The 144,179-nt window shown below is 43.5% G+C and overlaps 1 protein-coding gene across 1 annotated transcript; it reads left to right on the forward strand.

The window, feature by feature from the left end:
- The first annotated feature begins 3,465 nt into the window (after positions 1-3,465).
- On the forward strand, positions 3,466-95,148 carry LOC112220351 (contactin 3b). Its single transcript, XM_024382195.2, has 23 exons — positions 3,466-3,946; positions 21,002-21,137; positions 23,181-23,316; positions 46,807-46,982; positions 50,128-50,226; positions 58,972-59,175; positions 59,728-59,830; positions 60,255-60,439; positions 64,653-64,789; positions 65,209-65,338; positions 65,960-66,110; positions 66,592-66,719; positions 67,529-67,704; positions 80,442-80,559; positions 81,788-81,946; positions 82,039-82,188; positions 87,761-87,831; positions 90,458-90,692; positions 91,076-91,185; positions 93,132-93,318; positions 93,593-93,705; positions 93,969-94,134; positions 94,649-95,148. Exons 2-23 carry the CDS (start codon positions 21,083-21,085, stop codon positions 94,753-94,755), a joined length of 3,096 nt encoding a protein of 1,031 aa, XP_024237963.2. The 5' UTR covers positions 3,466-3,946; positions 21,002-21,082; the 3' UTR covers positions 94,756-95,148.
- The last annotated feature ends 49,031 nt before the right edge of the window (positions 95,149-144,179 follow it).

A 144,179-nucleotide genomic window follows, 5' to 3' on the forward strand; every position in this document is an offset into this window, starting at 1 on the left:
CTAGGGAGTTTTTCCTAGCCACCGTGCTTCTACATCTTTCAAGTGAGAACTCAAACAGGAATACCAGTGACACACTCAATACAGAAGTGACCCAATCAAGCGGATGATAAGCTACAGGACTGGTTCGCTAGCACATACTGGAATATGTTCCGGGATTTCTCCAATAACATTGGGGAGTTTACCATATCAGTCACCATCTTCATTAAGTGCATCGACGACGTCGTCCCCACAGTGATCGTATGTACGTACGTACATACCCCAACCAAAAGCCATGGATTACAGGCAACATGTGCACTTAGCTAAAGGCTAGAACTGTCACTGTCAGGAGCGGGACACTAATCTGGACGCTTATAAGAAATCCTGCTACGACATCCAAAGCATCAATACAGAACTAAAATCAGATCCTACTACACTGTCTCTGATACTTGACGGATGTGGCAGGGCTTGCAAACTATCATGGTTTACAACGGGAAACCCAGCCACTAACTGCCCAGCAACATGAGCCTACCAGACAAGCTAATTTCTTTCTATGCTCGCTTTGAGACAAACAACACTGAACCATGCATGAGAGCACCAGCTGTTCCTATGTGAGTAAGACCTTTAAAAAGGTTAACATTCGCAAGGCCATGGGGCAAGACGGAATACCATGACGCGAACTCAGAGCATGCGCTGACTAGCTGGCAAGTGTCTTCACTGACATTTTCAACCGATCACTGACCCGGTCTATAATACCAACTGGTTTCAAGCAGCACCACCATAGTCCCCACGCCCAAAAACGCGAAGGTAACCTGCCTAAATGACCATCGCCCCATTGCACTGACATCTATAGCCATTATATGTTTTGAAAGGCTGGTCAAGGCTCACATCAACACCATCATCCCAGTCACCCTGGACCCACCTGGACAAAATGAATACCTATGTAAAAAATGCTGTTGATTGACTACAGCTCAGCATTCAACACCATAGTCCCCTCCAAGCTCATCACCAAGCTCAGGACTCTGGGACTGAACACCTCCCTCAGCAATTAGATCCTGGACTTCCTGACGGGCTGCTCCCAGGCAGTGAAGGTAGGCAACAACATATCCACCACACAGAACATCAACAAAGTGGCCCCTCAGGGGTGTGCGATTAATCCCCTTAGTCCCCTCCTCCTATTCCATGTTCATCCACAACTGCGTGGCTGTACACGACTTCAACAGCATCATCAACTTTGCTGACGAAACAATGGTGGCAGGAATGATCACCAAAGATGATGAGGCAGCCTATAGGGAGGAGGAGTGTGACCTGGCAGTGTGACCTGGCAGTCCCTCAACATCAGCAAGACAAAGGAGCTGATCGTGGACCAAAGGAAAGGAGGGTGAGCTCGCCCCACCGAAGTGAAGCGGGTCGTGAGCTTCAAATTCCTCACTGTTAACATCACTAAGGAATTAACATGGTCCACACACAGCAACACAGTTGTAAATAGGGCACGGCAGTACCTCTCCCCCTCAGGAGGCTGAAAAGGTTTGGCATGGGCACTCAGATCCTCAAAATATTCTACAGCTGCACCATTGAGAGCATCTTGACTGGCTGCATCACTGCTTGGTACGGCAACTGCAAGGCACCCTACCGCAAAGTGCAACAGGGGGTGGTGAGTACATCACTAGGGCTGAGCTCCCTGCGATGCAGGACCTCTATACCAGGCGGTGTCAGGAGAAGGCCCAAACATTTTTCCAAGACTCCATCCACCCAACTCATAGACTGTTCTCTCTGCTACTGCAAGGCAAGTGGAGCAATGCACCAAGTCTGGAACCAACAGTACCCTGAACAGCATCTACCCCCAAGCCATAAACATGCTAAATAGCTAATCAAATGGCTACCTGGGCTACCTACATTGACCCATTTATGCACTGACTCTATGCACATACACTTGACTCTACCCACACACTCACACATATGTACACTGACACCACAACACACACGTACACTGACACCACAACACACCAACACACATGCACTACATACGCCCACACACATATAAAATGCGCACACACACACTACCGTTAAAAAGTTTGGAGTCACTTAGAAAAGTCCTTGTTTTTAAAAGAAAAGCACAATATTTGTTCATTAAAATAAAATAAAATAGATCAGAAATACAGTGTAGACATTGCTTAAATTGTAAATGACTATTGTAGCTGGAAACAGCTGATTTTTATTGGAATATCTACATAGGCGTATAGAGGCCCATTGTCATAAACCTTCACTCCTGTGTTCCAATGGCACGTTGTGCTAGCTAATCCAAGTTTATCATTTTAAAAGGCTAATTGATCATTAGAAATTCCTTTTGCAACAATGTTAGCACAGCTGAAAACTGTTGTCCTGATTAAAGAAGCAATACAACTGGCCTTCTTTAGACTAGTTGAGTATCTAGAGCATCAGCACTTGTGGGTTTGATTATAGGCTCGAAATGGCCAGAAACAAATAACTTTCTTCTGAAACTCGTCAGTCTATTCTTGTTCTGAGAAATGAAGGCTTTTCCATGCGAGAAATTGCCAATAAACTGAAGATCTCGTACAACGTTGTGTACTGCTCCCTTCACAGAACAAACTGGCTCTAAGCAGAATAGAAAGAGGAGTGGGAGGCCCCGGTGCACAACTGAGCAAGAGCACAAGTACATTGGAGTATCTAGTTTGAGAAACAGACACTTCACAAGTCCTCAACTGACAGCTTCATTAAATAGTACCGACAAAACACCAGTCTCAACGTGAACAGTGAAGAGATGACTCCCTGATGCTGGCCTTCTAGGCAGAGTTCCTCTTTCCAGTGTCTGTGTTCTTTTGCCCATCTTAATCTTTTATTTTTATCGGCCAGTCTGAGATAGGGCTTTTTCTTTGCAACTTTGCAACTCCCGGTGTCGCCTCTACTCTGTTGACATGGAGACTGGTGTTTTGCATGTACTATTTAATGAAGATGTCCTGCTTATTGGTTGCATGTAGGCTAGGTTAGAAGCCTTGCCTACAGCTTTATAAAACATTGAGCTTTCAACACAATTTGTGATACATTTTCTGTAGGATATTGCATTTAGGCCTAGAGATAAATAGATGTAGTAGATACAACTAGATGCACCAGCCCTACAGTGGAATATATTTGAATTGGTTTGTTGACTTTGAATACTGGTCCTAATTCAATAATCATCTCAGGACGATATGCTCATAACATTCACTATGCAATTACCATGAGGTATTACACAAATTACCCTGACAGTCGTGAAATTAAACTACAGCTGTAACTCCCTCCATTTGGATGGCTGTGACTAATTCCAAATGGGCAACGCATATAAATGACCGTGTGCCATGTAATAAAAAAAACGATCTATTTGGCTTTGAATGTGGAAATTAGAGCATGCAGGGTGTGTATTGAGAGCCTGACCGGTGCTGCATTTCATTTGCACGCGTTTTCACGTGTCATCAGTGAGCGCTTCACCACCTCTGCACTACCGCTGAAGCCCGGGGATGCGCAGAATGTTAATACATCTCGACTCAGAGATCACTCTGTCACAGTATTCCTCCAGACTGGCAGCATTTTTGGAGTGTCTTGGTTGTTGAAAGACTAAACCAAAGCACCTGTGAGTGAGAAGGCGACGTCGGAGTTGAAGCTCTGTCACTGCTGAGCTAATTGTTTGGGTGCCTCGGGATTACATCGAGGAGCATCTCCACCAAACCAAGAGGAGAGAGGCATATGCGGGACTTTTTACGAGTGTAGTGTGCACGGACTGGGATTCTGTGGACCAGCGTTTACGCGCAACCTCTCGATGGGATTCTGAATGAGAGAGCCAAAGCTGCTACGAAAATGTACATATATTTTTAAAGGACATAGAGACACTCGATAAATACCACCACTTATGTCCGGCTCATTTCTCTGATCATATAATTTCATAAAGAGGAAAAACGTTCTGTTTAACAACTCAGTAAGTATTTATTAGTTGACTTGATAAGCTTCTACATATGTCAAAAGGCTACTTTAAATGTCTCTCATAATAGTGGATACATTGCATGTCAGTGTGAGTGTCTATGCATTCCACAATCGGTCCTCATAGGCTATTAGACTACAAGTATTTTTCGAAATGCTGGGAAGTTTATTTTTAATTTTCAATAAATGAAAAGGCAGTGAGAAATATCCGAATTATTTTATAGTATTTTATAGCAATGTTATGGCAACTGCAATGTAAATCACACGGTCCATTGTTATGGTTGGTTTTGTGGCTAGCAAGAACAGCCAAATGAGAGGTAAAAACACCTACGGGGCTGAATTATTCCTGAACACTGCAATATACCCCTGACATATATTACTACAGAGGAAAGGATTGTGTCCATTTTATTTGAGCTCAATTGGTTTTGAAATCCCTTCTGAAGACTGGCAATCTTTTTCTTGCTTCACATTTTCACTTATGGGCAGTGGCAAAGGTGAAACAGAAACAACACCCTGATTCAATCATTTATTACACTTCCTGTCTTCTGAATTGTAGAAAAATCTATTTCATGTTAAAAACAAATATATTGAAGTGTGTAAGGGGGCACCATCAGACGGGATATATAATGGTTGTGCATGATCATCTCATGCATAATTGAGCCGTGAATGGCTGCTCCAGGCTACTGAGATCTGTCTTGGTGCTCAGGCAGCTCTGTTAACTCATCTAGGGCACAAGGGGCTGCTTTGCTTTGTGCGGTGAGGCCAGGGAAGGTACAGTAGTCTTCATAGCTCTTGACTGCAGATAGTGCTGAGGTTGGTTGCAACAGAGCCCCCTTTCTCCACATAGTCAGATGCACCTTGTGTCTCTTGAACACAATATTTTCCATATTAAACTGTGATTAGTCATCCAACACATAATTCAAATATGCTTTTAATTATGTTGTTATGCTTTTAATTATGTTGTTATGCTTTTAATTATGTTGCTGGCATTGTATTTTGTATTGTATTTTTCCTGATAAGTACTTTGACTGTGTGGAATGATTGCCTTTCAGGCTGCCCTCTGGGGGACCTTTGTGACCAAAACCGTGTCACGTTAGTTCTATTTTCTCTAGCTAAATGCATATATGAATGTCTCAAAACTCTGTCTCTTCTGTTTTGACCATATATTGGACCCCTTAAAAAAGATAGAACACCAGCTGCAGCAGAATTGCTCATGCTCAGCCAATACACATCTTCAAAGTATGAGCTATTCATGGGGGATTTTGATCCCTCTCCTCTATTCATGTTTATTTATAGATTTCTTTAGCATGATTTGCTCATCTCATTTTGTGGCTAACAAGAACAGCCAAATGAGAGGTGAAAACATCATAAGCGCCTATGGTGCTGAGTTATTCCTGAACACTGCAATATACCCCTGACATCTATTACTACAGAGGAAAGGGTTGTGTCCCTTTATTTGAGCTCAATTGGTTTTGAAATCCCTTCTGAAGAACATCAGAGAGGCAATCTTCTTACAGTAAGTGCATTTCTGTTTTGAATATAGTGCTGTACATGGATGCACAGAGATCTAGCTCTAGTCTAGAGATAATCTGTCCCTCTACCTCTTCATTCCACACATCCCACACCTCCAAACCAGTGATGTATCTATGGCTATTGGGATGGGGGTCTGGAGATATGCGACCACAATGATGGGGTTGTGGAACGGATCACTTCTCACTGTCTGATAAAGTGATGCTACAGAGGTGTCGTATAATTTCAGCCAGTAGTCTTGAAAGCAGTGCTCACGAGCCAAAACAGGTCCTCGAAAATTGTGCACAGTTGTGTACTACGTCATTTGTCCATTCATATGATATGTTATGTCGTTGATATTTGTACGATATGTTACACATTTGTAAGTGCTTAAGATCCCAGACTGCCTCTTTAAGTGCATTTACTCTTCTGCCTGGCCCCATGGTTTGCAGCAGCTGCTGGGTTCACCAATGCATTGGACCCTTTGTTAACATCTGAGGGAATGGCTGGATTATACTGTTTGTTGTCTTTTGAACAGTGTGGCCTTCCAGGAATTATTTTGTTTTTCACAGTTATAAGAACCTTCCTTCTTTGGCAACATTTTTTCACCAGATAACTATCAATCACCCCACCCTTTGTGCACAGCTGTTATTGGGGTGTTAAACAAATTCTCTCACTTAATGTGTGAAAACATTTAATTTCTTCCCCTGAAAATATCTTGCTACATAAAATGTAGTTTAATGGATTACATTTGTGACATATTGATTGTCTTCAAATGCCATATTGTTGATTAAAAACCTTAATCTTTACAAATAATTTTACATTTTGAGGTTTGGCGTTACTTTCTCATTTTCAGTTAACCATTCATCTGTTATACTATACTGTAGCTACATAAAACAATTGTGACTCAACGTCACTATAATATTTCTCTGAGTGACAGAAGTGAGAAACGTAATAACATTCGCCTCTTTTTGGGCTCTGTCTATATTACTCATTGATGTGATCTGTGCATTTTTGGTCTTAGTCACAGCCAGTTTGTCCGTTCTAATCATATGTTATCTTATGCGCGCATGTATCTAACGACATGTCAATCAGTCATCTTTATGGAGCGTCTCAGTGTTCTGCATTATGTGATGAGCTTCCATGGCAGCTGCACTTAAAACAGCAGACAGAGACATCTCAGGAGAGGCATTCATATGATTATGTAAAACCATTCTTTAATTGGATGGAAATGGTACAAAGTTTTAAGGAGAGCAAGGGAGGCAGTAAAGTAAGAGGTTACAAAATATATTCCAAGTCACTACATTGAAATGGTCTTGGACAAACACCATTCAGTTACTCAGCTCAGTGCATTTAGAACATCATTGTGTAACAATCTCAAAGATTTCTTTCAATGCCCTTGTTCCGTTCTTTAATACCCAACTTTGATATCCTAACCATGTGCAATGCAACATTTATTCATCCTCATTGGCCCATGTGAAATTAAGTCTACTCAGTAGCCGGATCGCTGGATAAACTAAACAGTGAGGCACACTCAGATGACGATGAGCTCATTATCTTTCTTGGGTAAATCACAGCGCATGGTGGAACTTAGAACTGAAATCATGTCTCTGGTCGATGCTGGCCTTAGAGATTTTCCAACGGAGTGCAATAATAGTGATTACAGCACAATTATATGTATCCTGTTCTAAAAAGAGACAATCTTCAATATGAATGAGGTTTTAGATGGGTCTTGTCTTGTCATACAGTGAATAGCCTACCTATGATCTGTTTTTCTAATCCAACTGTGTAACAGTGTCTCCTTTTGAGGTGTACACTACAGTATATGCTGGTCCAGCTTTGTTTGCCATAGGTCATGTTGCATCAGAAAACAGCTCACCCTCTCTCTCATGTTGTGATGGAACCTCTCTCCTTTACTCCTGCCATTATTAGATTCTTTGGAGTTATGCATCCCCTCAGGGGAGAACGAATGCCTTTAACCACCTCTCCTATCATTTATGCACCAAACAACAGCCCCTCTAACCAAGAAGTCATCTAATTTACTCTGGGATACATTTAGCCATTGACTTTCATTAGGCTTAGCTATTGTGAAGGTGAAACTGTGATGCCTCATTACATTTGGCAGAGCAATCTCGTATTCATAATTTCACTTCACCTCCGCCAGTGCATAATGATATCCAGCCATCCTTACCATTATAGTACATGGCCAAATAGAAGACAGACTGTCATTATAATGCATGCCTACACTGAGTGTACAAAACATTAAGGACACCTTCCTAATTGAGTTGCACCCCCCCCCCCCCTTTTGCACTCAGAACAGCCTTAATTCATCAGAGCATGGACACTACAAGGTGTCGAAAGCGTTCCACAAGGATACTGGCCCATGTTGACTTCAATGCTTCCCACAGATGTGCCAATGCCCATGTTGACTCCAATGCTTCCCACAGTTGTGTCAAGTTGGCTAGATGTCCTTTTGGTGGTGGACCATTCTTGAGACACAGGAAACTGTTGAGCGTGAAAAGCCCAGCAGCGTTGCAGTTCTTGACACAAACTGGTGCGCCTGGCACCTATTACCATACCCTGTTCAAAGGCACTTACATTTGTTGTCTTGACCCTCTGAATGGCACCCATACACAATCGATCTCTCAATTGTCTCGAAGCTTAAAAATGCTTCTTAACCTGTCTCCTGTCCTTCATCTACACTGACTGAAGTGGATTCACTTGGGCCACCCGAGTGGGCACTGCATCTCAGTGCATGAGGTGTCACTACAGACACCCTGGTTTGAATCCAGGCTGTATGACAACCGGCCGTGATTGGGAGTCCCATAGGGCGGCGCACAATTAGCCCAGTGTCGTCCGGGTTTGGCCAGTGTAGGCTGTCAATGTAAATAATATTTGTTCTTAACTGACTTGCCTAGTTAAATACATTTTTATTTTTTAAATGTTTTAAAACAAATAGCGTTAATAAAGGGTCATAGCTTTCACCTGGTTTTACCTGTCATGGACAGAGCAGGTGTCTTTAATGTTTTGTATTGGCAGTATGAGCTCTTCATTTTTGATGAACTCAGTGGAGATATTTTGCTTGACATGTTGACTGTCCAACTTGATTTCTCCCACAAGCAGGGGTTCCAAGATGTCAAGCAAAGTCTTCACCAGAGTATGTGAGCGAAAACCATTTAGGCCAACCTCTCTGCTCAGCCTGGAAAGAGTGGCCAAAAGGGTGTTTAGCATCCCCAGTGGCTAAATGTGGAGAGGATATTCTCCTCTGCTGACCGGCTCTCCAGGTACCATCGCATGAGCCTGAAGCCACAGACTGGCCAAACTCGTGTTTCTAAAAATGAATTCTAAAAATGAATTCAAAGTCACTAATAAGTCCTTTTTCATTTTATTTGTATTTAATTCTAAGTAAGTCACAGACTATATGCACAATTTATAGACTATAATGATTTAATACAATGAAATGTTTAAATGCTGTTTATGTCCCTACCAGCCTATTGTGTTGCAATTATAAATACAATGTATTTCTTTGTAGGCTATAGCCTTGAAATAATTGAAATAATTTAGCCTAAATAATTCAGTTTTCCTTCCTTCTTAGGCTCCTTGTCCGGCCGCCTGACCTATTTAGAGTGTTTATATGCTGTTTAATATGACATGTAACCTATTTGAAATTATGTGAGCTTCTTAAATTCACCTTTTTCATCTTTATTCAAATGCTTTTCATTCAAATCCATATGGTTTGGTTTCAAAACTTTAACTATTTGTAGATCCAGGTAGTCACACAAATAGATGGGTGTTGGTTAAATTGGGATTTTAATGAATGGATTGAATTTGGAGCGGGAGTTGTTTTTCCTGTGAGCATGGAGCGGCTTTTAGCAGAGCGGTAGGAAAGGACATGGAGCCCAAGCACCGTTCCATGAGCAATGAGCGGGATTTCCAACAGCTCAACTCCGCTCACATACTCTGGTCTCCACTGAGGTTGTCAAAATAAAGAGCTCATCTTGAAAATACTAGAGGTACAGTCTGTCCTCCATGGGTCCCTGCATTAGACTGGGAAGGATAGGATGGGATGACTGGGATGGCGCAGAGCAAACCAGACACACTGAGGAATGTGGCACACATCTCTACCCAGTACGATCTCAAAGCGTGTAATCCAATGTGACACAATTTTACAGTGGCAAAATGCCCCCTAAAACTTGAAAGACACCAGGAAATCCACTCTGAGACACACTGTGCCCCGTAATTACAGCTGATGAGGAACAATTGCTGGCACTAGGACCATGGTGCTAAACCAGCACTGGCCGGAAGATTATGTAATCTATAACCAAATGAGATCACCCCCCTGAAGAGTGTGTTCTAGGCGACAGTGTAGGTGGCTTCAGGAGGCTGGTGCTTCTTGCAAAATGTGACTCATTACAATGGATATACAATAACTGCTAGGCCTATACTGCTCCCTTTAAACTGCATACACAATTCTGTCTTGGTTTGTAAAACATTTTAAGACGATGAAACCATAGTTTTATATGCCATGTTACTGCTATATTAAGAATGCAAAAGATAGTAGTACCCTATTGGGTTAATCCACAAAAGTGTCACATTCTAAGAATGTGGAGAAGGGATAGGATGCTTAATCCTGAGAGGCATATCAGTTACCTGTGGTAACAGGGATGTATTGTCGGTCAAAGCTTTAGGAAAGAAAGCTTTTACCATTGGAATAATGCTTAAATTGGAACTGTAGAAATTAGGCACAAGTTCCAGATCAGAAATGTTTTAAATGCCCATTAGATTACTTGTCAGACAATATTATGTATGGTGCATGTGCATTCAAATCCAATCAAATCAAATGTTATTAGCCACATGTGCCGAATACAACAGGTAGACCTTACAGTGAAACGCTTACGTACAAGCCCCTAACCGAACCCCTAACCAAAAAATATGGATAAGAATAAGAGATAAAAGTAACAAGTAATTAAAGAGCAGCAGTAAAATAACAATATATACAGGGGGGTGCTGGTACAAAGTCAATGTGTGGGGGCACTGGTTAGTTGAGGTAGTATGTACATGTAGGTAGAGTTAATTAAAGTGACTATGCATAGATGACAACAGGACTGGTGTGGAGAGGGGGGGTAGCGAAGAGTCTGGGTAGCAATCAGGGTGCTCTCGATGGTGCAGCTGTCAAGCATTTTGAGGATCTGAGGACCCATGCCAAGTCTTTTCAGTCTCCTGAGGGGAATAGGTTTTGTCGTGCCCGTATCATAACTGTCATGGTGTGCTTGGGCCATGGTAGTTTGTTGGTGATGTGGACACCAAGAAACTTGAAGCTCTCGACCTGGTCCACTGTAGCCCTGTTGATGAGAATAGGGGCGTGCTCGGTCCTCTTTTTCCTGTAGTCCACAATCATCTCTTTTGTCTTGATCACGTTGAGGGAGAGGTTGTTGTCCTGGCACCACATGGCCAGGTCTCTGACCACCTCCCTAAAGGCTGTCTTGTTGTTGTCGGTGATCAGGCCTACCACTGTTGTGTCATCTGCAAATTTAATGGTGGTGTTGGAGTCGTGCCTGGTTGTGCAGTCATGAGTGAACAGGGATTACAGGATGAGGCTGAGCACGCACCCCTGAGGGGCCCCAGTGTTGAGGATCAGCGTGGCGGATGTATTGTTACCCACCCTTACCACCTGGGTGCGGCCCATCAGGAAGTTCAGGATCCAGTTGCAGACGAAGGTGTGTAAATCAAATCCAATCAAATGTATTTATATAGCCCTTCGTACATCAGCTGATATCTCAAAGTGCTGTACAGAAACCCAGCCTAAAACCCCAAACAGCAAGCAATGCAGGTGTAGAAGCACGGTGGCTAGGAAAAACTTCCTAGAAAGGCCAAAACCTAGGAAGAAACCTAGAGAGGAACCAGGCAATGTGGGGTGGCCAGTCCTCTTCTGGCTGTGCCGGGTGGAGATTATAACAGAACATGGCCAAGATGTTCAAATGTTCATAAATGACCAGCATGGTCGAATAATAATAAGGCAGAACAGTTGAAACTGGAGCAGCAGCATGGCCAGGTGGACTGGGGACAGCAAGGAGTCTTCATGTCAGGTAGTCCTGGGGCATGGTCCTAGGGCTCAGGTCCTCCGAGAGAGAGAAAGAGAGAAGGAGAGAATTAGAGAATGCACACTTAGATTCACACAGGACACCGAATAGGACAGGAGAAGTACTCCAGATATAACAAACTGACCCTAGCCCCCCGACACATAAACTACTGCAGCATAAATACTGGAGGCTGAGACAGGAGGGGTCAGGAGACACTGTGGCCCCATCCGAGGACACCCCCGGACAGGGCCAAACAGGAAGGATATAACCCCACCCATATCTTCAACCACCAACTTACCAAAATGGAGCTCTATAGGAGAAAGCCCTGCCTCCAGCTGTTTGCTTAGAAATTCTAGGGACAATTAGGAGGCCTGCGTCTTGTGACCGTAGCGTACGTGTAGGTATGTACAGCAGGACCAAATCAGAGAGATAGGTAGGAGCAAGCCCATGAAATCAGCCCTTGCTTTGACAGGAAGCCAGTGTAGGGAGGCTAGCACTGGAGTAATATGATCAAATTGTTGGGTTCTAGTCAGGATTCTAGCAGCCGTATTTAGCACTAACTGAAGTTTATTTAGTGCTTTATCCGGGTAGCCGGAAAGTAGAGCATTGCAGTAGTCTAACCTAGAAGTGACAAAAGCATGGATTAATTCTTCTGCATCATTTTTGGACAGAAAGTTTCTGATTTTTGCAATGTTACGTAGATGGAAAAAAGCTGTCCTTGAAATGGTCTTGATATGTTCTTCAAAAGAGAGATTAGGGTCCAGAGTAACGCGAGGTCCTTCACAGTTTTATTTGAGGTGACTGTGCAACCATTAAGATTAATTGTCAGATTCAACAGAAGATCTCTTTGTTTCTTGGGACCTAGAACAAGCAGCTCTGTTTTGTCCCGAGTTTAAAAGTAGAAAGTTTGTAGCCATCCACTTCCTTATGTCTGAAACACATGCTTCTAGCAAGGGCAATTTTGGGGCTTCACCATGTTTCATTGAAATGTACAGCTGTGTGTCACCGCATAGCAGTGAAAGTTAACATTATGTTTTCGAATAACATCCCCAAGAGGTAAAATATATAGTGAAAACAATAGTGGTCCTAAAACGGAACCTTGAGGAACACTGAAATTTACAGTTGATTTGTCAGAGGACAAACCATTCACAGAGACAAACTGATATCTTTCCGACAGATAAGATCTAAACCAGGCCAGAACTTGTCCGTGTAGACCAATTTGGGTTTCCAATCTCTCCAAAAGAATGTGGTGATCGATGGTATCAAAAGCAGCACTAAGGTCTAGGAGCACGAGGACAGATGCAGAGCCTCGGTCTGATGCCATTAAAATGTCATTTACCACCTTCACAAGTGCCGTCTCAGTGCTATGATGGGGTCTAAAACCAGACTGAAGCATTTCGTATACATTGTTTGTATTCAGGAAGGCAGTGAGTTGCTGCGCAACAGCCTTTTCTAAAAGTTTTGAGAGGAATGGAAGATTCGATATAGGCCGATAGTTTTTTATATTTTCTGGGTCAAGGTTTGGCTTTTTCAAGAGAGGCTTTATTACTGCCACTTTTAGTGAGTTTGGTACACATCCGGTGGATAGAGAGCCGTTTATTATGTTCAACATAGGAGGGCCAAGCACAGGAAGCAGCTCTTTCAGTAGTTTAGTTGGAATAGGGTCCAGTATGCAGCTTGAAGGTTTAGAGGCCATGATTATTTTCATCATTGTGTCAAGAGATATAGTACAAAAACACTTGAGCGTCTCTCTTGATCCTGGGTCCTGGCAGAGTTGTGCAGACTCAGGACAACTGAGCTTTGAAGGAATACGCAGATTTAAAGAGGAGTCCGTAATTTGCTTTCTAATAATCATAATCTTTTCCTCAAAGAAGTTCATGAATTTATCACTGCTAAAGTGAAAGTCATCCTCTCTTGGGGAATGCTGCTTTTTAGTTAGCTTTGCGACAGTATCAAAAAGGAATTTCGGATTGTTCTTATTTTCCTCAATTAAGTTAGAAAATAGGATGATCGAGCAGCAGTAAGGGCTCTTCGGTACTGCACGGTACTGTCTTTCCAAGCTAGTCGGAAGACTTCCAGTTTGGTGTGGCGCCATTTCCGTTCCAATTTTCTGGAAGCTTGCTTCAGAGCTCGGGTATTTTCTGTGTAACAGGGAGCTAGTTTCTTATGAGAAATGTTTTTTGTTTTTAGGGGTGCAACTGCATCTAGGGTATTGCGCAAGGTTAAATTGAGTTCCTCAGTTAGGTGGTTAACTGATTTTTGTCCTCTGGCGTCCTTGGGTAGACAGAGGGAATCTGGAAGGACATCAAGGAATCTTTGTGTTGTCTGTGAATTTATAGCACGACTTTTGATGTTCCTTGGTTGGGGTCTGAGCAGATTATTTGTTGCAATTGCAAACGTCATAAATTGGTGGTCCGATAGTCCAGGATTATGAAGAAAAACATTAAGATCCACAACATTTATTCCATGGGACAAAACTAGGTCCAGAGTATGACTGTGACAGTGAGTGGGTCCAGAGACATGTTGGACAAAACCCACTGAGTCGATGATGGCTCCGAAAGCCTTTTGGAGTGGGTCTGTGGACTTTTCCATGTGAATATTAAAGTCACCAAAGAATTAGAATATTATCTGCTATGACTACAAGGTCCGATAGGAATTCAGGGAACTCAGTGAGGAACGCTGTATATGGCCCAGGAGGCCTGTAAACAGTAGCTATAAAAAGTGATTGAGTAGGCTGCATAGATTTCATGACTAGAAGCTCAAAAGACGATTGATTATTGATGAGCTTTGAGGGCACTATGGTGTTGAACGCTGAGCTGTAGTCTGAATAGCATTCTCACATAGGTATTCCTTTTGTCCAGGTGGGAAAGGGCAGTGTGGAGTGCAATAGAGACTGCATCATCTGTGGATCTGTTGGGGCGGTATGCAAATTGGAGTGGGTCTAGTGTTTCTGGGATGATGGTGTTGATGTGAGCCATGACCAGCCTTTCAAAGCACTTCATGGCTACAGACGTGAGTGCTACGGGTCGTTAGTAATTTAGGCAGGTTACTTTAGTGTTCTTGGGCACAGGCACTATGGTGGTCTTAAAACATGTTGGTATTACAGACTCAGACAGGGAGAGTTTGAAAATATCAGTGAAGACACTTGCTAGTTGGCCTGCGCATGCTCGCAGTACACGTCCTGGTAATCCGTCTAGCCCTGCGGCCTTGTGAGTGTTGACCTGTCTAAAGTTCTTACTCACATTGGCTGCGGAGAGCGTGATCACACAGCCTTCCGGTACAGCAGGTGCTCTCATGCATGTTTCAGTGTTATTTGCCTCGAAGCGAACATAGAAGTAGTTTAGCTTGTCCGGTAGGCTAGTGTCACTGGGCAGCTCTCAGCTGTGCTTCCCTTTGTAGTCTGTAAAGGTTTGCAGGCCCTGCCAAATCCGACGAGCGTCAGAGCTGGTGTAGCACGACTTGATCTTAGTCCTGTATTGATGCTCAGTTCAGACTTTGTGAGCATGGCATAGGCTCAATGGAAAAACTTCTCTCTAGCTTCCGACTGTGAAACCAGGTTTGAAAGCTTTTGAAAGGGAATATTGAAAACCTTAGTAAGTAACCCAATGCAAAAATAATCAAATCATTTAGGAGTGATTTCATGTAATATATGTATCATGTATCATTTCAATGGATTATGAGGTAATGGAATAAATATCCACAAACTCAGGACTAATGCACACATTTCATTTAATTGGGCTAAGATTTCTGTCATGAGACCTTCATCAGAGCAGGGATGGATTATAAGTTAAAATGACAAGCAAGGGGTTTCCGGTATTGCGCAGAGCTGACCAGTCGTATCTTTTTCAGCTCCGCTACAAATTTGAAATACATCCTGAAATAAGTTCACCCTTAAGCTTAATGTACCAGGAAAGGCAGTGATAGTTTATTAGCTTCGAAAACCCACAATGCCGACAAAGAAAAGTCATACCAAAAAGGCAGACTTAATAAGTGAAAGTTTAAAGTCTGAGGATGAAGGCGTCATGCTAGCTTCATGTGCTAGAGGTGGAATCAGGACTGAGGCGACAAACATGTGCAGTGCCGTTAGCTCCAAAGATATCTTCAAGGCCATCAAAGATATGCAGAATTCTCTATCAAATTCGAAAATGTACTGTCTGCAGTGGACGACGTTACTCACCTGTGTGTGGATCTGTAAAGCACCTTATACGGATTGTCACTGGGAGGGGGAGGTCTGTTAGAGACTGAGGTAAGGTGGTTAATCACACGTTCATGCTTGATTGTTAGGCATGTGTTTTTGTACGTTGACGTGCTTTAAAGCGTCCTTTGTGTTTTTGTTTATGGTGGTAACAGAGGTCTATTGGTATATTAGGCTGATCCAATGTGCTCTTATGGGGCAATGTTCTATTTCATGTGTACCTGGTAAAGTCGATGACTCATCGTGTTAAGGTTAAATTTACATCCTGGAACTGAATAGGATTAAATAAAATCGCCAAAATAAAATAGGTAATAAGTAGATCAAAACAACTTCAGGCGAAGATCATATTTTTGCAAGAATCACATCTATTATCTCGTGACATTCCTAAGATATGCCTGGGTGGCCTGGGCAAATCATTGCAGCCTCACTTAGTTCCCATGCAAGGGGAGTTATTATTCTTATCCATAAGTCCATTTCATATCAGATATTGCAAACAATTTGTGATCCCGCCGGCAGATATGTTATTATTATTATGTACCTTGCTGTCCGAGCAGTTCACAAAGATCACGCTGTTCCCAACGAAGATGTCTCTGAATTCTTTAATGATTTGTTTTTAAACCTTTCCACACTTCCAGGTAATTATATTGTTGCAGGAGACTTTAATTGCACTTTGGATCCTGTTAAAGATCGCACCTCAGGTTCGAACTAGTCCCATATTACGCTTTATGAAGGATTTAAACTTAGTAGAGATTTGGTGAGAAATCCTATTCCTGAATCGATAATTGTTTGATCTCAGCAGCATTACGCTCTACAATTGAAAATTGCTTTAATGATAGCATTGTTATATTTTCTAATTTAGTAGGAGACCCACCTAAACGGCGCTTCCAACCTAAATGGCTGCAAGATACAAGTTTTACAGAATACATTGGACAGCAAATTGACGTATACTTTTCAATTTAATACAATAGACTTCAACTTGTACTAGATGGGAAGCCTCTAAAGGTTTCATAAGGGGTCAAAATATACATTTCACCAGCTCAAAGTCAAAAATACTTGTCAAAAAAGGAAATGACCTGACACCAAAATTAAAACTCTGGAGAGAGCAATTTTCCTCACCAGTCCCACAGGTGCACACAAGAAGTTGCTCTTGTTCAGGGCTCAATATAACAGAATTTCTTTGGGTAGAGCTACAGCAAGCTTATTGAAACTAAACCAATTTTATTATGACGAGGGCCTGGCGAATCAAACAGCACTAAACCGAGAGAGCAATCAATTCAATTCAGGATGCAGGGGGAGCTGTGATGGTAGACCCTCGTCAGATAATACCTTTAAATCCTTTTATGAAAAATGATATGCATCAGAGTATCCTCCTGAAACTGATACCCAGGCTAGCTTTTTAGATAGATTGGAGTTTCCCAACATTTCTGATGAATCTAAGGATATTCTTAATGTTGAGCTGACTGTGTAGGAAATTTCCAATACAATTGATAGTATGAGGGTGGGAACAGCATCTGGCCCATACATCTACAAGATATTTAAAAACAAACTGTGCACTCTCCTCCTGGATATGTTTTAGGAATCTTATGAAAATGGTCTCCTGCACCCTTTTTTGAGAGGAGCTCTGATCAATCTGCTCCTAAAACCTGGAAAGCTGCATACTCTGTCAATCACCACATCCTTATCAGCAGACTCAACAGCCTTGGTTTCTCAAATGATTGCCTCGCATGGTTCACCAACCACTTCTCTGATAGAGTTCAATGTGTCAAATCGGAGGGCCTGTTGTCCGGGCCTCTGGCAGTCTCTATGGGGATGCCACAGGGTTCAATTCTTGGGCCGGCTCTCTTCTCTGTATACATCAATCATGTCGCTCTTGCTGCCAGTGAGTCTCTGATCCACCTCTACGCAAACGACACCATTCTGTATACTTCAGGCCCCTCTTTGGACACTGTGTTAACTAACCTCCAGACGAGCTTTAATGCCATACAACTCTCCTTCCGTGGCCTCCAACTGCTCTTAAATGCAAGTAAAACTAATGCATCCTCTTCAACCGATCATTTCCCGCACCTGCCCGCCCGTCCAGCCTCACGTTTTAGTCCTATCTGGTGAAACCACAGTTTCCCTCCTGGGAGAGCTGATCCAGGTTTCCAACTATGGGCCAACAAGTGTTTAATAATCTTGTTAGGGCTAGGGATTCCGCTAGCGGAAAAGGCAGAGTGTGGAATTAAAAAATATTTTTTAGAAGTATTTAGCTTTCATACATTCACAAGTGCAATACATCAAATTAAATCTTCAATTCTTGTTAATCTACCCATCGTGTCTGATTTCAAAAAGGCTTTACAGCAAAAGCATAACATATGATTGATTATGTTAGGTCAGAGCCTAGTCACGAAAACACATACAGCCATTTTCCAACCAAAGAGACAAGTTCAAAAAGTTATATTACAGTTCATAGAAACATGTCAAACGATGTATAGAATCAATCTTTAGGATGTTTTTAATATAAATCTTCAATAATGTTCCAACTGGAGAGGTCCTTTGTCTTTAGAAATGCAATGGAACGCAGGTCGCTCTCACGGGTGCGTGCATGATCAGCTCATGGCCTTCTGCCAGACCTCTGGTTGAAACAGCTCTCATTTGCCCCCATTTCACAGTAGAAGCCTCAAACAATGTTCTAAAGACTGTTGACATCTAGTGGAAGCCGTAGGAAGTGTGGCTTCCACTAGAAGCCACACTGTACATTCGATAGGCAATGAGTTGGAAAACTACAAACCTCAGATTTCTCACTTCCTGGTGGATTTTTCTCAGGTTTTTGCCTGCCATATGAGTTCTGTTATACTCACAGACATCATTCAAACAGTTTTATAAACTTCAGAGTGTTTTCTATCCAATACTACTACTAATATGCATATATTAGCTTCTGCGCCTGAGTAGCAGGAAGTTTATTCTGGGCACGCTTTTCACCCGAACGTGAAAATATCCCAAACATGTTTTAAGGAAAGTTTGAGACCTGTATAAAGACGGTATTTTTATGTCACTTGAAGTACTCATAGCAAAGTATGACATTCCTAGAAAACAGTTTTTAAAATATTTACAGCAAAGGAGCTTCCTCACAGCTGCCCAAATCCAAAACCTAACATAACCCCCTCTGTCCACTTTAGAAAATATGATCTCACCCCATTGTAATGGTAAGGGTAGAATTTCAGCTCTACACAATATGATAGAGTCTGGCTCAACCAAATCCTCTGCGCACACACTGAACTCTTGGAAGGAAGATATTTGGATATAGACTTGGACGAATGGAGTAGTATATGTACTAAGGCTCAGACACAAACTGTGAATACTCGGCTAAAACTATTGCATTACAATTGGTTGATGTGAACATATGTAACCCCTGCTAAGTTAAATACCTTTAATAGTACAATTCTAGATAGATGCTACAAGTGTAATCAGTCTAAAGGGACTCTGTTTCATTGTCTGTGGCACTGTGAGAAAATCCAAGATTTTTAGGAGGTATCACATATGATATCCCAAATAGTGTCAGTAAAATTGCCTCTCCATCCCAAAGTGTTTATCCTGGGGTTGTACCCAATCAGTCATCATCTAAAGGATCAAGTTCAAACACTTATAGATATGTGCTTGTTGCAAGCAAAACGCTTGATAGCCCTTGCCTGGGAAAGTGTGAACAGGCCTAGTATTGCCCAATGGCTTAGGGAAATGTCATCTTGCCTGGGAAAGTGTGAACAGGCCTAGTATTGCCCAATGGCTTAGGGAAATGTATTGCCTAACTATGGAAAAGATAACATATACGGTTAAAGGTAAACAAGACACTTTTGAAGAGATTTGGGGACCATTTTTGGATTTTGTTGAGCAGAGCGATGTGTGTGAAATATTGGCTAATGAAGGGAACTCTGGGTAGTGTACTATTCCTTCCAAGAGTTCAGTTTGTGCGCAGAGGATTCAGTTGATTCAGACTCTAGCATATTGTATAGAGCTGAAATTATCATTACAATAGTTTGAGATCTGTTAGGTTTTGTGCATGTGGGGTTGTGGTGAGAGATGTGGTTTTGATGTGGTTTTGCTATAATTATTTTTCCTGTAATATCTCTGCTTATATATGTCTTGTTAAATAAAAATCTATAAACGTCTTTTTCAATTTAAAAAAAAAATATATATCCCACCTCTGCAAAAATGGGATGCATATTGAGAGAATAAACTTTTTTTCTGCTAATTAAAGGAGATACAGAAGACCGGTAGTGTTTTGAAAGGAACATTTATCTATAGTATTTATTCACAAATGCATAAGTTTATCTCATTGTATGCTGTACCAGCTACAGTATGTGCCACATATTAGGCTATATATTAGTATCTGCTAACTGTAAGGTGTCTGCCAGTTTCTATTAAGAGGCTGAGGAAAGTCAATTTTGAGGTCAATCATTTCCAACCCTCTCTTTCCTGTAATATTTAGCAGATTTGTGCTTGTTGCTCAGATTCACAATAAATCCACTGAGATGGTTTAGTCATGAAAAAACAAGCCCATTTAGCAATTATTTGTGTCACTATTCCATTACTTTGTCCAAGATATACAGTAGTTCCATAGAATAGGTACTGTTTTTTTAAGCTTTGATTCATTGCAGCTGAATCATATCCACACTTTTTCCAAGTTTCATACATATTATGTCAGTTAAGAACAAATTCGTATTTTCAATGATGGCCTAGGAACAGTGGCTTAACTGCCTGTTCCCGGGCAGAACGACAGATTTGTACCTTGTCAACTCGGGGGTTTGAACTTGTAACCTTCCGGTTGCTAGTCCAATGCTCTAACGCTCTAACCACTAGGCTACGCTTCCACCCCATGATGGCTGCCTATGCATCCATCTGGTATTGAAACGTGAAACGTGATGCATGCCTATTTCCTTTTTTTTGTACATATATATGTCCTTTCTTACTTACCCTCAATTTGTCAACGCTTGTATTTTACATTACATTTAGTCATCAAAGGGCATACAGTATAAATAATAATGTAATTAATCAACCATTGCATACAGTAATGTTGTAATGTGCATGTGTTGTCCTTAGTGAGTGGATTTCATTTACACTGCTTTCACTGTTTGTTTTTTACTTATTAAAGTCTTCTAAAAACTATTGAAGAATAAAGAACATGAATAGTGCAACTTTTGCAATACTGGAATCATGTTCTGTTGTTGAATGCTTGTCATATTTGGCTCAAAATGTCTTATTTTAATTATTTCTATAATTACTTTCCCCTTAGATTAAGATTCTCGTAATCAAGGGAGAACATTCCATTCACAAGCAATTGGATGAGAGTCGTATTTGCCCTTGGCAACTGAAGATGATGTTACTATGGAAACGACTTCTGCTGCTATCAATCATTGGTTGCCTTGCCGGTAAGATGTTCTACTACACATTTTATTCAGGAAGAGGTATTTACAGTTATCATTCTACAAGTTCCTAATCCTGTATGATTTTCCATCAGTGGAATGATTCATGTTTATATTAACGTTGTTACTTGCTAAATGTAAGTAGGCCTTATTGCTCTTTTTGTTACAAATGAGAAACTGGTATACATTTTTTGGCAAGTTTACTGCAATACCGCTCAATGGAGCACTGTTTGAAGTTGACAGTATGACACTGATGTGTGTGCCCTATGTTGTCTATTTGGTCTATATGGAAATGTAAGAGATCTCATGCTTATGGTGTTGCCTACATCATCTTAAAGTGCTATATGCATTCTCCGGACTCGGCTTGACAGCGTGCTATGAACTAAAAGGAACCATTCTATGCACTGACTACACAATTCTACAGTTTCTGTATTGCATTACTTTGGATGGCAGGCAGATTCCAAGCCTAGTATTTGCAACCAACCATATTATATTTTATTCAGACAAGGTTAAATTTATTAAAATGCAGCTTTCCATTTACGCTAGGCTACTTCCCCTGTTGCCCTTCAGCCATCTCTTGGGCAGCCTACTGCATTTGCACCTCCAGGGACTTCTGGGATTCCATTCCTATTCCTGTGTATGAGATGTCAGAGATCCTTATCAGAATCCTTGGGATGGAACTACGCCTGTATTTCATCCCAAACCACTTGCCACACTGACCCTGTGGTCAACTGGGATTGGGATGAAAATCTCTCTCTCTCTCTCTCTCTCACTCTCTCTTTCTCTCTTTTTCCACTGAAAGACAACCACAGCAAATAATAATTATAAATAATAATAATATATTCAACTTGTATAGTGCTATTCATTACATTAAATAAATATCAAAGTGCTATAACAAATAGGAGGTTGAATTGTTTTAGTGTGTGCAAATGACATTGCAAATCCCAATGTATGTCATTTTGATTGTTTTGACATAGCTTATAGCTAATTCACAGCTATTTCTCAAAGGAAGGTGGTGTAGACTAAATCAGCATAGCTAATATAACCGTCAAACTTAGCATGTGACTTTAATATCTATGACCTCAGTCAAATGGTTCCTGGGGAAGGCAGCACTGCAGGCACTGGGGATGTATGTGAAAAAGTCCAGAGGATATTGAGAGCAATCAACCTCACTAGGTATTACATGTCTAAATCATGTTGAAACCGTTCCTTTACTTTTTAAAATGTAAGAGCCGCTGCACACTGGGAATCCAATGTTCTTCAATAAGTATGCTGTCCTATAGGAGAGATTGATGCAGCAGGGTTTGGAGACATCGAAATCGGATGGCCAAAAAGTTGAAAGTGTTGAGTTATTGATTGGTCACTTTTGATGGACTGCACTCTTCCGAATGATGCAGCATTCCAACAACTAATTGAATGTGTAGGCTTTAAGGGTCTCAACAATCAACACAAGTATCCGAAACATAAGGTCTTAGATTACAAATAAAAACGTCCAACATATTTTGAGGTTTGCACAGTGATGTAACACTAACAAAGCGGGAGAGATTTGTTGCTTATCATAAATCGTCTTGCTTCCAAATGGATTCACACAGCTGCAAGCATGTGACTGACGTTTCAACGGCACATGAAGTCTCCATGGTTTTTGCACTGCTCAGATGCTTTTTGTGGTGCCAACATTGAATTAGTTCTGCCAACAAGAAGGTTTTTCATGGATAAACTATTAGAATCATCGGGGTTAGTAGCATACTATTTCATAAAATAATGGTTTCCTTATCTCTCGTCAAAATCAAATATTTTACTGGCCCCGTCGCTCTTGTACAGTGTATTACCATCTTGTAATCAAAAACATGGTTTTCAAATGTGTCATCAATTTTTGTCACCTCTGTTGGTGAGTGCTGGCGTGTCAGGATTCGCAAGTTTTCACCCTCTACCTGTTTGTTCAGACTAGTTTGTTATCCTTAGATGTTAGATGACTGAAATGTCACACATTGACGAAAGCCAATTGTTTAACGCCTGAGTATCACAGCCTGTGTTTCTTATGTTCTCCAGCTCATGCACAAGATGTCCTGTTCCAAGGGCCAAGATGGAGAACAGAGCCCAGTGACCTCATTCTCCCCAACAACTCCCCTGACCAGGAAGCCACCATTACATGTGAGGCAGAGGGGAAACCCTCCCCACAATACAGGTAATGGATTCCATCTATTTACATTATAATTCCACAAGTCAGTGTGGAACTGACATTTGCATTCATTTAACATGAAGAACATAACATCCAAGCCAGACAGTTAACCAGACAGAGAAAATGATTCATAGGGCATGCTCATTCCAAAACCCACAGAAACTTTAAAATAACGAATGCGTTTAGCTATGATTTAGAAGGGAAGTTGGCAACCATCTTAACCAGCTTATAACTACTTCAGATATGTGAGTGTAGTTATCTTTATTACAGATTTGATTTAGGTTGCTCTTGGATTGAAGCTAATGTGTGCTGCACTGAAATCATTAGTAATGTAGGGAGATTTCAATGACTAGATTCTCTAATATCCCTCCGGTTATTCCCCGGTGGTGAGTGTGCCTGTAAATGGCAGCCCGCACTGGTTTTGTGGTAGATTGTGTTTCGTAGCTTGGTCAGCATCATGTAAATGCACAGCAAGCAGTTGAGAGAGGCAATAACCTTGTGAGTGACATTCCCTTCTTAAATGCTTACATTTCCTCTAATGCGTCTGTGCTGAAAACATGGTCTTAGAGCAGCAGCAGGGGGTATCATTATACTTGTTGTGCAAGCAGAGCGATCCAAGGATGAGCTGAACCATTACAACTTGAACTGTTTGAAAAATAAGTTGAGTGGATGCTTTCCCACCATCAAGCTAAACAATTGTGACTTTTAGTACTGCTCTGACTATTCAGGCTTAAGTGTTTCTGCACAGGTACAAGCATATATTGTGGTTATGAATATGTTGTTAAATTATGCCATAGTCAACTGTGACAACTGTGGAATAGCTCTTGCATGCTGTGAGTAAAAGACTCTTTAGATGTTTAAATGCAGCTCAAAAGTTTCCTGCATTAGTAAAGTAACAGCGATATGTTATCACTGGTTTAATATTGGATGGATAAAACATTAGTCATCATAAGCAATAAAACATATTATGATTTTTTTTTATGCAGGCTAATAACTTACTCCAAGTGTGTCTATATGAGCTATTTCACAATCAAATCAAATCAAATCAAATTTTATTTGTCACATACACATGGTTAGCAGATGTTAATGCGAGTGTAGCGAAATGCTTGTGCTTCTAGTTCCGACAATGCAGTAATAACGAGCAAGTAATCTAACTAACAATTCCAAAAAAAAAAAACTACTGATGATTGTCAGTTCTAAAATCCAATCCAAGACAAATGAAAGACAGTCCACGCTTTCGTTGTGAACATAGACAGAACCCAAGTCAATCAATTGAAAAGCAGGACTTCAAGCCCACATTTTACATAAGCTATTTGTAATAAAACAAAATGAATGCAGAGCACAGGTCTTAGAATAGAAGTGAGTCACTTTATTAATAATGAAGCAAACCCCCAAGCCTGCATCGTTTAGACCTTGGACTCACTGCAAGAGAAGGGATCATTTGTGGCTTTATTTGGTTTGCACCAGAGTGTATGTTTGACACTGACTGTTCTTGACTTGTGTCCCCTCCGGCAAGGAAAGGAATTTTGTCTTGATGATTAAAAGCGAAACAATAATGTTTAGCGATAGGCCTACGTTTCATAACACAAAATACTCAAGACCTCAAATACCCCCAATGAACTGCCCTAGCTGTCCCTCAGAGCTGAAAATGGACAAGCTTTGACCTCCACGATTCTGCAGGAACGCATCAACTAATATTACTCAGTTTCTTGTCAAATAATACTGGAATCACAAGATCTAAGAATTTATATTTTGTCTGTTTTTTTTAAACATTTTCCAATTCATTTTTTACCTTTAAAGTGATGCTCTTTAGTACAGTCTTTATTTTGTATATTTCATTACCAGTCTCACCCCACTCAACCCCACAACGTCACATGACACCACTCCACACCACACATCACTCCACACCACACCACCCCACACGTCAATCAACACCACACCACACCACACATCACTCCACACTACACCACCCCACACGTCACACCACACCACCCCACACGTCACACCACACCACTCCACACCACACGTCACTCCACACCACACCACCCCACACGTCAATCAACACCACACCACACCACACATCACTCCACACTACACCACCCCACACGTCACTCCACACCACCCCACACGTCACACCACACCACCCCACACGTCACTCCACACAACTCCACCCCACACGTCACTCCACGCCACACCACCCCACACGTCACTCCACACCACCCCACACGTCAATCCACACCACCCCACCCCACACGTCACTCCACACCACCCCACACGTCACTCTACAACCACACCACACGTCACTCCACACCACACGTCACTCCACACCACACCACACATCACTCCACACTACACCACCCCACACGTCCTCCACACCACCCCACACGTCCTCCACACCACACCACCCCACACGTCCTCCACACCACCCCCCACACGTCAATCCACACCACACCACCCCACACCACTCTACACCACCCCACACGTCCTCCACACCACCCCACACGTCAATCCACACCAAACCACCCCACACGTCACTCTACACCACCCCACACGTCAATCCACACCACCCCACCCCACACGTCCTCCACACCACCCCACACGTCACTCTACACCACACCACACGTCCTCCACCCCACATGTCAATCCACACCACACCACCCCACACGTTACTCCACCCCGCACGTCAATCCACACCACACCACACCACACGTCAATCCACCCACACACACGTCAATCCACACCACCCACACGTCACGCCACACCACCCTACATGTCACCCACACCACACCACACCACACGTCAATCAACACCACACCACACCACACATCACTCCACACTACACCACCCCACACGTCACTCCACACCACCCCACACGTCACACCACACCACCCCACATGTCACTCCACACAACTCCACCCCACACGTCCTCCACACCACCGCACACGTCACTCCACCCCGCACGTCAATCCACACCACACCACACGTCACTCCACACCACCCCACACGTCACACCACACCACTCCCACACCACACCACCCCACACGTCACTCCACACCACCCCACACGTCACTCTACACCACACCACACGTCACTCCACACCACACGTCACTCCACACCACACCACCCCACACGTCAATCCACACCACACCACACATCACTCCACACTACACCACCTCACACGTCACTCCACACCACCCCACACGTCACTCCACACCACACCACCCCACACGTCCTCCACACCACCCCACATGTCAATCCACACCACACCACCCCACACGTCACTCCACACCACCCCACACGTCACTCCACACCACCCCACACGTCACTCCACACCAAACCACCCCACACGTCCTCCACACCACCCCACACGTCAATCCACACCACCCCACCCCACACGTCACTCCACACCACCCCACACGTCACTCTACACCACACCACACGTCACTCCACCCCACACGTCACTCCACCCCGCACGTCAATCCACACCACACCACACGTCACTCCACCCCACACGTCAATCCACACCACACGTCACTCCACACCACCCCACATGTCACCCCACACCACATGTCACTCCACCCCATCACAACGTCACACAACCCCAATCCACACCACATGTCATTCCAACCCACATGTAACTCCACCACACCCTACGTCACTCCACTCCACCCAATATTTCACTCCACCACACCTCATGTCACTCCACCCCACATAACCCCACGTCACACTACTCCACTCCACCTCAAATGTCACTTCACCCCACCCTAAGTCACACCACTCCACCTGACATGTCATTCCACTCCACCCCACATGTCACTCCACCCCACACCACATGTCACTCCACATCACCCCACACCTCAATCCACACCACACCACACGTCAATCCACACCACACCACCCCACACGTCACTCCACAGCACACCACACGCCACACCACTCCTTACGTCACTCTACACTCCACCCCACTCCACACATCACTCCACATGTCACTCCACTCCACCCCACGTCACTCCAACCCACCCCACACGTCAGTCCAACCCACACCACCCCCCATGTCACTCCAACCCATCTCAACGTCACAAAACTCCACTCCACCCCACATGTCACTCCACTCCACCCCACCCCACATGTCACCCCACATGTCACTCCACCCCACATCACACCGCTCCACTACAACCCACGTTACTCCACTCCACCCCAACCCACATGTCACCCCACATCACATGTCACTCCACCCCACATGTCAGTCCAACCCACACATCACTCCACCCCATCTCAACGTCACTCTGCTCCACCCCACCCCACATGTCACCCCACATGTCACTCCACCCCACACCCCACATCACACCGCTCCACTACAACCCACGTCACTCCACTCCACCCCAACCCACATTTCACCCCACACCACATGTCACTCCACCCCATCTCAACGTCACACAACTCCAATCCACACCACATGTCATTCCAACCCACATGTCACTCCATACCACCCTACATGTCACTCCACTCCACCACACCCTACGTCACTCCACTCCACCCAATATTTCACTCCACCCCACGTCACTCCACCACACCTCATGTCACTCCACCCCACATAACCCCACGTCACACTACTCCACTCCACCTCAAATGTCACTTCACCCCACCCTGAGTCACACCACTCCACCTGACATGTCACTCCACTCCACCCCACATGTCATTCCCCTCCAACCCACATGTCACTTCACTCCACCCCACATGTCACTTCACTCCACCTCACATTTCACTCCACTCCACCCCACATTTCACTCCACTCCACCACACGTCAATCCAGACCACCCCACATGTCAAGCCACCCGACCTCACATGTCACTCCACCCAACATGTCACTCCACCCAACCCCGCATGTCACTCCACTCCACACCACCCCACATCACTCCACATCACACCTCATGTCACACCACCCCACATGTCACTCCACCCCACATGTCACTTCACCCCACCCAACATGTCACACCACATCACTCCACTCCACCCCACATTACCCCAAGTCACACTACTCCACTCCACCCCAAATGTCACCCCATCCCACGTCACACCACTCCACCTGACATGTCACTCCACTAAACACCACCTCACATGTCACTCCACCCCACCCCACCCCACCCCACATGTCACTACACGTCACACCACCACACTCCAACCCACATGTCACTCCACACCACGTCACCCCACATGTCACTCCACACAACCCCACATGTCATTCCACTCCACCCCACATGCCACACCACCCCACATGCCACTCCACACCACCCCACATTTCACTCAACCCCACACCACCCATAATGTCACTCGACCCCACAGCACCCCACATGTCACTCCACCCCACATGTCACTTCACCCCACCCAACATGTCATTCCACTCCACCCCACATTTCACTCAACTCCACCCCACATGTTACTCCACTCCACTAAACCACGCCATCCGGCCCCGCATGTCACTCCACCCAACATGTCACTCCACCGCATCCCGCATGTCACTCCACTCCACCCCACATCACTCCACATCACCCCTCATGTCACACCACCCCACATGTCATCCCACCCCACATGTCACTTCACCCCACCCAACATGTCACCCCACCCCACATGTCACTTCACCCCACCCAAAATGTCACACCACACTACGTCATTCCACCCCACATATCACTCCACTCCACCCCACATGTCATTCCACTCCACCCCACGTCATTCCACTCCACCCCAGATGTCACTCCACAACACCCCACATGTCACCACACCTCACATTACCCCAAGTCACACTACTCCACTCCACCCCAAATGTCACTTCAGCCCACGCCACTTCACACCACTCCACCTGAAATGTCACTCCACCCCACATGTCACACCACTCCACCTGAAATGTCACTCCACCCCACATGTCACTCCACTCCACCTGACATTTCACTCCACCCACATGTTACTCCACTCCACCACATGTCACTCCACAACACACCACATGTCACTCCACCACACCTCACATCACTCCACCCCACATTACCCACACCACACCCCACATGTCACTCCACTCAACATCACCCCACATGTCACTCCACTCAACATCACCCCACATGCCACTCCACTCAACATCACCCCACACGCCACTCCACTCAACATCACCCCACATGCCACTCCACTCAACATCACCCCACATGCCACTCCACTCAACATCACCCCACACGCCACTCCACTCAACATCACCCCACACGCCACTCCACTCAACATCACCCCACATGCCACTCCACTCAACATCACACGCCACTCCACTCAACATCACCCCACATGCCACTCCACATAACATCACCCCACATGCCACTCCACTCAACATCACCCCACATGCCACTCCACATCACCCCACATGCCACTCCACACAACATCACCCCACATGCCACTCCACATCACCCCACATGCTACTCCACTCAACATCACCCCACATGCCACTCCACATCACCCCGCATGCCACTCCACACAACATCACCCCACATGCCACTCCACTCAACATCACCCCACATGCCACTCCACATCACACCACATGCCACCCACACCACATGTCACTTCACCCCACCCCACCCCACATGCCACTCCACTCAACATCAGCCCACATGTCACTACACTCCACATCACCCCACATGCCACTCCACATCACCCCACATGCCACTCCACTCCACCCCACATGCCACTCCACCTCACCCCACATGTCACTCCACCCAATACGTCACTCCACTCCACCCCTCATGTCACATCACCCCACATGTCACTCCACTCCACCCCACATGTCACTTCACACCACGTCACTCCACCCCAAATGTCACTCCACTCCACCCCACATGTTACTCCACCCCACATGTCACTCCACCACACCTCACATCAGTCCACTTCACCCCACATTACCCCACGTCACACTACTCCACTCCACCCCACATGCCACTCCACTCAACATCACCCTACATGCCACTCCACATTACCCCACATGCCACTCAACATAACCCCACATGCCACTCCACTCAACATCATGCCACTCAACATCACCCCACATGCCACTCCACTCAACATCACCCCACATGCCACTCCACTCAACATCACCCCACATGTCCTCCACTCAACATCACCCCACATGCCACTCAACATAACCCCACATGCCACTCCACTCAACATCATGCCACTCAACATCACCCCACATGCAACTCCACTCAACAACACCCCACATGCCACTCCACTCAACATCACCCCACATGCCACTCCACATCACCGCACATGTTACTCCACATCCCCCCACATGCCACTCCACATCACCCAACATGCAACTCCACTCAACATCACCCCACATGTCACTCCACACAACCCCAAATGTCACTCCACTCTACCCCACATGCCATTCCACTCCACCCCACACTACTTGTCACTCCACTCCACCCCACATGTCACTCCACCCAATACGTCACTCCACTCCACTCCTCATGTCACATCACCCCACATGTCACTTCACACCACCACACCATGTCACTCCACCCCAAATGTCACTCCACTCTACCCCTTATGTCATTCCACTCCACCCCACGTCATTCCACTCCACCCAACATGTCACACCACCCCACATCACTCCAACCCTCATGTCACTCCACACAACCCCACATCTCACTCCACTCCACCCCACATGTCACTCCACTCCACTCCACCTCACCCCACTCCACCCCACATTACCCCACGTCACACTACTCCACTCCACCCCAAATGTCACTTCACCCCATCCCACCCCACATGCCACTCCACTCAACATCACCCCATATGCCACTCCACTCAACATCACCCTACATGCCACTCCACATCCCCCATGCATCACCCCACATGCCACTCCACATCACCCCATCAGTGCCACTGTCCCACACCACCCCACATGCCACCACTCCACACCACCCCCACATCACATTTCACTCAACCCCCCCCACATTTCACACCACCCATAATGTCACTTGACCCCATACCACCCCACATCACTCCACCCCACATGTCACTCCACACAACCCCACATGCCATTCCACTCCACCCCACCCTACTTGTCACTCCACTCCACCCCACATGTCACTCCACCCAATACGTCACTCCACTCCACCCCTCATGTCACATCACCCCACATGTCACTCCAACCCACATGTCACTCCACAACACCCCACATGTCACTCCACAACACCCCACATGTCACTCCACAACACCTCACATCAGTCCACTCCACCCCACATTACTCTACGTCACACTACTCTACTCCACCCCACATGCCACTCCACTCAACATCACCCCACATGCCACTCAACATAACCCCACATGCCACTCCACTCAACATCACCCCACATGTCACTCCACTCAACATCACCCCACATGTCACTCCACTCAACATCACCCCACATGCCACTCCACTCAACATCACCCCACATGCCACTCCACTCAACATCACCCCACATGCCACTCCACTCAACATCACCCCACATGCCACTCCATTCAACATCACCCCACATGCCACTCCACTCAACATCAACCCACATGCCACTCCACATCACCCCACATGCCACTCCACATCACCCCACATGTCACTCCACATCACCCCACATGCCACTCCACATCACCCCACATGCCACTCCACACCACCCCAAATGTCACTCCACCCACCCCACATGCCACTCCACACCACCCCAAATGTCACTCAACTCCACCCCACATGCCACTCCACACCACCCCACGTCACTCCACACCACCCCACATGTCACTCCACGCCACCCCACATCACTCCACACCACCCCACATGTCACTCCACACCACCCCACATGTCATTCCACCCAACATGTCACTTCACACCAACCCACATGTCATACCACTCCTCCCCTCATGTCACACAACTCCACTCCACCCCACATGTCATTCCCCTCCACCCCACATGTCACTTCATCCCACCCAACATGTCACACCACACCACGTCACTCCACCCCACATGTCACTCAACACAACCCCACCCCACATGTCACTCCACACAACCCCACTCCACATGTCATTCCACACCAGCCCACTCCACATGTCACTCCACACAACCCCACTCCACATGTCACTCCACACAACCCCACTCCACATGTCACTCCACACCAGCCCACATGTCATTCCACTCCACCCCACCCCACATGTCAGTCCACCCCACCCCACATGTCACTCCACTCCACCTCACGTCACCCACTCCACCCCAACCAACATGTCACACCACACCACGTCACTCCACTCCACACAACCCCAAATGTCACTCCACTCCACCCCACATGTAACTCCACCACACCACATCACACTACTCCACCCCAGACCACATGTCACTCCACCCCACCCCACATGTCACTCCACCGCACCCCACACATCACTCCTCAACACACCACCCCACATGCCACTCCACCCCACCCCAGACGTCACTTCACCCCAAACCACACATGTCATATCAACCCCACCCAACATCACACCATGCCACTCCAACGCACATGTCACTCCACCGCTCCCTTAATGTCACCCCACCCCACATCACTCTACTCCACCCAAACCACATCACTCTACTCCACCCCACCCCACATCACTCTACTCCACCCCAACCCACATCACTCTACTCCACCCCACATCACTCTACTCCACCCCAACCCACATCACTCTACTCCACCCCACCCCATATCACTCTACTCCACCCCACATGTCACTCTACACCACCCCACATGTCACTCCACTCTACACCACCACACCACATCACACTACTCCACCCCAGACCACATGTCACTCCACCCCACCCCATATGTCACTCCACTCCACACCTCATGTCACTCCACCGCACCCCACACATCACTCCTCAACACACCACCCCACATGCCACTCCACCCCACCCCAGACGTCACTTCACCCCAAACCACACATGTCATATCAACCCCACCCAACATCACACCATGCCACTCCAACCCACATGTCACTCCACTCCACCGCTAATCACACCACTACACCCTACATGTAAATCCACCCCACCCCACACATCACTCCACCCAACACTACCCCACATGTCACTCCACACGTCACACCACTCCACCCCACATGTCACTACACTGCACCCCACATGTCACTCCACCGCTACCTTAATGTCACCCCACATCACTCTACTCCACCCCAACCCACATCACTCTACTCCACCCCACCCCACATCACTCTACTCCACCCCAACCCACATCACTCTACTCCACCCCACCCCACATCCCACCCACATCACTCTACTCCACCCCAACCCACATCACTCTACTCCACCCCACATGTCACTCCACCCCACACGTCACTCCACACCACCCCACCCCATATAACACCAATCCACTCCACCCCACATGTCACTCCACTCCACCCTACCCTACATCACTCCACTCTACACCACCCCACATGTCACTCCACTCTACACCACCCCACATGTCGCTACATTCCACCCACGTCGCTCCACTCCACACCACGTCACCCAACTCCGCACCTCCACATGTCACTCCACCCCACATGCCACCCCACGTCACACCTCTCCACCCCACATAACATCACACCCTACCCCACATGTCACTCCACCCCACCTCACATGTCAGTCCACCCCACATGTCACGCCACCCCACCCCACTCCACTCCCCACCCCCCCACATGTCACTCCATCGCTCCCCACATGTCATAACACAGTGAAGGGAAACACAGTGAAGGGAAATGTTAATGCTACAGCATACAATTACATTCTAGATGATTCTGTGCTTCCAATTTGTGGCAACAGTTTTGGGAAGTCGCTTTCCTGTTTAAGCATGACAATGCCCCCATGCACAAATCGAGGTCCATACAGAAATGGTTTGTCAAGATCGGTGTGGAAGAACTTGACTGGCCTGCACAGAGCCCTGACCTCAACCCCATCAAACACCTTTGGGATGAATTGGAACACCGACTGCGAGCCAGGCCTAATCGCCCAACATCAGTGCCCGACCTCACTAATGCGAATAATGGAAGCAAGTCTCTGCAGCCATGTTCCAACATCAATTGGAAAGCCTTCCCAGAAGAGTTAAGGCTGTTATAGAAGCGCAGGGGGGAACCATCTCCACATTAATTCCCATGATTTTGGAATGAGATGTTAGACGAGCAGGTGTCCAGTTCACATACTTTTGGTCATATAGTGTATGTGTGTGTGAGTGTGCTTGTGAGTGTGTGGGCCTACTTTTTCCTGTGTGTGTGGCCTCAGGAGAAACCAGGTGAGGTCTGTGGCTGGAGACAGCTCTGAGCGTGGCTCCATTCCCTGCCTGTATTTGATGAAGAGGCCTCATGCAACATTGATGTAAACCTCAAGGTCAACCAGAGTTAATCAAATCAAATGTTATTAGTCACATGCGCCGAATACAACCGGCGTAGACCTTACACTGAAATGCTTACTTACGGGCCTCGAATCAACAATGCAGTTTTAAAAATACGGATAAGAATTAGAAATAAAAGTAACAAGTAATTAAAGAGCAGCAGTAAAATAACATTAGCGAGACTATATATAGGGGGGTACCGGTACAGAGTCAATGTGCGGGGGCACCGGTTAGTTGTGGTAATATGTATATGGAGGTAGAGTTATTAAAGTGTCTATGCATAGATGATAACAACAGAGAGTACCAGCGGTGTAAAAGAGGGGGAGAGGGAGAGGGTGGCAGGGCAAATAGTCTGGGTAGCCATTTGATTAGAGGTTCAGGAGTCTTATGGCTTATGGGTAGAAGCTGTTTAGAAGCCTCTTGGACTTAGACTTGGCGCTCCGGTTCCACTTGCCGTGTGGTTGCAGAGAGAACAGTCTATGACTAGGGTAGCTGGAGTCTGACAATTTGTAGGGTCTTCCTCTGACACCGCTTGGTATAGAGGTCCTGGAAGGCAGAAAGCTTGGCCGCAGGGATGTACTTGGCCGTTTGTACTACCCTCTGTAGTGCCTCGTGGTCGGAGGCCGAGCAGTTGCCGTAACAGGCAGTGATGCAACCAGTACTCTCGATGGTGCACCTGTAGAACCTTTTGAGGATCTCAGGACCCATGGAAAAAAAATATTTTCAGTCTCCTGAGGGGGAATGGGTTTTATTGTGCCCTCTTCACGACTGTCTTGGTGTGCCTGGACCATGTTAGTTTGTTGGTGATGTGGACACCAAGGAACTTGAAGCTCTCGACCTGCTCCACTGCAGCCCCATCGATGAGAATGGGGGCGTGCTCAGTCCTCTTTTTCCTGTAGTCCACAATTATCTCCTTTGTCTTGATCAAGTTGAGGGAGAGGTTGTTGTCCTAGCACCACACGGCCAGGTCTCTGATCTCTTCCCTATGGGCTGTCTCGTTGTTGTTGGTGATCAAGCCTACCACTGTTGTGTGATTGGCAAATTTAATGATGGTGTTGGAGTCGTGTCTGGCCGTGCAGTCATGAGTGAACAGGGAATACAGGAGGAGACTAAGTACACACCCCTGAGGGGCCCCAGTGTTGAGGATCAGCATGACAGACGTGTTGTTGCCTACACTTACCACCTGGGGCGGCCCGTCAGGAAGTCCAGGATCCAGTTGTAGAGGGAGGTGTTAGTCCCATGGTCCTAGTCCCAGGCTTAGTGATGAGCTTTGTAGGCACTATGGTGTTGAACGCTGAGCTGTAGTCAATGAACAGCATTCTCACATAGGTGTTCCTTTTGTCCAGCTGGGAAAGGGCAATGTGGAGTGTGATTGGGATTGCGTCATCTGTGGATCTGTTGGGGCGGTATGTGAATTGGAGTGAGTCTAGGGTATCCTGGAGGATGCTGTTGATGTGAGCCATGACCAGCTTTCAAAGCACTTAATGGCTTAATGGCTACTGACATGAGTGCTACGGTCATCATTTAGGCAGGTTACCTTCGCTTTCTTGGGCACAGGTGGTCTGCTTGAAACTGTAGGTACAGTGGTTCCTCCTTTAAAAGTTGTGAGCTTACGCCGGGGGACTTATAGGTCATTTGTGGTTTAGTACGGTACCCTTCATCACCACTTAATTTCTCCAGACCAGCGCAAGGGGGAGTTAGAGCACTGATTATGCTTTTGGGTCCTACTGTGTCTCTAATTGACAATGAATGGGCAATATAAACCGAATTAGAAACTGATAATTGTGCACGACTTCAGTATTACTTACTAAAACACTAAGGTTTTTATTATTTTATTTTGTTAGGATTATTTTGCCCTTACTGTAGTACTGTAGGCCACTCCTGACCGGTCATGTTGTATAGCGCCTGAGTGGGCAGCAGTCTAAAATCTCTGTTGCTACAGATGCTGGTTCAATACCCGTGCCGGCCGCGGCTGCGAGACCCATGAGATGACTGTAGGTGTTTGGTTTTTCTCCCTCTAAAAACAGAAATAAATCATTCAAAGTAACAAACTTTGGCTTTATTTACAAATTAGTAACATTGTCTCAACACTTGTTCAACAATGGCCTTTATCTCGCTCATTTTACATTATTTGAAAATGAAATCATCTCCAAAATATTGTTATTTTCTAAAGAAAGCGATTATTATTATTAATTTAGAATTATATAAAAGCCTGTTGGATATTCTCACAGGATATATTGTTAACCCTGTTATTAGCAAGACAATATATATTGGTCATGCCCCCACGAGTGGCTCACAATGGGACTGCCTTGTAGTTCTCCAGGTGTATCCACTGAAATCACGCAAGGTTCAAGGCACAAGGTCAGGGGGCACGGGATGGGCCGCAAAGCCACGCACAGAAGACCGTCCTAGCCCATTGGGAAGGGAGGAGGAGGAAGGGGGGGGTGGACCCCCACCCCGCCAAACTGGCAACACTTTAATAAGGGGCATTGTGCTAACAATGGCGCTGACTAGGGAAACATTCCCGCTGTTCTGTTCTTAGTGACAGTCGGCAGGTTCAAACTAAAACAATGCAACTAATAATGGCATCTTTATGCTTTCATTAATAAAATAATTATAAAAATACTCTTTCAAAATGCCGATGTTTATTTAGTTATGGGTCCATAACAAATTACTAAGTGTTAGCTGGTGGCATTTTGAAAACAGGTTTTCAAACACTTGTAGCCCGATTAGCAGGACAGTAGACTCTTTATAGCCCGGCTACTGTAGGTGTGAACATCCCCCTACCTGCAATGTATTCGATGCTTAAGTACTCTGAAGTGTTACATTTATAACTCAAAACAACAGTACAGGATTTTCTTCATCAACATCTTTGTGCTTTTGTTAATAAAATAATGATTAAAATACTCTTTCAAAATGCTGATGTTTATTTAGTTATGGATCCATAACGAATTACTGTGGGAATAAATATCACGTAATGAAACAGATTGTTGCTTACTGGAAAATACTCTTTCAAACACATGGTCACTTTGTACAGTGCCATTATTGCTATTAGCAGGGCTATATTTTTGCCTTTATGGGCGGTGCACAATTGGCCCAGCGGTTCTCTCCCTCTAAAAACAGAAATGTTTTTGCCTTTACAAATATTATTTTGGCCTTCATTCAGATCGCTCTTTCATTTTTTTGAAAATGAAATAACCTCCAAAATATCATTATATATTATCAGTCATATAGCCGGCACCTACATAAAGCTGAGTGACTCACACATTCATGGCTTTGGATCAAAATAAATAAGTAGCAACATTCTTTCTTTAATAAATACATGTTTTGGTTATCCTGACCTGGACCCATTATGGGCTAATAGCAGAACAATTTACCTTTACCAACAACTCTCTGTATTTTGATACTTTGGATGGGAGGCTCCGGAGTGGATGAGGGCTCCCACAGTGCAAAATATGGTGCTACAGATGCAGGTTCGATACCCTTTCCGGCTGACACCGGGAGACCCATGAGGTGGCTTTTGGTTTTAATTTAGAATCCTCAAATCCTCTATATGTAATTATTTGCGGAGAGTCACATCATGTTTTTCGATATACTGTAGGCCTACCGTAGGCGGCATGAGTCTCACTAGTGTTGAGTAATGTGCTGTTAAAAGTGGTGTAGGTTGTTGTGTCTTTGAAGACTGTTCATTTCTCAATCTCTGTAATTATTATTAATTATTATACACACCTATGTGAGAATGCTGTTCATTGACTACAGCTCAGCGTTCAATACCATAGTACCCTCAAAGCTCATCACCAAGCTAAGGATCCTGGGACTAAACACCTCCCTCTGCAACTGGATCCTGGACTTCCTGACATGCCGCCCCCAGGTGGTGAGGGTAGGTAGCAACACATCTGCCATGCTGATCCTCAACACTGGAGCTCCCCAGGGGTGCGTGTTCAGTCCCCTCCTGTACTCCCTGTTCACCCACGACTGCATGGCCAGGCACGACTCCAACACCATCATTAAGTTTGCTGACGACACAACAGTGGAAGGCTTGATCCCCGACAACGACGAGACAGCCTATTACGAGGAAGTCAGAGACCTGGCCCGGGTGGTTCCAGAATAACAACCTATCCCTCAATGTAACCAAGACTAAGGGGATGATTGTGGACTACAGGAAAAGGAGCACCGAGCACGTCCCCATTCTCATCGATGGGGCTGGAGTGGAACAGGTTGAGAGCTTCAAGTACCTTGGTGTCCACATCAACAACAAACTAGATTGGTGCAAACACACCAAGACAGTCGTGAAGAGGGCACGACAAAGCCTATTCCCCCTCAGAAAGCTAAAAAGATTTGGCATGGGTCCTGAGTTCCTCAAAAGGTTCTACAGCTGCAACATCGAGAGCATCCTGACCGGTTGCATCACTGCCTGGTACGGCAATTGCTTGGCCTCCGACCGCAAGGTACTTCAGAGGGTAGTGCGTACGGCCCAGTACATCACTGGGGCAAAGCTGCCTGGCATCCAGGACCTCTAAACCAGGCGGTGTCAGAGGAAGGCCCTAAAAATTGTCAAAGTCCCCAGCCACCCAAGTCCTACTAGGACAGACTGTTCTCTCTACTACCGCAAGGCAAGCGGTACCGGAGTGCCAAGTCTAGGACAAAAAGGCTTCTCAACAGTTTTTACCCCCAAGCCATAAGACTCCTGAACAGGTAACCAATGGTTACCCGGACTATTTGCATTGTGTCCCACCACCCACCAACCCCTCTTTTTACACTTCTGGTACTCTCCATTCATCATATATGCACAGTCACTTTAATGATACCTACATGTACATACTACCTCAATAAGCCTGACTAACAGATGTCTGTATATAGCCTTGCTACTCTTTTTCAAATGTCTACTGTTGTTTTATTTCTTTACTTACCCACACACACACACACACACACAAACACACACACACACACACACACACACACACACACCTTTTTTGGCGTCATTGGTTAGAGCCTGTAAGTAAGCATTTCACTGTAAGGTTTACACCTGTTGTATTCGGTGCACGTGACAAATAAACTTTGATTTGATTTGAGGAAAAAGATTCTTCCAGTCCGTGGTGAGTAATCCCAGTTCTGATGTCCAGAAGTTATATTTGGTCATAATAGATGGTAGCAGCAACATTATGTACAAAATAAGTAAAAAGACAAGTTACAAACAACGCAAAAAAAATTAACATAATATCACAATTTATTACGGGCATGTAAAACGTCAGCCATCCTCTTCGGCTATAGGTTTCAGGATTTTCAGGCTGCTTACCACTCTCTCCCAAAATACATCATCCAGAAAGATCCTCTTGATGGGGGAGTCCATATCGGCAGACTGTGATATGGCCATTTCTTGGAGGGACTCCTTCCCCTCCAGGGTCCTCTCAAACATCAAATCAAATCAAATCAAATCAAATTTATTTATATAGCCCTTCGTACATCAGCTGATATCTCAAAGTGCTGTACAGAAACCCAGCCTAAAACCCCAAACAGCAAGCAATGCAGGTGTAGAAGCACGGTGGCTAATAAAAACTCCCTAGAAAGGCCAAAACCTAGGAAGAAACCTAGAGAGGAACCAGGCTATGTGGGGTGGCCAGTCCTCTTCTGGCTGTGCTGGGTGGAGATTATAACAGAACATGGCCAAGATGTTCAAATGTTCATAAATGACCAGCATGGTCGAATAATAATAAGGCAGAACAGTTGAAACTGGAGCAGCAGCACAGTCAGGTGGAAGTTGAAACTGGAGAAGCAGCATGGCCAGGTGGACTGGGGACAGCAAGGATTCATCATGTCAGGTAGTCCTGGGGCATGGTCCTAGGGCTCAGGTCAGTTGAAACTGGAACAGCAGCATGGCCAGGTGGACTGGGGACAGCAAGGAGTCATCATGTCAGGTAGTCCTGGGGCATGGTCCTAGGGCTCAGGTCCTCCAAGAGAGAGAAAGAAAGAGAGAAGGAGAGAATTAGAGAACGCACACTTAGATTCACACAGGACACCGAATAGGACAGGAGAAGTACTCCAGATATAATAAACTGACCCCAGCCCCCGACACATAAACTACTGCAGCATAAATACTGGAGGCTGAGACAGGAGGGGTCAGGAGACACTGTGGCCCCATCCGAGGACACCCCGGACAGGGCCAAACAGGAAGGATATAACCCCACGCACTTTGCCAAAGCACAGCCCCCACACCACTAGAGGGATATCTTCAACCACCAACTTACCATCCTGAGACAAGGCTGAGTATAGCCCACAAAGATCTCCGCCACGGCACAACCTGGGGGGCGCCAACCCAGACAGGATGACCACAACAGTGAATCAACCCACTCAGGTGACGCACCCCCTCCAGGGACGGCATGAGAGAGCCCCAGTAAGCCAGTGACTCAGCCCCTGTAATAGGGTTAGAGGCAGAGAATCCCAGTGGAAAGAGGGGAACCGGCCAGGCCGAGACAGCAAGGGCGGTTCGTTGCTCCAGAGCGTTTCCGTTCACCTTCCCACTCCTGGGCCAGACTACACTCAATCATATGACCCACTGAAGAGTTGAGTCTTCAGTAAAGACTTAAAGGTTGAGACCGAGTTTGCGTCTCTGACATGGGTAGGCAGACCGTTCCATAAAATGGAGCTCTATAGGAGAAAGCCCTGCCTCCAGCTGTTTGCTTAGAAATTCTAGGGACAATTAGGAGGCCTGCGTCTTGTGACTGTAGCGTACGTGTAGGTATGTACGGCAGGACCAAATCAGAGAGATAGGTAGGAGCAAGCCCATGTAATGCTTTGTAGGTTAGCAGTAAAACCTTGAAATCAGCCCTTGCTTTGACAGGAAGCCAGTGTAGAGAGGCTAGCACTGGAGTAAACATGATGACAACACTATCCCAATGGGTGTTGCTGGACAGCTTCAATGTGCTGCTCTTATTCTTCTCACTTTGCTTGATGAGGTAGATTGCAGCTATAACTTGATGACTCTTCACATACCTAACCATTTCCTTGGCTCTCTTGTAGAGTGTATTCAATTGTTTCAAATCAAATCAAATCAAATCAAATCAAATTTTATTTGTCACATACACATGGTTAGCAGATGTTAATGCGAGTGTAGCAAATGCTTGTGCTTCTAGTTCCGACAATGCAGTAATAACGAACAAGTAATCTAACTAACAATTCCAAAAAAAACTACTTTCTTTTACACAGTGTAAGGGGATAAGGAATATGTACATAAGGATATATGAATGAGTGATGGTACAGAGCAGCATAGGCAAGATACAGTAGATGATATCGAGTACAGTATATACATATGAGATGAGTATGTAAACCAAGTGGCGTAGTTAAAGTGGCTAGTGATACATGTATTACATAAGGATGCAGTCGATGATATAGAGTACAGTATCTACGTATGCATATGAGATGAATAATGTAGGGTAAGTAACATTATATAAGGTAGCATTGTTTAAAGTGGCTAGTGATATATTTACATCATTTCCCATCAATTCCCATTATTAAAGTGGCTGGAGTAGAGTCAGTGTCATTGACAGTGTGTTGGCAGTAGCCACTCAATGTTAGTGGTGGCTGTTTAACAGTCTGATGGCCTTGAGATAGAAGCTGTTTTTCAGTCTCTCGGTCCCAGCTTTGATGCACCTGTACTGACCTCGCCTTCTGGATGATAGCGGGGTGAACAGGCAGTGGCTCGGGTGGTTGATGTCCTTGATGATCTTTATGGCCTTCCTGTAGCATCGGGTGGTGTAGGTGTCCTGGAGGGCAGGTAGTTTGCCCCGGTGATGCGTGTGCAGACCTCACTACCCTCTGGAGAGCCTTACGGTTGAGGGCGGTGCAGTTGCCATACCAGGCGGTGATACAGCCCGCCAGGATGCTCTCGATTGTGCATCTGTAGAAGTTTGTGAGTGCTTTTGGTGACAAGCCGCATTTCTTCAGCCTCCTGAGGTTGAAGAGGCGCTGCTGCGCCTTCCTCATGATGCTGTCTGTGTGAGTGGACCAATTCAGTTTGTCTGTGATGTGTATGCAGGAACTTAAAACTTGCTACCCTCTCCACTACTGTTCCATCGATGTGGATGGGGGTGTTCCCTCTGCTGTTTCCTGAAGTCCACAATCATCTCCTTAGTTTTGTTGACGTTGAGTGTGAGGTTATTTTCCTGACACCACACTCCGAGGGCCCTCACCTCCTCCCTGTAGGCCGTCTCGTCGTTGTTGGTAATCAAGCCTACCACTGTTGTGTCGTCCGCAAACTTGATGATTGAGTTGGAGGCGTGCATGGCCACGCAGTCGTGGGTGAACAGGGAGTACAGGAGAGGGCTCAGAACGCACCCTTGTGGGGCCCCAGTGTTGAGGATCAGCGGGGAGGAGATGTTGTTGCCTACCCTCACCATCTGGGGGCGGCCCGTCAGGAAGTCCAGTACCCAGTTGCACAGGGGGGGTCGAGACCCAGGGTCTCGAGCTTGATGACGAGCTTGGAGGGTACTATGGTGTTGAATGCCGAGCTGTAGTCGATGAACAGCATTCTCACATCGGTATAGGGCAGTGTGCAGTGTGGTTGAGATTGCATCGTCTGTGGACCTATTTGGGCGGTAAGCAAATTGGAGTGGGTCAAGGGTGTCAGGTAGGGTGGAGGTGATATGGTCCTTGACTAGTCTCTCAAAGCACTTCATGATGACGGATGTGAGTGCTACGGGGCGGTAGTCGTTTAGCTCAGTTACCTTAGCTTTCTTGGGAACAGGAACAATGGTGGCCCTCTTGAAGCATGTGGGAACAGCAGACTGGTATAGGGATTGATTGAATATGTCCGTAAACACACATCCCAATGGGTGTTGCTGGACAGCTTCAATGTGCTGCTCTTATTCTTCTCACTTTGCTTGATGAGGTAGATTGCAGCTATAACTTGATGACTCTTCACATACCTAACCATTTCCTTGGCTCTCTTGTAGAGTGTATTCATTGTTTCAGTGCCATGATGTCCTTGAGGAGCAGATTCAATGCATGAGCAGCACAGCCAATGGGTGTGATGTGAGGTAGAACTCCTCCACTTTAGACCAAGTAGCCTTCATGTTCACAGCATTGTCATTCACCAGTGCAAATACCTTCTGGGTCCAAGGTCATTGATGACTGCCTTCAGCTCATATGCAATGTAGAGAATGTTGTGTCTGTCCCTTGTGTCTGTGCTCGTGTATAATACAGGTTGAGGGGTGGAGATGATGTAGTTAGTTATTCCTTGCCAATGAACATTCGACCACCCACCAGAGATGATTTGCTTGACCTTGACCGCTATGATTTGCTTGACCTTCACTTGAACTCTGAATCTGTGAACCAGTTGCATACACAGCTCGAGCAAGACATTCATCAGCATTTCTCTGACTACGTTCCTCCATTGAGTAAAAACAAATCTGATTGCAGGAGGACGATGAGCTGTTGCTATCGATAAGGTGTCTGATTCATCATTTTCACCTCGAAGAGAAGTAGAGGGACTTTTGTCAGAGGTTGCTTGTTGTGAACTTACCAGAAAGCATGTAGTCCTTGGCTCAGACAGTGTAGTAGTGTGGGCTCAATAGCATCTCATTAGTGTGCAAGATCTTGAGAATCAGCTGTACATGTGATGGAAGAGTTCACTGCACATGTGATGGAAGAATACACTGTGCCTTGCAGAGGGTTGCAATTCCATTGAATTGTGGATAGTTTAACCAAAATATGCCACAAGATCTAGAATTGCCTTGTGTATCCCACAAAAAAAGGTTCACTGTTATGAGCTAACTTTTTGGATGAATTTAAGCAAAATCCCCCAAATTCCAGGGCTTAACTTCCCATGGAAGAATTCCAGAAATTTACAGAAAAGTTTCCTACCCTTTGCAACCCTAGTCCTCATTAGTCCAGAGCTGGCAACAGGTTTGAGGGCATAGACTTCTATACAGGTCACAGCATGCTGCTTGCAACAATCTTATACTCTCACAGTAAAAATATGTCTAATTTAATGTTTTTGCCATATTTGAGGTTTTGCTCACAACCTCACAGGTGATGAGAACCATTTTACTGACTGTTAGAGAGATACACATCACTGCATATGATGATGATGGTGACGACTCAAATACAATATGACTATGCTAACATGGATAATTCATGTTTTGGATAGTGGATGGCAAAGGATAGTTATGTCCGCATGGGGTTTAAGTGGTGGAGTGATAATAACATCTCAGTGTGATGACTGCTTGGTAATTTGTGTGATTTCAATTATATTGGTTCAGGTTAAATAACTCCACATCTGCTTGTTTTGTAGTGAAATTACACTAGCTGCAGCACTGTGGTCTATCCTTGTTCTTTACTCTTACTCTCATGGAATGGGTGCTCTATATGTGACGGGAGTTTCATGCTCTGTCACCTAGCCTTCACCCTCAGGGGGGTTTCATACCAGGCCTTTTCTGGTGGCTACTTAGTGGTGGCAGGTGAGGGGTGTCTCTGACAACTTGTCCCACTGTTCAGGCTTGCAGTTTAAGGTGTTGCTGCTACTGCTGATAGATGGGGTGGCTGGCATAGTGACTGGCTGTGTCGTGCATAGACACCATCACACCCAGCAGAGGCAGAGCTCAGCCATCTGCTCCAGGGGTGTCTGATCTGCTCAGCCTGCCTACTGTCCTCTCCCATTAACTTCAGATATTCTGGGGTGGCTGCGAATATAATTAGCCACCAGACCACCTCTCCCTCTCCCCCTCTCCACTTTATTATAAATCAAATCAAATCAAATTTTATTGGTCACATACACATATTTAGTAGATGTTATTGAAGATGTAGCGAAATGCTTGGGTTCCTAGCTCCAACTGTACAGTAGTATCTAACAATTTACAACAATACACACAACACACAACACACAATATATAAATATTGGGACGAGATTACACGTGAGATCCTCCTTCTATAGACTGTATACCTATGGTAACATGATGTATCATACTGTATCAACAGAGCAGTTTGGAACATGTAGAAACAAGCTGTTTTTTTAAAGCAATTGAGATTCAATAAGTCATCAAACTCCCTAGTTTTTTGCATTCATATTTGTGCGCCCACGAAACAGGCTTCATCACACACTGTAACTTCAAACATTTTGAAAATAATTTTGGTATCTGGAATGATGACAAAATATGTCTGATTAAGTGAAAACCACACTGTGATAGATGAATAATGCAGTCAACAACATGAAAGACAGCTATATCTTTTGTAGTCTCTCAGGCGGGAGTCTGGGGAGAGTCATGGCTGGTTTTAAGGCTGTGTGAAGAATAATTTTCTCTGCTCGTTAGTTTACAGAAAAGGGGGAAAATAATATAGATTTTTTTTGCTCATCATTGGAATTGTCATTTCACTGTCCCAGAATGGCATTGTTCAAGCTAGCTGGCTCAAAGTCTCATCCTAATCATTCACAATTACTTGCTTTCTTAAGTGGAAAATAATCCATACTTATCATGCCTCTCAGCTTCGTTCATTTTCCTTTTTCGTTTTTAGGTTTCTGTCTCACTTTGGAAAAACAAAAATTTGTTTTCCTATTTGTAAATTGTTTATTGCAGCAAATCATTAGTACTAAACCATTTTATATTTTACTTTATTTGACCTCACTGCATTTATCTTAGCTGGTGATTGGTGTTTTTGGACAACTTGAAAATATTATTTGTTTTGAGCTATGACTCAAAACAAATAATATATTTTATATCATTTTATATCATAATTATTTTATATCATTAATGTGAGATGTGAAGTAAAAAAAATTCATAATACAATGATGTACAATAGAAACAAATAGGCCAGTCTTTGAAATGCCAAGGCAGCTAGCTAGGCTAACCCAATACACTATGAAAAGTCTCATTCTAAAAACACCAATAATTACAGGGTGATTTTATCCAATATCTTTCATTTGATTCAATTGTCTTTATCATGAGGGAATCATAAAGATTCAAACTAATGTTTTGATATTTCCTATCTCATGGTGTTCACAGAATAATGGTCACCTGCACCCATCAAATCGATCCATATGATACATGTTTGTGAGTGTGCATCTCCAGAGGCCCGGCTGCTGATTGTGTTTGCGTCTTTCCAGATGGTCGCTTAACGGAACACTCATTGATCTGGGGAGTGACTACCGGCGTCACATGTCTGGAGGCAACCTGATCATTAACAGTCTGGACAGGGACCAAGACACAGGGATATACCAGTGCACTGCCTTCAACACATGGGGGATCATCCTCAGCTGCCGAGCCACTCTACAATTTGCATGTAAGTGATTGGGCTATTTTTAACACATCTGTGTGTGTCTGTGTGAGTATTGTTGCTGTGGCCTTAGCATTCTGATTTCTTGCTTGGTTTGCTTCAAGTATATATTTTTAAGGGTTAATTGAATGAAATGTCAGATGCAACAAAATGGGTAAGGCAGCTTCTGACTCCATTGATTCTCATTAGTCGCTGTGTTTCCAGGTTTGACAGCATCTGAGCTCACTCGGTATTGACTGATACTTTGCAAATCTATGCCAGCGTCTGCGTTCTGGACTTGAAAGGAAAACAACACAAATAAAGCTTAAGACTTTGCAAACCAGACACAATCATTTATATGAATATGAAGCTTTGGCATGATTCTCTACCATATAGAGAGCCAACAGACAGACAGTGTAGAGACACCTCTCCCCTCTCACTGATCATGCCGTCTCACTATTGATCATGTCCTAGAGATAGCCTTTCCTTCCCCTTAAGAGATTGACTGCCTTTACCCTCATGGGCTGGATAATGAATCTCACTTGTGGGTCCTAGGTGAGGAGGGAAGCTGCTTGATATTTATTGTCTAGTAGGGGAATGCACAGAGGAGGTATTGGCGATACATGAAGGTTGCTGCATAGGCTGCTAGCTTTTCCTTGTAATGAAGAAGCTGCCATAGACAAGGATGGCTTGCTTCCTCCATTTCCTGTCTCCACAATTCAACCATAATTTTGATGATGTGTTTCTTTTTTGTGATGTGTTATGGCCATCTACTTCATCCTACCTTTAAGTCTTTACTGAAGACTTATCTCTTCAGTGGGTCATATGATTGAGTGTAGTCTGGCCCAGGAGCGGGAAGGTGAACGGAAAGGCTCTGGAGCAACGAACCGCCCTTGCTGTCTCTGCCTGGCCGGTTCCCCTCTTTCCACTGGGATTCTCTGCCTCTAACCCTGTTACAGGGGCTGAGTCACTGGCTTACTGGGGCTCTCTCATGCCGTCCCTGGAAGGGGTGCGTCACCTGAGTGGGTTGATTCACTGATGTGGTCATCCTGTCTGGGTTGGCGCCCCCCCTTGGGTTGTGCCATGGCGGAGATCTTTGTGGGCTATACTCGGCCCTGTCTCAGGATGGTAAGTTGGTGGTTGAAGATATCCCTCTAGTGGTGTGGGGGCTGTGCTTTGGCAAAGTGGGTGGGGATATATATCCTTCCTGTTTGGCCCTGTCTGGGGGTGTCCTCGGATGGGTCCACAGTGTCTCCTGACCCCTCCTGTCTCAGCCTCCAGTATTTATGCTGCAGTAGTTTATGTGTCGGGGGGCTAGGGTCAGTTTGTTATATCTGGAGTACTTCTCCTGTCCTATTCGGTGTCCTGTGTGAATCTAAGTGTGCGTTCTCTAATTCTCTCCTTCTCTCTTTCTTTCTCTCTCTTGGAGGACCTGAGCCCTAGGACCATGCCCCATGATTACCTGTCATGATGACTCCTTGCTGTCCCCAGTCCACCTGGCCGTGCTGCTGCTCCAGTTTCAACTGTTCTGCCTTCTTATTATTCGAACATGCTGGTCATTTATGAACATTTGAACATCTTGGCCATGTTCTGTTATAATCTCCACCCGGCACAGCCAGAAGAGGACTGGCCACCCCACATAGCCTGGTTCCTCTCTAGGTTTCTTCCTAGGTTTTGGCCTTTCTAGGGAGTTTTTCCTAGCCACCGTGCTTCTACACCTGCATTGCTTGCTGTTTGGGGTTTTAGGCTGGGTTTCTGTGCAGCACTTTGAGATATCAGCTGATGTACGAAGGGCTATATAAATAAATTTGATTTGAAATTTGATTTGATTTGCATTGCATTTCTGAACAACTGTAACACAACTGGATAAGTTGGATAAGATACCTCTCTATATATATTTTTCTGGCTTCCCTCCCGACACATTCTTGTTGGCTCTCAGAGTTGGAGCCTGTGCAGAGGAGACATATTAGCCTAGAGGAAGCACTCATTCTACTACAGACAGGGTAGAGCCAGCCTGCAGAGTGCTGCATTTTAGCACCAGTCCCTGCTGTGACTTTCTATGTGAGGAGAGAGGAGAATAGGAGGGCCTCCTCTCCCTACCTTAACTGATTACTACATTTCAGTACCAACCTCCACTGTTTGAAATTAATATTACCGTCATGATCAGCTGCAGCTGTGTGGTTATGCTTTCCAACCAGCCTGCACCACCTAACTGTAGATAGCCTAGGTAGCCTACCTCCTCCTGCTTTAGAATCAGCACCTTGGCTGAGAGTTCTAATTCTCCACTGCTCTGTTGGAAGATGGCCACCCACCGCGTGGCCTGGACAGAATCCTGCTATGACTTGGCCGTGTTGGATTTCACCACGGTCATCAGAGACTGGCTCATTAATCTTCCCTTCGCTCTCCCACTCCCCTCTATAATCCTTCTCTTTTCCCAATTTGTCTTAACGGTCACATTGACTTTCTTTTGTTTGTGTTTGGGGCCTGACTGCAGGGCTGCCAGCCCAAGGGTGCGGAGTCATTAGGCACAGGGGTACAGTGGTTTGCCCATCACTCACTGAAACAGAGTAACGTTTCATCATCCCAGGTACAAGCTCAGTCTGTCAGCTTTTTCCCCTTTCATTTGCAGGGATGAATTGCGCCCAGAGTATCAATGGGGAAGCTAAGTGCAAGATTACACTGCATTTAATAATGATGTTGGTTATTGCTCTTGGCACTGAATCCTGTTTTTCGTCATGTGCCCTATGTTTGTTAAGTTCTTCCAAGTTTCCTCCTCTCTCTATTATCCCTTTGCAAGTTAATCTCCTGCTGCTATCATAAGAACGGTGTGTTGTGAGGTATACATCACATACTCAAGTCCATCAATAATGTTCAATGTTACAGTTGCCTTTCAAAGTATTGTATAGCATTGGGTGTGTTCTAAAGCAATCAATCACTGTACCTGTGAATGGTTTCCTGCACCACATGGATTTTAGAGCTTTGAAGAAACCAATATAACGGATGCATGTGTTGCTGAAACTCAAACCACAGTGGGAAACATATTGGCTGATACTGATTGAGGTGTCAGCTGTATTTAGGCATACTCATGTTAGTGCTTACTGTCCATTATGTTTTATTATGCATATTCATCCATTCTGTAGTAACACTAAAGCTGGATTTTTGTGTTGATTAGACCTAGATAACTTCAAGACCCAAACTGCACGGAGTGCTGTTAATGTCCGAGAGGGCCAAGGAGTGGTTTTGTTATGTGGACCACCCATGCATTCTGGAGGTATGTTTTTTCCTTATCAGAGATATCTATGAATAACTGGAAAGGTACCGCTCTTCTGTATCCCATTAAAATCTTTGATTAAGTATTATATACAGAAGTTATTCGGGGGGGGGGTTCACAATATGTTTATTCATAACACCGTATTTGTTAGCCCTCAAAGCAATCATTCCAGCTAGCAACCTCAAATGAAACTTATTGCACACAGATGTCTGCAGAATAAAGCCGTGCGTGATTGGCCTCTGTTTGTTTTTCATTCTGAACTATTTCCTTCAATTAGAGACAAATCTGGGGGCAAATGAAAAGATGTTCCTCAAATTGGAGGCTTAACCTGATCCTTAGGCAATACGTTCCCAGCAAAGTGATTTTAAAACCTGGATCACATAATCAATTGTAACTTATCCCAACTCAAATGGAATGTAGAATTCAAAGTGATTTTTCAAACTAATTTATTCTATACCCTAGAGGAAAAACAAACAAAAAAACTTTCTGGGATATCTTGTTTATCTTTCATGCTATTTTCAACTTGTACAGATGAATGACTCTGCACATTTGAGATTGCTATTGAAGTCTGTGTGATCGCAACCCTACTCAGTTCAACTTTCCTTGGTATTGAATAATGGACTTTGCACATACAGACTGACCCTGTTGCAGGACCATAATATATGCAATTTAGCAAACACTTTTATCCAAAGCGACTTAGTCATGCGTGCATACATTTTACGTATGGATGGTCCCAGGAATCAAACCCACTACCCTGGCATTACAAGCGCCATGCTCTACCAACTGACCAACTGAGCTACAAAGGACCACCACTCACTTTAAAGGGATAATTCGAGATTTTGGCAAGGACGCCCTTTATCTACTTCAGAGTCAGATGAAGAAGTTGAAAAGCTTCAAGTTCCTCGGCGTACACATCACTTACAATCAACACTCGATGTCACTGAAAGGCCAAAAAGATCATCAAGGACATCAACCACCCAAGCCACGGCCTGTTCACCCCGCTACCATCCAGATGCGAAGTCTGTACAGGAACATCACAGCTGGGACCGAGAGACTGAAAAACAGCTTCTATCTCAAGGCCATCAGACTGTTAAATATCCATCCACTCAACCCTGCACCTTAGAGGCTGCTGCCCCATATGCATTGGAAAGAAAGTATGTGAACCCTTTGGAATTACCTGGATTTATGCAGAAATTGGTCATAACATTTGATCTGATTTTCATCTAAGTCACAACAATAGACAAACACAGTCTACTTAAAACCTCTTGAATCTATGGGGGCGCTATTTCATTATTGGATAAAAAAACATGCCCGTTTTAAGCGCAATATTTTGTCACGAAAAGATGCTCGACTATGCATATAATTGACAGCTTTGGAAAGAAAACACTCTTACGTTTCCAGAACTGTAAAGATATTATCTGTGAGTGCCACAGAACTCATGTTACAGGCGAAACCAAGATTAAACCAAAAACAGGAAATCAGCAGAATTTCTGAGGCTCTGTTTTCCATTGTCTCCTTATATGGCTGTGAATGTGCCATGAACGAGCTTAAGCTTTGTGCCGTTTGTCCAAGGTGTCTGCAGCATTGTGACGTATTTGTAGGCATATCATTGGAAGATTGGCCATAAGAGACTACATTTACCAGGGGTCCGCACGGTGTCCTTTGTGTAAATTGGTGCGTAATCTTCAGCCGCAGGCATTTTCTCCTGGGATTCAGAGGGGAAAGCACACTTCCACGAACGATATACCATCGAAGAGATATGTGAAAAACACCTTGAGGATTGGTTCTAAACAACGTTTGCCATGTTTCAGTCGATATTATGGAGTTCATTTGGAAAAAAGTTTGAGGTTTAGATGACTGAATTTTCGTTTTTTTTTGGTAGCCAAACGTGACGCACCAAACAGAGCGATTTCTCCTAAACAAATAATCTTTTTGGAAAAACTGAACATTTGCTATCTAACAGAGTCTCCTCATTGAAAACATCTGAAGTTCTTCAAAGGTAAATGATTTTATTTGAATGCTTTTCTGGTTTTTGTGAAAATGTTTCCTGCTGAATTGCTAACGCTAAATGCTACGCTAGCTATGAATAGCTATGAATACTGTTACACAAATGCTTGTTTTCCTATGGTTGAGAAGCATATTTTGAAAATCTGAGATGACAGTGTTGTTAACAAAAGGCTAAGCTTGAGAGCTAGCATATTTATTTCATTTCATTTGCGATTTTCATGAATAGTTAATGTTGCGTTATGGTAATGAGCTTGAGGCTGTATTCACGATCCCGGATCCGGGATGGCTAGAGGCAACTAATAACACACGACAAATTATATATTTTTATGTCTTTGTTGAACACAGTGTAAACATTCACTGTGTAGGGTGTAAAAAGTATGTGAACCCTTGGATTTTTATAACTGGTTGACCCTCCTTTGGCAGCACTAAACCAAATGTTTTCTGTAGTTGCGGATCAGACCTGCACAATGTCCAGGAGGAATTTTGGACCATTCCTCTTAACAAAACTGTTTCAGTTAAACAATATTCTTGGGGGTGAACTTTATTTATTTATTTATTTATTTTATTTAACCTTTATTTAACCAGGTAGGCTAGTTGAGAACAAGTTCTCATTTTCAACTGCAACCTGGCCAAGGTAAAGCGAAGCAGTGTGACACAGACAACAACACAGAGTTACACATGGAGTAAACAATAAATAAGCCAATAACACAATAAACAAGTCAATGACACAGTAGAAAAAAATAAAGTCTATATGCAGTTTGTGCAAAAGTCATGAGGAGTTAGGCAATAAATAGGCCATGAGAGCGAATAATTACAATTTAACAGATTAACTTGTTGAGTGTAGGGGGCAGTATTTTTGTTTTTGGCTAAAAAAACATACCCATTTGAAACTGCCTATTTCTCAGCCCCAGAAACTAGAATATGCATATAATTGTCAGATTAGGATTGAAAACGCTCTAAAGTTTCCAAAACTGTAAAAATATTGTGAGTATAACAGAACTGATATTGCAGGCGAAAGCCTGATGAAAATCCAATCAGGAAATGCCTCTTATTTTGAAACCTCTCTGTTCCTATGCATGCCTATCCTCCATTTAAGGGGATATCAACCAGATTCCTTTTTCTATGGCTTCCCTAAGGTGTCAACAGTCTTTAGACATAGTTTCAAGCTTTTATTTTGAAAAATTAGCGTGAAAGATCACATTGCGTAAGTGGATAGGTGGGGGCTCTCAGAGTGAGTTTTGCGCAATTGAGTAAAGCCGCCATTGTTCCTCCCGCTGTTATTGAAAAAGCTACACACTCGGTTGATATATTATCGAATATGTATTTTAAAAACAACCTGAAGATTGATTATAAAAAATGTTTCACATGTTTCTGTGTACATTATGGATATTATTTGGAATATACGTCTGTGTTTTCGTGACCGCTCTTTCCTGTGGATTTCTGAACATAACGCGACAAACAAACGTCTGTATTTTGGGTATAAAATTTGTTGTGTAACTGGGAGTCTCGTGAGTGAAAACATCCGAAGATCATCAAAGTGAACCATTTTTTTGATTGCTTTTCTGATTTTTGTGACCTAGTACTGGAGTGATAAATGAGCAGATGATGATGTGCAAGTAGAGATACTGGTGTGCAAAAGAGCAGAAAAATAAATAAAATAAAAACAGTATGGGGATGAGGTAGGTAAATTGGGTGGGTTATTTACACATGGACTATGTACAGCTGCAGCGATTGGTTAGCTGCTAAGATAGTTGATGTTTAAAGTTGGTGAGGGAAATAAAAGTCTCCAACTTCAGCGATTTTTGCAATTCGTTCCAGTCACTGGCAGCAGAGAACTGGAAGGAAAGGCGGCCAAATGAGGTGTTGGCTTTGGGGATGATCAGTGAGATAAACCTGCTGGAATGTGTGCTACGGGTGGGTGTTGTTATCGTGACCAGTGAACTGAGATAAGGAGGAGCTTTACCTAGCATGGACTTGTAGATGACCTGGAGCCAGTGGGTCTGGCGACTAATATGTAGCGAGGGCCAGCCGACTAGAGCATACAGGTCGCAGTGGTGGGTGGTATAAGGTGATTTGGTAACAAAACGGATTGCACTGTGATAGACTGCATCCAGTTTACTGAGTAGAGTGTTGGAAGCTATTTTGTAGATGACATCGCCGAAGTCGAGGATCGGTAGGATAGTCAGTTTTACTAGGGTAAGTTTGTGAAGGAGGCTTTGTTGCGAAATAGAAAGCCGATTCTAGATTTTATTTTGGATTGGAGATGTTTAATATGAGTCTGGAAGGAGAGTTTACAGTCTCGCCAGACACCTAGGTATTTATAGTTATCCACATATTCTAGGTCAGAGCCTTCCAGGGTGGTGATGCTAGTCGGGCGGGCTGGTGCGAGCAGCAAATGGTTGAAAAGCATGCATTTGCTTTTACTAGCATTTAAGAGCAGTTGGAGGCCACGGAAGGAATGTTGTATGGCATTGAAGCTCGTTTGGAGGTTAGTTAGCATAGTGTTCAAGGAAGGGCCAGAAGTATACAGAATGGTGTCATCTGCGTAGAGGTGGATCAGGGAATCGCCCAGAGCAAGAGCGACATCATTGATATAAAAAGAGCAAAGAGTCGGCCCGAGAATTGAACCCTGTGCTACCCCCATAGAGATGGCCAGAGGTCCGGACAACATGCCCTCCGATTTGACACACTGAACTCTGTCTGCAAAGTAATTGGTGAACCAGGCGAGGCAGTCATTAGAAAAACCAAGGCTATTGAGTCTGCCGATAAGAATACGGTGATTGACAGAGTCGAAAGCCTTGGCCACGTCGATGAAGACGGTATATATTTTATCGATGGCAGTTATGATATCATTTAGTACCTTGAGCGTGGCTGAGGTGCACCCGTGACCGGCTCAGAACCCGGATTGCACAGCGGAGAAGGTACAGTGGGATTCGAAATGGTCAGTGATCTGTTTATTAACCTGGCTTTCGAAGACTTTAGATAGGCAGGGCAGGATGGATATAGGTCTGTAACAGTTTGGGTCTAGGGTGTCACCCCGTTTGAAGAGGGGGATGACCACGACAGCTTTCCAATCTTTAGGGATCTCGGACGATATGAAAGAGAGGTTGAACAGGCTGGTAATAGGGGTTGCAACAATTGCGGTGGATAGTTTTAGAAAGAGAGGGTCCAGATTTTCTAGCCCAGCTGATTTGTACGGGTCCAGGTTTTGCAGCTCTTTCAGAACATCTGCTGTCTGGATTTGGGTGAAGGAGAAGCTGGGGAGGTTCTGGCGAGTAGTTGCGGGGTAGGTGGAGCTGTTGGCGAGGGTTGGAGTAGCCAGGAAGAAGGCATGGCCATCCGTTGAGAAATGCTTACTGAAATGTTCGATTATCATGGATTTTTCAGTGGTGACCGTGTTACCTAGCCTCAGTGCAGTGGGCAGCTGGGAGGAGGTGCCCTTGTTCTCCATGGACTTTAGTGTCCCAAAACATTTTGGAGTTAGAGCTACAGGATGCAAATTTCTGCTTGAAAAAGCTACCCTTTGCTTTCCTAACTGACTGCGTGTATTGGTTCCTGACTTCCCTGAACAGTTGCATATCGTGGGGACAATTCGATGCTATTGCAGTCCGCCACAGGATGTTTTTGTGCTGGTCAAGGGCAGTCAGGTCTGGAGTGAACCAAGGGCTATATCTTAGTTCTGCATTTTTTGAACGGGCATGCTTATCTAAGATGGTGAGGAAATTACTTTTAAAGAATGACCAGGCATCCTCGACTGAAGGGGTGAGGTCAATATCCTTCCAGGATACCTGGCCTGGTCGATTAGAAAGGCCTGCTCGCAGAAGTGTTTTAGGGAGTGTTTGACATTGATGAGGGGTGGTCGTCTGATCCTGATTGAAAACAGCGGAGGTGTATTTGGAGGGCAAGTTGGTCAGGATAATGTCTATGAGGGTGCCCATGTTTACAGATTTAGGGTTGTACCTGGTGGGTTCCTTGATGATTTGTGTGAGAATGAGGGCATCTAGCTTAGATTGTAGGACTGCCGGGGTGTTAAACATATCCCAGTTTAGGATAATTTTGCACGCCCAATTTTTCAGTTTTTGATTTGTTAAAAAAGTTTGAAATATCCAATAAATGTCGTTCCACTTCATGATTGTGTCCCACTTGTTGTTGATTCTTCACAAAAAAATACAGTTTTATATATTTATGTTTGAAGCCTGATATGTGGCAAAAGGTTGCAAAGTTCAAGGGGGCCGAATACTTTTGCAAGGCACTGTATGTGCTGTGCTCTTGCAGTCATCTTTGCAGGACGGACACTCCTAGGGAGAGTAGCAACAGTGCTTAGCTTTCTCCATTTGTAGACAATTTGTCTTACCGTGGACTGATGAACATAAAGGCTTTTAGAGATTCTTCTGTAACCCTTTCCAGCTTAATGCAAGTCAACAATTCTTAATCTTAGGTCTTCTGAGATCTCTTTTGTTCGAGGCATGGTTCACATCAGGCAATGCTTCTTGTGAATAGCAAACTCAAATTTTGTGAGTTTTTTTTATAGGTCAGGGCAGTTCTAACCAACATCTCCAATCTCGTCTCATTGATTGGACTCCACGTTTGCTGACTTCTGACTCCATACTTTTTCCAACCTACACTGTTAATGTTTAAATTATATATTCAATATAGGCATGAAAAATACAATAATTTGTGTGTTATTAGTTTAGGCACACTGTGTTTGTCTATTGTTGTGACTTAGATGAAGATCAGATCAAATTTTATGACCAATTTATGCAGAAATCCCGGTAATTCCAAAGGGTTCACATACTTTGTTTTGCCACTGCACATAGAAATGGACTTTCATAATGGAACACTATTCACTTGAATAATGTTTACATACTGCTTTACTCATTTCATATGTATGTACTCTATTCTATTCTACTGTATTTTAGTCCATGCCACGCAGACATTGCTCGTCCTAAGATGTATATATTTCTTAATTGCATTCTTTTACTTTTAGATATGTGTGTATTGTTGTGAATTGTTAGATACTTCTGCACTATTGGAGATAGGAACACAAGCATTTCGCTACACCTGCAATAACATCTGCTAAATATGTGTATGTGACCAATATAATTTGATTTGAACTTGTGAATATCATTTTTATGTCTGTGTGCAGTTTAAGGAAGTTGCTAACTAACTCTAGCGTAATTTCTTACTAGCGTTAGCTCCATGACTGGAAGTCTATGGGTATCATGGCGCTAACGGCTCGTGAACCAACTCTAACTTCCTTCATACTAGAGAGACAAAAAAATGGTATACACGGTTCCTATGACTCTGGGGAAGTAGATAAAGGGCCTCATTGCCAAAAACCTGAAGTATCCTTTTAAACGTGACCCATTAGAGGTTCCTCTCTTTTGTATAGTACACATTGTGTGTGTGTGTGTGTGTGTGTGTGTATACAGGCCTGTACAGCTGGAGGAGGTGATAATGGCCTTGTGTAGCCAGTTTGAAACACACTGCGACAGCCTCTTGCTCAGAAATGATCTTATGCCAGGCATGTTGTTGTCACCATAGCAGTAGTGTGTTTTGTTTGGTTTTCCTTTTTGAACAAGAGAATACGACCCAGTAAGCGTAGCACTGCTCTCATTGCATTGTGAAGCATGAATGTGACGCACAACCTTGAACTCGTTGGGCCCATTGTTACCCACTGACTATAAGACATCCCTGCAGGTTTTTATTCTGCCTCAGCGGCTTCAAATGTTGGAATAGATGTTTTCTCAAATGACACATTATATCTCATGTTACATAGACATGGCCACAAATGAAATATTGTTGCTAGCTAAAGTGACTGCATTAGGGCTCCATCATAAATATTTGTTTATTCTCAAGGGCTCAATTATGGGAAGGTTTCCTTTTGTGTTGTAGCTATGGCATGTTTGTAACGTTGTGCATGTTACATAAATGGCTATTGTGTTCAATAAGAAAAGAGGTTGTTGCACTATATTTTCATATACCTCTTTACTTGTATTTGCTTGACAAATGCTATCACTGTTCATCACTGGCCACATAGCTTAGAGTCAGGGATACCCGGTCTTGCTTTGCTTCATCAGAATGAATTAGTTTTGGCTTCATTGAACCGACTGCCAAAGCGTGATCCCAGCAGCCAAGGTTGCAAGGCGTTTTGCTCCCAGGGGGACAGGAAATGAGTGACAGTACGTACACACTTTGTAGCTCCCTACACACTCTCGCCTCCACACCACATTGGATAGGCTACTGCTACAGTACCTCACGCCTGTGAATCTGTGCTCTCTTCAAGATGAGTCAGTAATGCTGTGTTCTGTGTTCTTAATTATGCTAGGCCTGTTGGCTGAGGAGAAGCATGGCATGCATGAGACAAGCCTGGAAGAAAGCCCTGTCCTGAGTCACTCAGAGTAGAGAACAGGGCATGTGTCATGAGAGTGCCAGTGCGGTGCTGTAATCCATTTTGGTTTGCTCTCTTTCCTTTGGACGCTCTTTCTTGCGCAGCAATAGCTGTTCTACTGCATTCGCCTGGTATCTTTAAACTTTAAATATAGAGAAGAAAATGTATTTTGATTTCTAGTACAGTATTTCAGCAATAGGATATATCTACACAAACATTTCACATACATCCTAAATTATATTTTCAAAAGGGCATTTTTCAATGTTGTCTACTACATCTACATACATGTATGTTACTGTTCAGTACTACTACTGTATTTACCGCTGTCACATTCCTCTTCCTCCTAGAGCTGACGTTTGCATGGATCTTCAATGAGTACCCATACTTTGTCCAGCAAGATAGTCGTCGATTCATCTCCCAGGAGACAGGAAGTCTGTACATCGCTAAAGTGGAGCCTTCTGATGTGGGCAACTACACCTGTGTGGTCAACAATAGCATCACTAAGGGCAAAGTCCTCAGCTCTCCTACACCACTGGTCCTGAGGAATGACGGTAAGATCCCATCCTTTATGTAAACATACACGCTGATCAGACTGCACAAGCTGCCCAGATTAAGCCCCTTGTAAAGAGATAGGTGCTACACAGGCTACAACATCAATAGTCTACCCCGCTCAACGTGTATAGCATTGGCAGACTATACACAGTCTACAATAGACCATTCTTTCTTGATAGTCTATAATGCTAATTGTACTTGGTAAAAGACAGGGTAACCTTACCTCCTCAAAGGGAAAAGTCATCGGGTGGAGTTGCTGCCCTCCTAGCAGCTTGAATATCAGATTCAGTCTGAAAAGAAGTCACATCTCCACAGGAGATGAATACATACCATCCCCTCCCCCAGGTGTATTCTTCTTTGAATCTTTAATAAACCTTTTCCGTTTCTCTCCCTCTTACCAACCTCTCAGTGATCGTTTCTGTTCCACACACAAAGACCTTTGTGTTTCTGGGCCCATGTTATTGTTGAGCCTTGTCTTCCAAGGCGTAAAGTGTGTATGCCATTAATCATTGATGCCAAAATGCTGTTTGTGTATTGTCTCCCTTTCATAGGAGCAATGGGTGAATACGAACCGAAAATTGAAGTTAATTTCCCTGACACTGTTCCAGCTGCGAAGGGATCCACGGTAAAACTAGAATGCTTCGCACTGGGAAAGTAAGTGGATGTGCATGTATTTGTGAGAGTGCAGGTTTATTTGTTATGCAGGTCTTTGTAATTAGGAGGTTTGCTGTTCATAGGATGCTGGAATATTAGTGATATCACTCATCGTCTTGAAGTCAAGTATCACAGACTTACAGAGGAGTAAAGAAAGCAGTAGCACATTGTGAGGATGTGAAAATCAAACATCCTTTCATATGTCCAGGAAGGCAAAGCTGTTGAAATTTGATACAGTGAAAATGGATGAAAGCCAGATTTCCAGATTTGTATGGTTACATTAATTCGAAAGGCTTTGGCAGCCTCCTCTTTAGAGAAAAATTAAATTCCATTACACACAAGAAGCTTCTGTAGTTAATCAACATTTTTTCACCTCAGACTGACAGAGAGTCGTCATAAGGGATTTTTTCTCATTGTGTTGCAGCCCAGTCCCAGAAATAAGTTGGAGGAGAACCAGCGGTGTCCCATTTCCCAGTAAGGTGAAGATGAAGAACTCCAACGCTGTTCTTGAAATTCCACATTTCCAGCAGGAAGACACAGGGATGTATGAGTGCGTGGCAGAAAATAGCCGGGGAAAAAACGCTGCACGAGGTCGTATCGCCTTCCAGGGTAAGTGATCCATTTTACATTGAAGGAATCCAGAGACACTTATGAGTCAATGTGCTGTTGTAATAGATACCCACATTTGTAAATGTAGGCTTGGAGTCAGAATACTGGCTTTGGCCTTGGTTATCTGTTAGAAAACTTGGCTGTGTGAAATTTCAAGTTTTAATGTCACGTGCAAAAGTACAGTGAAATGCCTTTCTTGCAAGCTCCAAACCCAACAATGCAGTAATCAATATCAATATACCACTAAAAATAACATAAGGTAGAACAAAAACACAAGAAAAAAAGAAGAAGAACACAAGAAAGTAAGAAGCTGGGTTAGCTCCAATGCCATATTCCCAAGCCAAACCTTTTCAACTTCCTGAGGAGGAAGAGGTGCTGTTGCACCGTCTTCATGAGTGTGCACATGTGAGTGGACCATTTTAAGTCCTTAGTGATTTGGACACAGAGGTACTTGAAGCTCTCGACCCGCTCCACTGCAGCCCCGTCGCTGTGGATGGGGGCGTGCTCGCCCCCCAGTTTCCTGTAATCCACTATCAGCTCCTTGGTCTTACTAACGTTGAGGAAGAGGTTGTTGTTCCAGCACCACACTGCCAGATCACTGACCTCCTCCCTGTAGGCTGACCTCCTCCCTGTCTCATTGTCTCCGGTGATCAGGCCTACCACCGTCGTGGCGTCAGCAAGCTTGATGATGGTGTTGGAGTTGTACGTTACCACGCAGTCGTGGGTGAACAAGGAGTACAGGAGGGGACTAAACACACACCCCTGTGGGGCTCCCGTGTTGAAGGTCAACGTGGCAGAGGTGATACTCTTACCACCTGGGATCGGCCCATCAGGAAGTCCAGGATCTAGTAGCAGAGGGAAGATGTTCAGTCCCAGGGTCCTAAACTTGGTGACAAGCTTGGAGGGGACAATGGTGTTGAACTCTGAGTTGTAGTAAATGAACAGCATTCTGATATAAGTATTCCTCTTGTCGTGACGTTGTATTAGTTAATGTGATGACTGTTGCCCATCGAATGATTACAAGTTTCTAATTGCGTGATTAACTGAATCAAGCAATTATTAACTCATTAACCTGGGGCACCATGGGAAAACTAGTTTTTATTGAGTTTCTATTTCCCAAATTAACTCAGAATATCAGAATATCGATTTTACAACAGCCGCTAATTAACCAGTTACCTCTACCAATCTCGTTCTGAACGTCATATAGCCCATGAATCTGCATGGACCCGGGTCTTACCAATGACTTCGTACCACACCAATCTTAGTTGAATATTTATTTACTAAAAAGGTAAAATGATGATAGAAGATACACATAGACAAAACACATTATAGGCTATTGATTAGAACTTAGTATAACGGGCCAACACACTATGGTGCGGTTCCCCAAAAGGGGGATTTCAAAGAGAGAGAAAAAAGAAAGTACACGAGAGAAATATACATTTGGGTGAATTTGTCAGCTATGCTATTGTAACCCTAGCCTTGCCCCAAACTGCCGCTCTTATGGGTCAGAATATAATGATGTATTACGTGGGGATGATCTCCGAGGATTCTCTGCGTGGACCGTCTAGGCTGCTCGATGACACACTACTCCGGCGTACCTCTCTGATCGTCCTCCCGATGTCAGTGTCCTTTTGGCTTAGGAGGCTGTTCCCTCACCCTTTGCTCTGGAAGGGGTCTTCTGTGGACAGACAGCTCTGTAGCTCAGAGCTCACAGCATAGGAATGAAACCCTTTAGATACCACGATTCGATGGGAGATGGAGGCTAGGTGGTTCGACTTGAATTCACACGCTTAGACACAGCTACTCATCTGTAGCTCGGGTAGAAAAGGATTTCTTTGTCTTCAAACTTGCGTTGCGTTCTGGGTTCGTTGACTTTTTTAGACCTTTGCTGCAGCTTGGGTCACGTCGTCCTCTATGTAAATTCTATACTCACAGGTTTTATACCCTTGGGTCAGAAGTGGGCGTAACCACCTTTAGGGCAATTCTCTGGGCATACCAAGTTAATGAGGGCAAGGTCTAGATTTCACTCAAATCCAATTTTAGACATTTCATCGTTACCAAAACATTCCCTTTGATTTGGACATTTTCCACACAAAGTACAATGTATAAACATCAAACATATACTAGGAAAACTCTTTACGTTACAATGTTTTCGTAATAACGTAATCTATTAACCTTTAATAACAAAACAAAATGACATACATTTTCATATTCCTTCTATTGTCATGACCACCATTGTGGCTGATGGGTAACCATTGTTCCAAAGTCCCTTTATTTCATGTTTAATGTTCTGAGGCTGGTTCTCCATAGTAACAGGACAAAGGAATTTGTCTGTGGCCAAAGATTTACTAGGGGCGTGAGGGGTCATAAAACCCACCACATCTTCAGACCCCTAGATCTCTCCTCCTCTGTTGGGGTTGAGAGATAATCTGTAGGGTTGTGGTCTCCTGTAACCTGACCTGGTCAGGACAGTCATGACACTCTTATCTGGGTGGGTGAGGGCAGTGTGGAGTGCAATTGAGATTCCATCGTATATGGATCTGTTCAAATCAAATCAAATTGTATCGGTCACATACGCATATTTAGCAGTTGTTATTGCGGGTGTAGCTAAATGCTTGTGTTCCTAGCTCAACAGTGCAGGAATATCTAAAAATTCACAACAACTAATCTAAAAGTAAAATAATGGAATTAAGAAATATATAAATATTAGGATGAGCTATGTCAGAGTGGCATTGAATAAAATACAGTACAATAGAATATAATATATACATTTGAAATGAGTAAAGCAGTATCTAAACATTATTCAAATGACTAGTGTTCCATTGTTATTGTGACCAGTGATTCTCTAAGGTGCAGGGTCCAGTAACCGGGTGGTAGCCGGCTAGTGATGGCTATTTAACAGTCTGATGGCCTATAGATAGAAGCTGTTTTTCAGTCTCTTGGTCCCAACTTTGATGCACCTGTGCTGACTTTGCCTTCTGGATGATAGTGGGGTGAACAGGCCAGGGCTCGGTGGTTGATGTCCTTGATGATCTTTTTGGCCTTCTTGTGACATCGGGTCCTGTAGGTGTTCTGGAGGGCAGGCAGTGTGCCCCCGGTGATGCATTGGGCAGACCGCACCACCCTTTGGAGAGCTCTGTGGTTGCGGGCGGTGCAGTTGCCGTACAAGGCAGTGATACAGCCCGACAGGATGTTCTTAATTGTGCATCTATAAATGTTTGTGAGAGTCTTAGGGGCCAAGCCAAATTTCTTCTGCCTCCTCACAACACTGTCTGTGTGGGTGGACCATTTCAGATCGTCAGTGATGTGTACGCAGAGGAACATTAAGCTTTCCACCTTCTCCACTGCAGTCCCATCAATGTGGATAGGGGTGTGCTCCCTCTGCTTTTTCCTGAAGTCCTCGATTAGCTCCTTCGTTTTGTAAATGTTAAGGGAGAGGTTATTTTCCTTGCACCACTCTGGCAGGTCCCTCACCTACTTCCTGTACTCTGTCTTGTCATTGTTGCTAATCGGGCCTACTATGGTTGTGTTGTCTGCAAACTTGATGATTGAGTTGGAGGCATTTGTGGCAATGCAATCATGAGTGAACAGGGATTACAGGAGGGGGCTGAGTATGCACCCTTGTGGGGCCCCTGTGTTGAGGATCAGTGAAGTGGAGGTGTTGTTTCCTACCTTCACCACCTGGGGGGCGGCCCATCAGGAGGTCCAGGACCCAGTTGCACAGGACTTAATTGTCCCTAGTGGTGAAGCTGACGTATTGATGGAAGTTGGGCAAGTTGTGTCTTAATGACCCCGGATGTACGTTTCCCGCTTGTATATAACAATTCATTAATTGCCAACTTGTTATATTTCTTGTCTTGAGGTGGGATGTATACAGCAGTCACGATAGCAGCTGAAAGCTCCCTTGGGAGGTAGAAGGGTCGGCATTTGACCATCAGGCATTCCAAGATGGGTGAACAATGTGTCGAGACTTTCACTGTACTCAAGTCAGCACACAATTTGCTGTTGATGAAGAGGCATACCCCTCCCCCTCTCGATTTCCCTGAGTCTACTGTCCTGGCAGCTCGGTGAATGGAGAATCCAATGATGGAATATTCAGTCAGCGGTCCACGATAACAATTTATTTTCAGTCTCGGCTCTGTTGTCCTTGTTATCATCATTATTTCTTTGACACATCATGTCCCTGACATCTGCATATTCCCTCTTTTCATAGCAAAACCCCATTGGCTGCAAACAATGATCGACGGGGCCCTGTCCATTGAGGAGAACCTGTTCTGGGAGTGTAAGGCAAACGGAAAACCCAAGCCCTCCTACAGTTGGCTGAGGAATGGAGACAACCTAATGGCAGAGGTATGTATGGAGTTTTGCATGTTAAACCACATCAGCATCTCCACATAGTGTGCTGTGCTTCAGGATCTCTGAACAGCTGATGGGGTCCAAATTCAGTCTGAGTAATACATCAGCAGCAAAATGTTTTAGTGGCTTTTCCAACTTGATGGCCATGGGAAATACATAGCTTACTAGTGGTCTACTGCTATTGACAACATCACTTTCTTTGTTTTTGTTGAAGCAGCAGGTCAGCATTTTCTACCCCCTCACCCTATCCCAGTCCCAACCTGAGCATACATACCAGAACAGGGTGCTATAAAGTGTTATTTCTTCCCCTCTCTTGTCTCTTCATAGTGTACAAGTAATTGCATTTGCGCCTGTGGACATAATAGACTGCTCCAGCAATACATATGCAGATCTGCTTGCTTTCTCGTCCACAGGGCCGGGTGCAAATCGAAAACGGGGCTCTCTCCATAGCAGCATTAAACCTGTCAGACGCCGGAATGTATCAGTGTGTGGCTGAAAACAAACATGGCATTATTTATTCCAGCGCTGAGCTAATGGTGTTAGGTAAGATAGCTTTCCTCTCTGCTTTTATGTGTGTCTAGATTGCTGTGTGTTTGATCATATTCTTAAAGATAAAACTAGCACCCCGCCGTTGCCCTTTTCAACATTCACTAGCAGCCTCATTTAATGCCACTTCGGCTCCAGAGAAGAAAATATGAATCTGATGGAGTGTCTCATTTTACTTTCAATCATTTCACCATATTGATTTTGATACTACAAACGCATTGCACAGTGGTATCAGAGGGCTTTCTCATGTAGATTACATATCGATTTATTCAGAGAGCTTTGCTGAGTTCTATCTGACTGACTGGATGAGAAATCCAATTCTGTCTTGATATTTAATGACACTGGGGGTCTCAGATGATGACTGACAAAATGTGATGATGACAGACAAAGCCCAACGTTTAGAGAAGCCCATAGTGTGTAGTGAGGACTGGTCTCTATGGGGGAGGGGGGAAATGGCTTCATCGCTGAAGCTCTGGAGCAGTTCCTATGGAGATCCTGGTTTTGATGCCATTGGATAGGGGAAGGAGGGAGGGAATGATAGTCAATCTCAGCTCAGCACAGTTGATCTGTGAGTTGGTTCAAGTTGTCTTCTTCACTTCCCCCCTGTGTCTCCTAAAGCATCACCTCCCAGTTTCTCCAAGAATCCACTGAAGCCCCTGCTGAAAGCTCGCTCTGGCAGTGAAGTGGTTCTGGAGTGCAAGCCCCAAGCCTCGCCCCGGGCAATTAGCCTGTGGAAGAAAAGCAATGAGATCGTGCAGAAAAACGAGAGGTAGTGTGAAACCCAGCATGAACAAAGGGCAGCTGTGTGTGATTAGAATATTTGCAGATGTGTGGATGAATAGGGGCCTATGAGAAGAAAACAAACCCCTGGAAAAAATTTAGATATAGATAGTAAATGTTGTATGTGGAGTCTGTGCATTATTGAATGCTTAGCATATGCAAATACCTACATTTCAGTCATTCAGGTTTTAGTCAGGCTTATTTTGTTTAAATTCAAAAATTCACATGCAGATAACCATCTCTTGGATGGCAAGCCTGGGTAGAAGGATTGGCATTAGGACACCAATTTCACAGGAAATTGCTAAATGCAAAGTCATTTTTCAGTTTTCTCTGTTGGAATACAAGGAAAAATGGAAATGATGTTGAAACGGAAGGCTATTATGCATCCTAGCACTTGGACTGTATTCAAAAATGGCTCTTCTATTCTCTACCCAAGCAACAGCTCAGAACCTCTGTTATTTATCTCCTAGGATTACTCTGCTTGCCAACGGGACACTGAAGATTGTCAACGCAACCAGAAGGGATGCGGGGAGCTACACATGCATCGCTAAAAATCAGTTTGGGACTGCAAGCGCCACCGGAAGACTCCTTATCACAGGTGTGATATCATGACGTGTTCTCACAATAAGCCCGATGCATCTCCCAAAAACTATTCATTTTGGTTCATGATTTTAACGTAATTGCCATTTTTAACATCAACCGCTGTCATTACTGTCGGATATTTTTATCTACTGTCTTGTACTGATTATTGTACCAATAATTCCAGCCTAACATTTAATGAAAGTGATCGTTACAATTTTGTCCGTACTACTTCGATTGGTCATTACTATTTTTAGACAAGGTTGTAATTTTGAAATTAAAGCAATTGGAATTGATTTCACTATAGAGAGTGGTGAAATAGACAACTTATTATACAGCAATTAAGTGAAGGTCTTTATTTATGGGTGTGGTGACGTAATGTGTTGGTGCAGTTATCGGGGAAACATGTATTGTAAGCGTCCGTCACTACCTCCATTGTTTTTCTCATTAGCTTTTTTAGGTCATACGCCAACAGCTGAACCCTTTAATCTAATGGAATTTAATTATCCTGACCTTTCTCTTACAATGCCCATACTCCACTGCAGCCACCATTGGGAATGTATTCTGCTTGCATAATCCTACTTCAAACATTTTCCCCCAATTTGACCATGCAAATATGAAGTATTAACCAGAAATTTTGTTAAATGTCAGTTAGGCAACAATAGTTTGAAAGTTAAGTTCTAGAAGCTAGATACATGTAGCTATGGTGATCCTTGTCATAATAATAGTTTGATATAGTTATAATCTTAAACACTAGAGTTGTTTGAATTTAGTGGTTCCCACCCAGAGAGTATTAAGATGCATACTAAACTGTTGTTGCCTGGACAGAGCCCACCAGGATCACCCAGAGGCCTGCTAACATGGAGATCATTGTTGGCGAGAGTATCGTGCTGCCCTGCCAGATAGCCAGCGATCCAGCCTTGGATGTGTCTTTCTCCTGGGAATTCAACGGGCAGCTCATAGACTTCCACGGGGATGCCGACCATTTCGACAGAGTAGGAGGGGTAAGTCATCAGCAGCATTGGACCACCGCTGTGAGGCTATTCTACACTCTTAGAAAAAAAGGTTATTCGGCTCTCCCCATAGGAGAACCCTTTTTGGTTCCAGGTAGAACAATTTTGGGATCCATGTAGAACCCTCTGTATAAATGGTTCTACATGGAACCCAAAAGGCTTTTTCAAAGGGTTCTCCTACTGGGAAAGCCAAAGAACCCTTTTAGGTTCTAGATAGCACCCTTGTTTATAAGAGTGTGGGATATTTTTTTCACACAGTGTGGCAGACTATGCAAAACAATATGGCTTATTTTGAAACTGTATAATCTCTGTATAATAGGTTGGCTACGTCTTAAAAACATCTAAAAGCCCTATTGTCACACAGTAGGCTACTTTATTAAATGTGTATTCAAGAATAGTACAAATGAAGGATGTGTTGGGATCAAATCTTAGCAGCAGTCTCATTGAAGTGTTGCTTCAATAGGCTGTATTTAATTTCCATTGTTTCAAGCTATAGTTTCTCTTTTTCAATGAATCTGCCATGCATATTTCGTCTCCCTGTCTATTGGACAGCTCATATCAATTGCAATGTTATCCATAAGACAATATAAAGGTGAAAAGCCATAGTATTTCGTAGGAGATCATGCTAATCCATCAAATGTTTCTATGGTGGAATAAGCCTGATTAATTAAAAGTATTTTTACTTTTCATCCATCCACCTCAAGGGAGAACATTTTGTTATCATCTCTCTTTGCTGTAATTTAATTTGCATACCTATTTATGAATCTTGTGCCCTGAAAGAGTTTTATAATGAGTTGGCTGGCATTAACCAAGGGCAAGCCTTGGCACCTGTAAAATTCCTCATTCCTTGAATTAACGATAAGAGACTACTCTTTGTTGAAAATATGTGTTCAGTTTTGATATTCATTTGTTCTGCACTTGTCTCTGCCAAATAGTTTTAGGGAAATGTTTTCACTGTTTTATGGATTCATTCCTCACCCCAGGTTCATTGTATGGATATAGTTGGAAAAAAACTTAATGAATGGATAAAAGTTGAGGTTGGTATTGGAGTTGAACCCCTCCAATGTTGTGGTCATGCTAAGTTCACTCCTGCGTGGAAATTACAAATGGCATTGACATGTGGACACACACATAATGAGAAAGCGTTTTCACAGATTCCATATCCCAATGCCCAAGGAGATTACCAGCTCCTCTCAACAGCTTCTAATGAATGAATTAACATAATTAAACCAGATCTGCCTCATAGCTTCCTGCCTGCCAAAGCATGGGATTTAACCCCTCGTACTCCGGTCAGATATCTGCTGGCTGGTATGTCAGACATATACATGGCATAGGCATGTTAACCTCTCAGAGGAGAGGAGTGCCATGCCATCCCTTAGCTTCACATAAGTGCCACTCTGCTCCGCTTGGTCTTTGACTCTGAAACGTGAGGATCCTCAGGCCGTTCATTAGAGGGTCTTCACAGATCCACCTGTACCTGAATACCCGAGAACCGGGTCTAGGTCGGATCTGATACGGGTCTCAGGTATGTGTCTTCAGGTCCGTTTAGAATGGTTCTCTATATATAAACAAATATTTATGCATATCGGGTCCGGGTGGGAAAGCCCCAGGTCCATTTCAGAACAGGTCTAACTTTTTGGACCTATGAAGACCTCTAGTGTTCATACCCAATTGCAGCCAAGCCAAGTTGTGGTCACTGCCCAGTGAGTTGATGAAATCTGGCGTGACTTGAGTGTGTCTAACCTGGCTAGCCCTCAGGTGAATCATCTCTGCACAAGCACACTCCATGTCCTAAAGGATGACATGCTGTGTATGTGTAACAGACCACTTCACCAAGTGAACATTGGCCCTGGATTTTTGGAATGTGAGTTCCAACTCCCCAGAGTGATGGTAGCCTTGATATGTGCCTAATAATTAACTGCAGATACAGTAGTCCAGGTAGAACCTCTTTTTTTCTCTCACCCGTCTACACACAATACTTCATAATGACAAAGTGAAAACATGTTTTTAGACATTTTTGCAAATGTATTGAAAATGAAATACAGAAATATCTAATTTTCATAAGTATTCACACCCCTGAGTCAATACTTTGTAGAAGCACCTTTGACTGTGAATACAGCTTTGAGTCGTCTTGTGTATGTCTGTATCAGCTTTACACATCTGGATTTGGGGATTTTGGATTTGGGGATTTTCTCCCATTCTTCCCTTCAGATTTTCTCAAGCTCTGTTAAGTTAGATGTCTTCAAGTCTTTCCACAGATTTTCAGTGAGATTCAAGTGTGGGCTTTGTATGGGCCACTCAAGGACTTTCACATTCTTGTTCTGAAGCCATGTAAGTCTTGCTTTGACTGTATGCTTGGGGTCATTGTACTGTTGGGAACTTATATTTTTGCACTCTGAAGCAGGTTCTCTTCAAGCATTTGCCTGTATTTGACTCCTTTCATTGTTCCCTCTATCCCTACCAGCCTCCCAGTCCCAGTCACTGAAAAGCATCCCCATAGCATGATGCTGCCACTGCCATGCTTCACGGTTGGGATGGTGTTAGACAGGTGATGAGCTGCATACAGGCCAAAGAGGAACATGTTTAGCTCATCAGACCACTGAATCATTTGCCTTATGCTCTCATAGTCTTTCATGTGCCTTTTTCTCAGGAGTGGTCTCTGTATGGCCACTCTCCAATAAAGCCCAGAGTGGTGAAGTGTTGTAGAGACTGTTGTCCTTCTGGCAGGTTCTCCTATTTCAGCCAAGGAACTCAGATTTTCTGTCAGTGGTCCTTCTTGCCGGTTGCTCAGTTTGGTCAGACGGCCAGCTCTAGGCAGAGTCTGGGTAGTTCCATATTTTTTCAATTTCCCAATGATGGAAACCACTATGTCTTGGAAACTTTCAACACTCTAGAAATGGTTTTATAACCTTCCAGAGATATGTGCCTCATCGCAATTATATCTCAGAGATATACGGACAGTTCCTTGGACTTCATGGTACAGTTTCGGCTCTGACTTCAACTGTTAACTACGGGACCTTGTGTAGATAGTTGTGTTTCTTTCTAAATTATGCCCAAACAATTGAATTGGCAACAGGTGGACTACAAACAAGTTTTTCATTTTTATTTCACCTTTATTTAGCCAGGTAGGCTAGTTGAGAACAAGTTCTCATTTGCAACTGCGACCTGGCCAAGATAAAGCGTAGCTATTTGACACATACAACAACACAGAGTTACACATGGAATAAACAAAACATACAGTTGTCACGCCCTGGTCTAAGTATTTTGTGTTTTTCTTCATGTATTGGGTCAGGCCAGGGTGTGGCATGGGGTTTTTGTATTGTGGTGTGTTTTGTCTTGGGGTTTTGGTGTGTATGTATTGGGATTGTAGCTAGTGGGGTTATCTAGCAAAGTCTATGGCTGTCTGGAGTGGTTCTCAATCAGAGGCAGGTGTTTATCGTTGTCTCTGATTGGGAACCATATTTAGGCAGCCATATTCTTTGAGTTTGTCGTGGGTGATTGTCCTTAGTGTCCTCTATGTTAGTTTGCACCAGTATAGGCTGTTTTGGTTTTCGTTACGTTCTTTGTTTTGTTGTGTTTGTGTTTATTCGTGTTGTACGTTGTTCATTAAACATGGATCGCAATCTACACACAGCAGTTTGGTCCGACTCTCCTTCACCACACCTAGAAAGCCGTAACAGAATCACCCACCACAAACGGACCAAGCAGCATGTCAACAGGCAGGAGCAACCCAAAGAGGAGATTCGCAATAAGGATTTCTGGACATGGGAGGAAATCCTAAACGGAGAAGGACCCTGGGCTCAGCCTGGAGAATATCGCCGCCCCAAAGAAGAACTGGAGGCAGCGAAAGCGAAGAGGCGCCGGTATGAGGAGGCAGCACGGCGACTCGGAAGGAAGCCTGAGAGTCAGCCCCAAAAATGTATTGGGGGGGGGGGCTCAGGGAGAGTGTGGCAGAGTCAGGAGTCAGACCTGAGCCAACTCTCCCTGTTTATCGTGAGGAGCCAAGGAGGAGACCAGAACCAGAGCCGGTGTTGGAGGTGAGCGAAACAGAGACTGTGAAGGAGTTAATGGGGAAATTGGAGGAGAGAGAAATGAGGGAGTTGCTGTGTTGGTGCTTTTTGCATGGAATTCGCCTGACGGAACGTGTCAGGGATTTGATGGCACTTGGGTTAGTGCTCCATACTCGTCCTGAGGTGTGTGTTAGTCGGCTGGTGAAGTTGGTGCCAGACTCACGCACCAGGCCTCCTGTGCACATCCCTAGCTTTGCACGTCCTGTGCCAGCACTGCTCTCAAGATCTCCAGTACGCCTTCACGGTCTAGCCCATTCTGTGCCACCTCCACACTCCAGCCCTCCGGTAGCAGCTCCCCGCACCAGGCTTCCTGTGCGTGTTCTCGGTTCAGTACCACCAGTACCAGCACCACGCATCAGGCCTACAGTGCGCCTCGCCTCTCCAGCGCTGCCGGAGCCTTTCTCCTCTCCTGCGCTGCCGGAGTCTCCCGTCTGTTCAGCGCTGCCGGAGCCTTTCTCCTCTACAGCGCTGCTGGAGTCTCCCGCCTGTTCAGCGCAGCCAGAGCCTTTCTCCTCTACAGCGCTGCTGGAGTCTCCCGCCTGTTCAGCGCAGCCAGAGCCTCTCTCCTCACCTGCGCTGCCGGAGTCTCCCACCTGTTCAGCGCAGCCAGAGCTGCCAGCCTGCATGGAGCAGCCAGAGCTGCCAGCCTGCATGGAGCAGCCAGAGCTGTCAGTCTGCATGGAGCAGCCAGAGCTGTCAGTCTGCAAGGAGCTGCCAGTCTGCAAGGAGCTGCCAGTCTGCACGGAGCTGCCAGTCTGCACAGAGCTGCCAGTCTGCAAGGAGCTGCCAGTCTGCAAGGAGCTGCCAGTCTGCAAGGAGCTGTCAGTCTGCACGGAGCTGCCAGTCTGCAAGGAGCTGTCAGTCTGCAAGGAGCTGCCAGTCTGTAAGGAGCTGCCAGTCTGCAAGGAGCTGCCAGTCTGCACGGAGCCGCCAGAGCTGCCAGTCTGTAAGAAGCCGCCAGAGCTGTTAGCCTACATGGAGCAGCCAGAGCCGCCAGTCAGCGTGGAGCAGCCAGAGCCGCCAGTCAGCATGGAGCAGCCAGATCTTTCAGTCTGCCGGGATCCGCCAGTCGGCCAGACTCTTCCAGATCTGCCAGTCAGCCAGACTCTTCCAGATCTGCCAGTCAGCCAGACTCTTCCAGATCTGCCAGTCAGCCAGACTCTTCCAGATCTGCCAGTCAGCCAGACTCTTCCAGATCTGCCAGTCAGCCAGACTCTTCCAGATCTGCCAGTCAGCCACTCTTCCAGATCTGCCAGTCAACCAGACTCTTCCAGATCTGCCAGTCAACCAGACTCTTCCAGATCTGCCAGTCAACCAGACTCTTCCAGATCTGCCAGTCAACCAGACTCTTCCAGATCTGCCAGTCAACCAGACTCTTCCAGATCCGCCAGTCAGCCGGGATCTGCCAGGATCTGCCAGTCGGCCAGGATCTGCCAGTCGGCCAGGATCTGCCAGTCGGCCAGGATCCGCCAGTCGGCCAGGATCTGCCAGTCAGCCAGGATCTGCCAGTCAGCCAGGATCTGCTGAAACCACCAGCCAGCCAGGATCTGGTAGATCTACCTACCTGCCTGAGCTTCCTCTCACTCCTGAGCTTTCTCTCACTCCCGAGCTTTCTCTCACTCCCGAGCTTTCTCTCACTCCCGACCTTTCTCTCACTCCCGAGCTTCCCCTCAGGCCCGAGCTGCCTCAGTCCCGAGCTGCCTCAGAATATGGCTGCCCATATTTAGGCAGCCATATTCTTTGAGTTTGTCGTGGGTGATTCTATACAACGTACAACACAAATAAACACAAACACTACAAAACAAAGAACGTAACGAAAACCAAAACAGCCTATACTGGTGCAAACTAACATAGGACACTAAGGACAATCACCCACGACAAACTCAAAGAATATGGCTGCCTAAATATGGTTCCCAATCAGAGACAACGATAAACACCTGCCTCTGATTGAGAACCACTCCAGACAGCCATAGACTTTGCTAGATAACCCCACTAGCTACAATCCCAATACATACACACCAAAACCCCAAGACAAAATACACCACAATACAAAAACCCCATGCCACACGCTGGCCTGACCCAATACATGAAGAAAAACACAAAATACTTAGACCAGGGCGTGACAACAGTCAATAATACAGTAGAAAAAAGAAAACAAAAGTCTACATACATATATATGCAAATGAGGTAAGATAAGGGAGTTAAGGCAGTAAAAAGGTCATGGTGGCGAAGCAATTACAATAGAGCAATTAAACACTGGAATGGTAGATGTGCAGAAGATGAATGTGCAAGTAGAGATACTGGTGTGCAAAAGAGCAAGATAAATAAATAAACACAGGTTGGGGATGAGGTAGATAGATGGGCTATGTACAGGTGCAGTGATCTGTAAGATGCACTGATAGCTGGTGCTTAAAGCTAGTGAGGGAGATGTGAGTCTCCAGCTTCAGTGATTTTTGCAGTTCATTCCAGTCAGAGAACTGCAGAGAACTGGAAGGAAAGGCGACCAAAGGAGGAATTGGCTTTGGGGGTGACCAGTGAGATATACCTGCTGGAACGCGTGCTACGAGAGGGTGCTGCTATGGTGACCAGTGAGCTGAGATAAGGCAGGGCTTTACCTAGCAGAGACTTGTAGATGACCTGTAGCCAGTGGGTTTGGCGACGAGTATGAAGCGAGGGCCAACCAACAAGAGCATACAGGTCGCAGTGGTGGGTAGTGTATGGGGCTTTGGTGACAAAACGGATGGCACTGTGATAGACTGCATCCAATTTGTTGAGTAGGGTGTTGGAGGCTATTCTATAGATGACATCGCCGAAGTCGCGGAACGGTAGGATGGTCAGTTTTACGAGGGTATGTTTGGCAGCATGAGTGAAGGATGCTTTGTTGCGAAATAGGAAGCCGATTCTAGATTTAATTTTGGATTGGAGATGCTTAATGTGAGTCTGGAAGGAGAGATTACAGTCTAGCCAGACACCTAGGTATTTGTAGTTGTCCACGTATTCTAAGTCAGAGCCGTCCAGAGTAGTGATGCTGGACAGGCGGGCAGGTGCGGGCAGTGATCGATTGAATAGCATGCATTTCATTTTACTTGCATTTAAGAGCAGTTGGAGGCCACGGAAGGAGAGTTGTATGGCATTGAAGCTCATCTGGAGGTTATTTAACACAGTGTCCAAAGAGAAGAGGCCAGAAGTATACAGAATGGTGTCGTCTGCGTAGAGGTGGTTCAGAGATGTCGCAAGAGCGACATCATTTATGTATACAGAGAAGAGAGTTGGCCTGAGAATTGAACCCTGTGGCACCCCCATAGAGACTGCCAGAGATCCGGACAACAGGCCCTCCGATTTGACACACTGAACTCTATCAGAGAAGTAGTTGGTAAACCAGGCGAGGCAATCATTTGACAAACGAAGGCTGTTGAGTCTGCCAATAAGAATGTGGTGATTGACAGAGTCGAAAGCCTTGGCCAGGTCGATTAATAGGGCTGCACAGTAATGTCTCTTATCGATGGCGGTTATGATGTCGCTTAGGAACTTGAGCGTGGCTGAGGTGCACCCATGACCAGCTCTGAAACCAGATTGCATAGCGGAGAAGGTACGGTGGGATTCGAAATGGTCGGTAATCTGTTTGTTAACTTGGCTTTCAAAGACCTTAGAAAGACATGGTAGGATGGCTATAGGTCTGTAACATTTCGGGTCTATAGTCTCTCCCTTTGAAGAGTAGGATGACCGCAGCAGCTTTCCAATCTTTGGGAATCTCAAACGATACAAAAGAGAGGTTGAACAGGCTAGTAATAGGGGTTGCAACAATTTCAGCAGATGATTTTAGAAAGAGAAGGTCCAGATTGTCTATCCCTACTGATTTGTAGGGGTCCAGATTTTTCAGCTCTTTTAGAACATCAGCTATCTGGATTTGGGTGAAGGAGAAATGGTGGGGGCTTTGGCGGGTTGCTGTGGAGGGTGCCGGGCAGTTGACCGGGGTAGGGGTAGCCAGGTGGAAAGCATGGCCAGCCGTAGAGAAATGATTATTGAAATTCTCAATTATAGTGGGTTTATCGGTGGTAAGTGTTTCCTAGCCTCAGAGCAGTGGGCAGCTGGGAGGAGGTGCTAATGCAGAATGCCATATGAAGTTTTTGTGCTGGTCAAGGGTAGACAGGTCTGGAGTGAACCAAGGACTATATCTATTCCTAGTTCTACATTTTTTGAACGGGGCATGCTTATTTAAGATAGTGAGGAAGGCACTTTTAAAGAATAACCAGGCATCCTCTACTGATGGGATGAGGTCAATGTCATTCCAGGATACCCCAGCCAGGTCGATTAGAAAGGCCTGCTCGTAGAAGTGTTTTAGGGAGCATTTGACAGTGAAGAGAGGTGGTCGTTTGGTCGCAGACCCATTATGGATGCAGGCAATGAGGCAGTGATCACTGAGATCTTGATTGAAAACAGCAGAGGTGTATTTGGAGGGGGAGTTAGTTGATATCTATGAGGGTGCCCGTGTTTACGGATTTGGGGTTGTACCTGGTAGGTTCATTAATAATTTGTGTGAGATTGAGGGCATCAAGCTTAGATTGTAGGATGGCTGGGGTGTAACCTCTTGATGCTACCCATCCCGGATCCGGGATCGTGACTACGGCTCAAGCTCATTAGCATAACGCAAAATGCGAAAAAATATTCTTAGAAATATTTAACCTCCACACCTACACAAGTCCAATAGCTCAAATGAAAGATAAACACCTTGTTCATCTACCCAGCAAGTCAGATTTCTAAAATGTTTTACGGCGAAAACATAGCACACATTTATATTAGACCACCACCGAAACAAAAGGCAAGCGGCGGCCATTTTGTCCCAGAAAATATAAAATTTAAAAGTAGGATTAAAAAATAAATAATTCACTAACCTTTTGAAAATCTTCATCAGATGACAGTAATATTACATGTTACACAGTACATTTTTTTTTTCTCAATAATATGCCATTAATATCCATAAATCTCTGTTTACAATGACGACATTTCAAAAAATGCTACTCAAAATGTCCGGAGAAATTATGATAGCTCCGACAGATAACATCAGATAACAAGCAATAAACATGACTAAATATACATGTTCTACATATAGTTACAAAGATACACTTCTTCTTAATACAACCGCTGTGTTACATTTATTTTTAACGTTACAGATTTCGTTCACTAGTCTATGCTATGAGTCGGCGCTCAGATATTAGCAGTGTCTCCTCTACGTTTGGAGTCCACAGAAACCCAAAATAACCACATAAATATTCCCTTACCTTTGATGTTCTTCGATCAGAAGACGTAGAAGGAGTCATACTTACCCAATACATCGTTTGGTTTCAAGTTGTGCGTCTTTGTATTAGCATATGCTAACAGCTTCAGCTGAAATGCACCCAAAATAACTTCTGCTCCTTCTGGTCCCGCACTCTTGCGCATCAAATCTTCAAAATTACATATTATATGTCGACTAAACTGGTCAAACTAAGTGCAGAATCGAGCAAAATGATGTTTTTATCATGTAAAACAATGATCATCGCGAACAAACGAACAGGCTTCAACTGGTGTCTATTGGAAAAGAACGTTCCCCAAATCGGCCGCGCAATAGAGTGCATGTATGTGAGAGTGAACCGGGCATTTTCGCCCGCCAAAGGATGAGGGAGCACGAAATTCAAACAATGAACGTGCCAATTGAAAGCAGACATCGCGCTGAACAAATACATACTGTTCCCAGATCGGTAGCTGCCTGGGAAGGGTGGGGGCGATGACGTCAAAGTTGACCCAACTTTTCTCTTGACAAGAGAGAGTTTGGGAGAAAGGCTGCCCTGAGAGTTCTGCTTTACATACAGACATAATTTAAACGGTTTTAGAAACTTTAGAGTGTTTTCTATTCAATAATTATTATTATATGCATATATTAGCAATTTTGGAAAAAAATATTTTCAGTTTACTATGGGCACGCACTTCCTCCAACGGGGGCAGTATTGAGCCATAAGCTCAAGAGGTTTAAACAAGTCCCAGTTTAGGTCACCTAGTAGCACAAGCTCAGAAGATAGATGGCGTGCAATCAGTTCACATATGGTGTCAAGGGCACAGCTGGGGGCAGAGGGTGGTCTATAGCAAGCGGCAACAGTGAGAGACTTGTTTCTGGAAAGGTGAATTTTTAGAAGTAGAAACTCAAATTGTTTGGGTACAGACCTGCATAGTAAGACAGAACTCTGCAGGCTATCTTTGCAGTAGATTGCAACACCGCCCCCTTTGGGAGTTCTATCATGGTGGAAAATGTTAGTTAGGAATGGAGATTTCATGGTTTTTGGTGGTTTTCCTAAGCCAGGATTCAGACATGGCTAAGACGTCCGGGTTGGCAGAGTGTGCTAAAGCAGTGAGTAAAACAAGCTTCTAATGTTAACATGCATGAAACCAAGGCTTTTACGGTTACAGAAGTCAACAAATGAGAGCACCTGGGGAGTGGGAGTGGAGCAAGGCACTGCAGGTCCTGGATTAACTTCTACATCACCAGAAGAACAGAGGAGAAGTAGGATAAGGGTACGGCAAAAGGCTATACGAACTGGCCGCCTAGCCGGTTCAGAACAGAGAGTAAAAGAAGCAGGTTTCTGGGAACGATAGCATAGATTCAAGGCATAGTGTACAGACAAAGGTAAGGTAGGATGTGAGTACATTGGAGGTAAACATAGGCATTGATGAGAGCGATATTGTCCCTAGAGACATTTAAACCAGGTGATGTCATCGAATATGTAGGAGGTGGATCAACATGGTTGGTTAAGGCATATTGAGCAGGGCTAGAGGCTCTACAGTGAAATAAGACAGCAATCACTAACCAGGACAGTAATGGACGAAGCATATTGATATTAGAGAGAGGCATGCATAGCCAAGTGAACATATGGATCCAGTGAGTGGTTGGGCTGGGGACGTAGCGATGGAGGTAAGTCTGTTTTTGCCTCTTCGTGCGGTGACGTCGATAGACCAGTCGTGGATTAGTAGGGTTCCAAGTAGCTCTAGGTAGCTAGCAGGCCGCGGCCAGCAGAATGAGCCTTCAGCGGACGTTGTGCCTGATGGGCCTGTTGGAATCCTCGGGCAGATTATGATATTCCAGTCGTAGAGGATCGGCGGGGTTCCGTGCCCCGAACCAGCAGTAGAAGGGGTCCGGATATTGTAGCCCAGGTGTGGGCTTCAGTGGTAGCCTAGGAGCCCTAGCCCGTCTAGCTTCAAGCTAACCTTTGCTTGCTCTGGGATGGAGACGCTGGCCAGGAGTAGTCACCCGGGATTGCGGTTAGCTAGTTGTGAAAATCCAGATGAAAATGTTCAGAGTTTGCTGTAGGAATCCGGGGATATGGTGAAAAAAAATAGGTCCGTTATGCTCTGGTTTGAGTCACGTTGTACGAAACTGGCGAGAGCTTTCCCAGCTAAAGGTTAGCTGATGACCACTAGCAATGGTTTCCTGACTGATAGCTGGTAGGTAGTTAGCTGGCTAGCTTCAGTTGAGGGATTCCTGATCTGAAGTAAGTAGAAATACTTTAGAAAAAAAATAGATCCACGCCGCATTGGGTGAGGCAGGTTGCAGGATAGCATTTAGAAGTTGTTGTTTTTTTAAGATATGCGAATAAAAATATATATACAAGGGACACGACAGGACAAAGACAAAGACGTCTGACTGCTACGCCATCTTGGATGTTTTGTTGTTGTAGTGACATCTCAAGGATATTGGATGTACCTGAGCTGAATTTGAAGTGTCATAGTAAAGGGGTGTGAATGCTTATGTAAATGACATATTTTTTCAATAAATTAGCTATCATTTCTAAAAACATGTTTTCACTTTGTCATTATGGGGTATTATGTGCAGATGGATAAAAATATATATATTTAATACATTTTTTATTCAGTCTGTAACAGCAAAATGTGGAAAAAGTCAAGAGTTAGGAATACATTCTGAAGACACTGTAAATATGATCCATATCACTCACTTTAAAATATGAATACTATTACTTGTATCGCTCTTCCACATTAATTTATGTAACTATACTAAACCTCCATGACAGACCGGAAAATGTACAGAAGCTGTTTCATCACTTCTTGCTCATCTTTGGGTTTTTCAACAGTTTATCAGTTTTAGGATCTCAAAGAGCACACAGTTTTATATAGAACAATATTAGCTCCTAGTCTGTGAGACATAGGACATAGACATTCCTATCTAATCTGGTTTATGTAATTATGGAATAATTAGGATCATCTTGCCAATTAGCTGAAATGTGTTTGTTTGTTTTGTGGGTCCTTTGCGAGGCTGAGTAGGGGAACATGCAGTGCCTGAAGGGTAGCCGACAGGATTGTTTGATTAGAACACAGCTGACATTCTTGTTGGTTCCTGTGTGTCACAAGACTCAGTGGCCTGAGGACCACATGCAGCTCTGTGCACAGAGCTTCCTCAATGTTAAAGCTACAGTCACACTTAGAAAGAAAAATAAGGTAGGGGCGCCACCCCCTATTGTTCTGATGTAATACATCTATTTATTAGTCAACCTACAGTAGGATCACACATGCAATTGCTCAGAGAGAATGATGAAACAGTTCAGTGTATTTCCTTTAGATTTCTTGATCTTACACCAGATATTCTTGTTATTGTGTTTTTGTTATCCCTTGTAGAGCATTTCAGGAGATCTGATGATTCGTAACATCCAGCTGAATCACGGGGGGAAATATGTCTGTGTTATCGACACCGACGTAGAGAGCTTGTCCGCTTCGGCCATCTTGGTTGTGAAAGGTAAGAGAACCGACTGTAAAGGTTGTAAGGGTTCCTTTATGGAATTCATGTTCAGTTAACTCTGACTATGAGATTCACATTTGTACAGTGACTAATTTCTCCGAAGTGATGACATTTTAAGTTCTTTAGAAAAGTCTGAATGTTGAAATACAATATAGTGTCGGCTGTGAATACTTGACCTTAGAGCCAGCAATGAAAAATCTTGTAAGAACTTGGACAGAATTCAAATTGATTCATGCAATAAATTGGAGCTGAAATTGGAATCTAGAAGGCATACTTAATTTTATAGGCCTATATGAAGAATTATGGTTAATTAAACTTGCTGTCAAGCTACCTTTATGACAAATATGATGCTGTATTCATATTTTGGTGAGAACTGTGCAGACAAATGTACATGTATATAATATCTATAAATATCTTACATATTTCTTTTTACATTTCATGACATGGCATGTTGTATTTGTGTAATGAAAACAACATTTTTATGACATATTTTTGAAATAATGGAAAGAAAATATTTGACATCTCTGAATTTGAAAAAGGCACACATTTTGTGAACGCAGCTTCCACAGTGGTAGTTGATATGTGTTTGGAGTAGTGTATCATCTCTCATTATTGTAGCTTATCTGTAGTGATTTACATTGGTATGCACACCCATAACACCCTGTAATAGCCGTCCCAGGTGTTTTGGAAAGCCATTGTTTATTACAGAGAACTTTAATTGGCTCATTTACATACCGACAAAATTCCATAGAAACATCTGAATAATGGAACAGTGGAGCAAACAACAACATCATGGCATGCAACCATCTTTGGAGTAGATATCCATGAACACTGTCTGTCATTCTTTGCCTCTTAGTGTTGCGGTCTCTCTCACTCAATCCCTCTCTCGCTCTCTATCGCTCTTTCTCTATCACTTCCTCTCACTGTCCATCTTTCTAACACACGCATATGTTTCCCAAATTGTCCCCTCCCATGTTCCTGTCTGGCGTTAGTGATCCCATGCTCTTAATCACTTCTCAGCCTCACATATCCCATGTCTGCATTAAATGTCCCTGTGAACCCGGATAAAGGACACAGAGCTTAATAAGAGGGAGTGTGATGCCTTTACAGCTGGTCCAATGCCAAGAGGATGATGAGTTGGTAATGGGGGCGTGGTGTTTATGGTGGTGGTGGGAGTGGTGGTGCGGTGTGGAGGCTCACTTTGCTAATTGTCTGATTGAGTCAGGTCCCCCCGGGCCCCCGGACACAGTAGCAGTGGAGGAGATCACAGATAGCACGGCCCAGCTCTCTTGGAGCCCCGGCAGGGACAACGGCAGCCCTATCACCGGCTACATCGTCCAGGCCCGGACCCCCTTCACTGTGGGCTGGCAGGCTGTGGACACAGGTAGTTTATACATCTACCATACAGTACATAACAAAGCACACCATAACTACGTTTATCCAGCATGATAATAATGGTCTACTTTCCACTTCCAGTTCCTGAGGTGATCAATGGCAACACACTGACAGCCACTGTGGTGGGCCTGAATGCCTGGGTGGAGTATGAGTTCAGGGTGGTGGCCCGCAACAGTGTGGGCATGGGAGAGCCCAGTCCAGCCTCAGCCAAGACCAGGACAGAGGATACCAGTGAGTGTTTCTCCTCTAGTCTTTCTAAAATACATATGCAGACACACACACTAACAGACACATACACACACTAACACACATACACACACACACTAACACACACTAACATACACTAACACACACAAACACATAAATACTGTAGATACAGTATACACAGACCCCTAACATCTTACATGAAAGGCTGCTTGAACCAGATGTCTTGGACCATTTAGTTTGGGCTGGAATCAGGATGCACATGCGCGGTCTGCAGTGGTATGCACGAAACAGTTGTCAAGTAAAATGGCATTTTCTGAATATTAAACTGAACAGCTAAATCTAAAAAAAGTGTTTTATTCTTTGTGACATTTGGCATTTGAGTTGGACAATGTAGTCCAAAACATGTCGGGTCGATAATATCAAGGGAGAAGTTTCTTGGGTGTAAAATAAAATAAATATTGTGAATGCATTTTACAATTTTTCCCAATTGTTAACACACATTTGCTGATACTACATCTCAGGTACTCATGGAAGCAGTTGCGGACCTGAGCTGCCAGATGGAAACGCACGTTGTCCCAAACTAGAACATACATTTGCCGCTCAGGATCACCTGGCCCTCTTTGCTCTAGCTGAAAAAGATTGTCATGTAAGGTGTTCAGGAAATTAAGGAGATAGGCAGTGTTCTGTGGAGGACCCCATTGTGGCTCATAGCTAAGGCAAGAGGAGATGGCCGCCTCGCTTCGCGTTCCTGCATAGTTTCCTCGCGTTCCTAGGAAACTATGCAGTTTTTTGTTTTTTTACGTGTTATTTCTTACATTAGTACCCCAGGTCATCTTAGGTTTCATTACATACAGTCGAGAAGAACTACTGAACATAAGAGCAGCGTCAACTCACCATCAGTACGACCAAGAATATGACTTTCGTGAAGCAGATCCTGTGTTCTGCCTTTCACCCAGGACAACATCAGAGATTGTAACGTTCTTTGCTTCACGGAAACATGGCTCACTAGAGAGACGCTATCGGAATCGGTGCAGCCAGCTGGTTTCTCCACGCATCGCGCAGACAGAAACAAACATCTTTCTGGTAAGAAGAGGGGCGGGGGCGTATGCTTCATGGTTAACGTGACGTGGTGTGATCATAACAACATACAGGTACTCAAGTCCTTCTGTTCACCTGATTTAGAATTCCTCACAATCAAATGTCGACCGCACTATCTACCAAGGGAATTCTCTTCGATTATAATCACAGCCGTATATATTCCCCCCCAAGCAGACACATCTGAACAAACTCTTTTGAACAAACTCTCTGAACAAACTTTTTTTGACTCTTTGCAAACTGGAATCCATTTATCCGGAGGCTGCATTCATTGTAGCTGGGAATTTTAACAAGGCTAATCTGAAAACAAGACTCCCTAAATTTTATCAGCATATCGATTGCGCAACCAGGGGTGGAAAAACCTTGGATCACTGCTATTCTAACTTCCGCGACGCATATAAGGCCCTGCCCCGCCCTCCTTTCGGAAAAGCTGACCACGACTCCATTTTGTTGATCCCTGCCTACAGACAGAAACTAAAACAAGAAGCTCCCGCGCTGAGGTCTGTTCAACGCTGGTCCGACCAATCTGATTCCACACTCCAAGACTGCTTCCATCACGTGGACTGGGATATGTTTCGTATTGCGTCAGACAACAACATTGACGAATATGCTGATTCGGTGAGCGAGTTCATTAGAACGTGCGTTGAAGATGTTGTTCCCATAGCAACGATTAAAACATTCCCAAACCAGAAACCGTGGATTGATGGCAGCATTCGCGTGAAACTGAAAGCCCGAACCACTGCTTTTAATCAGGGCAAGGTGACCGGAAACATGACCAAATACAAACAGTGTAACTATTCCCTCCGCAAGGCAATCAAATAAGCTAAGCGTCAGTATAGAGACAAAGTAGAATCTCAATTCAACGGCTCAGACACAAGAGGTATGTGGCAGGGTCTACAGTCAATCACGGATTACAAAAAGAAAACCAGCCCAGTCACGGACCAGGATGTCTTGCTCCCAGGCAGACTAAATAAATGTTTTGCCCGCTTTGAGGACAATACAGTGCCACTGACACGGCCCGCAACTTAAACATGCGGACTCTCCTTCACTGCGGCCGACGTGATGAAAACATTTAAACATGTCAACCCTCGCAAGGCTGCAGGCCCAGACGGCATCCCCAGCCGCGCCCTCAGAGCATGCACATACCGGCTGGCTGGTGTGTTTACGGACATATTCAATCAATCCCTATCCCAGTCTGTTGTTCCCACATGCTTCAAGAGGGCCACCATTGTTCCTGTTCCCAAGAAAGCTAAGGTAACTGAGCTAAACGACTACCGCCCCGTAGCACTCACTTCCGTCATCATGAAGTGCTTTGAGAGACTAATCAAGGACCATATCACCTCCACCCTACCTGACACCCTAGACCCACTCCAATTTGCTTACCGCCCAAATAGGTCCACAGACGATGCAATCTCAACCACACTGCACACTGCCCTAACCCATCTGGACAAGAGGAATACCTATGTGAGAATGCTGTTCATCGACTACAGCTCGGCATTTAACACCATAGTGCCCTCCAAGCTCGTCATCAAGCTCGGGACCCTGGGTCTCGACCCCACCCTGTGCAACTGGGTACTGGACTTCCTGACGGGCCGCCCCAGGTGGTGAGGGTAGGCAACAACATTTCCACCCCGCTGATCCTCAACACTGGGGCCCCACAAGGGTGCGTTCTGAGCCCTCTCCTGTACTCCCTGTTCACCCACGACTGCGTGGCCACGCACGCCTCCAACTCAATCATCAAGTTTGCGGACGACACAACAGTGGTAGGCTTGATTACCAACAACGACGAGACGGCCTACAGGGAGGAGGTGAGGGCCCTTGGAGTGTGGTGTCAGGAAAATAACCTCACACTCAACGTCAACAAAACTAAGGAGATGATTGTGGACTTCAGGAAACAGCAGAGGGAACACCCCCTATCCACATTGATGGAACAGTAGTGGAGAGGGTAGTACGTTTTAAGTTCCTCGGCGTACACATCACAGACAAACTGAATTGGTCCACCCACACAGACAGCATCGTGAAGAAGGCGCAGCAGCGCCTCTTCAACCTCAGGAGGCTGAAGAAATTTGGCTTGTCACCAAAAGCACTCACAAACTTCTACAGATGCACAATCGAGAGCATCCTGTAGGGCTGTATCACCGCCTGGTACGGCAACTGCTCCGCCCACAACCGTAAGGCTCTCCAGAGGGTAGTGAGGTCTGCACAACGCATCACCGGGGAAAACTACCTGCCCTCCAGGACACCTACACCACCCGATGTCACAGGAAGGCCATAAAGATCATCAAGGACAACAACCACCCGAGCCACTGCCTGTTCACCCCGCTATCATCCAGAAGGCGAGGTCAGTACAGGTGCATCAAAGCTGGGACCGAGAGACTGAAAAACAGCTTCTATCTCAAGGCCACCAGACTGTTAAACAGCCACCACTAACATTGAGTGGCTGCTGCCAACACACTGACTCAACTCCAGCCACTTTAATAATGGGAATTGTTGGGAAATGATGTAAAATATATCACTAGCCACTTTAAACAATGCTACCTAATATAATGTTTACATACCCTACATTATTCATCTCATATGTATATGTATATACTGTACTCTATATCATCTCCTGCATCTTTATGTAATACATGTATCACTAGCCACTTTAACTATGCCACTTTGTTTACATACTCATCTCATATGTATATACTGCACTCAATACCATCTACTGTATCTTGCCTATGCCGCTCTGTACCATCACTCACTCATATATCTTTATGTACATATTCTTTATCCCCTTACACTTGTGTCTATAAGGTAGTAGTTTTGGAATTGTTAGCTAGATTACTTGTTGGTTATTACTGCATTGTCGGAACTAGAAGCACAAGCATTTCGCTACACTCGCATTAACATCTGCTAACCATGTGTATGTGACAAATAACATTTTATTTGATTTGATTTTAGCTGAACATATGGCAACATTTTCCCCGCGCTGGCCAGGTACAGTACCTCAATGATGCGCGTAGACCATGGATGTTCCTTTCTCTCCTCCTCTTCTTTGCTAAATTTAATCAAATCAAATCAAATGTATTTATTTAGCCCTTCGTACATCAGCTGATATCTCAAAGTGCTGTACAGAAACCCAGCCTAAAACCCCAAACAGCAAGCAATGCAGGTGTAATCCAGCCTCATCTATGAATATGAGTTCAGGGGGCAGGGGACTTGCATCCAACTCCATTGTTCTCTGATATGACAGTAAATACTGTAATTGCTGTATAGTAAAGTTCACTGTCAACATCAGTGAGTCTCTAATGTTTCAAGAGTGTAATACTACTACATTACTTACTTGCACATATTCGTACCATTTATCCTTTACTCTTTGGGAATTCCTTTCGAATGGGTTTCTGTTGATTTGCTTTATACGGAGATGGTGTTTCTGAAGGATGCGGGCTATGGTTGATAAGTTCACTGTTGTTGTGGAAGATGGTAGGGTTTTCAATCATCTGTTGCTAGATTTCCTGCAGTCTTATGGCATCATTTTTAACTACCATTTGCACAATGGCAGCCTCCTATTTGTCTGTAAATAGTCGTCTTTCAGTTCTACAAAAACAAAATAGCATGCAGTACAGTAAACACTACAGTAGTACAGTACACAATATAAACATGTTACAAAGTAGTATAGCTCTCAATTTCATACATACATTAATACGCCAAACATGTACTTTGTTTCCCCTTACAGTATGTATTGGAATGTACAGTCTTCACTGGGCTTTATGTGGTACTACTGTCAAATAGTAAAAGTCGTAGATAGGTCCAATGTCTGCAGTACATAACTATTCTCATTTTGGAATGTCCGGATGATTGATGCTATGGTGAAGTGGCTCAGATTGGGCTGCACTCTCTGCCCAGCCTCTCTCAAGGTCAGCCTCTCCACATGGTCCACCATAGCTGCCCGAATTTCATCAGAGATTACTCTCCTTGTTCTTGGTCTTCCTCCACCTCTACCACCACCTCCACCTCTACCTCTACTTTTCTCTGCCAAGTTTGCTTCCATTGTTCTCCAAACACATGAGTACTCACCTGTGGCCTTTTTATCCATGCCAGAGGTCTGATTGCAAAGTGACAGATTTCGCAATTAGTGTTTGAAAATAGAAAGAGATCAATTGGTAATTGAGCTTAGCTTGTTGAACATTGTTGCATTTCAGTTGCACACAAGACATTTTAGTTGTGAATGTTATGTCAAAGGTAGAGAATTGTGTGTTGTGTTTTGTCAAATGTTATGGAAATGCAATCTGAGTGTAAAGCAAAACATGTGCCAATAGTATTGCAGATCTGGTGTCTGGTTCAACTAAATTAGTTACAGGTTTGGGTCATTGTGCCTCATGGGCCAGTTTTAGTGTGTAAACAATTGGGAAAATCTGTAAAGCTGTGTCATGAGACTAGACGTATGGCATATAGTCCTGTATTTCAGCTATGTTAAAAGCCTTAAAATTACTCTCTTCTGGGCTTTGCCTTACAGTGCCTGATACAGCTCCCACTGATGTTGGAGGCGGAGGAGGCACAAAATCTGAATTAGTGATAACTTGGGAGGTAAGTTATCTGTCAGGTTTTACTGTTCTCTCCATAGCTGGATAATGGTTTTACTGTTCTCTCCATAGCCAGGTAATGGTTTTACTGTTCTCTCCACAGCCAGGTAATGCTTTTACTGTTCTCTCCATAGCCAGGTAATGCTTTTACTGTTCTCTCCATAGCCAGGTAATGCTTTTACTGTTCTCTCCATAGCCAGGTAATGCTTTTACTGTTCTCTCCATAGCCAGGTAATGCTTTTACTGTTCTCTCCATAGCCAGGTAATGCTTTTACTGTTCTCTCCATAGCCAGGTAATGCTTTTACTGTTCTCTCCATAGCCAGGTAATGCTTTTACTGTTCTCTCCATAGCCAGGTTTTTTACTGTTCTCTCCATAGCCAGGTAATGCTTTTACTGTTCTCTCCATAGCCAGGTAATGCTTTTACTGTTCTCTCCATAGCCAGGTAATGCTTTTACTGTTCTCTCCATAGCCAGGTAATGCTTTTACTGTTCTCTCCATAGCCAGGTAATGGTTTTACCGTTCTCTCCATAGCCAGGTAATGGTTTTACCGTTCTCTCCATAGCCAGGTAATGGTTTTACTGTTCTCTCCATAGCCAGGTAATGGTTTTACTGTTCTCTCCACAGCCAAGTAATAGTTTTGCTTAATTGTGCAGAATTGAATGGAGCAATATTATGATCGGCCAGCCCTCTCTTCTGTGCTGGACATGGAGTGCCATTTCTCCCTTCCAATGTGATTCAACTGAGGGACAGCGATTGTTTCTTTGAAGCCCACTTCATCCACAATTATGTGCTAATGCAGGGAGAGAAAAAATGAAACATCAGTGATTTCGGATCATCAACAACATTCAACAGCCGGCCAATGGTCAGGGGGCCTGAACATCATTACAAATCATTTGTGGACTACAAATTGAGAGCAAGAAGCCCAAACAGATATAATATTTGGGATATAAAACACTGGGGCCCCACAAGGGTGCGTTCTGAGCCCTCTCCTGTACTCCCTGTTCACCCACGACTGCGTGGCCATGCACGCCTCCAACTCAATCATCAAGTTTGCGGACGACACAACAGTGGTAGGCTTGATTACCAACAACGACGAGACGGCCTACAGGGAGGAGGTGAGGGCCCTCGGAGTGTGGTGTCAGGAAAATAACCTCACACTCAACGTCAACAAAACTAAGGAGATGATTGTGGACTTCAGGAAACAGCAGAGGGAACACCCCCATCCACATCGATGGAACAGTAGTGGAGAGGGTAGCAAGTTTTAAGTTCCTCGGCATACACATCACAGACAAACTGAATTGGTCCACTCACACAGACAGCATCGTGAGGAAGGCGCAGCAGCGCCTCTTCAACCTCAGGAGGCTGAAGAAATTCAAACCAAAAGCACTCACAAACTTCTACAGATGCACAATCGAGAGCATCCTGGCGGGCTGTATCACCGCCTGGTATGGCAACTGCACCGCCCTCAACCGTAAGGCTCTCCAGAGGGTAGTGAGGTCTGCACAACGCATCACCGGGGGCAAACTACCTGCCCTCCAGGACACCTACACCACCCGATGCTACAGGAAGGCCATAAAGATCATCAAGGACATCAACCACCCGAGCCACTGCCTGTTCACCCCGCTGCCATCCAGAAGGCGAGGTCAGTACAGGTGCATCAAAGCTAGGACCGAGAGACTGAAAAACAGCTTCTATCTCAAGGCCATCAGACTGTTAAACAGCCACCACTAACATTGAGTGGCTACTGCCAACACACTGTCAATGACACTGACTCTACTCCAGCCACTTTAATCATGGGAATCGATGGGAAATTATGTAAATATATCACTAGCCACTTTAAACAATGCTACCTTATATAATGTTACTTACCCTACATTGTTCATCTCATATGCATACGTTGATACTGTACTCTATATCATCGACTGCATCCTTATGTAATACATGTATCACTAGCCACTTTAACTATGCCACTTGGTTTACATACTTATCTCATATGTATATACTGTACTCGATATCATCTACTGTATCTTGCCTATGCTGCTCTGTACCATCACTCATTCATATATCCTTATGTACATATTCTTTATCCCCTTACACTGTGTATGACAGTAGTTTTTTTTGGAATTGTTAGTTAGATTACTTGCTCGTTATTACTGCATTGTCGGAACTAGAAGCACAAGCATTTCGCTACACTCGCATTAACATCTGCTAACCATGTGTATGTGACAAATAAAATTTGATTTGATTTGATTTGATTTGATTTGATATTTGACTAAAACATAATAATTTCAAACCTTGCTTAGATTTGTATATGGTCACATATATCTCTCTATTATGCGTGGGAGTACTTTGGAACAGATTTCCTAAATTAAAATCACTTGGAGCTGATTTGCTAGTGTTTTTAGTCTTTTTTATAAATAAAATACATGTAATAATTTTTTGCTCAGAAAACTAGGGGGCCAAATAAAATCACAGCCATTTGGGGAACCATTGTTTAAACACTACATCTAATCATTGCAACCAAGGTTGAAGACATCTTTGGCAGGTGCTTGATGACAAACGCAGGGGTGTCAGTGTATTTGTCTGTATGCGTTTTAATATCACTATAGTTTTGTGTTTCGCTCCCAGCCCGTGCCTGAGGAACTGCAGAATGGAGAGGGCTTCGGTTACATCATCGCCTTCCGGCCGCTGGGTGCCATCACCTGGACACGAGTGGTCATCTCCATGCCCGGGGTGGCCCGATACATCTTCCGCAATGACACCATCCCGCCTTTCTCGCCGTTCGATGTGAAGGTTGGGGCGTACAACAACCGTGGGGAAGGCCCCTTCAGTTCCATAGCCACAGTGTTCTCAGCAGAGGAAGGTAAAGGAAACCGCTGCCAGTGGAAGTCACGCTGAAACCGCGTCTAATCTTTTCATTCTGGAGGCACAACCTTCCATAGTAAAGATGAAATACGTTGGTTCAGACACATTCCCCCTCAAGCTGGGAGTGTCAACTTGATATTAGTTATTGCAGGGGTAGATTACAGGAAATCCTAGCAGACACTTACTACACTGGGCTGTCAGTGAGGCACTGTGTTATTTGAATTTGCCATGCAAGTCAGATCCCAATAACAACCAAGCGGAGGCAAAAGCTCTATCCAGTGAATCTACAGGTCTATTCTCTGCTTTCCTCTCCTTCCTACTAGTTTGTTTGATGGTGTTGAATGAGTCTGTGGGGTGCTCACCAGCTCTCTATTTCTGCAGTCCCCAGTGAGGCTCCTAAGAGGGTTTGGGGCAGGAGTGTATCTGCAGCTACAGTTGAAGTGATTTGGGAAGCCCTCCCCGTCACCCCTGAAAGAGTGCTGGGTTATGAGGTAGGATTCACTCAAATTCCTCAATAAAACAACACATGCACATTGCCATTTCTAGTGTTTATATGTAAAGCAGTAGCTTAATTTATTCTATTTGAACACACAGTTCTTGAAATATCACCTGGGGTGCTGTGTACTGTAACATCTCACGTTATAAGATATCTTGAGGAGTTCTGTAACCTTGACAACATTTTGTTAATATGTTGATTCCTATACATTCTGTATTTGTCCCAGCACTGCTTAGAGTAGCTGTGTCTAACGACCACCACCATTTAGCTGCAGCAGCTTTTAAAGCCGGTTGAGAAAAGCTCTCATCCATCCATTTAAGTACGCAAGAAGAGCTGTTCCTTTTCTCCCAGTGCTCTTTCAATCCTGCTCACCTCTGCCCCCTGGAACAAAACCCTTTGGTTGCCATGGCACTGGCTTTATTGTGTTGATACAATAGTGCTATCAGGTCAGCAAACAGGATTGGAGAGAGAGGGGCTTTTAAGGGGGTAAGCTGTTAGTATGCATCTTGAGCCTTAGAGGTTGGGTACAGTGGAGGTCATAGCATTCTGAAAGAGATGACACCTTTCACAGACAGATGCATTAGTATTATTTGTGTTAGTAGCCAAACTGGCAGGATAGGTCTAAACTGATAATATGCCCATCATCTAATTTAAAAATATATATATATATATATATATATATATTTTATTTAACCTTTATTTAACCAGGTAAGCTAGTTGAGAACAAGTTCTCATTTACAACTGTGACCTGACCAAGATAAAGCAGAGCAGTGCAACAGAAACAACAACACAGAGTTACACATGGAATAAACAAGCGTACAGTCAATAACACAATAGAAAAAAAAGAAAGTCTATATACAGTGTGTGTAAATGGCATGAGGAGGTAAGGCAATAAATAGGACATAGTAGCAAAGTAATTACAATTTAGCAGATTAACACTGGAGTGATAGATGATCAGATGATGGTTTGTAAGTAGTGATACTGGTGTGCAAAAGAGCAGCAAAGTAAATAAAAACAATATGGGGATGAGGTAGGTAGATTTGGTGGGCTATTTACAGATGGACTATGTACAGCTGCAGCAATCTGTTAGCTGCTCAGATAGCTGATGTTTAAAGTTAGGGAAATGTAATTTTTGCAATTCATTCCAGTCACTGGCAGCAGAGAGTATGGATCTAGATCTACAGTATGGATCTAGTTTTTTACTCCAGTATGGTATATTGTTAAGTTTTTTGAATGAAAAATTTGTATCTGATAGGTTAATTTAGTTGCATGGCCAATAACAGGAATATAGATGTGCCTATCCCAAGAGCAGACTTCACATTTTCTCTCTAATTATTTACTTTACTCTTGTCACTTAATACCCGAAACATAAATATTGAAAACGACCCTAAGCTAGCATTGGATTATTTAATTTGCTTCATCAAATATCTCTTCACCTGCACCGTTAATTGAAAGCTAATACCCCCAAGGAAAGTAATGAATTGCTCTGTCTAGTGTTAAAGAGAATACGATATTCCTCCATGCTGTAGCTAGATGTGTCCATTTCTAAGTACAGAAACTGTACTTTTATCATTGAAAATACAGATTTGTAAGGGGAATACATTTTATTGAACCAAAAACAGTGGATCTTAAACACATTATTGTGACAAGAATATCCCTATACTGTGTTAAACAAGCCCTTTGTCATTTTACTTATTGAGATTACTCTTGGGTGCCTTTGTAGAATGACCATGGGCTAGAGATTATTTGTATCAAAAAATTGAAGACCCATATATCATTGATTGGGAAGCCAGTCCTCCACTGCACACCAAATGGCATTACAGATTGAATGATGAGGCTGTTCTAATAATGTGAGTTTTTAAAAAAGTCCCTTTGGCTAGAATTAAATTGCTTGTGTCTGATATCTCAACCTCTTGTTGTTTTCTTTCCATTGGTTAACAGGTGGTGTACTGGGAAGATGACACCAAGCCTGACACAGTAGGCAAAGTCAGAACCTCTGGAAACTACTCAGCGGTTAATGTGACTGGACTGAGCGCTAACACACAGTATTATCTAGCTGTGTGCGCCTTTAACACTGCAGGGACAGGGCCACAGTCTACACACATCAACGCCACCACCAAGAAGCCAGGTGAGTGAATCTCATTTCCATATACGTTTTAGTCATTTAGCAGTTGCTCTTATCCAGAACGACTTACAATTAGTGCATTTATCTTGAAGATAGCTAGGTGAGAATCTACAATTATCACAGTCGTAGTAAGTACATTTTCCTTCAGCTGTTTGGAGGATTGTACTGTATATACATTTTTACTTAAACATTTAGGGGGAACAGAAACTCATTATTTTGTAAAACTATACAAGTATTATATGAACATCTCTCTTTCATCAACACTTCTCTCTCTTAGCACCAGGCCAGCCTCCTTTGAATGTAGAGTGGACCATGATTGGCTCTCTGCTCACTCTACACTGGGGTCCTGTGATAGCCATGGAGACAGAGGCAGAGGTCATCGGATATCTTGTATGTCTCATGTCACTGTGGCTCTATTCTTTTGTCAAGCACAACACGACCATCTCAAACCCACTCTTTCCATCATTTTGGTAAGGTTTTCCACAGGGACAAAACATCCATAGCTCCAACCAGCAAACCTCACTGTACTGTCACCAAGCATTAGGAGCCATTTTATCATCCAATCAGCAAATCAAGTTTAAATTCCTTCACTCCTCACTGCTCATTTCAGGCGATCTTTCATTTTTGATTGTGTTTTGCATTGCCGTTTCTAGGTGCTGTTGAGAAGACACCGGTACAATGATGTAAACAGCATCATAACAAACAAAACCAGGATGGAGCTGACGCTGTCTCCCAACGACAACTACCTGATCCAGATCAAGGCCCTGAGTGAGGGTGGTGAAGGTGTAGGCAGCGAACCCATCCACATCCACAAATTAAGTACGTTTGCCATTTCCTGTCTCTCCACTCTCCTCTCCCTGTGTTCCTTGATGAAGCTTTAATGATGATTAAGTCAGCCAAACATAACATTTATTTTGGGCTCTTGCATCCCTTTTCAACCATGTGTAATAGACTTCTTTCGGGTGCAAGAAATGCGACCTTTTTAGAAATGCATGTGTGGTGCAATCCATCTTTGCCATTGGGTTATTATTCCTTGTTGACTTCCCAGCTCTGCGGCATATAAAATAGTACAATGCCCCCCCCCCTCCCCCAAAGAGATCGGCTCTCTGATGTGATATAAGCCTCTGTGTACTTGGTCTATCCTGTTGAAAGCCATTAAAAATAGAGATATGGAAAGCACTATGTAATTCACAGTTACCCCATTTACAACGACTTGTCATCAAATTTAGCAGATAGAGACAGAAACTGCCCCGACTTGTTTTTTTTTGCTCTTTTTGAAAAGTGGAATTTCAGTTCTTGAAGAGCTTCTCTGACTGCAGGTTTGTGGTTTCAGGCATGAGCGCACGAGGTTCGGGAGCATCTAGTCTCAATCCGCTATCGCTGTCTCATCTCTCCGCATTCCTCATCAGCGCTTTCCTCCTCCTCAACTCCTCCTGGTGATGTCTGGACACAGTCACAGCCCTCCTACCGGCCATCCTCACTCCCTCTCCTCTAGCATCCTGCTCCTGCTTTCAGATAGGCATGGATGCAACCCTCTGTGGCAGTGCTGAACAGAACAGGAATTTTGAAGGGGCCATGCATTGAGGATATAAATTATGTTCTGTAGAAAACATGAATTTGTGTGCATGATATTTAACAGTTTCCTCTCATATCATAAGTGCTGTCATGCTGTAAAACTATTTTGGAAATCTTTTTTTTCCAATGGAATATACTTCTATTTGGGAGTACTGATGTCTACATTATATATGTACAGTTGAAGTCGGAAGTTTAGCCAAATATAGTTTTTCACAATTCCTGACATTTAATCAGAGTAAATATTCCCTGTCTTAAGTCAGTTAGGATCACCACTTTATTTTAAGAATGTGAAATGTCAGAATAATAGTAGAGAGAATTCTTTATTTCAGCTTTTATTTATTTCATCACATTCCCAGTAGGTCAGAAGTTTACATACACTCAATTAGTATTTGGTAGCATTGCCTTTAAAATTTTTAACTTGGGTCAAACGTTTTGGGTAGCCTTCCACAAGCTTCCCACATTAATTTGGGTGAATTTTGGCCCATTCCTCCTGACAGAGCTGGTGTAACTGAGTCAGGTTTGTAGGCCTCCTTGCTCGAACACACATTTTCAGTTCTGCCCACACATTTTCTATAGGATTGAGGTCAGGGCTTTGTGATGGCCACTACAGTACCTTGACTTTGTTGTCCTTAAGCAATTTTGCCACAACTTTGGAAGTATGCTTGGGGTCATTGTCTATTTGGAAGACCCATTTGCGACCAAGCTTCAACTTGAGATGTCTGATGTCTTGAGATGTTGCTTCAATATATCCACATAATTATCGTTCCTCATGATGTCATCGGTTTTGTGAAGTGCACCAGTCCCTCTTGCAGCAAAGCACCCCCACAACATGATGCTGCCACCCCCACAACATGATGCTGCCACCCACACAACATGATGCTGCCACCCCCACAACATGATGCTGCCACCCCCACAACATGATGCTGCCATGCTTCACGGTTGGGATGGTGTTCTTCGGGTTGCAAGCCTCCCCCTTTTTCCTCCAAACATAACAATGGTCATCATGGCCAAACAGTTCTATTTTTGTTTCATCAGACCAGAGGACATTTCTCCAAAAAGTACGGTCTTTGTCCCCATGTGCAGTTGCAAACCGTAGTCTGGCTTTTTTATGGAGGTTTTGGAGCAGTGGCTTCTTCCTTGCTGAGCAGCCTTTCAGGATATGTCGATATAGGACTTATTTTACTGTGGATATACTTTTGAACCTGTTTCCTCCAGCATCTTCACAAGGTCCTTTGCTGTTGTTCTGGGATTGATTCGCACTTTTTGCACCAAAGTACGTTCATCTCTAGGAGACAGAACGCGTCACCTTCCTGAGCGGTATGATGGCTGGGTGGTCCCATGGAGTTTATACTTGCGTACTATTGTTTGTACAGATGAAGGTGGTACCTTCAAGCATTTGGAAATTGCTTCCAAGGATGAACCGGACTTGTGGAGGACTACAAAAAAAATTATTGGGTGATTATTTTATTTTTTTTCTCCATGATTTCATGCAAAGAGGCACTGGGTTTGAAGTTAGGCCTTGAAATTCATCTACAGGTACACTTCCAATTGACTCAAATGATGTCAATTTGCCTATCAGAAGCTTCTAAAACCACGCTGTCTAAAGGCACAGTCAACTTAGTGTATGTAAACTTCTGACCCACTGGAATTGTGATTAAGTGAAATAATCTGTCTGTAAACAATTGTTGGAAAAATTATTTGTCATGCACAAAGTAGATGTCCTAACCGACTTGCCAAAACTATAGTTTGTTAACAAGAAATTTGTGGAGTGGTTGAAAAACGAGTTTTAGTGACTCCAACATGTATGTAAACGTCCGACATCAACTGTATATATGTTTGACACTGATCCTTGAAGATTACTAATGCCTTAAACCCATTTACACACCAAAGTAGTTGACAAAAAATATTTAGTTATCTTGTGTTTTCAAAGTAATGTGAGTTTTTAATGAAGGTATGTTACATAATTGTGGTGTCAGCTGCTCAATGGAGAGATGTGTTGTGGTTTATATGGGTTGGACGTCCTTTGATATAACTAACTGTACTTGGCATCTTGAGTTATTATTGAGGTTGAAGAAGTACAACTAATTATCTAACTGACAACATGCCCAAACTAATGTCAAATTGGCCACTATAGCAGATAAAACCAGTTTTACATGATAACTGCTGGAATCAGAATAATTTGATCAAGTGACTTTATAGCTGTAGCTAAACCATTACCTTGTATGCTTTGTGTTTGAGCTGTGTTAACTGAATACCAGTTTGGTCACTTGTCCCTCTAAGCCACTCATCTCTGCATAGTGAAATAGTATTAGGCGCCTTACAGAGCTGTTGGCTTCTGAGCTTTAGACCCCTATTTAAAACAATCTGATGGGACTTGACATTTTGTTCTGTATCTCATGCTCCTCTTAATAATTGATGCATATCACACTCTGCATTCAGCACACAGTGAAATGTTAAGGTTCCCGAGAATAGAATCATGTAGAATTATTGTGTCAAACAAATCCCCCTTGTAATTTTCTGCATTCAAATGACCTCTAAATGCTAAATACGTCTATCATTTGTCCTCCTGATTATTCAGAATTCCGATCATCAGTCAGCAAAATATATATAAATCATACATGTTTAAGTATAGGACATATATGAGTGCCTTCACTGGAACGTCTTACAAGTTGACGGACATATCCACTCTTTCTGGATCAGTTTTTGAAAATTAATCGGGGGTATTTTCCTAATTCCTGAGAGATCCCGGGCATAATAAATGTATGATTGAATCTGCAGCATAATTTAGCAGTTATTAAAGCATCTAAATAAATGATGTCATGTCAATGGAGCCATGACTGGAAATTAAGGGAAAAGTTGGCTGCTGTCATGTCCCTTTCTCTAACTTCACTCTGAGAAAAAAGGGTTCTTCGGCAGTCCCCATAGGATAACCCTTTTTGGTTCAAGGTAGAAATATTTTGGGTTCCATGTAGAACCCTCTGTGGAAAGGGTTTTACACAGAACCCAAAAGGGTTCTTCAAAGGGTTATCCCATGGGGACTGCCAAATAAGCATTTTAGGATCTAGATGGCACATTATTTTTTAGGAGTGTATAAAGTACAAGACTAGAGAACTGATACAGTACTCTTTTAAAGAACTGTGACAAGCCTTATGGTGAGGGAGAAAGTGTTTCCTGTTCATGTTATTGTACGATGGGTCCATCATCATGAGGCCACTGACTACTGCTAGAAGGTATTGTGCCTTCACTGAACGTTGTTACTGATTAGGGCTGGCTGACCTAGGATCACGTTGTTGTGGGACTGTTCCCGTCATCTGCAACGTCCAATGAAACAGAAGGAAGTGATCCAAGGTAACTGTGACTCTGCCCCTGCTTAGCCACCAGAAAAGGTGTGTAGGCACCAGAGGCCCGTAAAGCCCAAACAGTGGACGCAATCAGCCTGTCCTATCTGCTCCTACAGTGGTTTCATAATGGCCTGTGCTCATTGATTAGACTGCTGCAGCCCAGTCAATGGGATATTGATTTCCCCTGTCCCATTATTGCAGCTGTTACTATTGAGCTGCTTGATTGACTGATGCTGGGGCTTCCTGTTGCACATTTTTTGTTGGTTACTATTTGAGATGTCCTCCCCTAGTCTTTCTCTGTCTGTGTATCCACCCCATCCAGAGGAGACAAGTCAAAATCATAAGAATACAATGTAATATACATTACATGTTTTTTTTACAAGAGCTACTGTGACAAACTGATGTTTTAGGTAACAACTAGTTCCGACTACCTTTAACGGGTTATAAGTGCTGCACATTTATAAATTCCCTTACAGAAATTCATATGAAAATTAACAGCATTTTGTTAATCATTAAAGGTTATGGGTTGGTTAAGAGAGGAAAATTGTCATGTTCTTTTTTTGTAATGTATTTTTGACTCTTGAGCTCTTTTTTGAAAAACTCTAATCTGAGGCTGAAGAGAGACATTGATATAGCAGTCCTTTTCTTTTTCTACAAATGATGAACAATGGCTTTTTAGGTGTCAAACTGTCTGTGTAATAATACTACTGTAAAACAAAAGTACAGCGAGGTATCCAAAAAGTGTAAGGATACAACACAGTAACAGTGTCTAATTGAAATAGTATAACTCTTAGACCTTTTTCCTAATTCCTATGCCCAATTCCCTGCTCATTATTTCTGTATGCTGGTTAGTAGAATAGTATATACATACCAGTTCACCTTCACATCACGCAGCGCTAGAGTATGTGGATTTACAAATAAGTCCTTTATCAAATTTGGCCAGACTATCCTATAATTTACATAGCTATATATATGTATGTTACACCCTGCTGACTGTAAAATATAGGAGAAATAATGTACCTTTTTTGGGATTGTACTTTGTGAATTAGTACAAAATGCAATCCAAGAAAATTATTGTAGCCATCAGGTCAGTTGCGTTTGAGTTTACATTTTTACAACATGACATGATAAACACTGATGTTGGTTACTTAGAGTGCGCTTTAGTTCTGACAAATGTGCTTGGTCAAATGTAAATAGCTTGCATATATATTTTTAAAGATGGCCTACAAAGACAATTTACTGATATTTTATACAACTTGTGGCCCTTGATTTTAATACTGATGTATTAATCCATGATCTCCATGAGATAACTGACCTATAGAACTGCGTTTCATATTGAAAAGTAACTGTTTTGTCTTGTATACTAAAATTGTGCATGTGAATCATTGTTTTGTGCATTTGTGTTGAATTTTCTAAAACTAACTTAATAAAACGTTAACTGCAGCAAGTTGTTTGCTTTAAAGAGCCACTTTTTTTCTTTCCTCACACATACAGTATGTGACCTACAGTATGGTCTTTTCAACTGCCACATCAGACAGATAAAGGTTTCCCAGCACCATTTGACCTTTTAATATTCATAATAAGGCACATCTAGTATATAAAAAAAGCAGCCTACAGACACCCGTTTGAGCTTTGATGGTTTTCAGCATCCCCACTCTGAGAGTGTTGTCAACACAGCTATTGTAAATCATTTTGACAACTTGGCAAAATTTCAGAGAGGGGTGACAGAATTACAGATATGTAAGTGCTGTATTATGCAGTTGATTTTTTTACATGCATGGGTAACACATAGTAATGCCTAATTGGGTCGAAGACAGTTCCCTCATGTAATCTCATGCAGGGATTGCAAAATTCAATACGTCTTGGGAAAGCTGTGCTCCCGGGATTCACACGTCAATGATAAGCAAGGCTTTTTAGTCAGTGGGATCCAGAAAGGATTACTTTTTGCCACATCAGTTTGTAGAACAAAGCACTGCTGCTGCGTGTAATCACTTTTCAACATCAGAGAGAGAGTACAGTGTTCAAGAGCTTTCACTGCTGCTCATATTAACTAGAAGACCACACACACACACAGGCCCAATATATTCCTTAATCTTAATTAGTTTGAATTATAACTATAAACCAGTGCATGCAATTCATGTATCCTACTGTATGCATGCTCAAGCCTTATTTTTAGACATTCCTAACTTAATGAACATAACGTGGCTGTCACGATCGTTGGAATGAATGTCGGACCAAGCTGCAGCGCGATATGGTTTCCACATAATTTTAATAATAATGTGAAACTTAGCAAAGACAAAAACAAATAAACAAACTAACAACAAACCGTGACTACAGAGATGCTACGTGCACTAACTCAAAACAATATCCCATAAACACAAGTGGGAAAAACAGCTACTTAAATATGATCCCCCAAGTAGAGACAACGATACCAGCTGCCTCTAATTGGGAATCATACAAATCACCAACATAGAAAACAAACTAGAACACCACATAGTAATACACAAACTAGATCACCCCCAGTCACGCCCTGACCCACTTCACCATAGAGAAACAATGGCTCTCAATGGTCAGGGCGTGACAGTGGCGATACGGACGAGTGGAATAAAATCTATGCAGGTAACTGCCAAAATAAAGGAACACCAACGTAAGCCCACTGGGCTTACACACTCGTTGAATTAACATTGTTTCCACATCATTTTAATGAAATGACATTGAACCAACGTGGAATTAACATTGAATTGAAGTCTGTGCCCAATGGGAAGTATTTTAATAGAGCATTGGACCACCACAATCCAGAACAACTATAATGGCATAGATTTTTCAAGTGTCTGGAACTCTATTGGAGGGATGTGATACCATTCTTCCATGAGAAATTTCTCAACCCAATTGTTGATTATGGTGGAAAACACGGTCTCAGGCGGCTCTACAGAATCTCCCATAAGTGTTCAATTGAGTTGAGATCTGGTGACTGAGACGGCCATGACATATGGTTTACATAATTTTCATGCTCATCAAACCATTCTGTGATCACTTGTACCAGGTGGATGGGCGTATTATCATCCTATGTGGGCATAGCCATGGTAGCCAAAATAATGGCCTGCCCAGCATTTTTATACATAACTAAGCATGATGCGATGTTAATTGTTTAATTAACTCAGGTACCACACCTGTGTGGAAGCACCTGACATCAATATACATTTTATCCCTCATTTACTCAACTGTTTTCATTATTTTGGCAGTTACCTGTACAGTATGTACAGAAGCTACAGTATATATAGCGTATGTCATTACATTTGAATCTCTTCACGTAATTGCATATTTTCTTGTTGGTTTCACTTTAAACAACATAAGAAAAACAGGTGGATTCTGAACATTGATTTAAGGTTGGTGCATCGTTTTACCCTGTGACATTTGGAGGGCTTTAGGAGATTACAGATCATTTTGAGCAGATCACTTTTGTATAGTTATTGACCATCATTGCTCACCGCCTTTCAAAGTGTGTTCCATTATGAGGATAAAAATTGTCCGACTTGAGCCTACATGTCAACTGCATGAACTTTACAAAAAAATAATGTGATCAAAGGTCATGAAGTTTTGATTGCCATCGATTGCAAGTTTCTGCAGTTGCTCTTCACCAACTTCATACTCTAGCCATCACCTGCTTTATGGAAGGTTCTATTAGCAACCAATCATTAGGATGTTTTTGATTAACCCACGCGAACGTGACCAAAGAAGTAACTGAAACAGGAACCAACTTCGATGCAATTTATTGATTGTACAATGTACACACATGTATCTTCAGTTTGGGAGTGTGTGATATAGGGTTGGAATTTATTTCTACATTATAAAGAACAACTTTTAGAAACAATGGCAACACTACCATGTTGCACTGAGCCTTTCTGTTGGAAAACCACATCATTGTCTGACTTTCGGCTGTCGCAGATGCACCTCCCCCGACTTCACTCAGAGACTTTCGTCTACAGTCGGTTGCTATCGCCTTGCCACTCACACCAGCCCAATGCTCTGAATAGTGTGTAATTAGGGGTTGAGCAGCATTGAGCATTTTCCTAATTAAATAGAAATGCCAAGCTCGTCAGACAGTGGCCAACGCAGCGTTTGAATGCCAACCACTGAAGCTATTTGTAAATAAAGTGTCAGTAAAGTGGGCCTGTCCTTACTCCTGAAATACACGTTCACAGCTTTCACTTTAGCTTTTGCTTATTGCACAAGCAATTTATTTAGAATTTTTCTGTTTTAGCTAAACTTATTGTTATGCATTTCGCTTAACTAAATGCATAACATTTAGTGTGGTGAAAAAACTCACTTATGATTGATTCTTATTTGGGCATGAAGTAATACTTAAAAGTAGTAGCCTGCCCAAAAGGTTGAAATAGTTTGCTCTTACACATTCAAAAATTAGGTCACAGTTTTGTTCCTCGGGTTGAAGGTACACATAATGTACCTTCAGAGGTACACATATGATCTCCCATGATACTTTTTAGGCTACATGCGTATAAGGTAGGCTACCATCATCTGCTCTTTATGCTTGATTGATTGGTCTATCGACCAATAATATGGAGCTGTGACATCATCACTCACCGTCTGAGTGGGCTCGACATTGTCTTATGTCAGATGGCTTCACTCCTACCTAATGCTCATCTTAACGCAAGACAATGGGGGCTCCAACGCTTCAAAGGTAATTTAGATTTTGGCGCAAAGAGAGATGATTGTGCAATGGATGAACTGTCAACTAACAAACCAAGAATTAGAAAGCTGACTCAAGTATTTTTGGCTTGCTAAGGTAAGTCATTTGACAGATTTTTACATGATTTGGTAGCAGACTAACTTAACTTAGCTAGCTAGTTGTTTTTAGCATCTTAATATAGCTTTCTAACAAAATTGTTTGTAACATTTTCTTATAGATCACAGGTCTGCTTAAATTATCTAAGAGTAATATGTTGGGGAAGTCCTTTTAAGATATACAGTGCATTCATAAAGTATTCACACCCTTTGACATTTTCCCCATTTTGTAGTGTTACAAAGTGGTATTAAAATGGATTTAATTGTCATTTTTGGTCAACGATCTGCACAAAATACTCTGTAATGTCAAAGTGGAAGAAAAATTACAAGATTTATTAAAGATAATGGAAAATAAAACACTAATATCTTGATTAGATAAGTATTCACCCCCCTGAGACAAAATACATGTTAGAAACACCTCTGGAAATGATTAAAACTGTGAGTCTTTCTGGATAAATCGTCTTTTTGGCTAGGGGGCAGTATTCGGAAGTTTGGATGAATGAGTTGCCCAAAGTAAACTGCCTGTTACTCAGGCCCAGAAGCTAGGATATGCATATAATTGGTAGTATTGGATAGAAAACACTTGTAAGTTTCCACAACTGTTAAAATAATGTCTGTGAGAATAACAGAACTGATATAGCAGGCGAAAACCCGAGGAGAATCCATCCTGAATTATTTTTTTGGGAGGTGACACCATTTAAAATGCCTGTCTATGGGGAAATCAATGGAATACCTCCCAGATTGTAGTTCATATGGCTTCCAGTAATGTCAACAGTCTTTAGAAAGAGTTTTAACCTTGTTTTTTGAAAAATTTGCTAGAATTTGTATTTTTTCTAAGTGGCTCCCATTTTGGCTGTATTGTTGTGGTGAGGGCGAGGGCGCACACTTCGTTATTTATCTCCGGTAATGAACATACTATTCTCCGTCTTAAATGCTATCATTTATTTACATATTAGGGCACCTGAGGATTGATTAGAAACTTTGTTTGACTTGTTTAGACTACATTTATTGGAAACTTTCGGTTTTTGTATGCATATTGAACGAGGGAAACCGGTGGATTACTGAGTCAAGCGCGCCAAATAAACTGACTTTTTTATATAAAGAAGGACTTTATTGAACAAAGGGACCATTTGTCATGTAGCTGGGACCCTTGTGATTGCAACCAGAGGAAGATCTTCAAAGGTAAGTGATTTATTTTATCGCTATTTCTGACTTTTGTGACGCCTGTGCTTGGTTGGAAAATGTATGTAATGCTTTTGTATGCTGTGTGCTGTCCTCAGATAATTGCATGGTGTGCTTTCACCGTAAAGCATTTTTGAAATCTGACACAGCAGCTGGATTAACAAGAAGTTAAGCTTTTAAACAAAGTAAGACACTTGTATTTTCATGAATGTTTAATATTATTTTGCAATTTCACCAGATGTTGGCCAGGTGGGACGTACCATTCCATCTAGCCCATAGAGGTTTAGAGCTTTGCACACCTGGATTGTACAATATTTTGCACATTATTACTTTGAATATTCTTCAAGCTCTGTCAAGTTGGCTGTTTATCATTGCTAGAAAGCCATTTTTAAGTCTTACCATAGATTTGAAGCTGGTTTCAGTCAAAACTGGAACTAGACCACTCAGGAACACTCAATGTCATCTTGGTAAGCAACTCCAGTGTAGATTTGGCCTTGTGTTTAACTTCTTATGGCTGCCATCCCGTTAACAGGATAATTGTCATCAACAACCGCTGAATTGCATAGCGCCACATTCAAATAATATTACTACAAATATTTATATTCATGAAATCACAAGTGCAATGTAGCAAAACACAGCTTAGCCTTTTGTTAATCCACCTGTCGTGTCAGATTTTGAAAATATGCTTTACAGCGAAAGCAATCCAAGCGTTTGTGTAAGTTTATCGATCGCTCTACAAAACATTATGTACACCTAGCATTAAGTAGCTTGGTCACAAAAATCACAAAAGCAATCAAATTAATGGTTTACCTTTGATAATCTTCAGATGTTTTCACTCACGAGACTCCCAGTTACACAATAAATGTTCCTTTTGTTCCATAAAGATTATTTTTATATCCAAAATACCTCAGTTTGTTTGGCGCGTTATCTTCAGAAATCCACAGGAAAGAGCGGTCACGACAAAGCAGACAAATTCCAAATAGTATCCGTAATGTCCATAGAAACATGTCAAACGTTTTTTATAATCAATCATCAGGTTGTTTTTAAAATATATAATCGATAATATATCAACCGCAACTTTCTTTTTCAGTCGGAGAGGGAAAGTCAATGGCTGCCAAAACTCTGTTACGCATACAAAACGCTGCTGGCACCCGGCCATACCATGTTATCTTTCTCGCTCATTTTTCCAAATATAAGCCTGAAACTATGTCTAAAGACAGTTGACACCTTGAGGAAGCGATAGGAAAAGGAATCTGGTTGATATTGCTTTAAATGGAGCAAAGGCAGGCTATGGAACATGGAGATTTCAAAATAGAAGCCACTTCCTGGTTTGATTTTCCTCAGGGTTTCGCCTGCAATATCAGACAATATTTTGACAGTTTTGGAAACTTTAGAGTGTTTTCTATCCAATACTAATAATAATATGCATATATTAGCAACTGAGACTGAGGAGCAGACCGTTTAGTTTGGGCAATTTATTCATCCAAGCTACTCAATACTGCCCCCCAGCCATAAGAAGTTAAGGTTATTGTTCTGCTGAAAGGTGAATTTGTCTCCTAGTGTTTGTTGGAAAGCAGACTGAATCAAGTTTTCTTCTAGGAATTTGGCTGTGTTTAGCTGTATTCCATTTCTTTTTATCCTAAAAAACTCATGAATCTTTGCCGATGACAAGCACAACATAACATGATGCAGGCACCACCATGCTTGAAAATAAGAAGAGTGGTACTCAATGATGTGATGTTTTGGATTTGCCCCAAACATAATGCTTGTATTCCGGACAAAATATATATTTATTTGCCATTTTTTTCAGTATTACTTAAGTGCCTTGTTGCAAACAGGACGCATGTTTGGAATATTTTTTATTCTGTACCGGTGTCGTGTCTTTGGCTATGCCGGATTAAGTGATATGACATGCTCTTCTATAAAATCCTTTCATGTAAATGTAATTAACTATAGAGTCGGTGCACCACAAAATAATATTTATAGAGCTGTTATCTTCCAAATAAACTCTTAAAGACCTAGAAATATTTTACATCAATAGCAGTCAATATTAATCGTCACCTTAATCAGTCTCATCTGAAAGTTGTAATTTCTTGGTTATCTTCACGAACCCTGGCTAACAAGTTGAATCAGCAATACAAAATTGGGTTTAATTATATGACAGCTGGTTACACAAAAGAAAAGGGGCTGGGTGTTAGTGAAAGAGCGGGAAGACTGAGGGACAAAGAGAGAAGCTGTGCTATCGTTAATACAGTATCTTATGCATTCTAAATTACCGCCCATTTAGAAAAGGAAAATGCAATAAATATTTACTCTGAGCTGCTCTTCGGTAGGTTGGTGGTAGATGGAAGTCCGTGTTGCCAAACCAAGTCCTTTGTCCTTTGATGAATGTCTCTGGTGGTCAATTGGATACGTTGTAGTAACGTTGTTGTGTGGTAGACGGGATACTCTGTCTGTTCTTTCCTAGACCACATTTGCAGCTGCTGTTTCTAACTCAATGGCTAGGAGGTATCACTTCTGTAGTGAATAAGAGTTCAAAGTTCATACCAGTCGCAACCCAAGCTCATGCTGAGGTTGGCTTAGTTCTCTAGTTGACATGTTAGTCCTTTTAATGCAGAGGCTGCAGACCTCACGTACTTGGAACAGGAGGTTACATTTTCATCAAGGCTTTACATTGTGGAGCGAGAAGGGTGTGTTTGAAAAGTTTTATAACCCATGTCTCTTCACAGGGGCGGGCCACTGATTGGGCAGAGCCCTAACCTTATGAAAACCCAAATCTCTCATCTGGAAGCTAAAATGACATTTAATCTTTTCACCAATAATTTTATATTCAAACATTTAAATTGAACAACAATTCCATGTGAATCCGATAACTCTGGTGTGTAGACTTTCCACTGTAGAGTTTGTCATCCTATCATCGATGAGAATGTCTCCGATGACAACCGAACTGACATCATATTCATTAACTTGTTGCGTCAAGCCATCCCGGATCCGGGATCGTGAATACAGCCTCAAGCTCATTACCATAACGCAACGTTAACTATTCATGAAAATCGCAAATGAAATGAAATTAATATGCTAGCTCTCAAGCTTAGCCTTTTGTTAACAACACTGTCATCTTAGATTTTCAAAATATGCTTCTCAACCATAGCAAAACAAGCATTTGTGTAACAGCTAGCGCAGCTAGTGTAGCATATAGCATTTAGCGTTAGCATCAGCAGGCAACATTTTCACAAAAAACAGAAAATCATTCAAATAAAATCATTACCTTTGAAGAACTTCAGATGTTTTCAATTAGGAGACTCTCAGTTAGATAGCAAATGCTCAGTTTTTCCTGAAAGATTATTTGTTTAGGAGAAATTGCTCCGTTTGGTGCGTCACGTTTGGCTACCAAAAAAAAACGAAAATTCAGTCTTCAAAACGTCAAACTTTTTTCCAAATTAACTCCATAATATCGACTGAAACATGGTAAACATTGTTTAGAATCAATCCTCAAGGTGTTTTTCACATCTCTTCATGATATATCGTTCGTTGAAAGCCTCCTCTCTCCTCTCAATCACTGGATGACTGCGTGCAGCTTGTAGATTACGCACCAATTTAGACAAAGGACACCGGGCGGACCCCTGGTAAATGTAGTCTCTTATGGCCAATCTTCCAATGATATGCCTACAAATACGTCACAATGCTGCAGACACCTTGGAGAAACGATAGAAAGGGCAGGCTCATTCCCGGCGCATTCACAGCCATATAAGGAGACAATGGGAAACAGAGCTTCAAAAATTCTGCCCATTTCCTGGTTGAAGTTTCATCTTGGTTTCGCCTGTAGCATGAGTTCTGTGGCACTCACAGATAATATCTTTGCAGTTTTGGAAACCTTAGAGTGTTTTCTTTCCAAAGCTGCCAATTATATGCATAGTCGAGCATCTTTTCGTGACAAAATATTGCGCTTAAAACGGGCATGTTTTTTTTATCCATAAATTAAAAGAGCGCCCCCTATATCCAAGAAGTTAAGTACCACCGCATATGTTCAATTGGTCGGATTACCAGAATATAGTTCATTTACCCTCCACCTTCTGATGTTCCCAGAATCTCTATGTTAACCAAGGGATTTTCAAATGTCACATCAGTAGGGTAGAGAGAGGAAAAAGGGGGGAAGAGGTATTTATAACTGTCATAAACCTACCCCCAGGCCAACGTCATGACACCGGCTTCCTTCTTTTTACTCTGTCATTTAGACTATTATTGTGGAGTAACTACAATGTTGTTGATACATCCTCAGTTTTCTCATATCACAACCATTCAACTCTGTAACTGTTTATAAAAGCAGCATTGGCCTCATAGTGAAATCCCTGAACAGTTTCCTTTCTCTAATGCAACTGAGTTAGGAAGGACACCTGTAACTTCGTAGTGACTGGGCGAATTGATACACTATCAAAAGATTATTTAATAACTTCACCATGCTCAAAGTAATATTCAGTATTTGTTTATTTATTTATTTTTACACATCTACCAATCGGTGCACTTCTTTACGAGGCATAGAAAAAAAAGGTCTTTGTGGCTGAATCTGTGCTTAGAATTCACTACTTGACTGTGGGACATGTGTGGGGTACAGAGAAGGGGTAGTCATTAAAAAAATCATGTTACCAGTATTATTGAACACATAATGAGTCCATTCAACTTATTATGTGACTTGTTAAGCACATTTTTATTCCTGAACTTTTGTAGGCTTGCCATAACAAAGGGGTTTGAATCCTTATCGACTTAAAATACATTTCAGGTTTTCATTTTTATTAATTTGGAAGATTTTCGACAAACAAAATTCAATTTTGACATTATGGGGTATTATGTGTTGATCAATTTTGGTAATTTTTTATTCAGGCTGTAACACAACACAATTTGCACTGCAGGTAAAAAATGATATTCCTATTCATGGTTTAATTTACTTCTACTCAATGCCTTTTATGAAGGTTTTCGATTAACAAAAAGAAAATGCAATCAAAAACCTTCATGCAAGGCATCAGGTAGAAGGAAACTAATCCACAAATATGATTATAGTCTTCATGAATTTGATAAAATAATATTTAAGGCCAGGCAGGACTTTACCAGCATATTACTAGGTTGTTAAAACACTAACTAGCAGGTATTATACTAGTTATAACTTAAACTAGCTACAGTATATCACAAATATGGTTTATGCATGATTGAGAATGTAGTCTCAGTGGACATGGAAGTATGACATTTTCCAGCATCCCTAGCTAGTCATACATGGATAAAGACTAGCCTGGTTAAATTAAATAAATAAATACATACAAATATATGGATAAAGACATGTTATGATCCCTCTACATATGAAATCATCCAACCTGTGGGAGTCCATGTGCAAGGACATTATTGTTCCTGAAGAACAAATTCATCCTCTATTTCAGTTTGGCTTCTGAGTTTACTGAATTTCTCCTCTAGTGTGAATATCCAATTTTCACAACACAAAAGGCTGAATATGAATTTTGACTCTGGGAGGACGGACACTCAATCAGGCTTTACTAATTAGGAGGGCACCTTTTCAACACATTACAAGGGAGGGGAGACAGGAGGGAGGTTTTTAAATTAATCACTCAGGTTTATTAATAGGGTATCTGCTCTGTATCGCCAGACAACATTATGAGACGTGAACTATCAGAGGTTAGCTTCATCAATCACTAAACTGTAGACATCAATTGTGCCCAGCTTTTGGAAACCATCTTTATTTGTGGGAATTGAAGAACGGAATAGACATGGAAGTTGGTTAAGGAACTCAATTAGGTATGCCTAAATTAGGTATGCCTAAAACAGATATGAAACCCAACGAGATTGAATGACATAAATCTTATAATAAAAAGGCATCAATCTGTTCACGCTACACTGGCAGGTAATACAATTATGTTAATGAAGAGGGGTGGAGGTTGAAGTGGTCTGCTCATTAGGGATGTGAGTCATGAGATTACACTGTTATAAGAACAATAACATGTTTCTTTTCATCACAATATTCACATTTACCATAGACTTGTTTGTTGCTTAGCAACAAAACAGAGATGTGTGGAACTATGTAAACGTAACATGTAAAGTGTTGGTCCCATGTTTCAGGAGCTGAAATAAAAGATCCCAGAAATGTTCCAAAAGTACCAAAAGCTTATTTCTCTCAAATGTTGTGTACAAATTTGTTTACATCCCTGTTAGAGAGCATTTCTCCTTTGCCAAGATAATTCATCCACCTGAGGTGTGGTATATCAAGAAGCTGATTAAACAGCATGGCCATTACACAGGTGCACTTTGTGCTGGGGACAATAAAAGTCCACTCTAAAATGTGCAGTTTTGTCACACAACACAATGCAACCGATGTCTCAAGTTTGAGAGCTTGCAATTGGCCTGCTGACTACAGATGTTTATTTCTCTACCATAAGCCGCCTCCAACGTTATTATAGAGAATTTGGCAGTATGCCCAACTGGCCTCACAACCGCAGACCACATTTAACCACGCCAGCCCAGGACCTCTACATCCGGCTTCTTCACCTGTGGGATCGTCTGAGACCAGCCACTCGGACAGCTGAAGAAAGAATGAAAGAATTTCATCCCAGGGAAGCTCATCTGCGTACTCATCATCCTCACCAGGATTTTGACCTGAGTGCAGTTCGGCTTTGTAACCAACTTCAATGGGCAAATGCTCACTTTCGATGGCCACTGGCATGCTGGAGAAGTGTGTTCTTCACAGATGAATCCCGGTTTCAACTGTACCGGGCAGATGGCAGACAGCGTATATATGGTGTCGTGTGAGTGAACGGTTTGCAGATGTCAACATTGTGAACAGAGTACCCGATGGTGGGGGTTATGGTATGGGCAGGCATAATCTATGGACAACGAACACACCTCATGTTTCAGCATGGTAATGTCGCAAGGATCTGTACACAATTTCTGGAAGCTGAAAATGTCCCACTTCTTACATGGCCTGCATACTCAGCAGACGTCACCCATTGAGCCTGTTTGGGATGCCCTGGAATTACGTGTATGACAGCGTGTTCCAGTTCCTGATAATATCCAGCAACTTCTCACAGCCATTGACGAGGAGTAGGACAACATTTCACAGGCCCTGGTCAACTGCCTGACCAAGGAGATGTGTCGCACTGCATGTGGCAAATGTTGGTCACACCAGATTCTGACTGGTTTCTGATCCACGCCCCTACATTTTTTTTAGGCATATTTGACCAATAGATGCATATCTGTATTCCCAGTCATGTGAAATCCATAGATTAGGGTCTTATCCGACTGATGTCTATGAACTGTAACTAAGTCAAATCAATGAAATTTTTGCATGGTGCGTTTCTATTTTTGATTAAGTATAGTTTTCATCTCCAATGTTTATTGAAAACAAATACATTTGCACAATGAGCACTTGTTGTTTCTCAAATACATTGTTACAGTTGTTGTTTAGCTAGTGAATTTCAGCCATATTAGCATAAACATGATATCATTCAAAACACCTCAAAACAAGACATGATGTCAATAACAAGATACAACAAGCTAAAACGAGTCACTTACAATTCGCCACAAGGCAGCTTCTTGTCATTGTTGCTAGCTATCTGGATATCTAGAATCACAGGAACAGACATCTGCCCCATTGAAGCAAATGCATTGTTTTCGTGACGTTGTCAGCTAACCCATCTATAGGCGACATCAACTATATTTTCATGCAAACTAACTTTCACCAAATGTATACGTGACGCACTACAAACGTAAACTAGTTGTTGAATTAAACATAGGCCTAGCTAGGTTGAAGATCCTTAAAAAAGTATAATGCCATGTAAAAGAGCTCCACAGCCAGTGGTATGATTCTGACATACAGAATGAGCATGTGTGTCCCTCCTTGAATACTATCATCAAGGAGTAAACACTTTTTCTGTGCATAGGCTTGTGATTTATCTTGACGTGCGTAGACAGTTTACCATACTGAGTAGGATGTAACTACCCACCGGGATAATTATGTTTGAGATTGCCACAAGACTCCTGATTCCAATGCCTGCCTACAACATCCAGGCCCTGGGTCTCGATAAATCAATGCAGTATGAATTTAATTTACACCATAACTACATTGATAATGTTATAATCTAAAATAAAATGGTTATTTTTCTTCATCTGAACCAACTGCAGCTTGGTGGCAGAGAAAATAATAACTTCGCAGCACCTTGAATATGGGTACAAGTGGATTGCCTTGAATCTCCCGTCTTGAAGTCAAATCAAATCAAATGTGATTGGTCACATACTCATGGTTAGCAGATGTTAATGCGAGTGTAGCTAAATGCTTATGATTCTAGTTCCGACAGTGCAGTAATATCTAACAAGTAATCTAACAATTTCACAACAACTACCTTATACACACAAGTGTAAAGGGATGAATAAGAATATGTACATAGAAATATGAGCGATGAGCGATGGCCGTGCGGCATAGGCAAGATGCAGTAGATGGTATAGAGTACAGTATATACACATGAGATGAGTAATCTAGGGTATGTAAACATTATATAAATTGGCATTGTTTAAAGTGACTAGTGATACATTTATTACATCCAATTATTAAAGTGGCTTGAGATTTGAGTCTGTATGTTGATGTTTAACAGTCTTGAGATAGAAGCTGATTTTCAGTCTCTCGGTCCCAGCTTTGATGCACTTGTACTGACCACCATCTGGATGATAGCAGGGAGAACAGGCAGTGGCTCGGGTGGTTGTTGTCCTTGACGATCTTTTTGGCCTTCCTGTGACATTGTGTGATGTAGGTGTCCTGGAGAGCAGGACGTTTGCCCCCGGTGATGCATTGTGCAGACCACACTATCCTCTGGAGAGCCTTACAGTTGTGGGCGGAGAAGTTGCCAAAACAGGCTGTGATACAGCACGACAGGATGCTCTCGATTGTGCATCTGGAAAGGTTTGAAAGTTTTCGGTGACAAGCAACATTTCTTCAACCTCCTGAGGGTGGACCATTTCAGTTTGTTCGTGATGTGCACGCCAAAGAACTTAAAACTTTCCACCTTCTCAACTACTGTCCCGTCAATGTGGATAGGGGGGTGATCCCTCGGCTGTTTTCCTGAAGTCCACGATCATCTTCTTTGTTTGTTGACGTTGAGTGTGAGGTTATTTTCCTGACACCACACTCTGAGGGCCCTCACCATGTCCCTGTAGGCCGTCTCGTCATTGTTGGTAATCATGCCTACCACTGTAGTGTCGTCTGCAAACATGATTGAGTTGGAGGTGTGCATGGCCACTCAGTCATGGGTGAACAGGGAGTACAGGAGAGGGCAGAGAACGCACCCTTGTGGAGCCCCAGTGTTGAGGATCAGCGGATAGAGATATTATTTCCTACCCTCACCACCTGGGGGCAGACTGTCAGGAAGTCCAGGACGCAGTTGCACAGGGTGGGGTCGAGACCCAGGGTCTCAAGCTTAATGACGAGTTTGGAGGGTACTATGGTGTTAAGTGCTGAGCTGTAGTCGAAGAACAGCATTCTTACAAAGGTATTCCTCTTGTCTAGATGGGTGTCACACCCTGACCATAGTTTGCTTTGTATGTTTCTATGTTTTGGTTGGTCAGGGTGTGATCTGAGTGGGCATTCTATGTTGGATGTCTTGTTTGTCTATTTCTATGTCTGGCCTGATATGGTTCTCAATCAGAGGCAGGTGTTAGTCATTGTCTCTGATTGGGAACCATATTTAGGTAGCCTGGGTTTCACTGTGTGTTTGTGGGTGATTGTTCCTGTCTCTGTGGTTTGCACCAGATAGGACTGTTTTAGGTTTTCGCACGTTTGTTGTTTTGTTAGTTTATTCGTGTACAGTTTCTTTATTAAAGTACAATGAATAACAACGACGCTGCATTTTGGTCCGCCTCTACTTCACCTAAAGAAAACCGTTACAATGGGTTAGGGCAGTGTGCAGTGCGATTGCAATTGTGTCATCTGTGGAGTGGGTCTAGGGTATCAGGTAGGGTGGAGGTGATATGATCCTTGACTAGTCTCTCAAAGCACTTCATGATGACAGAAGTGAATGCTACGGGGCGATAGTCATTTAGCTCAGTTACCTTAGATTTCTTGGGAACAGGAAAAATGGTGGCTCTCTTGAAGCATGTGGGCACAGCAGACTGGGAAAGGGATTGATTGAATATGTCCGTAAACACATCAACCAGCTGGTCTTTGCATGCTCTGGGGACCCGGCTAGGGATTCCGTCTGGGCGGGCAGCCTTGCGAGGTCTTACATGATTAAATGTTTTACTCACGTTGGCCACGGTGAAGGAGAGCCCACAGGTTTTGGTAGAGGGCAGTGTCAGTGGCACTGTATTGTCCTCAAAGTGAGCAAAGAAGTTGTTAAATTTGTCTGGGAGCAAGACGTTGGTGTCCGTGACAGGGCTGGTTATCTTTTTGTAATTTGTGATTGACTGTAGACCCTGCCACATACGTCTCATGTTTGAGCCGTTGAATTGCGACTCTACTTTGTCTCTATACTGACACTTAGCTTGTTTGATTGCCTTGCGGAGAGAATAGCTATACTGTTTGTATTCGGTCATGTTTCCAGTCGCCTTGCCATGATTAAAAGAAGTGGTTCGCGCTTTCAGTTATGCGCAAATGCTGCCATCAATCCACGGTCTGCCATCAACCTCCCTGGTTAAGGAAGGTTTTAATAGTCACCGCCGGAACATCACCGATGTACTTTCTAATAAAAACGCTCACCGAGTCAGCCTATACATCAATGTTGTTGTCTGAGGCTATATCCCAGTCCACGTGATCGAAGCAATCTTGAAGCATGGAATCCGATTGGTCGGACCAGCGTTGAACAGACCTGAGCACGGGCGTTTCCTGTTTTAGTCTCTGTCTATAGGCAGGGAGCAACAAAATGGAGTCGTAGTCAGATTTGCCGAAAGGAGGGCAGGGGTGTGTTTTGTATGCGTCGTGGAAGTTAGAGTAGCAATGATCCAGAATGCTGCCAGCTCAAGTCGCGCATTTGATATGCTGATAAATTTTAGGGAGCCTTGTTTTCAGTTTAGCTTTGTTAAAATCCCCAGCTACAATTAATGCAGCCTCAGCATATGTGGTTTACAGTTTACATAGAGTCCAATGAAGTTCTTTCAGGGCCGTTGAGGTGTCTGCTTGGGGGAGTTAAACACCGCTGTGATTATAATTGAAGAGAATTCTCTTGGTATATAATGCGGTCGGTATTTGATTGTATGGAATTCTAGGTCACGTGAACAAAAGGACTTGAGTTCCTGTATGTTGTTATGATTACACCACAAATAGTTAATCATAAGGCATACACCCCTGCCCTTCTTTTTACCAGAGAGATATTTATTTCTGTCGGCGCGATGCGTGACGAAACCGGGTGGCTGTACCGACTCTGATAACATTTCCAGAGTGAGCCATGTTTCCGTGAAACAGAGAATGTTACAATCTCTGATGTCTCTCTGGAAGCCAACCCTTGCTCAAATTTCATCTACCTTGTTGACAAGAGACTGGACATTGGCAAGTAGTATACTCGGGAGAGGTGAGCGATGTGCATGTCTATGGAGCCTGACCAGGAGGCCGCTCCGTCTGCCCCTTCTGCGGCGCTGTTGTTTTGGGTCTGTTACTGGGATGAAGTCCATTGTCCTGGGTGGTGGTCCAAACAGAGGATCCGCTTCGGGAAAGTCGTATACCTGGTCGTAATGTTGGTAAGTTGACGTTGCTCTTATATCCAATAGTTCTTCCCGGCTGTATGTAATAAGACTTAAGATTTACTGGGGTAACAATGTAAGAAATAATACATAAAAAACTAAATACTGCATAGTCTCCTAAGAATGCGAAGGGAGGCGACCATTTCTGTTTGCGCCATCTGCAGAACAATGACATGCAAAGACCTAACTCAATAAAACAGTCCAAGGACATGTCTAAGCTTAATAGGTAGTTTGTGTGTAAGGGACTGAATACATCAATTATTCTAACAGATATACAGTAAGTAGCTCTGAGCGATGACTATGTCTCAGTGATCTTATCCATGTCTCTTGTAAGCCCAGTCTTTTTCTCTGCTTTTCCTTGTGACTAGGTTTAGTGGAATTTTGACAGGAATCATAGAGGCCTATATATTATTGTCTTTAGCATTCTCCTCTAAGGTAGTGTTGTGGGTCTTCCAGTAAACCCATGATGAATGTGATTGTTCAGGTACCGTAGTCCCATGGGTAATAAGTTAAACACAGCTCTTGAGGGGCATGTCAAAACTGATAGATATGACCACGCTCAACAAACAATTATTTTTGAAGCTGGTATTCCAATTGAATAAGTCATCATGAATGATGTGTTTCATAGTGTGACTGTAAAAGTTAATCCCATGTTGAGCAAAGGCCTTTGGGTCATGTAGACCATAAGAATCGCTACAAATCTAAACCTAATAGTATTGTTTAAATCAATTCAAATTTTATTTGTCACATGCTTTGTAAACAACAAATGTAGACTAACAGTGAAATGCTTCCTTACCTACCAAAAATGCGAGAGAAAAATAGAAAAATAATAGATAAACAATAATGAAGAAGAAATACACAGTGAGTAACAATAACTTGTCTTTCCCTTAAAGTATTTACACCCCTTGACTTTGACATTATGTGGTATTGGTTGTAGGCCAGTGACACAAAATCCCAATTTAAATTCAGGCTGTAACACAACAAAATGTGGAAAAAGTGCTATTATGTTTTATTTTTACATTTTTATTTGACAAATTAATACTAATGAAAAGCTGAAATGTCTTTAGTCAATAACTATTCAACCCCTTTGTTATGGCAAGCCTAAATAAGTTCAGAGTAAACATTTGCTTAACAAGTCACATAATAAGTTGCATGGACTCGTATCCATGTGCAATAATGGTGTTTAACATGAATTTTGAATGACTTCATCTCTGTACCCCTCACCTACAATTATCTGTAAGGTCCCTCAGTCGAGAAGTGCATTTCAGACACAGATTCAACTACAAAGACCAGGGAGATTTTCCAATGCAAAGACGGGCAATTACACTTTGGATGGTGTATCATTTCTCCAGTCACTACAAAGATGCAGGCGTCCTTCCTAACTCAGTTGTCGGAAAGGAAGGAAACCCCTCAGCGATTTCTCCATGCGGAAAATGGTGACTTTAAAACAGTTACAGAGTTTAATGGCTGTGATGAGAGAACTGAGGATGGATCAATAACATTGTAGTTACTTCGCAATACTAACCTAAATGACAGAGTGAAAAGAAGGAAGCCTGTACAGTGTCGATGGGTGAGAAAAAATACATGTAATCCATTTTGAATTCAGGCAGTAACGCAACAAAATGTGGAATAGTCCTTGGGTATGAATACTTTCTGAAGGCATTGTACACAGGGTACAGTACCGAGTCGATGTGCAGGGGTATGAGATAATTGAGGTAGATATGTATATATAGGTAGGGGTAAAGTGATGAGGCAACAGGATGGACAATAAGCAGTAGCAGCAGCCTACTTCATCATTCGAAAGAGTTAGTGCAAAAGGGGGTCAATACAGATTGTCCAGATAGCTATTTGGTTAACTATTTAGGGGTCTTATGGCTTGGGGGTAGAAGCTGTTCAGGCTCCTATTGGTTCCAGACTTGGTACATTGGTACCGCTTGCCGTGCGGTAGCAGAGAGAGCAGTCTATGACTTGGATGGCCGGAGTCTTTTACAATTTGTAGGGCCTTCCTCTGACACCGCCTCAGGTCATGGATGGCAGGGAGCTTGGCTCCATTGTTGTACTGTTCCACACACATTACCCTCTGTAGTACCTTGCGATCAGATGCCAGGCAGTTGCCATACCAAGTGGTGATGCAGCCAGTCAATATGCTCTCAATTTGCACAGCTGTATAACTTTTTGAGGATCTCAGGACCCAGGCCAAAACTTTTCAACCCCGTCGATATGGATGGGGGCGTGCTCGACCCTCCATTTCCTGTAGTCCACGATCAGCTTCTTTGTCTTGCTGACGTTGAGCGAGTGGTTGGTGTCCTGGCATCACACTGCCTGGTCACTGACATACTCCCTATAGGCTGTCTCATCGTCGAAAGTGATCAAGCCTACCACCTTCATTGTCTGCAAACTTATGATGTTGGAGTCGAAGGCAGCCACGCTGCCGTGGTTAAACAAGGAGTACAGGAGGGGATTAAGCATGCACCACTGAGGGGCCCCCGTGTTGAGCGATAGTCATTTAGACAGGTTACCTTTGCTTTCTTTGGGCACAGGGACTATGGTGGTCTTCTTGAAGCATGTAGGTATTACAGACTGGGTCAGGGACAGGCTGAAAATGTCACTGAGGATACTTGCCAGGTGGTCAGCGCGTCCTGGTAATTCATCTGGCCTCACGGCCTTGTATATGTTAACCTATTTAAAGGTCTTACTCACATTGGCTACTGAGAGCAAGATCATACAGTTGTCCTGAACAGCTAGTGCTCTCATGCATGGCTCAGTGTTACTTGCCTCGAAACCAGCATAGAAGGCATTTTGCTCACCTGGTAGGATCGCAGACGTTGCCTTTAATCCATGGCTTCTGTTTGAATTTTGTTGTTTGCTTATGGCATTATGCAGCTCGTTGACAGCCCTACACAGCTTGTTCTTGTGTTATAATGTATTATATTATAAGAAATAAAATAAGTTTGCTTTTGAGGTGCAGGATAACACATTTTTCTCTGGTCCTCTATGACGATACAAATTCATGACTGTTTTATGTTGGCTCTATACTAGCATTAGCATTCATTTGTACTGCTTCTCTTCAACAAAGCCATTGTTGTCAGGCAGATAGGTGCTGCAGATCATGGTGACTTGAACAAGGAGTGAAATGTAATCTGTAACAAAGAAGCTTTCGACAATGAATATTGAGCCCTTGGCACTGAGTTGTGGGCTACAGGTCAAACTATGGCAATATTTTACATGTATATGACCTTAAGGGAATAGTTTCTAGCTCTTGGATCAATAAAAATGAGAGCATTGTGGCAGAGTGGGAACTTGTACATCGATAAGCCACAAATTGGATCGGCCTCATAAATTCAAGAGCCCTCAGGAGTGGCCATGTTTGCCAACTTCATAATTGTTTTGCTATTTGTTTTTTACAGTGACTTATTTCAAATGCACCTGTGCCTCTCGTTGCAAAGAGCAGTATCCCTGTCTGTGTCAAGCCAAAGGGGAGATGGGTCTCTCAAATCAGTCATCTCTTTACAAATAATGATTTGCAACACAGTTTTTCTTAATTGGTTAGTGTGTTCACGTTAAGACTTCTTGAATCATTGATATTATGAAAGTCTTCTGCCAGTTAGCAATGGTTGAAGAATAAACAATATGATTACTTCAGCAATATAAAAATTACAATATAATATTACAAGCATTTTACTACACCCACAACAACATCTGCTAAACAAGGGTTTGTGACAATCAAATTTGATAAATGTTGATAGAAACAGCCTATATAATGTATAAGTTGGGAATTTAAAATAAGTTTGCTTAGTAGAAGGTAGTATCACCTTCTTCACAGCAGCTGGTATTTATCTGGCTGCTTTGAAGTGTTGTGTCTGGGAGCATTCAATAATAATAACACCATTTACCACAAGTTACAACAGGCATAGTCATGGGGTATCATCAACACATGCAACTCTTTCAATGTGACTTCTTGAAAGCTTTTTTCACTGATAGTTTTTTATTTGAAGATACTCCAAAACAAATACTTTATATATTTGTGAGCTTATGTAAAACAATCAACCAGCTTTATGTTGAACCTCAGCTGATGACCTTACGGGTAACGGTGATGGGGAACGGTGAAACTCACTCTTCAGCCTTCTTTCTCTCCATTTGCGTTGCCATAATTGCTAGCATTTAGGTGGCGTGACTGGGTATAGACCTTCAGTAAGGCGGTCACGTGTTTGCGAGGAAGAGATCCTGGGTTCAAGCGTCGGTATGAGAAGAATCAGGAAGAAGCGGTACTCACTAAGCAAGCAGCATGATTTCCATGACTTGTACAACAACAGTTGTGTTGATACAGTTAATTATCCTCAATTTGACATAATCTTCAAACTTGTCATTCAAACACCACAAACCAATATCTTGAATTAAATTTCAACCAAGCAAATTTGGCTTAGCTGCTTACATTTTAGATTGCTTAGCACAAGCTTTTAAATATTATGTTAAAAGGCTGCCATTTTGTTTCAGTCCCAGTCGAGGCTATGGTCACATTCCCCTGCTCAGACGTTGCATGCATCATGTCACACCCTGACCATAGTTTGCTTTGTATGTTCTATGTTTTGTTTGGTCAGGGTGTGATCTGAGTGGGCATTCTATGTTGGATGTCTTGTTTGTCTGTTTCTGTGTTTGGGCCTGATATGGTTCTCAATCAGAGGCAGGTGTTAGTCATTGTCTCTGATTGGGAGCCATATTTAGGTTGTCTGTTTTGTATTGGGTTTTGTGGGTGATTGTTCCTGTCTTTGTGTTTGTTACACCAGATAGGGCTGTTTTCGGTTTTTCACATTTCTTGTTTTGTATATTGTTCATTTATCATCTTCATTAAAGATGTACCACAATAACGACGCTGCGTTTTGGTCCGCCTCTCCTTCATTAGAAGAATGCTGTGACAGAATCACCCACCACAACAGGACAAAGCGGCGTGGTAATGGGCAACAGCAACAGCGATGTCAGGATTTCGGGACATGGGAGCAGAATCTGGACTGCACAACTTGGGAGGAGATAGACAGGTGGGCGGTTGACCCAGGGAGAGTGCCGGAGCCCGCCTGGGATTCGATGGAGCAGTGCGAGGAAGGTTACAGGAGAATGAGGTTGGCGAAGCGAACACGGCTGGCAAGGAAGACCGAGAGGCAGCCCCAAACATTTCTTGGCGGTGGCACACAGGAAGTATGGCGAAGCCAGGTAGGAGACCTGGGCCAACTTCCTGTGCTTACCGGAGGGCGAGAGAGACCGGGCAGGCACTGTGTTATGCTGTGGAGCGCACGGTGTCCCCAGTGCGGGTGCATAGCCCGGTGCGGTACATACCAGCTCCGCTAATCTACCGGGCTAGAGTGGGCATCGAGCCAAGTGCCATGAAGCCGGCTCTATGCATCTGGTCTCCAGTGCGTCTCCTTGGGCCGGCTTACATGGCAACAGCCTTGCGCATGGTGTCCCCGGTTTGCCTGCATAGCCCAGTGCGGGCTATTCCACCTCGCCGCACTGGCAGGGCGACCGGGAGCATTCAACCAGGTAAGGTTGGGCAGGCTCGGTGCTCAAGAGCTCCAGTGCGCCTGCACGGTCCGGTCTATCCGGTACCACCTCCACGCATCAGCCCTCCGGTGGCAGCTCCCCACACTCACCCTGAGGTGCGTGTCCTCGGCCCAGTACCACCAGTGCCGGCACCACTCATCAGGCCTATAGTGCGTCCCGCCTGTCCAGCGCTGCCAGAGCTCCCGCCCCTCAGTCCAGAGGCGCCAGAGCCCCTCAGTCCAGAGGCGCCAGAGCCCCTCAGTCCAGAGGCGCCAGAGGCCCTCATTCCAGAGGCGCCAGAGCTCCTCAGTCCAGCGCTGCCAGAGCCTTCCTCTCCAGCGTCGCCAGAGCTACTCGTCTGCCCAGCACCATCAGAGTCGCCAGTCTGCCCAGCGCATCAGAATCGCCAGTCTGCCCAGCACCATCAGAGTTGCCAGTCTGCCCAGCGCCGCCTGAGCCACCCGTCTGCCCAGCGCCGCCAGTGCCGCCAGTCTGCAAGGAGCCGCCAGTCTACAAGGAGCAGCCAGTGCCGCCAGTCTGCAAGGAACCACCAGTCTGCAAGGAGCCGCCAGTGCCGCCAGTCTGCAAGGCCGCCGGTCTGCAGCCGCCAGTGCCGCCGGTCTGCAAGGAGCCGCCAGTGCCGCCAGTCTGCAAGGAGCCGCCAGTGCCGCCAGTCTGCAAGGAGCCGCCAGTTTGCCAGGATCTGCCAGAGCCACCAGTCAGCCAGAACCGCCATTTAGCCAGGATCTGCCAGAGCAGCAGAGCAGCCAGTCAGCCAGGTTCTGCCAGAGCCGCCAGTTAGCCAGGATCTGTTAGAGTCGTCAGCCAGTACCGAGCTGCCCCTCTGTCCCGAGCTGCCCCTCTGTCCCGAGCTGCCCCTCTGTCCCGAGCTGCCACCTCTGTCCCGAGCTGCCACCTCTGTCCCGAGCTGCCACCTCTGTCCCGAGCTGCCACCTCTGTCCCGAGCTGCCACCTCTGTCCCGAGCTGCCACCTCTGTCCCGAGCTGCCACCTCTGTCCCAAGCTGCCCCTCTGTCCCGAGCTGCCCCTCAGTCCAGTGGGTTCATTTAGAAGGGTCTCCGTGGTTAGGAGGCCACGGAAGCGGACAATGGGGCGGACTAAGACTATGGTGAAGTGGGGGCCACGTCCAGCACCAGAGCCGCCACCGTGGACAGATGCCCACCCAGACCCTCCCCAATAGGTTCAGGTTTTGCGGCCGGAGTCCGCACCTTGGGGGAGGAGGGGGGTACTACTGTCACACCCTGACCATAGTTTGCTTTGTATGTTCTATGTTTTGTTTGGTCAGGGTGTGATCTGAGTGGGCAGTCTATGTTGGATGTCTTGTTTGTCTGTTTCTGTGATTGGGCCTGATATGGTTCTCAATCAGAGGCAGGTGTTAGTCATTGTCTCTGATTGGGAGCCATATTTAGGTAGCCTGTTTTGTGTTGGGTTTTGTGGGTGATTGTTCCGGTCTTTGTGTTTGTTACACCAGATAGGACCAGATCGGTTTTTCACATTTCTTGTTTTGTATATTGTTCATTTATCATCTTCATTAAAGATGTATCACAATAACAATGCTGCGTTTTGGTCCGCCTCTCCTTCAACAGAAGAATGCCGTGACACATCATCCAATGGTTGCGTGCCACGTCATCGACTGTGTCATCAACTGACAGATTGCTCTAACATATGATGTGGTTATCTGATACTTAAAATACCTATTCAGGCATTGTAAGATCTGACAGGTGTCAGCATCTCCTGGGCAGAGGAATGTGACATGTATGTAGGCAGGACTTCAGTGTTAGCAACACCAGCTGTTCTCTTCCCTCTAATAGCGAGTTGTGATTTTTTATAAATCTGCCATTCCTAACAATCTATTTTATGCTTTTGCAACAGGGGAGATGTGTTTTTTTATGGCATTTCAGGGTCATTCTCATACATCCCTATGGTATTGCAGGCAGTTAATTAAGAATTAGAGGAACTTGGTGATGTCCAAGAGAAAATATGTATTTCCATGAATTCGCCCATTATTACTTCTAAAATAGCTCAAGTGGGGTGCTCCAAAATCTAATGATCAACCTCCCATCTCTTGACTGTTCTTTAGGGTGAAGTGACTATGCATAGATAATAAACAGCGAGTAGCAGCAGTGTACAAGGAGCCTTTTGGTCCTAGACTCGGTGCTCTGGTACAGCTTGCCGAGAAAACAGTCTATGACTTGTGTGACTGGAGTTTCTGACAAATATTTGGGCTTCCCTCTGACACAGCCTATTATATAGGTCCTGGATGGCAGGAAGCTTGGCCCCAGTGATGTACTGGGCCATACGCACTACCCTCTGTAGCGCCTTACAGTCCAATGCCGAACAGTTGCCATACCAGGCAGTGATGCAACCGGTCAGGATGCTCTCGATGGTGCAGCTGTAGAACCTTTTGAGGATCTAAGGACCCATTCCAAATCTTTTCAGTTTCTTGAGGGGGAAAATGTGTTGTCGTGCCCTCTTCACGACTGTCTTTGTGTGTTTGGACCATAGTGTGTTGGTGATGTGGACACCAAGGAACTTGAAACTCTCGACCCGCTCCACTAGAGCCCCGTCGGTTTTGAATGGGGGCTCGTTCGGCCCGCCTTTTCCTGTAGTCCACGATCAACTCCTTTGTCTTGCTCACATTTAGGGAGAGGTTGTTGTCCTGGCACCACACTGCTTCCCTATAGGCTGTCTCATCGTTGTCGGTAATCAGGCCTACCACTTGTGTCGTCAGATGTTGGATTCGTGTTTGGCAACACAGTTGTGGGTGAACAGAGAGTACAGGAGGGGACTAAGTAAACACCCCTGAGGGGCCCTAATGTTGAGGATCAGCGTGGCAGACATGTGGTTGCCTACCCATACCACCTGGGGGCGACCCGTCAGGAAGTCCAATATCTAGTTGCAGAGGGAGGTGTTTAGTACCTTCGCTTCCTTGGGGACAGGGGCTATGGTGTTCTGCTTGAAACATGCAGGTATTACAGACTCGATCAGGGAGAGGTTGAAAATGTCAGTGAAGACACTTGCCAGTTGGTCTGCGCATGCTTTGAGTACAAATCCTGGTAATCTGTCTGGCCCCGCGGCTTTGTGAATGTTAACTTGTTTAAAGGCCTTGCTAACATCGACTACCGAGAGCGTGATCACACAGTCGTCCAGACAGCTGGTGCTCTCGTGCATGCTTCAGTGTTGCTTGCATCGAAGCGAGCATAAAAGGCATTTAGCCCGTCTGGTAGGCACGCGTCACTCGGCAGCTCAGGTCTGAGTTTCCCTTTGTAGTCCGTAATACTTTTCAAGCCCTGCCACATCTGACGAGCATCAGAGCCGGTATAGTGGGATTCAGTCTTAATCCTGTATTGACGCGTTGCTTGTTTGATGGTTCATCTGAGGGCAGAGTGGGATTTCTTATAGGCGTCCGGATTAGTGTCCCGCTCCTTGAAAGTGGCAGCTCTAGCCTTTAGCTCGATGCGGATGTTGCCTCTAATCCATAGCTTATGGTTGGGATATGTATGTACGGTCACTGTGGGGACGACGTCATTGATGCACTTATTGATGAAGCAGATGACTGAGGGGGTATACTCCTCAATGCATTGGATGAATCCCGGAACATATTCCAGTCTGTGCTAGCAAAACAGTCCTGTAGTGTAACATCCGCATCATCTGACCCCTTCCGTATTGAGCGAGTCACTGGTACTTCCTGCTTTAGTTTTTGCTTGTAAGCAGGAATCAAGACGATAGAATTATGGTCAGATTTGCCAAATGGAGGGCAGGGGAGATCTTTGTATGCATCTCTGTGTGTGGAGTAAAGGTGATCTAGAGTTTTTTCCCTCTGGTTGCACATGTGACATGCTGGTAGATATTTGGTAAAACGGATTTATGTTTGCCTGCATTGAAGTCCCTGGGAACTGGGGTTCCCTGGGAACTTCTGGATGAATGTTTTCTTGTTTGCTTGTGGCCTTACAGAGTTGGTTGACTGCTGTCTTAGTGCCAGCACCGTTCTGTGGTGGTAAATAGACGGCTACGAATAATATAGATGAGAACTCTCTCGGTAGATAGTGTGGCTTATCATAAGGTACTCTACCTCAGGCCGGCAATACCTCGAGACTTCTTTAACATTAGACATTGCACACCAGCTGTTATTGACAATTGGACACACAACACACATGCTCTGCCGGTGCATGGAACATCCTGTCAGCTATATATTAACCGTGTTGTAGTTCAGCCACGACTCAGTGAAAGACAAGATATTGCAGTTTTTAATGTCCCTTTGGTAGGATAATCTTGATCATAGGTCATCGATTACATTTTTACATCTTTGCAATACATTTACAGAAGTATTCAGTACTTTACTCAGTACTTTATTGAGGCACCTGTGGTTCCAAACTTCTTCATTTTTAGAATGATGGAGGCCACTGTGTTCTTGGGGACCTTCAATACTGCAGAAATATTTTGGTACCCTTTCCCAGATCTGTGTCTTGACACAATCCTGTCTCGGAGCTCTATGGACAATTCCTCTGACCTGATGGCTTGGTTTTTGCTCTTACATGCAATGTCAACTGTGGGACCTTATATAGACAGGTGTGTGCCTTTCTAAATCATGTCCAATCAAGTCAGTTTAGCACAGGTGGACTCCAATCAAGTTGTATAAACATCTCATTTAGTAACCAAAAAAACCCAAATCAAAATGTATTTTATATTTCAGATTCTTCAAAGTAGCCACCCTTTGCCTGATGACAGATTTGCACACTCTTGGCATTCTCTCAAACAGCTTCACGGGGTAGTCACCTGGAATGCATTTCAATGAACAGGTGTATCTTGTGTTAATATGTGGAATTTCTTTCCTTCTTAATGCGTTTGATCAGTTGTGTTGTGACAAGGTAGGGGTGGTATACAGACGATAGCCCTATTTGGTAAAATACCAAGTCCATGTCATGTTAAGAACAGCTCAAATAAGCAAAGAGACATGACAGTCAATCATTTATTTTAAGACATGAAGGTCAGTCAACCCGGAACATTTAAAAAAATGTTGAACGTTTCTTCAAGTGCAGTCACATAAACCCTCAAACGCTATGATGAAACTGGTTCTCATGAGGACCACCTCAGGAAAGGAAGACCAAGAGTTACCTCTGCTGCAGAGGATAAGTTCATTAGAGTTACCAGCCTCAGAAATTGCAGCCCAAATAAATGCTTCACGGAGTTGAAGTAACAAAGAAACCTCTAAGGACACCAATAATAAGAAGAGACTTGCTTGAGCCAAGAATCACGAGCAATGGACATTAGACTGGTGGAAATCTGTACTTTGGCCTGTTGAGTCCAAATTTGAGATTTTTGGTTCCAACCGCTGTGTCTTTGTGAGATGCAGTGATATGCTATCCCATCATGTTTGTGCTTAGTGGGACTATCATTTGTTTTTCAACAGGACAATGACCAAACACACCTCCAGGGTGTGTAAGGGTTATTTGACCAAGAAGGAGAGTGATATAGTGCTGTATCAGATGACCTGACCTCCACAATCACCCGACCTCAACCCAATTGAGATGGTTTGCGATGAGTTGGACCACAGAGTGAAGAAAAAGCAGCCAACAGGTGCTCAGCCTATGTGGGAACTCCTTCAAGACTGTTGGATATGAATTCCAGGTGAAGCTGGTTGAGAGAATGCCAAGAGTGTGCATAGCTGTCTTCAAGGAAAAGGGTAGCATCTTTGAAGAATCTTTTTGAACAATTTTTTTGTTACTTCATGAGTCCAAATTTGCTATTTAGTGGTGTTCATGTCTTCATTATTATTCTACAATGTAGAAAATAGTCAAATAAATTAAAAATCCTTGAATGAGTAGGTGTGTCCAAACTTTTGACTGGTACTGTATGAAGCAAGCTAAGGTGACAACAATGCCTGCCATAAACATTTCTCAGTTGCTTTGAATGTTCAACATTATAGTGTAAAGAAATCATAGTTTAAGAACATTTAACTTTTATTAAAGCATCAAAGGATAAGCTAAGATGATAAGATGATCCATCTTTCAAAACGAGTAATTTTTAGCTTGCCACAGCAGTCAAATAGCCAGCAAGGTAGCTGTTTAGCTTCCTAGCCATTCACTCATTTGTTTGTAAACAATTAACAAGCCAGTTAGTTACCACATGTTGTTGTCAGATTGTCAACAGAGAAGTTGGCAAGGAACAAGATAAGCCGAATAACAGTCTAAAAACCACTTGAGGGCAAATAAATCAGATTTGACCGTTTGCATGGCCAGGAATCAGATTTGTATCTGACATCATAAATGTGGCTTGAAATATCAACTTCCATGTAGTTTGGCTGTTCAGACTGCAGGAAAAATAACAGATTAGAATCAGATATGGGGAAAAAATATTTCAAACTGCCAATGTGAACAAGGCTTTAGTGAGCACTGTCTACATGTGAACGTGAAATAGGTCTCAATGTTCCTGGACAGTGGTGAGCTGGTGGCTTCATCTGCAGCGACAGGCCAGGCCCTTGACTGTGTGTGATGATGACACAGCTATGGGTTGGCGCTGGGTTCAGCTGACAATGTGAATTATGGAGACATGAAGGAGCCTCATGCAGCATCAGCTGACCCCATCCCCTTGCCCCTGGTCTATCCCAGAGGTAGGTTAGACCAGCGAGTTGTCATGCAGTACGTAGGTTACGTCGGTGTAGTTAGCTGGCTGACACGCCCTTGTGAGAAAAAACCAACAGGAGACATGATGGGGGTAATGAACCCCAGTTCTGTCCTCTGTGTTGTTTCTTGTCTATGCATGTTTTATATCCCTGTCATATTTCTATATGTGCGAATAAATTTCAGGGATGTTTCTAGTAGGTCATAAATCAATGGCTATAGAGTATCGGCATCTTGAAAATACACTTTTCTTTGAAAACATTGTTGTCAAGCTTAAGTAGCCTAAAGGCTACAGTGCAAAATAAATATATATATTTTGAACACAATCCCCATGGGATAGACAAGTCCCCAGAAATCAATGTGTGCATTTGTGATCTGTGCCTTGTCTTGAACCCTGAGACTGACGTCTTGGTCTAAGAGATAGGAAAATTGAGCCATTCAAAGGAAATCCAAATCCTGTTGCATGTACTTCTCTAATCCTGCCTTTGGATGATAAGTACACAGCAGAGCTTAGAAACACATACCACCCAAGCTGAACTGCCTAGCACAGTCTTGGGACTGAAAAGAAAATGGAATGTAGCTGTGCATTCTCTCACACCCTGCCCTGCCAAGTTCACATGCCCACACAAACACCAATCTACTGCCAACAAAGCCCACAACAGATACCAGACTGCTAGGACTAAAGGTAGAAGTATAAAAGAAGCACCAGACCTTGACAGACCCAGCTCAAATCCGTATTGAGGAGATAGTGTTGGCTACTTGCCGCCAGTTGCTGTTTGCTCCATGTATTACATGTGTACTGGATGGATGTTATTTTGTAGCATTAAGTTACGTAGCATTTAGAGAGCTTCCATTACAATACACATTAAGAGGTTCCAAACAGGTCATGGTTATAATTTCTTAGATTAAAGCTCCACAATATGTGTTCATGCAGGTCTAGTTGTTTGCTCACTAGCATTTCACTACACCCGCAATAACATCTGCTAAATATGTGTATGTGACAATAAAACTTGATTTGATATAGCGCTCATCATGTTGTAACATCATGTAACGAAATTCGTCTTCCTCTGACGAGGAGTATGACCAATGCGCAGCGTGGTAAGTGTCCATTATTTTAATAAAACAACTGAACACTGAACAAAATGTCAAACGAACAGTCCTGTAAGGTGATGAAAAATACTAAACAGAAAATAATCACCCACAACCAAAATGGGGAAAACAGGCTACCTAAGTATGATTCTCAATCAGAGACAACGATCGACAGCTGCCTCTGATTGAGAACCATACCAGGCCAAACACAGAAATACAACAAAGAAAAAATAACATAGACTACCGACCCCAACTCACGCCCTGACCAAACTAACACAAAGACATAATAAAGGAACTAAGGTCAGAATGTGACACATCATTTGTAGAGTAGGTATCTGTATCACTTTGCTGATTAATATTGTAAATGCTGTGGTTTGAAAGGAAGTTACTGCAAATGAATGACTGTACGTTTGTGTGTGCATTACACAAGAGACGGAGATACAAAGCAGGGAGGAGGGAGAGTGAGAGAATGAGAGTATGTGTGATGGAGAGAATGTTATCTACAGTATCCTACTATACCTTATCAGGATTGCTCTGAGAGCCCTGTGGAGGTAGAAGGGTGAGAGCAGCATGTCTGAAGCAGATATGCTCTAATCTCATTAGTTAGAAACACGAGTCTCTACTATTGGCATGTTGTGGGAGGCAGACACCCCCACACAGATATAATATGGAGCCTGTTCATATCCATCTCCAATCCAATACAGTGTGATCTACATTTACTGGGAAAGTGTCACAGATGTCTTTGCTGCACACTAATGAAGGTTACAATTGATTTTATGTTCTGGGATTCTTACATTATACAAGTTGTGGGAAACTTCTAAAATGAGACAAATACCACATTGATTTTCAGTTGTACATCAGTGTAACTACCATTGAATTCTAACATGTTGGTTTCCTCATAATTCAGTGTACATTATACATTATACATTATTGCACTCTACCTGTGACACCGGGTTGCTAAAAATCTAAAATATTTCCACGATGGAAAATCAGCAAGGAAAATTAATTGTACCAATGCTATGAACATTTGACTTGATGCTGTGTACACAATTTGTGATGTTCGTTTCAGACAGACAAACATACATCCAGAATCTGTTCAGCACATGCTTGTCCTATGTCCAGGAGAGATACCGAGTCCTGGGATTTATCCAAGCCATTGTGTGGTTCTGTCCTCTGGAAGCTCTCTTCCTTGGCTGCCAGTAAGGATAAGATCTCTAGTCTCCAGATCTCCAGCCTCCAGCCTCCTGACTGTCTACCCTTTTTCATTTCACATCATCATGACTTGACCTCTGGAGAATTGAATTAACTTCCCCCTAAGATGGATATCTATCACAAAGCATAATAGATAGTATATCTACCATATTTATCCTGTTTTTTTTTATTTATCCATATGTATTCTATTTCATAAAACTAGATTAGGCTATTTCAAGTAAGTCAGTAACATTATTCACCCCAACAGTTTTCTGTTCTGACAGAGAAGCAGCATCAACTTTCATTACCCCTCACTACTTTGACTTCTCCCCTCCAACTCATAAATATCTTCAAATGTTCAATCGCTGTCAATATGTATGCCAAGTCTGAAATGTATTGCCCTGCCAGAGAGGGCCATGGGATTCAGGAGGACTGGCATTCTGTATGTGAAACAGACCCTAGCCACCACACATGACTCACTGACACGGAATTCACTGGCCTTGGAGCTATACATGATCTTTGTATTTTGGCTTTAATCCGCTGGGTTGGAAACATGGAGTTGCAATGAATTATTAAGGGCAATCGCAGATATGTACAGAAATAGAGATGATAGTCCAACACAAACACACACACCTGACCTCCCTAATGAATATAGTCACTGAACAAATGTGTGAAGAAGAAGAAGATATGAAATGCCAGAATATATTTAAAGAATAGTTAGGCTACATACTGCACTACATTTATTTGGTCTTACATACTAACCCCAAAGTCTCAGATTGTTTAAAGCAGACCACAAAAGCACAAGGCAAATGGGTCGTTCCATGAAAAGAGTACCTGATATTCTAAGTAGAAATTGTCCACCAATATTGAATTTTAAAATCCTGTTAAATTAAATAAAGTGCCCTTTAATAGAGAATACATGGGAAATTCAATTCATCCGATTTTTATATGAATAAGGACTTTCTAAAGTGCTAAATTTCATTGATTTGACACGTCCCTCTGCGTACCCTCTGTGACTTCTAGAAAGATTTTAACCCACTTAACCACAACTTTCTCCAAGTTTTTACTATCGTTGTAAAGCCCTAGTTATTTTTCTTTCACTGACAAAGTCATTTCTGAAGAAGATTATTTATTTAATTGTGATTAGTGATTTAATCACATGAAATGTCTGTCTTTCATTTTAATGTTAATCCTGTTACGTGAACTGGACTCTAATTTTAATATGTTTAAACTATTCCTTTTTTTATTCTAAAGAAACATTGAGCATCTTATAATCAAAGTGTCATAGTATAAAAGCAGGAGAGCTGGTTCTACTCTTTTTGGGAATTTTCTGGTGTTTTGTGGTGGAAAAACGAAGAGGAGGTTGCATTTTGTGAAGATTGCATTCTATTGCCACTCCTTGTTGCACACAACAAGCTTCCACTCTCACTGTCACAATGGTATTTATGTCTGATTTAAGATGAAGTCGTCAACCCTGTTACTTTATTTGGCACTTAATAGACACTTACTATATTCTTTTTTTTTAACTTCTTGAGATGGGAAAACATGTTTTTCTTAAGTTGAACATGTGGTCTTTATGACAAAATGTTCAAATTAGGTGAAATCATTTTTGGGCAACAAAGTTATGTTAAAAAAAAAAAGAAGAGATGCCAAGCATTTCCACTTGGGTAGTCAAGGGACATTTGATGCATTAAAACATTTTGTGCATTTTAGAGTACCGTAAAACCTAAATCAAACACAGTCTCAAATAGCAAACTGTCCCTTTTAATAGCCGGGCATCAGCACACATTTCAGCAAATAAATCCCATTCAAATAAATACGATTTTTATGAGCTTACCATGGACACAGCTCTGATATTACAAAAAAAAATCTAACATCGACATAAGGAACCAGACTGCCCAAAGCTAAACAAAACTTCAGTGAGTAATGGTAGCACTCTCCATGGTGCTGAAGTGCGAAATCACGGGTGTATGATAGGCAGCCTAGTCTTTGCAAGTCTGATCTGAGATGGATTTGGTATTATAATGTTCATACTGGTCACAATAAACAATGTGGTAGTCTTTTCAACATTTTATTGCACAAAAGCTGTGTGCATTAAGGAAATAGTGTCACGCCTACACCCACTCTACCACTCCAGCGCTCAACGTCACCGGTCCACCGACAACCGGTCCTGGCAACCCACATTACGCATACCTGGCAACCATCATTACGCATACCTGCTCCCTATCGTTATGCACACCTGGACTTCATCAATGCCTTGATTACTTCCCCTTTATTTAGCCCTCAGTAGGTTCAGTCTTCAGGCAGTATTGGTTTTCTTTACATGTCCAGTACGCGTCTCTTATTCTGCATATCTTCATGTTCTTTTTATTAAACTCACTAACTGCACTTGCTTCCTGACTCCCTGCATCTACGTTACAAATAGACACCTGGCTAAAATAGTCTCTGATCCATTTTACCTTTTAGTCATTTAGCAGACACTCTTATCCAGAGCGACTTACAGTAGTGAGTGCAAACATTTAAAACTTTTTTCCCCTCCATACTAGTCCCCCGTGGGAATTGAACCCACAACCATGCAAGTGCCATGCGCTACCAACTGAGCCACACAGGGCTAATAGTCTATAATAAGTGCAGGCCGTGTTCAGTGATTGAGGCAAATAAACACCCCAGCTATTAATTGAAGGTATATGGGTACTTTGTTTTGACAGACTCCTTACAATAGCAATTGACCCTACGAGTGGGACATTCTTCCCAATGACAGCGTCTGCTAGGAGTGTGAGAGGTGTTGATAAGTGCTGTTTTACCCAGAATGTATGCTCTCTCCCCAGGGATCACCAACCGTCACTAAGACAATATAATGCTTTGAGGGGAGCAGTGTGTGTTGCAGATCGTCTAAATCTACCAGGTAATGCGTCATACGATGACCCACATCCACAGTCTTCTGAAAATGTCTTTTAGTTTTTCTTCTGTGGGAGGTATGAACGTAAACATTTTGTTCTTACGAGGACTGAAAACGGTGTCTGATTCACTCAGTAGATTCCCAGTTCAGTGTGCTGCTGTGAACTGACACAATGAGGCTACACTGCTGTCACTCCCAACAGAGATCTTTAATGAATACACATACTATGGGATGTAGACCGACACATGGACCAAGTGTAGGAAGTTTGGTGAATAGTCTTTTTTGGAACAGTGCAGATGGTAAGTGACTTACTGCAGATTAGATATGAATAATAGTTGTGCATAAAGCTGTTTTGGTGTGGAGATTTGTAAGCCTACCCGTCATTTTCATTATTTCCAGCATTCAAAGAAGAAATATGGCAGTGTGAGATTTAGTTAGATGGCACATTGTATTGAGAGTTTTGATAGAAAGGCAGACAGATCACTGACAAGTCATTCTCTGGTAATAGGCCAGAGAGGAAGATTCTGCCTTTTTGTCTCCTGGCAAAATGTCAGTTTTCACCACAGTCTATTATGCCCACAGTCAAGTGCTGCTCTGTCTGTAAGCGACATTATGTATGTCTGTCTGTCTGAATGGTACTTCAAAGGTTTCCTCTACACTCCAATCTATTTCATATTTCATGCTTAAATGTTGGTGTCAAGAGTGAAACTTCAGCCTACTAGACAGATTAAACGAGAGTGAAAATGGAGCCAAGAGAAAAATGTCCTGATATATACCATTTTTCTGTGAGGTCAATTGCCCAAGCATTTTCTTACTTTCTTTAAACAAACTCTATTTCATCTTTCCTCACAAAATGGCAAATGTGATCAAGGGGATGTGGTCTCCATGCAGCGACTGTTCTCAGGTTATAGTAAGGCAGTAAGTGAAGCAGCAATGCAGTGGGTTTGGTTTTGCTGCCTTTTCCCTGGGCAAACACTACTGCTATCCCATAGGGTCCCTGAGCTTCCCTGAGGTCTGACCAGAGACACGGCCTGTCTATCAAAAGGGCTCGGTCAGCACTATTCCTGTAGCTAGCAGACTCTCCAGGCCCCCCAGTCTCTAATAACACTTCAATTGACGTGTAAGAGGGGTAGCTTGTGGTAGACCACAGAATCATTGTTTGCCGGTAAATAGCTCACGGCGGTGGGTACGGACAGAGTCTCAAACTCCAAATTAAATCAAATCAAATGTAATTATATAGCCCTTCGTACATCAGCTGATATCTCAAAGTGCTGTACAGAAATCCAGCCTAAAACCCCAAGCAGCAAGCAATGCAGGTGTAGAAGCACGGTGGCTAGGAAAAACTCCCTAGAAAGGCCAAAACCTAGGAAGAAACCAGGCTATGTGGGGTGGCCAGTCCTCTTCTGACTGTGCCGGGTGGAGATTATAACAGAACATGGCCAAGATGTTCAAATGTTCATAAATGACCAGTATGGTCAAATAATAATAATCACAGGCAGAACAGTTGAAACTGGAGCAGCAGCATGGCCAGGTGGACTGGGGACAGCAAGGAGTCACCATGTCAGGTAGTCCTGAGGCATGGTCCTAGGGCTCAGGTCCTCCGAGAGAGAGAAAGAAAGAGAGAAAGAGAGAATTAGAGAGAGCATACTTAAATTCACACAGGACACCGGATAGGACAGGAGAAGTACTTCAGATATAACAAACTGACCCTAGCCCCCGACACAAACTACTGCAGCATAAATACTGGAGGCTGAGACAGACACTACTGCTATCCCACTCCAGAGTGCTAGCTATGACTGCAGATCAGGCAGACGAATAAGGACATAATTCCAGGGTTTAGCATTTATCCAGCACTACCAGTCTAGTCAGGGCTTACAATGCAGAGATTGAAAAGTATTTCCTTCAAGTAAGGCCACTCACAAGAGACAAACATTTTTGTATGAACAGCTTATGAAGGATTACTCTGAGCATTGTAGTGTTTTCCCATTTTATGTAACTAAATATTTGAGTGAACTACAGACCCAGAATTCTTTGGCACAACCTACATTTTGTCCTCACACCCCATTTGTATTTTATGTTATTCTTTATATTTTAAAAGGATAACACAATACTGACCTCAAACTTAAACCCCACTACAATGAGAGAAGAAAAGCATCACATGTACAGAGGGATACTACTACATTTTAGACAATAACCAGGCAATGCCTCAACACAAAATGCTTTCATAGGAGGCTTAAAATTAAACACATTCTCCTTCAGCAAGGAATGTGCAGTCTGATCTAAACAGCACGGAATGCATGCAACGATTGTTCCCCAGTTTGAGTGCCCTAAGGCAAAACAGAGTGAAGTGGAGGTTGTCAAATTATGTTGAATTGTGGCTGGTGAGCTACAGAGGTGTTCAGAAAATGTTCCAGGTGGAATGTAACACCTCTCACTAACAACCCACTGTCTGGAATTTGGCTTGGCAGTCTGGCACATTTTTAAAGGACATATAATTATTTTGTCTCACTTCACTGAATAGGTTACTGCAGATAGAGTAAGGACAATAGTGTGAACAGAGCAATGAACTGGATTGACTCTGTCCATGGTCCTGATATCCTAGATATGCTGCCGTGCTGACCGGACAGCAGAGATTCACTTTGAACCACACCCTCTTCTTTAAAAATCTTTACTACTCCTTCAGAAACAGCTTTGTTCTTACTCTGTAGAGATCTGAAGAGTGTAGTACAAGTTCAAAAGCCTGAGGTGTATCTTTAACACTTCCTCTCTAACAGGAGTTGCAGTCCTTCCCATGTACTCATAAAGCACAAAAGCTATATTATGATTCTGTTTGGGCTCATACGACTATTAACATAACAATTCAATATCTGCACGCTCCATCACGCCACCCCACCCCATCATCCAGGTGTGAAAAACTCCTCAGTTTCAGCAGTGCCAACAGAATGATTGAGGACTGCCTTGTTGAATCCCCATGATCCCCTCTCCAAATCAATAGAAAGATTTATAACATTATCTTAAGCATGCTTTTACTCTCCCCTCCTGATTGGAAGGCGCATAATTGCTGAAATCTATTCCACTGATCAGACATAAATCACATAGGGCTGCATTGTGTAATTCACAGCTAATTAAAGCACTGAGTTATGAGACGAGCTTGGTTAATTAATTAGTTAATTTGAGCCTGGCTCCCCCACATATACAGATACAATCAATGACATGTTGATCTACATTCATGACTGGGGATATTTGTTTTCGGAAATTATAACGCTTACTATACAACAAGACACTGTGTCTCAACCGAAACAATGCAGTCTAGTCCACTCCATATTATTTTACCTTAAGGGTTTGACTATGCTTGCTAGTGAAATTGTTTTGCTGAGTTAGTTATCATTCTAATTGCCGAGCAGTTTGCTCTTTAAGGTAATTAAAGTTTACATTTCAGTCATTTAGCAGACACTCTTGTCCAGAGCAACTTGGGTTAAGTGCCTTGCTCAAGGGCACATCAGAAGATGTTTTATCAAGTCAGCATGAGGATTCAAACCAGTAACCTTTCAATGAATGGGTTAACGCTCTTAACAACTAGGGTACCTGCCACCCCGGGTCAAGTGACAGATTTGTCTAATAAGGCTCCACAGACCCCCCCTCTATGTTCATAGACATCTATCTCTGTAAACACATCAACATGTCTGCACCAAATCACTAGATTTATATTTATGTGACTTTGAAGAGCACATTGAACAACCATTAGGGGCAGTACACTTTTTCAAAGAGCAAAGCAGACAAAGAGAAGAGATTTCACCTGCTGCCTTTGAAACCTAATTGCTTTTGACTGTAAATAATTAATCTTGGTATGAGCACCAGGTCACTATCAGGATCTCTATGATCCTCTCCTCACCACCAGAGAAATCACTGCTACTAATGTACCAGTATAGCAACAACAGGTCTACCCGTACACCAAGCGGAATTCTCAGTGGGGTTTCACAGTGCAACGATAAGAGAAAAATGTGAAGTTCATTTATCTGATTATTTGTCATTGACCTTGTTCAGTTGCATGGCAGAAGCATTGCTAGTGTTTATTATTTGGAAAGACATATTATATTATCAGTCATACCCTTGAGATGATGTGCAACAAAATAATATTTATGTGCATTTATTCCTGGCCCATATATTGATGCTCACGGTAGCAACAACCACAGAGTATTTCTGTTGGGTTGCCATGACCTATTAGTTATATTTGACATTATCTTGGAATGGATCCCATAGGCAGAAATACTGTCTTCGATTACACCATTATTACGGCTTCATTTGATTACTGTCAAACATGGTTGAGTGTCCATTCCCAAACATTGGATCTCCATTAAGACTGGTAAATTCATCAGGCACAGCTGTGTATGCTAAAATGCATGTGAAACGCAAAGGCATGTTTGTAATGCAGAGACAGTCGTAAGCCCAATGTTCAGACATTATTTTGCTAGATGCAGCATGCATTACAGATAACTGGCATTTTGAAAATATTAGTCCTGGTATACATTTTCAGGCTGAGTGACTCCATTCATATTAAGTGGCTTCACTCAAAAAGGCTGCATGGCCTTGCTTGAGGGAAAAGATGAGAGGGAGTCTTTTGACTGACAATTCTCTGAAAGGTTGTAATATCCCTTCACCAAATGACTGTCTAATGAAAAACAAAGGCAGATTGACTGGGGGGGGGGTTGTATTTTGAGTAACTTGGTGAGATATCACTGAATAGGTGTATCCTATTGTTCAACTTTAAACATCAGAGTTACGGATTGCTCTTCTTTGTTTCACTCGGTAATGACTTCCCCATTATTCATAGTGTGTGCATCTGAGAAATCACCTTTTGGATGTTTTGATGGCTTGGTGAGTGGTGAAATAAAGCCAACAAAGACTTGAATGTTCAATCCCCTTGAGAGTGGATGATGACAAGTCTTCACAGAGGAGGGATCTGTGTGTTTGTCCATCGCTTGTTTTATTCACCCCGCTGTAGCCATCCCATTCTCAATACATCTGCCTATTTCTCTTTGTGCAAAATTAGTGAGCAGATTTCCAATTGATAGATAAATAAAGAGGAAATAATGAAGACCTGCTCTTTAGTACTGTCATCACACGTTTCTGCTCATCTATTTTTAGGACCTGTGTTCTCATGGTGGGGAGACAGGGACAAGGGGAGGGATGTGTGAAGTGTTGCTGATGTGGCATGCAGTAAGGATAAAGAGAGAGTTGCAGACTCTTATCACGACCCTGGCGATTAATCCTGGTGGGTTGAGCTCCCACACATTTCCAGTTCCTCCGGTTTGGCACCTCTGCTTCGCCACCTAATTTACAGGCGGAGGGACAGCAGGTGCTCAGGAGAAAGTAAACAGAGGAGACCTGCTCCTGCCTGCCATTATCAGGCTCCCTGCTGTAGTCAGAATGGGGATGTATCTCTCTTGGCATGCAGAGGCTGTTTAGCCTGCCCGTTCCTGCTCTGCTCAAGAGTTTAGCTGGGGCCCAGGTCATGGCTTTAGATCAGGCTGCCCAAATGCCGCTGCTGCGCCCCCGAGGCACCAACCAGTAGGGAAATGAACAGGCAACACAGTATGTTATCTTGCTCTTGTGTGTGTGAGACAGTTGGCTCACTGCCATCACGGCCCTTTGTCTTCCCTTGGTCCTGGTGGTGTTGGACCTTGCAGGTTTATTCTCCTGCTGTATTTGCAATTAGATTAAATGATATGACCCGGACTACAATTAGGACAGTGTTTATTCCTTTTGTCAGTGCAGGGATGTTCCCCATGCTATATGAGCAGTGTTCCTGCATCAGTGCTAGTAGCAACAGTAGAATTAGAATTCTGTCATGGTGTTGGCCTCTAGCCTCTATGCTACCTGACCTTTACCACACTGTGAACTTTCTCATTCTGTTAAATATACATATTACACTTCAACACATGCTGGTAGTTTTCAACATATTTGGCTGGCATTTCCATGAGAATCACTAAGATAGCTGCATTTTATATTTTTTTCCGTTATACTGCAGAGGCCTTGGAAGTACTTGCTGGCATTTGCCATCAATAGACAAGTCTCTATGGGACTCAGCTTGAAGAGGGCTGAATACACTTCAAATGTCCACGTGATAACAACTATGTGCTCGATCCGCCCATCTAAAGTACCCTTTCTAAGATATGATTGTCATGTGTGTGTGCGTGTGTGCGTGTGTGCGTGCGTGTGTGTGTGTGCGTGCGTGTGTGTGCGTGCGTGCGTGTGTGTAAGTGCATTGGTTGTTTGAGTCATAGACTCACATATTGTTTGTTTCCAGAGTTCAGGCTTTGACAGAGCATGCCAAATCATATCTCTTCTAAGAGACAGCAACAAGCGTTTCCAGACGAGCAGCTTTTGTTGTCCATTCAACGGTGGCCTCATTGTAATTTTCAGTCGTCTATGGACAGGCAACATTCTGTATCCATAGGGACATTCTGCAGACCATGAAAATGATAAAGAATGAAATGAATATGGGAGTTGTGTGAGATGACCAAGTGTAAAGGCATGAAAGGGAGGGTCAAATGAATGGATTGGAATGTGCCTTTGTAGGTCAGGGAAAGAATATGACGATTCATTTGACCGTCTCATCTGGTGAACAAAAATATGTGTGTTGAGATATGCGTGTGATGATGAAGATTGGAATGCTGTACATCTGTGTAGATTTCAAGCATTTGTCCATTGCAATCATTTTGTATTCCAGAACCAAGATATCTTTAAGATAGAGAGAACTTTTTATGCTCTCAAGATTTCTCGAGGCTACTATCACAAGCACACATTTACATTCAGTGTGCATCTTAGACTATAAAATGGCACAGCCTCCATGCAAAGTGCACCACTCTCAAAATTCCTTGTCAATGCTGATTTTCATGCTCAAGCATGTGAAATATTGCTTTGACCTCAGCCCACTCAACATAAATAAAGTTCAACCGGAACATCCATTTATCAAACAAGCCAAGCACTTTTATGCTTCCTGAGCCCTGGATTTCAGCAATTATCGTCTCCTAAGTGGCATTGCAAACTCTGCATCTGTGTGGTTAGAAACGAATGCAGAGGAAGGCTATTCAGGTTATAAAAAATGGTGTTTAATGTTCTTCACACTTTTAAAGGATTATGCATTCATGACAAATGCGTAATGCTGAGAGGTAAGGCTTAAGGAAAAACTGTGTATATTTGCTGGTCAAAGATTCAATGAAAGAATTCACGCTGGTGTGAAATCATTCACGCTAATGTGAAATCATTCAGATGCATTTCTCACAAAATGTCAAATAATATTGTTGATATATATATATTGTCTTTTGGCAGTAAAATATAACTGTCGTGACTTTACTTTCATTAATCTGAAGACTGTTATCTAAACTCAGCAAAAAAAGAAAGTCCCTTTTCCAGGACCCAGTCTTTCAAAGATAATTTATAAAAATCCAAATATCCTCACATATATTAATTGTAAAGGGTTTAAACACTGTTTCCTATGCTTCTTCTACTTCTGGCGCCGACAGAGATGGCCGCCTCCCTTCGCGTTCCTTGGAAACTATGCAGTATTTTGTTTTTTTAAGTGTTATTTCTTACATTGGTACCCCAGGTAATCTTAGGTTTTATTACATACAGTCGGGAGGAACTACTGGATATAAGAGCAACGTCAACTCACCATCATTACGACTTTCCCAAAGCGGATCCTCTGCTTTTCCCACCACCCAGGACAATGGATCAGATCCCAGCCAGCGAACCAAAACAACGATGCTGTAAAAGGGGCAGACGAAGCGATCTTCTGGTCAGGCTCCGGAGGCGGGCACATCGAGCACTGCTCCCGAGGATACTACTCGCCAATGTCCAGTCTCTTGACAACAAGGTTGATGAAATCCGAGCAAGGGTAGCATTCCAGAGAGACATAAGAGACTGTAACATTCTTTGCTTCACGGAAACATGGCTCACTCGAGACACGCTATCAGAGTTGGTACAGCCAGCTGGTTTATCACGCATCGCGCCGACAGAAAATCTTTCTGGTAAGAAGAGGGGCGGGGGGGGTATGCCTTATGATTAACGAGACGTGGTGTGATCATAACAACATACAGGAACTCAAGTCCTTCTGTTTACCTGACCCAGGTACCTTTTACCTGACGTACACTACGGTCACAAGATGCAGGCCTCCTAATTGTCCCTAGAATTTCTAAGCAAACAGCTGGAGGCAGGGCTTTCTGCTATAGAGCTCCATTTTTATGGAACGGTCTGCCTACCCATGTCAGAGACGCAAACTCGGTCTCAACCTTGAAGTCTTTACTGAAGACTTATCTCTTCAGTGGGTCATATGATTGAGTGTAGTCTGGCCCAGGAGTGGGAAGGTGAACGGAAAGGGTCTGGAGCAACGAACCACCCTTGCTGCCTCTGCCTGGCCGGTTCCCCTCTTTCTACTGGGATTCTCTGCCTCTAACCCTATTACAGGGGCTGAGTCACTGGCTTACTGGGGCTCTCTCATGCCGTCCCTGGAAGGGGTGCGTCACCTGAGTGGGTTGATTCACTGATGTGGTCATCCTGTCTGGGTTGGCGCCCCCCTCCCCATGGGTTGTGCCATGGCGGAGATCTTTGTGGGCTATACTCAGCCTTGTCTCAGGATGGTAAGTAGGTGGTTGAAGATATCCCTCTAGTGGTGTGGGGGCTGTGCTTTGGCAAAGAGGGTGGGGTTATATCCTTCCTGTTTGGCCCTGTCTGGGGGTGTCCTCGGATGGGGCCACAGTGTCTCCTGACCCCTCCTGTCTCAGCCTCCAGTATTTATGCTGCAGTAGTTTATGTGTCGGGGGGCTAGGGTCAGTTTGTTATATCTGGAGTACTTCTCCTGTACTATTTGGTGTCCTGTGTGAATCTAAGTGTGCATTCTCTAATTCTCTCCTTCTCTCTTTCTTTCTCTCTGAGGACCTGAGCCCTAGGACCATGCCCCAGGACTACCTGACATGATGACTCCTTGCTGTCCCCAGTCCACGTGGCCATGCTGCTGCTCCAGTTTCAACTGTTCTGCCTTATTATTATTCGACCATGCTGGTCATTTATGAACATTTGAACATCTTGGCCATGTTCTGTTATAATCTCCACCCGGCACAGCCAGAAGAGGACTGGCCACCCCACATAGCCTGGTTCCTCTCTAGGTTTCTTCCTAGGTTTTGGCCTTTCTAGGGAGTTTTTCCTAGCCACCGTGCTTCTACACCTGCATTGCTTGCTGTTTGGGGTTTTAGGCTGGGTTTCTGTACAGCACTTTGAGATATCAGCTGATGTACGAAGGGCTATATAAATAAATTTGATTGGATTTGACTTAGAATTCCTCACAATCAAATGGTGACCGCATTATCTACCAAGAGAATGATCTTAGATTATAATCACAGCCGCATATATTCCCCCCCAAGCAGACACATCGATGGCCCTGAACAAACTTTATTTGACTTCATGTAAACTGGAAACCACATTGTAGCTGGGGATTCTAACAAGGCTAATCTGAAAACAAAACTCCTTCAATTCTATCAGCATATCGATTGTGCAACCAGGGCTGGTAATACCCTGGATCATTGTTATTCTAACTTCCCAGATGCATATAAAGCCCTCCCCCGCCCTCCTTTCGGAAAAGCTGACCACGACTCCATTTTGTTGCTCCCCTGCCTATCGACTGAGACTAAAACAGGAAGCTCCCGCGCTCAGGTGTGTTCAACGCTGGTCCGACCAATCTGATTCCACGCTTCAAGATTGCTTCGATCACGTGGATTGGGATATATTCTGCATTGCGTCAAACAACAACATTGACAAATGTTGATTCGTTGAGTGAGTTTATTAGCAAGTGCATCGGCGATGTCATACCCACAGCAACTATTAAAACATTCCCAAACCAGAAACCGTTGATTGATGGCAGTATTCGCGCAAAACTGAAAGCGCAAACCACTGCTTTTAACCAGGGCAAGGTGACCGGAAACATGACCGAATACAAACAGTGTAGCTATTCCCTCCGCAAGGCAATCAAACAAGCTAAGCGTCAGCATAGAGACAAAGTAGAGTCGCAATTCAACAGCTCAGACACAAGAGGTATGTGGCAGGGTCTACATTCAATCACGGATTACAAAAAGAAAACCAGCCCCATCGCGGACCAGGATGTCTTGCTCCCAGACAGACTAAGGAACTTCTTTGCTCGCTTTGAGGACAATACAGTGCCACTGACACGGCCCGCTACCAAAACCTGTGGACTCTCCTTCACTGCAGCCGATGTGAGTAAAACATTTAAACGTGTTAACCCTCGCAAGGCTGCAGGCCCAGACGGCATCCCCAGCCGCGTCCTCAGAGCCTGCTGGCTGGTGTGTTTACGGACATTTTCAATCAATCCTTATCCCAGTCTGCTGTTCCCACATGCTTCAAGAGGGCCACCATTGTTCCCGTTCCCAAGAAAGCTAAGGTCACTTCCGTCATCATGAAGTGCTTTGAGAGACTAGTCAAGGACCATATCACCTCCACCCTACCTGACACTCTAGACCCACTCCAATTTGCTTACCGCCCCAATAGGTCCACAGACGATGCAATCGCACCACACTGCACACTGCCCTAACCCATCTGGACAAGAGGAATACCTATGTAAGAATGCTGTTCATCGACTACAGCTCAGCATTTAACACCATAATACCCTCCAAACTCGTCATCAAGCTCGAGACCCTGGGTCTCGACCCCGCCCTGTGCAACTGGGTCCTGGACTTCCTGACAGGCCACCCCAGGTGGTGAGGGTAGGTAACAACATCTCCACCCCGCTGATCCTCAACACCCACAAGGGTGTGTTCTGAGCCCTCTCCTGTGCTCCCTGTTCACCCACGACTGCGTGGCCATGCACGCCTCCAACTCAATCATC

Source organism: Oncorhynchus tshawytscha, linkage group LG02 (genome assembly GCF_018296145.1).
Source record: "Oncorhynchus tshawytscha isolate Ot180627B linkage group LG02, Otsh_v2.0, whole genome shotgun sequence".
In the NCBI taxonomy this organism is placed as follows: Eukaryota; Metazoa; Chordata; class Actinopteri; order Salmoniformes; family Salmonidae; genus Oncorhynchus; species Oncorhynchus tshawytscha.

What these genes read in the sequence shown, in the direction of transcription:
- LOC112220351 (XM_024382195.2), top strand. Translation starts at nt 21,083, where the DNA reads ATGATGTTACTATGGAAACGACTTCTGCTGCTATCAATCATTGGTTGC. An exon ending in CGGAAGACTCCTTATCACAG is followed by an intron (nt 66,720 to 67,528) that starts GTGTGATATCAT and finishes TTGCCTGGACAG; the next exon opens with AGCCCACCAGGATCACCCAG. An exon ending in AGTGTTCTCAGCAGAGGAAG is followed by an intron (nt 90,693 to 91,075) that starts GTAAAGGAAACC and finishes CTATTTCTGCAG; the next exon opens with TCCCCAGTGAGGCTCCTAAG.